The 121,896-nt window shown below is 33.1% G+C and overlaps 6 protein-coding genes and 2 long non-coding RNA genes across 10 annotated transcripts; 2 read left to right on the forward strand and 6 right to left on the reverse strand.

Annotated features, from left to right (window-relative positions):
* Window positions 1–1,647: 1,647 nt before the first annotated feature.
* Window positions 1,648–2,778, reverse strand: LOC133200339 (uncharacterized). The gene is made up of 3 exons (XR_009722911.1): window positions 2,740–2,778; window positions 2,028–2,103; window positions 1,648–1,694 (listed from the first exon to the last, which is right to left on the reverse strand). It is a non-coding gene; the product is annotated as an uncharacterized LOC133200339 (long non-coding RNA).
* A 4,767-nt stretch (window positions 2,779–7,545) lies between these two features.
* Window positions 7,546–11,154, reverse strand: LOC133200289 (baculoviral IAP repeat-containing protein 3-like). Its single transcript, XM_061336109.1, has 5 exons — window positions 9,336–11,154; window positions 9,069–9,240; window positions 8,116–8,286; window positions 7,941–8,009; window positions 7,546–7,808 (listed from the first exon to the last, which is right to left on the reverse strand). Exons 1-5 carry the CDS (start codon window positions 11,127–11,129, stop codon window positions 7,612–7,614), a joined length of 2,403 nt encoding a protein of 800 aa, XP_061192093.1. The 5' UTR covers window positions 11,130–11,154; the 3' UTR covers window positions 7,546–7,611.
* A 23,097-nt stretch (window positions 11,155–34,251) lies between these two features.
* On the reverse strand, window positions 34,252–41,379 carry LOC133200358 (charged multivesicular body protein 2b-like). The gene is made up of 8 exons (XM_061336174.1): window positions 41,258–41,379; window positions 39,535–39,626; window positions 38,893–38,934; window positions 38,305–38,406; window positions 37,141–37,191; window positions 36,672–36,774; window positions 36,108–36,214; window positions 34,252–35,066 (listed from the first exon to the last, which is right to left on the reverse strand). The coding sequence occupies exons 1-8, from the start codon at window positions 41,283–41,285 to the stop codon at window positions 34,959–34,961; spliced, it is 633 nt and encodes a 210-aa protein (XP_061192158.1). The 5' UTR covers window positions 41,286–41,379; the 3' UTR covers window positions 34,252–34,958.
* On the forward strand, window positions 40,728–81,192 carry LOC133200359 (uncharacterized). The gene is made up of 4 exons (XR_009722916.1): window positions 40,728–40,737; window positions 80,199–80,320; window positions 80,496–80,565; window positions 81,052–81,192. It is a non-coding gene; the product is annotated as an uncharacterized LOC133200359 (long non-coding RNA).
* On the reverse strand, window positions 43,911–58,644 carry LOC133200286 (translocation protein SEC63 homolog). The gene is made up of 19 exons (XM_061336106.1): window positions 58,453–58,644; window positions 57,852–57,957; window positions 56,426–56,540; window positions 55,727–55,842; window positions 54,972–55,033; window positions 54,621–54,679; window positions 52,827–52,877; window positions 52,376–52,484; window positions 51,891–51,985; window positions 51,517–51,652; window positions 48,933–49,022; window positions 48,576–48,724; window positions 47,650–47,797; window positions 46,961–47,133; window positions 46,027–46,224; window positions 45,461–45,715; window positions 44,809–44,907; window positions 44,371–44,475; window positions 43,911–44,065 (listed from the first exon to the last, which is right to left on the reverse strand). The coding sequence occupies exons 1-19, from the start codon at window positions 58,574–58,576 to the stop codon at window positions 43,931–43,933; spliced, it is 2,325 nt and encodes a 774-aa protein (XP_061192090.1). The 5' UTR covers window positions 58,577–58,644; the 3' UTR covers window positions 43,911–43,930.
* On the forward strand, window positions 61,410–66,021 carry LOC133200356 (kyphoscoliosis peptidase-like). Its single transcript, XM_061336170.1, has 4 exons — window positions 61,410–61,616; window positions 62,225–62,340; window positions 64,326–64,442; window positions 64,557–66,021. The coding sequence occupies exons 1-4, from the start codon at window positions 61,431–61,433 to the stop codon at window positions 66,019–66,021; spliced, it is 1,884 nt and encodes a 627-aa protein (XP_061192154.1). The 5' UTR covers window positions 61,410–61,430.
* LOC133200357 (uncharacterized) lies at window positions 73,448–79,211 on the reverse strand. 3 transcript variants are annotated; one of them, XM_061336172.1, is made up of 7 exons: window positions 79,117–79,211; window positions 78,587–78,750; window positions 77,012–77,177; window positions 75,278–75,351; window positions 74,664–74,773; window positions 74,553–74,573; window positions 73,448–74,286 (listed from the first exon to the last, which is right to left on the reverse strand). In XM_061336172.1, the coding sequence occupies exons 1-7, from the start codon at window positions 79,208–79,210 to the stop codon at window positions 74,043–74,045; spliced, it is 873 nt and encodes a 290-aa protein (XP_061192156.1). In that variant the 5' UTR covers window position 79,211; the 3' UTR covers window positions 73,448–74,042. The 3 variants fall into 3 exon arrangements, with proteins under 3 accessions (XP_061192156.1, XP_061192157.1, XP_061192155.1); XM_061336173.1 differs by lacking the exon at window positions 74,553–74,573 and having other exon boundaries at window positions 74,643–74,773; window positions 78,587–78,747; XM_061336171.1 differs by lacking the exon at window positions 74,553–74,573 and having other exon boundaries at window positions 74,643–74,773.
* A 4,853-nt stretch (window positions 81,193–86,045) lies between the features above and the next one.
* LOC133200334 (uncharacterized) lies at window positions 86,046–121,562 on the reverse strand. The gene is made up of 8 exons (XM_061336152.1): window positions 121,535–121,562; window positions 111,627–112,154; window positions 111,084–111,314; window positions 99,680–100,165; window positions 91,190–91,444; window positions 90,552–90,791; window positions 87,688–87,809; window positions 86,046–87,407 (listed from the first exon to the last, which is right to left on the reverse strand). Exons 1-8 carry the CDS (start codon window positions 121,560–121,562, stop codon window positions 86,136–86,138), a joined length of 3,162 nt encoding a protein of 1,053 aa, XP_061192136.1. The 3' UTR covers window positions 86,046–86,135.
* Window positions 121,563–121,896: the final 334 nt, after the last annotated feature.

Genomic DNA, 121,896 nt, shown 5'->3' on the forward strand with positions numbered 1-121,896 from the left:
ACATTTATTCTTCCTCAGTAGACACACGGAAAAATATCTCCAACAGAACTTAGTTTTTTTTTTTTTTTTTTTTTTTTTTTTTATACATATGTGATTATTTTAGTTATCAAACCTTCAACTGTTTATGGATTCTAGACTTTAAAAGTTTTAAGAACAGGAGGAAGGGATTGGGGTGCTTACTCCTGTATTTAATGACTTGTTTTCCTTTCTACAGATCTAACCCCCCCTCCCCCTCACCAGTTTGCCTCTGGCTCCTTTGATACCATATAGCTTACTGGCATGTTAAAAATGAATTATTAAACAGTGTTTACATCAGGTTTTACTTCTTTGGGTATTGTAGCACAAATCATATTGGCGGGGGGGGGGGGGGGGGGCTTTAGTCTCATGTTTTTGAGTAATTATCAATCAATGCGCAAACAAGATAATCATAGTAAAAAACTTTGTATTCAAGAAACAGATATTCTGTTAAAGAACAGATGAACACAATATACATGCTGAAATTTAGATCTTCTTGTACCCCAAAGCACAGACAGGCGCATAGCCAGAATGGAAGTGAAATGTACGCAGAGAACGGCTGGGGTCCGCTTTGAGACCAGTGGGTCCAGATGAGGGCCCAGGGGCGAAGTCCCTGGAAGCTCATGGTTTTTTACCAAATATTTCATTCAAAATCATGCCATTTCGATTTTCTTTAGAAAATACAAGACATAGTAATATTGTTTTTAACACAAAGTTAAATACTTCCGTTCAAATTTATTGTATACATGTAGTTTATTGTATACATGTAGAGGCTGAATATTTTTTAAAAAGATATATTGGTATCATCTTTCGGCAACAAATATAATTAATAATTTCAATTTTTAACAAAAAAAATATTTCAAATCATATTCTAGTTGATCACAGCATTCAACGGTTGATATTTTCTCAAAGATCTTAAAATAAATTATCAATTTGTTATAGAAGAATTACAAATTAATGAATGTTTTATTTGGTTTTGGCAATGATTTAATAAAACATTGCAATTTTTTTTTTAATTTTTTTTTTATAAAGACATGGTAATATAGAATTTGAATTTGAATCGAAACAGTATGAGATAAAATAATTTGAAACACAAATATTTGCTGGATGGTATTGATATTTTTTCTCTTCTCACAAATCTCCCCCCCCCCCCCATTTTTTTTAATTTGTAAACGATGTGTACGCACCTGCGTATTTGCGTATAAGCAGCTACGCGCCTGTCAGAATACATGCAAGTAAAGATACTCAAATCTTAACAGCCTTCAAACTTTCACACCACTGTACTGTTAAAAATTCAAAGTATTAGTTATCTAGAAAATTTATTTAATTAAAAACAGCCTTTCAAATTCAAAGACAAGCTGTGAAGGGATTTCTGAGCAGGTGCAAAATATTTCAAACAGTCCACAGTTCAAACAGTTCTTCTGGATAAAATCAATTCTGAAAACAAAATGAAATACCATTATGGAAGGTTCATTGGTGTTTTAAAAAAGTGATACTCAAAACAATGCATTGAGTAACATGGAAAGCATATACATGACTCTACTGTTTTAATTATCAAAACATTTCAATAATCTTGCTAGGAATATGTATGGTTTAGAGCTTATATGGAGCATACCTTTTTATCTCATTGGTGGAAACACTTGCTGCCTGAATGAATTGTTCAAATTGTTTGGGAGTAGCTACAACACAATATATATGTAATGAGTGAAAAACATAATGATTATACTATTGTAGAATGAAATGACATTGCATTGTACAAAACAAACCATGCTTTACTATATTTTCTGAAATTCACAAAATAAATGGAAACAAACTTTTGATACAAAACTTTTCTGGGAAATTGAAACCTATGACATTTGCAAAAGTAGAATTGGTAGCTATTCTTAATTTAAGTAAAAAAAAATCAATATACTAGAGATAACATTTAATTCTTTCACCTATACAACATTAAAAAAAATATTTAACACTGGCATACTATAAAATTAATGTGAAATGCTTTAGTGTGATCATACCCAGTGGAGAAATTGATGCATCTATTTTGATAGTTCTAGCTGATGTAAATGCCAGTTTTAACCAGTTCTGTGATAGCTACAATGACAAAAGAATTATACATATAAACAGTACATAAATACATGTATACACATATAAGACTGACTTAATGTACATGTAGTCAGACAAATGAAAATTCAAACATTTTATCTTCATTAATGTAGAAATTCTACAAATTTACAGCCTAGTGATACAGATAGTAAAAGTTCTATGATGAATTTAAAATATGAAACACTGGTAATAACTGAAATCTTAAAATTCACATATTTTTGATTGCCAGAGGTATAAATTAAAATTTATAGGGTCTTATACTCTTGTATGTACAGTGCACATACATTGTACACTGTGCAGTTTGACTTCACAAATACATTGTAAGTGTGACTGCATCTAAATTATACTATTTGATATCATGACGTGCTGTGCTTATATTATGTTACATGTTTTGTACATGTATGCCAAAGGACAACATCATTGCATATTTAAAAGTGTGCAACTTTCATATTGTGTGTGTTTGTGTGTACGTGTGTGTGTGTGGGGGGGGGGGGTACACACAAGGCACTGCATTGCAGTTTGTGACGGACTGTAACAATACATCTTATTGTACATGTTCAACTTTATTTTACATCGATGTAAAGAATAATATGTCTACATGTTAATACCTATGCACATACACACCTTAATGAACAGAAAGGGACCTAGGGAGGTAGTGCGGATCGTCTCGACAAGTTTTCCATGATTTCCCGAAATAACGTCATCATCTTCTCATCAAAAGGATAAACAAGGCCCAGGTCTCTTATTTTATCTCTATTCTCTTTAAAGATTGCCTGATTGTTGCATTTATCCACTGCATATCTCAGCTGCTGTCGCCACGTTTTCATTCCGTGTCACCGAGTGCAAGCGCTTTGCTGAAGCCGAATGCAGCCAAACGACACAATTAAAAGAGAATTATTTCGAAGACGTGTTGTTACTATATAAGAGAAAATCGCTAATGTTTATTTATTTAAACCTGAAAATACAGACATTCATTACAAATTCTCGCAATCATCATTAAACAGCTTTTTTGAGCTCTATTTCCTTATATGGATCTATCAAGGCGGAGCAACTGTCATGACGTCAAACCTCATTATGACCTCATTACCATATAATCTTCATGTGTAGCCTTAACTGTACTGCGATTTTCTCATTTGATCGGAATTTGAGGAAACTTATACCGGACTGTACATTTTTACCGTTATTCAACTTAAAACTTTACTAAAAGAAGTTATACAACTGAGATGTTGATATTTGTTCAGCAATACCAGCAAACTTTGGAATATTTTGCTTCTAAATATACCTTGTTTCAGTTAAAAAAAATAGAGCATGCCCTTGCGCCGAAGCATTTTTGTTGATGTCCGTTATAATCTTGTGTAGTAGAGAACAATGACGTCATAATATGACGTCATTATGTGTACTGGCTATCTCATGTCATGGGTACCAAGTTTGTATTAGACAGTAAGTTTGAACTTTCTCTGTATAATAGATAAAGTCCTTAAGCATTTCAATCAGTTTATTTGCATAGAAATGCCTATACCTAGCCTTAACTCACCTGCGTGCATGTATATTTTATTGATTCTATATTTTGTTCTACTCTTCAAACATGTCATTAATTGTACTGTTATTTACTAAAACAAAAATATAGAAGAAAAAATTCTCATTTGTACCTTCATTTAATTAAATCAATCATGTTGAATGAGACGTTTGTAAGAAAACATCTGTACATTTAACAGAGAAAGTGTTTAAAGATGATGTGCCTGGGATCATACTTACGTGTAGATGTACGAGGGTTGTTAAAAAAAGTTCGCGGACAAATTCTATTGTGCGCGGAATATTTGCATTAAACCAGCGAAACTTTGCAGATAAGAACTTGAGGTATTTTCCAATAATTATGCAAAAATTTGATTTTTTTCAATGCTCCGTAAAAAATTTACAGCTAAATTATTATGATAAGATATGCTTCACGGAGCATGTCAATTTATTGAAAGCTTTTTTTTTTGTACGCACATTTCCTAATTGAAATAATGTACATTTTAAGCGCCTACAAATGCACGGTATTTTACATGACGTCAGAATAATAGTTAAAAGTCATTTTGTGAAAATTTCAATTAAATTGGAAAATTTTTGACCGTTTTTATCGCTGAATATGGATGACCAGCTCTTGAAAATTAAGTCAAAAACATTAACGTCACTGGACGTCATGGAGCACCGGGCCGTCATAAAATTCTGTGTGCAAGCAGGAAAATCGCCGATGGAGACCAAAATGTTCTTAGATGCTGCTGGAGATGGTCCACATGTGTCTAGAACAATGGTATACAAATGGCATCAGAGGTTTAAAGATGGAAGGACTGATATTTTTGATGATGAGCGAACAAGAAGACCACAAGAAGTGGATAATAGTATAACTGAATCGGTGCTTGGGGAATTAAATAATGACAGGAGAGTCACTGTGCGTGATATTGCAGAGAAATTCGACTTCAGTGTTCCAACAATACATCATATAATTACAAAAAAATCTTGACTTTCAAAAAATTTGTGCACGGTGGGTGACCAGATTGCTCTCTGCGGATGAAAAACAAAGGCGGGTATCTGCATCCAGCGAATTTTTACGACGCTGTAAAAATGAAGGTGACACGTTTCTTAGTCGAATAATCACTACAGATGAGACCTGAGTTACACCACTTTGATCCGGAAACCAAGCAACAATCCAGCATGTGGAAGAGGAAAGGGTCGCCACCACCTAAGAAAGCAAAGGTGACAAGATCTGTCGGAAAACACATGTTTATCATGTTCATGGACATAAGAGGAATGATATTAACTCATGCCGTTCCGAGTGGACAGACTGTCAACGCTAACTATTATTCAAAGGTAAATAATTAAGTCAATGAAAATTATACTAAAACTTATTAAAATTATTTTTTTTTAATTTATTTATTTATTTATTTTTTTTTTTTTTTTCGAAAATGCTTGTGAGCAATTTTTAATTTGTTATGAGAGATTTTCATGAAATTGGTTATAAAATTCATAACACACAATTTCATTGAAGGTTGTTCGCCGTGACTTGATTCAGGCCTTACGAAAGAAGCGTCCGGAGGTTGCTGCTAATTTAAGTTCAATAATATTTCACCAGGACAATGCTCCAGCACATACTGCACAGTCAACCATGTTGGAAATCGATTTACTGGATTTTGAGCTCTTGCAGTACCCCCCCCCCCCCATACAGCCCGGATCTTGCGCCTATGGATTTTGCTTTATTTCCATATCTAAAGGCGAAACTGCATGGACAGAGATTTTCTGACCTGAAAGATCTACGATATACCACGAAAGACATCATACAAAAACTTGACAAATCATGGTATAAAGATACATTTTATAAATGGGTTAAAAGACATGAAAAGTGTGTGGAACTGAAAGGTTTGCAGTCATGTTGTTTGACGTCACCTGACGTCGTAGAAATATCAAGTGGTGCTCCGTGGATCCTATTCCCGCAAAGTAAAAATCGTTGTATATTTTGATATTTTTATTAAATTCATCTGATTTTTTGAATACTTATCATCAATTGCTGGTCATTTAATAAAACTTGCATCATCCTTTAAAGAACACTGTAATTTTCCCCTAAATCACTTTGTCCGCGAACTTTTCTAACGACCCTCGTATATGTATCGATACAAATGCTTAAGATTATAGTAAACAAGTAGTATAGTTTGAATATGCATTGTTTTTTTTTTTATTTAAATATCACAGGGAATACGAATTCTTCAAGAAAATAAGATTTAGTTCCATTTTTTTCTAACTTTTGATTCTTTTTTATTTATATATATTTTGAAAGAAATAACTTCTTCCACTAGTCTAAAGTTGTATTTTTATTTTGTAAAATGTTTTAATTATAAAATATCTATTTATTTTGAATGCATTGTGCATCTATCAATAAATTTTTTATATACTTTTAAAACTTCTAACCTGCCACTCTTTTTTTTCAAAAGCTTCACAATCTTTCCTATGCGACAATATGATATCAAAACATCACGAGGTTTCTGTTAGTAATGATCGTCTTTTAACACCAAGAAAGCACTGAAGAATATCGTGAAAAGAAAAATCGAGCTCGTGTATTGTATTGTAAATGATTTTGTTCTCTTTGATTTTCGTTTTTGGTGTCCTTAAACAAAATCCTTTACTAAAGAAAAGCATTTCATTTCAAATAAATGCAGCACATTCACAGAAGAACCTCTGGTATATTGCAAGCTGGTTGCAGTATAAAAGAGGTAAGGTTTTGCAAAATTTCTCATTTGAGAAATCTGAATTAACAGTTGTCGAGCATTTATCCATGCAAATGGTGGTCACAAGCAATATTAGGCTTTTCCATTTATTTCATCAGTAATTCAAACAATATCAATTAATAATGAAATAAATACTCTTTTTTTATGAAAATTACATATGGGTTTAAAAGCAACTCATATGTAATTTTCATTAAAACGTGATTATTTATTTATTTATTATTATTTATTCGTAAGATGTGACCAATACTAACATCGCAAATTGCATGCCTACACCGTTGCCTGAAAGTATCCATTAAAATGGTGGGCTAGAAGTTTTGGTTAGTATATGCAAAACTGTAGGGGTTCCCCCACTGAATTAGAAATTAGAGATTCTTCAGTTAGTACGTTCTTCAGTAGTGTGACAAAGACGATTGCTTCCTTGTTGTAGAGGTTCTCAAAATCTTGACTCATCTACTCTTCCGCGTTCCGTCCATTCATTAAAACCAACAAGTCATTATCAATATTAGGAGTCAATCAACACAAACAGGAAGTAAAACATTGTGCTGACGTCATTCTTTTGTTGTCCTCAGCATGAGTCCGGTAATGATTCGAAGTTTATTGAATTTTTCTATTGTTTAGTTGTTTGATTCTAACATTTGAATTTAAATGGCGTAGTTTTAAATAAGACTTATTTTAACAAAACGTTTTCTGTTTAAATCCATCAACACCGAAAACAGCTTGACTTTTTCTCAGAAATTGAAATTTAAGTGTCAATTTAAAAAAAAAAACTCTTATTGAACATCTGACGTAGTTAACATCTTTTAAGTTTGACATTTAGTAACCTCGGATATGTAATCAATGTAAGAATTAAAATACATCTACGTACACTTGTATATTCTTTAATACCAAACAGCTATTCATCAAATTAAATGCATGTAATGCATTCTATCACACTTTTTCTTGAAGTCCATTGTATTATCTTCAATTTAACAGGTTTCCCTTTATTTATCGTCAATTAAAACATGATATAAAAACATCTTATAATAAATTCTTCGCAAAAAATATAATATTTATTGAGGTAGCTAGACAGTTGACGTAACAAGTTTCTTTGGCACAAATATCAAAAATATTCATGATTATTATTTGCTTATAAAATAAAAAATTAAATAGAAATGTAATTTCACATTCCATTACGTAAATTACGTAGGTTTATTATATGTATGTCATTCTTTATAGCTAAAAATATTCCAAAGCATCATTAAACCAGCCATGTTTTAACTGTTCCTTTCACAAACTGTCGACATATTGGACACTTCCTCATGGCCGGAGCACAGTCTGGACAACAGCAGAGATGACCACAAGGTAACATGGCGATAGATGCGTCGTTCTCAAGACAAATTTTACAAAGTCGAAGATCTTTCAGTTTTCTGTTTTCTTCAATGAGTGACTTTGTATCTTAATGATAAAATAATGGTAAAAACTGTACTGAATGATCTTTGCTGCTATTCAAACCATGGTATGTAAAGCAATTTAGTAAGATTGATTTTACAATTATCTCATTTAATAATTTCATTGAATCAATTGTACCTTCTAATGTCATCGACGAAAATGATTGACTGGCATCCCATTTGTTTTCTGGATTACGTGTCTCAGAATCTAAAAAAAGAAAAGGATGTTCTCTCTCATTTCTTTTTCCAAAGAAAATGTCTATTTCTCTTGGAAAATAATGATTTCTACTGATAAGAATAAATTATCAACTCACCATTTCCAACTTTTATATTTCCTTCAGAGCGTTCCTTGCTTGTCTTTTCAATGTTGTTTGGTGTCAATTCTGACGATGCTGAAGCAGAGGAAGGTAACGTGTCTCCTGGGTTTCTATCCTTTTGATCCAAAAGGATATCTAGCAATTCTTCAGCCTTGATATGCATAGCCTCTGAAATGTTTGTACATGTCATAACTTTGCTAAGTAAAAAATAAACTGTGTAAAAGTTTCATCATAGAATGGATATAATGTAGATCAGGCGTTATCTTATTTACAATACAGATTGTCAATATAAAATTATCGCAATTAACACATTGAAACTAATCAAAAATTGAAGAACATATCACAGTAAAGTGCATATTTCTTTATCAAATACTCATGAAAAGAATACATCCTAATTCAGACATTTAGCTATGATCTACATTTCAACTACCAGGTCATTTTTTACAACGTCATCTTTCGAATAGGACATTAAGGCAAGTATAAATATGAGGTTTTTTAAAGCTAATACATTTATATCATCAGAAATGTTGGAATGACATACTGATTGAACCATAGTTTACATAAAAACTTTGACCATTGAGATATTACGCACTTTATTTTATGTAAGAACCCACTTCCAAGCAAAAGCAACTTTTATGTTAAGTAATATAATTTTATGTTGCACCTTCCGGTATTTGTGCCGACAAAAAATTTCACTCAAACGTCAAAGGAGTCTGACTTTTGAGTTACAATCTCTAAACAAGGGTATAACTTAAAACTCAAGAGTTAGTCTGTTTGATGTTATCGTTTTTCCTCTTTCCTGGTAGATTTGAACTGGGGATTTTTTTTTTACTCAACAGCTCATCTGTGCTTCCCATTATTGGTCCGACGAAGGACCCTTATATTAAAACAACTTTATACACTACTGATGTATAAGATATTTATTATGAAAACTGTTATAAAAAATATACCCTTTGTTTCTTTCAAGAGATCAAATGCCTCCTGGATTTTTTGATTTGAGTATCCCATTTCCAGTAAACTTAAAAATGCTGAATGTGTAATCACATTCTGAATTTGTGACTGTGTCTTTTCTGATCCACTCGCTTGGTCGTCAATGTAACCATTAGTTTGTTCTGTTGTCTCCTTCAAATTAAAATTTGCAGATTTTGCAAAATCAACATCGTGGTAAAATAAAGAGCACAAATAGAATATAGCATTTACATTAGCATGTGACCTACTTGGTGTTCAATCTGCACCAGTGCAACAAACTCGTCCCCTTTGTTTTGTCTCAGGAAAGCACACTTTGGAAACCATCTAGCATGTTCTGTCCAAGGATCGTCTCCAGGTTCCCAATTTCGCAATCCTCCTCCACAGAAGAAGCATCGGGTGTAGTCTCCATATCCTGCATAGAAAAACCCTGCCACAGCAAGGTCTCTGGGGGTTTGGGTGATACTGGAAGGCCAATCCGCAAATGCACTGATTCTGACCGCTAACACTGCATATGAAGGGTACTTTGGACGATCAAAGTTTATACCAAGCGGATCTAATTCTCGAATAAATGCATTAATCTTCTCTTGTTGAGCCCTTGCTCTTGTGAGTTGATCACTTGATGTTCTGCTTGGAGAATGGTTTTGTACAGAGCCATTTTGCAAGTCATATCTGTCCTTTTCTGTTCTTGGTACCTCTTCATTGGTTATTTGAGCATTGTGTGGAAGTCTATCAGCATGTAAATTTTCGCTTCTAGCACTTTGGAGATTTGCTCGTCGATTTTCACAATTTTCATCAAAACTATTTACTTGATTTCCATTGATTTGCACATTACTTGTAGAACACGAATTCAGAAGTGGACAGGCAGGAGAGGAAGTACGGTGAATAACATCTACATCATCCTCCTTTCGCCAGTTACTCTTTTGGAATCCACAAGCAAAACAAATAACTGTGTCACTTTCACCGGAATAATAAAATCCTTGACGAGCAAGTTTCACTGTTGAAACTGACTTTGAAGAAGGGAAGTTGTGAAATGAACGGAGTCTAATTAACTCCAAATTCATTGAATGCAATGAAGAATTTACTTCATTGCTTTCTTTGCTTTGAGTAATTTCTCTTTGTACAAATTCGTCAAGGCTCCTGGCATTTCCAAATACCGGGAAAAGATGAATGGATTGATTTGGCATTTGATCTATTCCAGAAAAAAGGAATCTTAGATTTTCAGGCAATTTTGGATATTTGTGATTTCTATAAATGATGGGATGCTCGTGTTTCTTATGATTTTTTGAAACACTTCGACGATCAAATTCTATCATTTTTTCTTTGATTTTTTGTAAAATGTCAGAGTACCTCACTGGCAATGGACGCATTTTTAGGTATTTTCTATAAATTTGATTAGCTGTATCTTTACATCCTTCTAACGGGAATGAATGTCTAAGCTTTGATGTGTACTCTGTTTTTAAGTAGTATATTTCAGTACCTTGATGGAAATGTTTCACAACATTTTTCGGTGTTTGCTTTGTTGTAGCTAACAATCTTGATTTTGGTTTGGAAAATATTTTGCATTTCTGCTTCTTCTCGTTCATTGATACTACTTTATTTTTGCTACAGAATACAGTTGGGACATTTTTTACATCTCGTTCAATTGTATGAACTATTCTTTCGATTATTTCTACATGTTTGTAAAGACGAGCACTGGGGTATCCATCATTATGATACCTACACTTTTTTACATTCTTTCCTCTCTTTGATGGTTGTATAAACATATGGTCTTTGCATTTTTCTTTGTCTTTGTCATTTGATTTCAACAATGATTTTCCAATTCCTTTTGATTCAAAACCATGTTTGCTGCAAGATTCTTTGATATGATGATTTTCCTCGACATTCGTCAGACACTTTGCATTTTCTGTGCTTGTGGACTTTTCTTCCCCTTTCGGGCTCATGTGCCATTTATAGTCTGCACCAATATTATCATCGTGGAAAACAACCTCCTTTTCTTGATCATTTTTTCTTGATCTTAACTCTTTCGCGTCCTCGTAATTCATCTATCTCAACCTGATTTCGCCTTTCTTTGGTTTTGAATATAGTGACCTAAAGTAAATGAAAAATTCAAGGGTTATAATCAAAAGATTTTTATTAAATCAAACCACTATAACTTTGAACAATATCTTTACTTACTTTCGAACCGATTCTCTGTCTTCGATGAAAGAATGACATGTTTTATCTACCTCTGGACAATATAGTCTGGAAAGATACATCTAATTTCTTCCATTTTATCTACAAAGAACAGTTCGTGAAATATTACTGGCTTTTTTTATATTTGTTGGAAATTCATTTATTTAACAATCACCGACACTCTCAAGGTCGTAACTAGGCTCAAATTTTTAGTGAGGCAAGGGAACTTGGGACCACCCGAAGATCCCAAGCGGGTAGTATCCTGATTGGGATCTTCGGGGGAAGGGCGGGGACTCCCGAAACCTGGGCCCCGTTGTACAAAAGAACTTACGACTAAGACCAAATGAAATTTTTCAAATAACTTTCTAGCTGACATATATTTAAAATGGTTTTAATTTTTTACAAGAATTTTGAAACATATTTTTATGCTAATAATTTTTAACTGAATCATTAATTTGCAATATTTTAAAACCCCTTGAAGTTTTTGGTCACTGTCATAAGTTCTTTTGTAAAGCGGGCCCCTGGGTTTAGTAAATTAAAGACAACCTTTAAAAGTTTTCACGTTTTGAATGATATGTACATGCGTTATAAACTGTTATGAAACACCTGGTGAGACGATAGATTTACAGAAATTGAAACAAAAGTTGAAAGTATTTATTTAGTACAAAGACACCACATAATTAATTCAAGTTTAAAGTAAAACTTTTCTACTTTCAAGAAACTTTCAAATTTTAGTGAGGCATCTGCCTCATTTGCACCAATGGTAATTACGGCCTTGCACTCGCCACTTTCTCGATAAGAAAATTGAATAAATGGATCATTATAATGAAAATTGATTTCTCTCTGCAAATATACGGATATATTGTATCGTTTGTTGGTAACAAAACAATTGGCCAATTATACTAAGTATATGCTATTTTCATTTGCTATATCTTAAAAAATTGTTTCCTATATAAATCTATACTAAAAAAAACATTTCCAATGTTTTATTGCGCGGTCCATTTAAAATCGATGTAATGGCCTCAGGCAATCAGTTTGGTTCTTGAGTTCGACAAAAAGCATGTTACCCAGACAATAAATTTATAGTATTGATCATGTGTGATATCATTAAATTATACATATAAGTAATAGAGTATACTCAAAAGCCATGTTCAGCTCAATATGAAACACAAAGAGAAAGAAGTACACAAAAATTATCCTTTGATTCAATTTTTATATACTTCTTATTTTAAATACCCACAATTTCTTATATTTCCCTTAAAACGTAGAGAGAGACAATGTAAGCTGTCCAAAGTACAAAATCATTGCGTGGAAAATAATAATATACAAGACATCAAGAAGATATTAAAATTGGGACAAAACAAAGAATTGGAATTTGTTCCATTTAGTGCTACAAAATAGAGCTCACTTACGTTAATTGTGTGTTCCACATTTCAATCAACACACTGAGACATAGCATGTGCTGTGTATTTTATATGATAAATGTGATATGTGGGCGTCACAATATTGGATACTTTACAACGCAAGTGTAGTCTAGTACAATATACATTGGTATTTTGCTTAGAATGTATAGACAGATTTTTCTCTATATATTTTCTGTATTCTTACGGTTATTGTATATTTCAAAGTTCTTGTTTTTTAGATTACATTTCAACACTTTCCTGTAAATCAACTATATCATTTTAAATTCCTTAAAACCACCCACCCGTACGTTAAGTGCGTATCTGTATTGTCATAAAATACCCGCCAATTTGCACGAAACACAATTATGCTTTGTATAAATATAACAAGATGGAGAGGAAAATTGGAAATAAAACAATGCATTGTGTCCTGATAAACTATCCATTCGTTCAGTTATTTAAACAACTATCCTCGTATAGATATGAGAGTAAAAGTTTTAAGCAAGAACAGTTTCAAAGAGAATCATGCATTCTTACCCGTTTTGCTGTTATATTATTCAAACTCCACAAGCTATAATTTTAAAACACTTTTATAAAACACTTTTCAATCCAACTCAGTATAAAATTAAGCTTAAAGAAAATTGAAAGGATGTGGCGTGATTTTATCTTTAGGCGCATACATCCTGCTATTTTATAAAAATATATTATAACACCGTAATTCAGTTTAAGAGAGAAATTGCCTTGGTTTTTTTTTTTTAATTTCTTCAAGTAGCAGTATGTGCTTTTGATTGAATACCCATTCACAGTTGTTTCCTTCTAAGGTTAATTTTCTAAAATACACGGTTTGTCTTTATTTTTTTCTAACTTGACGTTCTGAAAATGTTATGCATAAACCTTTGACTTCTTTTCAAAATTTAAAAAAAAAGAAAACTATTACTATCAAAATAGCATCAATGCAAACAATATGTTAGATTTATTAGCTTTATCCCGTGATTTTGTGATTGTAATTTTTAGTCATATATGACTTGTTCATAAAATTTTTATGTAATTTTTTTTTTTTTCATATAACGTCTGAAATGAATTATAAAGCATTCTTACTTTATAATTTAATTTTGTTTGTATTCTAGCCTCTGATTGGTTTATATCCAAAAAGGAACCCAAATTATTTCTGTATAACCTGGTTTGGTATGGGGACACACCCTCCTGACAACCAGCTGAATCATCTGTATCCATACAATCCTCTCATTTCCAGTCCTCGGGATTCATGGAAAATTCCAGATTTAATAAATGTACCTTTAACTTCAAACAATAATTCGATCTTACCACATGTAAACAAACAACAAGGCTGCTAGGCCTATGTATCAGTTTTTACCTCCCCTCGCTTCCCATCACTTCCGTTACTTCCGTTACTATGGCTGTATTATTGAGCGGCAAATTTGAACTAATAAAAAGCAACGAAATTTTACACCCATAGTTATTTAATGATTTTAAAATTAAATTATAAGGAATGACTCTTATTCTTGGCCAAATTATTCGAGTATAACCTGGTTTGGGTCAGTTTACGCTGTTTTATAATCCGCTTCGCGGATTATAAAGCGTAAACTGACCCAAACCAGGTTATACTCGAATAATTTGGCCAAGAATTAGAGTCATTCCTTAAATAATTGCTTTACTAATGTTTTATGTAACGCTTACTTGATATCATTAAACTTTGAATAACTATATGTGGTTACTTGTTATCTGCGGCATTTTCTCACGCAACTAACGTACATACTAAATTCACACAAAGGTTAATACAGGGTCGCGTCTGTAATGATATGAGAAAAATAGTTTGTGATGGAGATTTTCAATTTGAATGATAAATCTGGTATAAAGGCCATCATAGGAAATCCAGTATTTTGTCATTTTATACAGTTCATCCTACTCGAAATTGTAAATCTGGGAATAGGAGCAATTGCTACATAGTGTAAACTGTATCAATGCATTACAGACTTCGTTCTAAGCAATACTTCTTTACCAGTGAGGGCGTTGATTGATCTTTTTAAACAAAAGAATAAACTCCGATGCACCACTATACACAGATAAATCATGCGGTCTCTTTAACTCGGAAAGTAGTAGCACACCTTGTAATTCTTACATTTGAATATGATGTTTAAAGAATGTCAATTTTGAACCTTGGTCTTTTCAGAATCGTACCTAAACATGATATTGATTATTTTATAAATATAATGGTATGGTAAACCGCACCATATTTCGACAGAATAAGTAGTTAATTGCACCAATATGCACTATTAATTTTGAAAGATTAGCAGCTACATGTAGGAGAGTCAGTCAGTAAATAACTGTAGGAACATGAACTGTGTTTTTGTTAATTCTATACTTATACACATTAACTTGTCGGAATTTGATAAACCCTTTTAGTTGACGCTATATTTGTCACTTTGTTGAGCTATACAGATCAATCCACACAATGCGTATTGAAATATCCTGATGAAAATAATATTTGATATACACTGTACATTGACATTGAAAAAAATAATAATCTTATCGAGCTGGGTTTTACATTTTATCCATTGTAGATATGAAGTCCGATTACATTTTCTAAGATTGCTAGATATTGCTCTTTGAAAATTTAATTCTTAGACATATTTCTTCTAAAACATTACATTGCGTATAAACTATTTGCAATTTCCAAATTTGAATAGCATGCTATATTTTCAACAAGAAAGAAAAAGAAACTTTTGTGATTTCAAATTCTTTCAAGATTACATAACGTCCGTGCATTCATAAAGAGCAAGAGAGTAAACTTAAAAATAATAAAATTACACAAAATAGAACTTAATTACAAAGTGTATACTCTTTTTGAAACACAGCTACCTGCATGTTGACATTTTGTGTTGCAATTTTAAGTAGACACTCAGACATATTAGAAAAACAGCAACTGTTGCTTAAATCAATTTGTGATATTTCAAGGGAGACGGTGTATAAATAAATTCATAGGCATAATACACATCTATGAATATATTTTCTGTTCCTTCAAGCATTCAATGAAAAATTGATTATGGTCATTCAACATTAATATGTCATTTCAACTGTAACGTGATAATCCTACATTGAAGAACTTTTAAATTTTCTTTTCTTGAGATCACTGCAGTAAAAATACAGTCAAAGATATGAGTTTTATTGAGTTGCATTTTATTATACAGAATCTCTCTATAAATGTATAAAAACATAGCTCGAATTATTTAAAGGGGAATGATTTCTAACAAATATTAAAGGAAAGAAGCTTTTAAAACACCTAATGAATTTCACAATCCTAATCAGACATACAATAATCTTTTTTCATAATTATTTTTTTAAATTTCAATGCTTTCATATCCCGAGGGAAGGGGGGGGGGGGGGGGGGGTCTTGTCCTCAAGCACCTGTGCTGCATACATTGTATCGGTTATATGTGACCAAAAAAAATTGGCCAACTATACTAACTATATACTTTTTTCTTGTATTGATCATGTGTGAGACCATTAAATTACACATATATAAGTATATAATAGAATGTACTCAAAAGCTCAAAATGAAACATAAACAGAAAGACGTTTTCAATAATTATTGATATATTTTATATAATTCTTATTTCAAATACCCACTATTTCTTACATTTCCTGTAAAACGTATTGAGTATACAGAGCCTAAAGTACAAAAATCTTTGCGTGAAAAATAATATACAAGACATTAAGAAAATAGTAAAACGGGGGAAAAACAAAGAATCGGAATTTTTCCATTTAGTGATACAAAATAGAGCAGCTCACTTACGTTAACTCAGTATTCATTATTTCAATCAACACACTGAGCCAAAGCATATATATGCTGTGTATTTTATATGAGGAGATGTGGGTGTGTTGGATAATTTACAAGTTTGGCGCAGTGTGTCTGTACCGAGTAACAAGTATAGACAGTTTTTTTTTTTTTTTGGTATTCTGTTGTAAAAATTATATTTAGACACTTCCTTGTATCTCAACTATATCATTCTAGTTTCCTTAAGATCATCCACTCAAGAGGTTTACAAAAATTATATTGATATCAATGATACATGAGTAAGGCTACACAAATATAGTAATGGAAGAAGAGCTATAAAAAACACTTCCATAAAACCAATTTCAGTATAAAATTATGTTTAAAGAAAATAAAACGGACGTTTTAAGATTATCTCTACAGGAACATACATCCTGTCATTTTTTTTTTTAGAAATACATAAAGGCGGCGAGTCATGAGTTTAAAAAAGGAATTGTCTGTTTCCTTGGTTTTTTTTCCCTAAGTAGTTGTCGCATGTCCTTTTGATATAACAACCATTCACAATTGTCTCCTTCTAAAGTAGAATCTCTTAAAATACATGGTTTTTTTCTGTGTGTTGATGTTATTTGATCCATTGAAGAGTATATGCATAATACTTTGTTTTCTTTTCAAAAATCAGAAATTCAAACTTGTTGCTATCAAAATAGCATCCACGCAAACAATGTTTTAGTTTTATTATAAATCAAGCTTTATCCCATGGTTATGTGCTTGTAAATTTTAGTCATGTATGGCTTGTCATGTAATTTTCATTATTTTGCACATACCAATATATAAAGGGTATTACTTATAATGTCTGAAATAAATTATAAAGCATTCTTATTTGTTATTAGTGTAAATTATCTGTCCTGTAACGTTTACTATTTGATAACAAAAAATGTCATTGAACTTTGCATAACTACAGGTAACTCTCGATACCTCGAAGTCCGCGGGACCGAGGAAAAACTTCGAGAGATCAAGAGTTCGAGTTTTCAAGAGTCCGGAATTTTCCGGGTTTGTTGACAGGTTTTAAAATTAGTCTTACCGGATGTAATGATTTTCATGCAGTGCTAACCTTTTACACGTGGTTTATATAAAACAACGATATTTTTTCGTAATTTAGATGAATATTTCATTAAACTGAGTAAAGCAAAATATGTAAATCATTTCATGTATATTTATTTATTCTTTGTAATATGGACATCATACTACGCATTTGTTACATGAAAACGACATTTTACCGCGTCGCATACATACATGTAGCATTGACTATAAATCCATATTAACATGATCATTGAACGGAGTTTTGTAAGTATTTGTCCAACAATAGTCATCATATTGACATTGAGGCTGTTAATGCTTTTTCATATTTCGTTTAACTTTGACACTGACTCGAAATAAAAATTCAATTAGTGTTTCGTCTTGTAATCAATTACTACTTTTCACTGACATTCCGTCTCTGAATCATCGTAAGACAGTCGATGATAATTATTTTAATAGCATATAGGCAAAAATGATTAATTATAAATCAATTATCACCTTGCAGCATAAGTGTCACCTGAATAAACATCCCGTTCCTCGAGACCTCTTCTTCTGCCTGGGGCCATTTAAATGTCCAGGTAAAGGTGCCAATTATATAACCTTGTATACACATAGCCACTTCGAGCTATCGAGGGTAAAATCTGATAGAATATGCATAGCGGGACTGAATTTTGACTTCGGGGGATCAAGGGTTTCGAGAGATCAAGAGTTCGAGAAATCAAGAGTAAATTTGCTTAGTTATATAGGGGAAAAATTCGGGACCGGAGACTCACTTCGAGCGATCAAGAACTTCGAGAGATCGAAGTTCGAGCCATCAAGAGTTACCTGTAGTTATGTAGTTACTTGTTATAATCTGAAGCATTTTCTCACGCAACTACCATACATATTAAGTTCCCACAATAGCCTATACATGGCCGCATTGTTAATGTTATGAGAAAACTAGTATAGGAAGATTTTTTTTTTCAATTCGAATGATAAATCTTGTCAGATATCTCTCTTTGGAAACAATCCAATATTTTGTCATTTACAGTTCCATCCTACTCGAAATCGTTAATCTGGGAATAGGAGCAAATACTGCAGAAAAAATATTACACAGCTTAAACCTGCGTCATTTCATTACAATCCTTTGTTCTAACAATCCTCCTTTACCAGTGAAGGAGATGATTGATTTTCTTTAAATAAAAGAATAAAAAAGTGCATTCCGATGTCCCACTATGTACAGATAGCATGCGGTATTGTTACCCCCAGGAAGTATTAGCACACCTTCAATTCTTTTGTTAGTCCCCTACCGGTGAAACCGGAGGGGACTATAGGTTTCCTCTGAGTCTGTCCGTCCGTCTGTCTGTCCAGCTGTCCGTCTGTCTGTCTAGCTGTCCCTCTGTCTGTCTGTCAGTCTATCCCACTTGGTTTTCCACACTTTTTTCCTAAACGCTTGCAGATATTGAGCTAATTTTTGGTATGTGAATGGAAATTTGGATTATCTCCCTTTACAAAATTGGTTTATTTCTCATATTTATATTTTGTGTCTGCTAAAATTATATGCCATTGTTAATAATACTTTTGAAAATTTCAAACAAATTATTAAACGTCACAAAGGTGGCAACACACGGCAAACTGTTTTACAGACTTTTTATTCACTGAAGGAGGATGAGATAAGGTGTTCTAGTGATGAGAGGATTATGGAAAGAAATAAGAAATTTAATGTGTAACTGGGCTATCAGAATACTTATTGCATTAATATAAAAACTATTTGCGATTTCCAAATTTGAATAGCATGCTATATTTTCAACAAGAAAGAAAAAGAAACTTTTGCGATTTCAAATTCTTTCAAGATTACATTAAGTACGTGCACTCATAAAGAGCAAGAGAGTAAACTTAAAAATAATAAAATTACACAAAATAGAACTTAATTACAAAGTGTATACTCTTCAGATTTGAAACACGGCTACCTGCGTGTTGACATCTTGTGTTGCAATTTTAAGTAGACACTCAGACATATTAGAAAAACAGCAACTGTTGCTTAAATCAATTTGTGATATTTCAAGGGAGACGGTGTATAAATAAATTCATAGGCATAATACACATCTATGAACATATTTTCTGTTCCTTCAAGCATTCAATGAAAAATTGATTATGGTCATTCAACATTAATATGTCATTTCAACTGTAACGTGATAATCCTACATTGAAGAACTTTTACATTTTCTTTTCTTTGAGATTACTGCAGTAAAAATACAGTCAAAGATATGAGTTTTATTGAGTTGCATTTTATTATACAGAATCTCTCTATAAATGTATAAAAACATAGCTCGAATTATTTAAAGGGGAATGATTCTAACAAATATTAAAGGAAAGAAGCTATTAAAACACGTAATGAATTTCACAATCCTAATCAGACATACAAAAATCTTTTTTCATAATTGTTTTTTAAATTTTTAAGTTATTTTAAAAAATCTTTCCGTTCAGCTTAAGGTTTTAATCAGAGATTCTTGTTTTAAATTTAGACTTTTGACAAAAGTTGACAAATCTTGAGATATTGGATTTGTTTTCAATTGTTTGACATTTACAGGGTATAGGGTTTAATTTTTTTTTTAATTTTTCTATTAAACTTAGTTGACTGAAGACTTTCGTTAGCGGAACGAAGTCACCAAATACTGCATTATTGGGTAAACTTTAACAGTTTTTAAGCTATCAACTCTCAAGGTACATTCATTTTTCTTTTCCCGTGGGAACTAGTAAACCAACCTAACAATTACAATATTCAATGAATGAACAAAGAAAAAAAATCAGAAATTGCCACAAAGAAAAAAAATCGAAAATTGCCTTGAACGAAATTAGAAGAAAATCAGTTGTCTGAAATAAAGGCAATATTTTACAAGTTATAATTATTATTCCTGGCGGAGGAGTTCAATGCACTAGCTTGCAGACTTCAAAGCCAATAATTATTCGATTAGGCTAAAAGGGGATAAAACTTAAGTCCCATATATCACAAAACAGGTAATAAGCAAAAATTACATGAATTCCATAAAATTTAATAATGAATCACATGGTTCATTTATAATATAATATAAATAAATATATTAATACACGTACTATTGGTTACTTATATTGCTTGTATGCAAAGACTGTCCACATTATTGTTCAAGTGACAACTTTGCTATGAGTATTCGATCAAATCGATAGATTTTTCCACTGTTATGAGACCCATAAAAGGTACTAGTATGCATAACGAACTTATTTTGGTGTAAACAAACATTTGTGCAATTAAGGGTAAAAAAAAAAAGTTCTAAAACATACACAAAGACATACACTTTTCAAAAAGACATAACACATAACGTAGACAAAGAGAATACATATATTTCTATTCGGGCCCCTTATGAGCGTTTAAAAAATACCAGTGCAATTTGTTTAATAAGATTACATAGTAAAAAGTGGAAATACTAATTTTAAAATATCTGAAATCAATTGCCTGTTACGTTGTTCATAGAAAAGAGAAAATCCTGTACACACACGGCTCAAATTTGTTTCAAAAGTTTACAATTTTATGAGCTACATGTGTATGTATCGGAGATTATAACCCTTTCCAAGAAGAGATAGAGTTCCGTGAAATGAAAAAGCAATATTATTCCCATCATTCCCATCAAATTCTACTTATCTGTAATCTAAAAGGAGTATATAAGAGTATATTGATTAACAATCTACTTAAATTCATATTAACAACTCGCAGGTCGATAATATTGTCATTTTTTAAAGGTAGGGTATATTTCATAAGATTAAGAAGATGTTTCTAATTTGTGCGTCAAAAAGCTTGATCTTAATTACAATTCATTTTTTATAAAGCGGGGCACAACATTACATGTATGTCCAAAGATAATGTGCTTTAAATGTCACCGGAAATTTCAAAATACTAACGGATATATACATTGTATATAAACGACGACTTATTCCTTAAATATGCTTATATTACTTTGAATTAATCATGTAAGATTCAGACATGAATATTTTATAACTGTCGTTTCTTTTTTTAATTATAAGAAAATGAACATTTGAACATGCTGTACTATGCCACCTACTCCAAGCCCCCCCCCCCCCCCCCCACACACACACTGGCCGGTCCCATGTAAAATGGGATTTTCTTTTAAGAGGAAGGTGAAAATATGTTTTACCAAAAGTATAGAGTTATCTCTCTTTATTTTGATAAATTTCAACTTTCGTGAGAAGCCTTATAAATATTTTTTTTTTATTTCTTTTAACAAATAATTATTCAGTGCGAAAAAAATACATTGGATGCTATCGCCCGAAGCTTTTTTTTTTCTAATACTAGTATACATGTACTAGTATTCTGATGCAAATAAGATTAAATTACATGATTAATATAAACAAATGGGATATCTATACAAGGAGGATAAAGATCTCTGGAAAATTTAGAGGATGTTCCATGTCGGTATATTTACATACGTGACTTTTTATTTATTTGTCTTAATCATTGCCTCGTTCAAACCCTAAATATAATCCAACATAAGAACGGTTTTTTTTTTTCAAAATTTATCTTAGATTGGAAACCCCCATTACCGGTTTCTTAACGTTTTTTTAAAACGGAAATGAGATTAACTAACATTTTAAGGAAGCATCACTTCTGTTGACTAAGGATAGCAAATCGCTATATCATGTTAATATGTTTTAAGTACTAAAAATAGGAAATGTTGATAAATGGGAAAAGCATTTTTTTTTTAATTAAAGTTTAAAACGTTCAATTTTCCATGTGATCAGGGTCGTCCCAGTTCCTTAGCATAAGTATTAGCGGACCGTAGTATATAAGGGAGAGGAGGGGGTTATAGGAAAATCTAGGTATATCTGAAAAATCTTAAGCAAAAGTATTGCCTGTCCCCCTTCAAAACATTGTTGTTCCTGTGTATTTGAAATAGTTGCTAGGAATCTGTGTTTTGATTATTAGTTCGTGAAACATTCTGATGCGAAAGGCTATGAGAGGTATCATTTATTTTTGAAGTAAAAATTAAAATCTCACCATTTATGGTTAAATGAAAGTTTTAATGATCAAAACCAAAGTATTAGGTTTATATAAAATGACGTTTACTACGTTTATAGGCAAAACGTTTTTCAAATGGTAAAAGAATCATTTATTGTGGCAAAGAAGATAGTTTATCTCGTTCAACAGAGTAAGTGACTTAATTCTACCCGATGTGTAAAAGGCGGCAATATGCAATTACATATGTTGCAGCATCGTAGGGGAACAAATCGAACCGCCTAAGTCTAATGTTAGTCATTTGCAACAAAGATTTAAGTGAAATCTTGATGCTTTTATTTTCACTATTTTTATTCACAGTGTACCTGTTACATTTACCTTAAATTTTCTTAATACATGATCGATAAATACATACTATTTGGAAGAAGTGCTTGAGAGCAGTTCTACAGAAATAAATTATTCCCAGCTAGTATAGTATTGCTACATTTGCTTATAGTTCTTTAAAGAGCATTTCCATACATGCATCTTCTCTTTAAAGTCAGGCAACAAAATTAACTAAATTTATGTACATTACAGTATAGTTATATTTCAGAATCTTTCCTCTATTAAAAGATGTCTTCTTTAAAACAAAATGCATCTGGAGCCTAACAAACAAACCATTAGCCATTACTTATATTGCTTCCACTTCCTTCCACACTTGTGCTGAGAAGTTTAACTTTTTAAAGAAAAGCTACCTTAAACAGGCTAGCCTACCCTTTGTTGATTTTGGCTAGCCTTACTTCTGTCTTCGTGTCATGTTGTAAATTTTGTATTTACTGCCACCCGGTGAATTCAAAAATGGAAAGAATTATATTTAAACATGTGTAAAATTACTTTCATCAAAATAACTTATTTTACAAATTTCAAGAAGGTTTTTTGCTAGTTCACTCAACTGTTTACCAATTACTTGAAACTTATCACAGCATTGTTAAGAATATCGATGAAGGAAAATTTTGTTTCGTGGTATTTTGCGATCTGTCCAAAGCGTTCGACAGAGTGTGGCATAAAGGTTTACTATTTAGATTAAAGACATACGGTTTATGTGGTAACATTCTTACCTGGCTTGAGAAATACTTATGTAATAGAAGGCAGAAAGTTATTTATAAAGATATTTTTTCGTCTAGTAGAAACATTAATGCTGGTGTACCACAAGGATCAGTTCTTGGTCCTTTACTTTTTTTGATTTATGTGAATGATGTGTCAGAAAACATGATTTCATTATGTATATTGTTTGCAAATGACAACTCGTTGCAATGTTCCTCATATAATGTTGCAACTATTGAATATATCTTGAATCACGATTTAGAAATTCTTGATAGGTGGTCTTCCAAATGGCTTATGAAATTCAACCCATCCAAAACAAAAGCATTATTATTTACATTAAGATCTAATTATTATCTTCCTAAACTACAATTTCAACGATGTAAATTAGAATACATGTACATAACCTCTCATAAACATCTAGGCCTACTATTGAGCCAAAATCTCAATTGGTCTGAACATATAGACAATATAGTTAAACAGGCTTACCAAAGATTAGGCCTCCTAAAAAAGCTTAAATACAACATTGGTAGAAACACACTATCTAAAATGTATATAACTTTTATTAGACCACTACTTGAATATTGTCCTGTAGTTTGGGATGAATGTTCTCTACAAGATGTTGAAAAATTAGAAAAGGTGCTGCGAGAATAATTACAGGGTTACCTATTATAGCTTCAAGAGATGCATTATATTTAGAAACAGGATGGGAACCTCTCGCAGAGAGGCGTAAAGTAGGAAAACTAAATACCATGTTTAAAGTACATCACAGTTTGGTACCTGATTATTTAAAAAGTATTTTTCCCTCAATTAGGAGTGTTGAATCAAATTACAACACACATAATCGAGATGACTACACTATTCCTAGATGCAGATTCGAAATATTTAAGAAATCTTTTGTTCCTGATACAGTAAACCAATGGAATAGTTTAAGTATTACCACAAGAAACAGCTCAACTTTTAGTAGTTTTAAAAACAATATACATAAAAAACCAGCAGACCCCCCTCCTTATTTCTGTCATGGTAACAGACGACTTAGTATCATACATACTAAACTACGACACAACTGTATTTTAAATTATGATCTTTATAAAAGAAACATTATTGAGAGTCCTAATTGTTCATGTGGTACACCAGAAGACCCATACCATTTCTTCTTTGTATATTATTTAGAAACCTACTGTGTCTTACTAAATCAAACACTAAATTGAATAATATTGATTGTCACCTACTTCTGTGGGGAGATGAGTCACAAAATGTTGAAATCAATAAATATATTTTTCAATCTGTACAAAGATTTATAAGAGACTCTGGCAGATTCAATTAATTATTACAGCCTTACACTAAAAATTTAGTTAGTAATATATTTATCATGTAATGAATGTATGTTTAAAACAAACATGTTTGTATATCAATATATTTTTTTCTATATATAGACCTTGACAGTTGTAGCCATCTATGGTGAGAACCTCGTAAGTTGTTAGAACTTGTGTTCAAACCATTTGTATATTATTTATACAATAAAATATGTTCAAACCAATTCAAAATTTACAACAAGACACTCGTCTTGTGTCTCCTTATTTCTAAGTCAATTTAACCCTTTTAAATCCTAGGAAATATATTCTTTCATTCAGTTATTAATTTTAAGAAATTATAATATAAATAAATAATTTCTTTTAACAAGAAATTGATTTATTGAGCACTTTGAACGTGTATTTATATTAAGACGCCACGAGAAAGGAAAGGTGCCAGTAATATGACTTAATTTTCGACAACATGAGGAACAGCAAATAACATAATTATCTATTTACTATACATCTCATGATCAGTGCATCCATAAAGATAACATTACCTGGAAATGTATCTACACCCTATATACATGTATATGGAAAACAGAAGATCCCTTGGGGAGAGGACTACCTAACTTTTTGGAACTTAATTGTGCCCAATCCCTTTGACATATACATGTATTGTCAATAAAAGATGTTCAAAACAAAAACAAACAATCCCTTTTTATTTGCCTGAGATTTCCTATATCTTTGCTTGGTATGTAGAAAAATTAAGCATGTTAACTGTCACGAAAGAGCAATTCAAATTCCAGCAATTATAACAATGAGCTTTAGTATGGTTTTCCAACACAGAGAAGAAAACGTCTATTATAAAAGCATAATATTTATTTAAATCTGATAGATCAAACGCTATGAATATTTTTGTGCATTTGTTATTTTTAGGATGGTTATCAAATAGATATAGGCAAAACATTCTGTTTACATATAAATAATGGGCGAAGTGAACTGTTAAATTCTCTTCATTTATTTATAGCATATAGCGAAAAGGAATGAAAATCACTTTTCCAGTCCAATGTTAATTAAAACTGACTCCACTCCATTTCGCTTCACTCTGTAAATTACCACAAGCCATTTTAACACGATAAGAATTTTAATCACAAAGTAGGAATCTAAGGATTTAAATGTACAACTACATGAACAAGGAAGTAAATTAGCTTTATTTCTATTATTTATTTTTAGTTAAGGATATGTTGTTGTTCTTAAAATATCCATGTTTATTATAGCATCTGCATTTTTTTTCTTATTAAAATATCGATACATGTATTTACGTCATTCCTTATCATTTGCCAGATATTTCTCAACAAACCCTTCCAGTTTTGTAATACTATAATAATGTAAACGCATTCAATTTATGTATGAAATAATATGTTTGTAGGAAGGTAAAGTAATGATGATAAACATTAATTACCTAAGAATTAAGAATAGTAAATAAGTTTACTTACAAACTTCTTCTTGCAGTGATAAATAGCAGATAACTTGCCAATATACATATATATGCCATTAATAATATATATTCATGCTAAAAATTTCTTTTATAAGCATTTGATTTGGAATTCCTACATTTTCTGTATTGATTTGGGAAAATGGAATGTGTCCTTCACCTACTAACCTTAATATACAACCTATGAGTATTTCTTCCTAATCTAGCCGATGTAAATTCCGTTTATAAATCTATGTGCAAATGTTTCAGGTATACTTTCATTTCGTTTTGCAGAAGTATTTCTAAAACTCTATTAAAAATAAGAGAATATAAATGTTTGTTCAACACAATAATCATCTATAAGAGAGAGAGAGAGAGAGAGAGAGAGAGAGAGAGAGAGAGAGCACAATGTAAATATTTTTATTCATGCATTTGACATATTTACGAAGCGTATATAATGCTCATGCAGATTCGGTGCATTTCAATTTTCACTTTCATACGATTTTTATGGTTCAATCTAAAAACCATTATTCATAATTCGTCGAAGTTGGATGCATGTAAATGACCAGAAACCCCAGATTTCCATTCATCTTCAAGGTCAACAATACTACTCTGGGTTTTTTTCTCCATTAATTACTTCGTCTAAGATTACAGTATCTGCTTTGAATTATCGTACACTAGCGAAGTATTTTAGAAATCGACACAGTAACTGTTCTATCAAAAGTTTATATTCTCTTTAACAGAAAACTTCTGTATATGATTAAATGTTATAAAGTGTGATGGCTTGGAACTCTATCCGCTTATACACATTTTTAGTAAGCGATTGATTTGATTTAAAGTACAATTCTAACAAGGGCACTGCGAAGCGGAGTATCCCCTCGCAAAGATCATATCTATAAATCAAACAGCATTCGACATCGATCTCGATGCTAATTACTTCACTTCCGTTTCGTACAGCGCTAATTCACTCACCCACAAACGAACACACACGATTGCGTTAACTACTATATCCCCTCCAACTCCGTTCATGCCGTTGCCAGAGGTTAATAAATGTGAGTGCAGCAGTTAACTCTACAGTAAAAAGGATTTTCCTAAACTTTGAAAAGTTCTAATCCGGACTATTAATTTGCTGTGCTTATATATAGGTACATGTAGTAAATCGAACTCCAGGTTTATCACCTATATATAGATCAGGTTTGGTTATTCGTGTCATATGACCCATTTTCACGAACGTACATTTTTGTCCTTAGACTTAAGGACAGATGTTACAAAAAAAAATGAAAGCCTGGATTGGTATATATTTTTGAATCTATTATGGTTGTAAATGATGCGTCAATAATAAATTTCTAAAACATGAAGAAATTGTAAACTTAATATATTCAAAATTCTTCCTTTCTGTAACATCCTTGTTAATCTATACAACTTTTTATCATGGTAATTTGGTAATGTATTATATAATTCAGTTGTGAACGAAAGTTGGAACCTAACCAACCCACCCCCACCCCCTTCTGCACGAAATAGGATTTTCGGGTTTGGACAATACGAGCCTGCGCTGATTTTCAATGTGTACGGTACCTTTCCTATGAGAATTTATTCTACAGACCAATGTTGACGTTCATAAATATTGATATGTTTTCAGCAGAGGTATAACCCTATATTGCTTAATATATATATATATAAACGTTCAAGTCAGACTTTAATTATTGAACAACAATTATAAAGGCTTTGAAATTGTTGACAATTTCTTACAAAAGAATATCGAATGAACAACGATTCAAAAACTATCAATCATTTAAAATTCGCGAATGAAAAGTGTTTATGCATCAAGCGTCATGTATATAATTTGTGTTGGAAAAATACATGTGATTTGGAATTGGTGTCTTGAATTATAATTGATCATTTAGGCTTTGTTATGAGGAGGTAAGAATTGATGATTCAAAGTGAATCAAGGCATAGAGAATATTGAATAACGTTTTTTACTGTTTTAAAACATTCTTTCCTTGTAATTTGTATATGTGTATACTGTTTACCGAACAAACATTTACAAAGCCCTTTAAAATTCACATTTTCATGCAAATAATTAATAGTCATTAATAGTCACCGATTTTGATGAAACGTTGCCTTTTATTAGTACTTGACACCAAAAACATATTTCAAATAAAATTCGGTTGTTATGTGTCTTGGTTGCCATTGTAACAGCTGGAAAAGTTTGAGAAAGAGAGATTTTCAGCTACTTTAAATCTCATTGAGCCTTAATAAAAACTAGGAAAAGCAAACAAACCATTCTCACAAAAACATGACACCTTGTTGCCACTTATGCTTTAAAGAAACTGTTTGCAATATATCTCTAAGTAAGTGGTAACCATGGGTACATTTGGAATACATTTAAAATGCTGAAATATATGCTGAAAAACGCTCAATATTCACTAATGATAGGTGTTACATCATCAAACTCGATCAGCAACGTAAGAAAAACAATGAAAATGTTTGACCTTAAATAAATAGGTATAAGCAATATTATTCTATAAATAACTTTTATGATTGCCATGGTAACACAGTGTAACCAAGCAAAATCAGTAACTAAGATTGGGTTAATGCTGCTGTCTTGAGGGAAATATGAAAATTCAAGAATGGCAAATATACATCCTTAGGACCTTGCAACATCAATGTCATAAGAAAAATTGGGATTATTTGCTACTTTGCGGTGTAACCATGGAACGTACCAGTGGTTTAAAGTGATATTTTTTGCAGCTTTAGGAATTAACTTACCATTTAATCAAGAAGCATATTATATGACACACCTTGAATAGTACTTATCTGGAAGAACTAAAGTTGAATATTATATATTGATAAAATTTGATGAAGAAAACAACACTGTTGCTATGGTTACCAAGAAGGGAAACTAATCGATTCTGTAAACTTAATATCAATATTAAACCCTATGTGTCAGCTTCTTGCATCCAGTTAGAGATTGAATGATTTCAAAATTAAAAGTCAGGTTAGTTGTTCATAAATATCAATCAAAAGTTTTTGGAATCTACATTTAAGGGTACGTATCCAAGGAAACAAAACATTTTTCAGATTTTTATGCATATATTTTCTGCTTATTTCCATAGCAACGCTCTATTTAAAGAATTTGATTTGAATTTTTTTTTAATGTGAAAATTAGGAACAAACTAACACCTTTTAAAAAATAATCATCAGTTCCATAAAAATGTGCTTTTTTGAAAGATAGGATCAGATTTAAACACACCGAGTGTAAATTTGAAGCTCTCTGTGGTATAAAACCATGGCAACCATTGCCAACCAACAAGAAATATCATAATTTGTCCTTGGTATATGTTTAATTTCAAGGCTCTTTTCTCTATCATTTGGTCGCATTTCAATCTATAATTGTTTTTATTTTTACGTGTATGACTTTATAAAATACAGTGAATATTTTTTTTTACCTTTGAATACTTTGTTTCCATAGTAACATATGTAATAGTTGATTTACTAAACATGTTTATCATGCATTTAAGACATCAGGCCTAAACTTTTGGAAAAAGCATTGCCAAATTTTTGCTTTTCCGCAAATGTTGACTATGGGGCTCTAAATATGTTAAAAAATTCCTTTTTCAAACTTTAAAGACATGTTGCAAGATAACCGTAACACATACTGGGTAGCAACCAATTTTTGCCTGATTTTAGTTTAGGGTATTAAAGACTTTTATCATGGAGAGTTTGGAGAAATTCTGAGACTATGCGTGCCACAGCTCCTATTTAAAATTTCAAGTCATTACAGAGAATGGCTCTTAAAAGCATCTCGAAATATTGAGAACTGAAACTTTCACATGTTAAGGGGAGCAATTGTCGTACATCTACTAACACATAAAGTTTTTTTTTTTTTTTTTTCAGTACTTCCAGTGTAAAATAGAAGTACATACAGTGTATTTCTCTCATAGTTCTTAAACTCTGGCACGTATATGATCATGGATTTTTCTTGAAATTTCATTGCTTAAGTAGACCTTCACAATGCAAACTAAAACAGTGACTATTTAGTTGCTACGGTTACTGTTTCCATGGAAAACGGATCTAAATGTGAAAAAGTACTCAGCTATTGTGACCCATCATATTGGAACAAACAACGTAAATAACCACAAATGTGTTAATTACAATGTCTAATGTTTCAGATAATAAAAAAAGAAACTATGGGGAAGGTTGTTATCTTGAATTTAAGAGAAATCCAGGTTTTTTAGTTCCATGGTATTATTTGAAAGAATAAATGGAACAAAAGACTAATAACTTCTATTAACCCTGGAGAGATATCAAAATTTTAACAATTTGCTTACATATGTACGTATCTTGGTCACCTTGGTAACAGGCTTTTGCATGATTTTTGCATTTGAAAAAATCAGAAACATCTACTGGTATCGGATTCCGATAAACTCAAAGATTATCAGAATCTGCTTATTTGATATGATAACACGTGCATATGATAATGCTTTGTAAAATAAAAGTTAATTTAAAATCCATCGGGATGATATTTCAGTTATTCAATCGAATCATGCCATTTTAATATTATTTACCTCGGGCTGATATGACATATGATATGGATTTTTAGTATGTAATATTCTCTATGAATTTAAAAGAAAATAAAATTAAAAAAAGACTTACTATAATATATCCTTTATGTCAGGTATCGTCTTACCTATTTAGTATCCAAGCGCCATGCATTAGACTTTATATAGTATCCTGTGTCACCATAGCTTCATAACAGAACACACAAAACAAAATAATGATAATAATAATCATGTATGATAATAACCAAGAACACATTACTATTAATCAATCCATGTTTTTATGTCTGATGTTTTTTCCCTGTATTTTCTGTATTAAATTTTGTATTTGAATGAAAAAAGGTGAGAATAACGAACAGCAGTCTAATTTTTAAATTCTTTAAACATATCGACTTTTTAAAATGCCAGTAACGACCACATAACATGGCAATATATTGCTTGTACTCAACAAACCTATTACAGATAAACGAATGCATCATGGAACATTTAATAGGTGCATGTAACCATAATAAAGAATTTTTTAACTGAGTTAGAACAAAGACAAGAGTCTTACATTGTATAAACGAGCGACGCCTTAAGTTCTTTTCTTTACATAACATGGGCGAAGTGTTCTTGCATATATAACTTGAAATAAGATCAAATTAAACATTTTAATCTAAACTAAAATTTTACACTTCTAAGTATGAGCATGTACTTGAAAAATGCATGAAATTGTGCATTAATTTATTTTTGCAAAAAGGAAATAAGTCATAGACACCTAAGTATCAATTGCTGTACTAAGAAAACCCTAACTACGCCCAAAAATCAGTATCTTGTAATATAATATATCTGGGTCCGCCTCTTTATGAACTTGTCAAAGTTCTATTCACTGTGTACTAGTGATAAGAGGTGTGTCGCGGTACATATTGTCCTCCTGTAGATGTTGTCGCTTTGTACATATTGTCGTTAATGACAATTTGCACTTTCCTTGACTGCACATATTTTTGCCCATCAACACATATTGTCGCCGGTTGAAAAAGTACATGCACATGTACATGTCAGTCAAATAGACAAACAAATAAACAGAAAAATAATCAATCAAATTTATAAAGTTACACTTTATTTTATTTAATCGAAACATATCGATCAAAAAAAAACTTTATCCTATATAGATCGCGTTAGATGCATTCTTTTATGTAGTCTTCGGAGACAAGGTCTTCCAACAAAATGCTGGAATTCCGTGGGCACTAAATGTGCTCTTTTATTTGCCGACCTGATTTTATATTCCCATGAAGCAGGGTGTATTCAAACACTTCTACATGAGAAGAGGAAAGCTCTTGCTGTGGCCTTCAATGTGACATTTAGATATATCGACGACGTATTATCTATTTAATTTAACAATAGTTACTTCCATTCATGATCATATGTCGACTCGATATATCCCAGTGAACTTGAAATAAAAGACACCACAGCGTCTATCTTTGGATGTATTACTGACTATAGACGACAAAGACAAACTAACAACTAAATTATATGACATATGAGATGACTTCAGCTTTTCAATCGTCAACTTTCCTTACTTACATGTATGTAGTAATATTCCACTATGATCTGCAGATGGTGTTTACATCTCCCAATTTATTCGATACTCACGAGCATGCTCCAAGTACGATCAGTTTTTAAACCGAGGCAGGCTACTGACAGATAAGTTGATGATTGATACAGGGATTTTAAGAACCTCGTTTAAAGTCAGCATTTCGTAAATTCTGTGTTCGTCATAATGACCTTATTAGCAAATATAACCTGTCATTGGTTCATATTTTGGCTAACGTGTTTCATAACAATTGTTAGGCCTTTTGTTTTTGACTGAATTTGATTACGGAGTTTCCGTCTATCTGATCTGTACATAGGGCTGACGGCGGGTGTTACCGGTCAACAAGGGATGCTTACTCCTCCTAGGCACCTGATTCCACCTCTGGAATTTCCTGGGGTCCTTTTTTATGCCATCTTCAAATATTTGTATTTTTTGTAGATTTTTGAGATCGATCACCGTTCATTATCTTCACATTTCTCACTAGAAATTTTATGTTTTGAATTATAAGCACAGGCACTTGTTTCTGTAATAATTTATTTTTAACCCATAGTATAATAATAACACGTGTTAATAGTTTACTTTGTGTTAAAAAAAATATTATCGAAACAAGTGCCTGTGATTACAAGCACTAATAAATCATTAGGTCTGATCGAGGTTATATTTTTGCGATAGGAAAAATAATTATATGTAACGTCAATTGCCTGTGAACAGGCAGTAAGATTTAACACGGAAGTAGAGCAAATGATTATTGTAGAATTCCACTCACTGAAGATGCTTGAGTTGAATGCAATTAAAAAGGAGGAATCTATATTGGGTTTATCATGCTAAAAAACAGAAGGCTTTTTTTAGGCTCTATAAATAACCATTTCAAGAACTTCCCTGTGTTTTACCGTGTAGTTATTTAGAACCGATACCTTTTGTTGTAGGCGGACTTGTATATATCGGTTGGCACTAGCATGTCTGCAAGCTTATAGAATAGGGAAAACTCAGATATTAATAGATAGACTCAACATATATACATGTCACTCCATACCAGGCCCCACCTAACTGTCAGGCTAAGGATTGACAACCTTTCAAAAAATATCGCAAGAATTTTACGTATGTAAATTAACAAACAAAATGGAATGCAAGTATTACAAAGCAAGGTAATTTAAATATAAACTTAACATTGAATTCACATAACCTAAAACAATACACTGTGCTTATTTATATACTGAAAGTACAGGGGTTTCCTATTTAACCTTCTTCATTTGTCACGTTGTGTTAAGTGAAAGTGAGGTGTATTTTCAATATCCAAAAAAGGGGGGGCTGAAATAGGTCAACTGCCCCTCCCCCTTTTCAAACATTGAAACCAATTATGGTTCCTTCAGTACTGACAAAGTCTTACGCAAAATTTCAAATTACCGTAGTAATCGCTATAAAAGAATTCTTGTGGGCAAAATTATTGATATATCAGTGTCACCGATTTTAAACGATAGCTATGAATATATTCTTATCAGCTGAGTTTTGAAATTTTTAACAGTGAATCAACACCAAAAATTTCAAATATGGTAACAATAACATAATACAATGCATGCTATATCAGTCTTAATATCCTGAGTCATCCACGTTTGTCCTGAAACTTCCTTAAATTCTTTTTTTATAGCAAATACTTTTTATTATCATTTTTATATTTAGATATTGTATTAATATTAAACCCATTTCCAGGAAGAAAAATAAAAACATTTTCATACTGTTGATTTTTTTTTTTAATTTTAATAACAGATTTACACGTATTTAACAATATTCCATTAAAAAAGATACAGCAAAGTAATGCACTTTAAATTTCCCAATTATTTGTCAACCTTACTGTCAGACAAGTATAACACCACCCTCTTTAATTCATAGAATCAGATTATATTACATTACTGTATTAAAGTGATATGATACATATAAAACTTTATACTATACATACAAAAATAACACATCAGAACAAATGTGTCAGAACTTTTCGTTTTAAAACAAGTTCTTTCCACATTAAACAAGACAGAATTCAAAAAAAAAAAAAATAGCAAACATTGAAACTTGGAAAGGCTGACATCTGGAAAGACTGGCAAAATTAATGAATAATTAAACGTAATAATCATCATTGTATCTGCACATCAAATTTCTCATCACTGATAACAGAAAATACTGAATTCTACTACACAGTTAAAGTTCCCACTCACAAAATAACGTGAATAAGGATAGGTACCTTGAAAATAAACTCATCAATATTCATGTAGCTATGTTTACAGTTTGCTTATAGAAGTCAGAGGTAATATTATTCAAATCACTCAAGCATACATCCCAAACCCATTCAAAAGAATGGCATAAACTGAATACACCAATTCATACAATTATAAGGTTGTATACAATTTTGTATGTCACATTTATCTAGAATCCATTCTGGACACAGAATAACGCCAAACATCTTTCTTATCTTTCACTATAGATCTTTAAGAGCTGCTAATTGTTTTTCTATATCATCATCTGTCACCCGAGACTTCGAAGTTTCCCCGAGGCCTCGACTAGGAGCAGCAGGAGCACTCACCATCTGTATAAACATATTGTTTCATTAATTCCTTTTATATCAATTCAAGTGGAGATGTCCACAAAAACAAGCATTCTGAGAGTATTGCATTAGCAATACTAGTCCCCTACTGGCAAGTGTAATCTGGTTCCGTTCCCGTTAAGAATTCAAAATGCCATAATTCCGTCAAAAATTAATGAAGCGGGACGAAATGCAAACTTGATCTATAACTAATCAAGGTAAAGCCACATACCAAAAATCAGCTGAATATCTACAAGCGTTTAGAAGAAAATTGCGGAAAACCTGTAAAAATTGAAAAGGCCGTAATTCCGTCAAAAATCAATGAAGCGGAACGAAATGCAAACTTGATCTGTAACTCATAAAGATACACTCACATACCAAAAATCAGCTCAATATCTGCAAGCGTGTAGGAAAAAAATGCGGAAAACCAAGTGGGACAGACTGACAGACAGACAGAGGGACAGACAGACAGACGGACAGACAGACGGACGGACAGACGGACGGACAGACTCAGAGGAAACCTATAGTCCCCTCCGGTTTCACCGGTAGGGGACTAACAAACAGCAAGCAAGCAAACAAAGATATGACATTTTAAATTGGTCTCAATTTGAGGAAAAGTTATACAATTACAGTCAAACCTCATTATTTTGAACTCGATGGGACCGAGAAAAAACTTCGAGATATCTGAGGGTTCGAGATATCAAGAGTAAAATACTTAAGAAATATGTGGTTAAGACTTCCAAATCACTTCGACATATCCATGATATTCGAGACATCCGTGTTCGAGATACAGAAGTCCAACTGTATCTATTGAACTTATTACAATTTTTTCTGAAGAGGTCAAAAAATGATAATAAAGATACAAAGGTACTTTTATCATTGGCCTTTTTTTTTTTAAACTTCAAAATTGGTCCCCGTGTGGCAGAGATGTAGACAATTATCTGCTAGCCTAACCAACAATTTTTAAAGTTCAGAATGTATGGACTTCATTAATACATCTATACAAGTAATACCATCAGTACAGAGAGGCTATAATGTCCGTACCTTTCCAGTGATCTCGATTCCGATCTCGTCCAAGACCTGGTTGACGACGGCGTCAGATTCCTCCTCGTCACCTGATTCTCCCAGAATGTCGTCTAACGTATCGTTAACTAAAAAATAATTAATACTCATTTACTCAAAGATATCCAATGTATGTACTTTTAGATTCTTAAAATTTTTTAGTATCAATCAAAAGGCTCGTGACAGGTGCAGCCCATATCAAATAACGATATAAATTTCTTTGTATATTTAGATATTTCGACTTTATATACCCTTAAGTAGCTATGAAGGATGCCCTATGAGTAAATAAATACATCTGACATGTCATATACACCACAAAAGTTTATAGACAAATTCAGTACCACCTATGAAAGCCTATATATGCACAGCTGTGTGATTTAATACTTGTGAAATGCCAAAATTATTCATTCGATACATGGAAACAAACATTCCTTTACCATTTTATTATGCATTTTATTGAACATTCATTACATAGTTTATAAATTTTATAGGGTTAAAATAGTGGAATGTTAATCTAGTGAATTAGATACACTAGTGTTTCCTTACTCATTTCCTCAGACATTCCCATTTTCATGTTTTCTCGCTCAAAGTCCTGCATCATCTTCGCTGTCTTCTGAGGATCCATGACTTTGTTCATCTGTTGCATTGTCTGAATCAGAGAAGACAAATTAACATCAATTTTTGCTATGAATTTATAAATCAATGTACCCAATTTAGAGCAGATTTTTTTTCTTTTGCATAATTTTGTATAATTTTTCAGATAAAATAATTTTCAGCAGTATCTTTTAAGTTTATACACTGTGTACAGGTTATCTTGGTTAAGTAAAGAAAAAATTTTCTTTCTTAATTTGATTTATAAAATTACAATTAAACACAACAAAAGTCTGCAATTTTGTGACAGAATTTACAGTTGAAGGGCAATAACTCTTTTGAAATCTGTAAAATATGATCTTTTATGACTGGTGTAAGTCTGCAAGTCTGATTACCATCACTTGAAAAAAGAAAACTGCCGTACCTTTGTTGTTGTTGCCATGGCACCAGCCATCTTCATGTTAGAGTGCATTAACTGGAATTTAAAAAAAAATAATTATAATACAAACTGCATAAAACTGCAAAATTTATTATACATGTAAATAAAAAAAAATCATAAATTCTCCAGATACTTCATCCATGGCAAATTAAAGTATGTCTCTAAGTAGGCTTGGACCCCATTAACAATGAACCAGTATATTACCATACCAAATTCTTTTTTCAATGATACAGTATTTTTAACAATACCTCTATCTATCAAAATACATGTAGTTGATAGAACAAAGTATCTTATTTAGTAGTATTATTAACTATAAATTATTTTAGTTTTTATTTTTAAGCCCTTTGGTAAAAAATAAATAAACAAACTAATATAAAAAAGTTAAAGGTACATATAAGCTAAAATAATAATAAAATGACTAAATTCACATTCACTAGAAAGTTTGACATAAACAGCTCTCTCTATGGTGACTTTGAAAGAGAAAGCTACAAAAAAGTACAGAAAAAATTGGAGAATGATCGATTTTATATTATAGCAATCTAGTATTGGATTAAAATTTGTTATCTTTTTATATAAAAAAAAAAGGTTAGCAATGATTGAAAATTATCAATTGAAAATTAAGACAGCTCTCTAAGTAGGGATAATTAGCATACATGTAACCTTTATTACTAGAAATGTAAAAACTGATTGTGGCTATATATATATATATATATATATATATATATATATATATATATATATATATATATATATATATATATATATATATATATATATATATTTTAACAGTATTTAAAGGATTCAGTTTTTTTTCAATCAACTAGAAAGCATTAAAAATTATGAGAGAAAAAATTACATTGTAAATACCAATATTGGTACCAGTATAACATGAAACAGTATTTTACTGGAAAGTTTGAAACAACTATTAAGTATGGTACAAATACTGAGTACAGGTGTCCTACCCTATCTCTAAGAAAATTAAAGTTTACAAAACTGATAACATTTCCAACTGTCAAGGTAAAGAAAAGTAACTGATTACATCTCCCTTCAAGTTAACTAATCTTCCATGAAGCTTATTGAAAGAATTCATTACTGTTATCAAACTTTGCATCTCAAGAAATTGCCATTTTCTGGTTCCTTCTATCTTACCTTTTGCTGGTTCCCTATGGAGGATATTTTGGAGCCTACAGAGTAACTCTTTGTTTTTTGTTTCCTTATTGCAATTAACTGTTTAGCTAAGACTGTGGCTGCCTAATAAATAGAAACAAAAAAATTACATGTAAATCAGGCAATGACATTTTTTTCTTGCTAGAAGGTGTAAATGAATACCTATTACTCATAACTTGTGTTCTTGTGTATAATTCATGAGGCATTTACATTACTGTAGCAAACTGAAAGGTGTAAGATTGGGGGGACTTTATAAATATTACAGTTAAAGGACTATAACTCTTCAGAATCAGGTATAAAACAACTTTGCAACAAGTAATCTAGGCATGCATGCCAATTCAGATATATTGGCTAAAGCCTGATCAATTTTAACATGAAACTTTTGTGTCTAAAGTTATATGCTTTGTCCCCCACCTTTTCTGGTGGTGAAGTTTGGGGGTGTAAGGGGGAACTGATTGGGGGTGTAAGGGGGGCTGATTGGGGGTGTTAGGGGGAACTGATTGGGGGTGTAAGGGGGGACTGATTGGGGGTGTTAGGGGGAACTGATTGGGGGTGTAAAGGGGAACTGACCTGTTTATTGCCTTGTTTAGCTGCCTTCTTTATTTCCATTTCCTGTAAATAAACAATAAATTTACATGATCTGAATTCAATTTTGTCTAAACAAAATTAATACAATATTTTCCTATAATCAATATATTAAAAGAAGCACATACTATATGAGCTGATTATAACTTAAAAAGGAATTCTAAGTGTTTTCTTGCCACAGAAGAAAACCTGTAGCAGTATTTGATAAGAATTTTGCACAGACAAGTAAGACTTTCCAGATTAATTTTTTGCTTAATCTACAGAAACTGCAGGTTGCTCATGAAACATAACTAAAAAATAAAACAGTTTTAACAGAGAATCATACTTGACATTGCTGATGAAAAAAAATTCTTAAAATAACATTCAACCTAATCATAAATTTCTTTCAGATATTTGCTTCAGTACATGTATATATACATTTAGTAACTCTGCCAATTCCAGGCAGGCTGGGGGGGGGGGGGGGGGGGGAGGGGAGGTTTCCAGACCCTTCCCCCTCCCACTGCCCCTAGATCCGCACATTGAGAATGTGATTTAAACTTACTGATGAAATAAAATTCATAGAATATTACTTCACCTAGTCATGATATTTCTTTCCAATATTTGCCTTCATTAACGTGTATAACTTACGATTTTCTTTTCCTCCCTCTCTAGCTTGTCTCGGTCCCTCGTGAGGTCTCTCTGGGTTTTTCTCATTGTTCTGTCATTCTCACGCAGTTGTTCTACAAAAAAATACAGTAAACATAGGATTCTAAGAGGGATTACCAATGAAAAAATAACACACTTTTAACCAATTTGTTAAAACTGATTGTTGAATATCACTAATATGACAGATACATATAAGTCAATTTAACCAGGTGTATACACATGTATTTTTACTGTGTTTAAACAATATAATTTTCTTTCTTTCTCTCTTTCTTTTTTTTTTTTTTGGATGTGATCTTTGGCCACAATCTTGAATAAATTGTTTCAAAATAACTGCTGAGAACTGCCTTTTTGCAGGGGCAGATTGGTATAGTTTGGTTAAATATAACATAACAGTAATTGTTTAAGGAATCACTGTCTAGTTTTTTGGGTATGCCAGGGCATCAACGATAGTTGGAAATGTGGGATTATTTACACTCAACCTTTCACATGGAGAAATTTATATTCAGTTGTAATTATCAACAATGATCAAGAAATCAACCCATCAAACTTTCAAACAGTTATCACAAAGAAAACAGTTGGAAATTAGGGCTGTCACGGTTACAAAATTTTTCGGGTCGGTTTCGTGTTTTTCGGTTCGGTTATTTACATCTATTTTAAACCTTAATTTCATGAATTTAACTTGAAAAATATTTATTGTTACATTAAATTTACATTGAAAACAAGTCTTAACCATGCGAATGTCTAGACATCGGTGTGTAGAACTACTTGGCCTACAATTAGCCACAACCTGACCATTCCTGCTCGTTTTGATAATTATCTAATACTTCCGTGACAAGTGTTTTGTCAGGGAATGAAGTAGATTTCAGTTGTGATGTTTATTTATCACTGTTATCGTCATCATTCCTTTGATATTGACATCATTTTTTGTATTGAACAGACTCTAATATATATAAACCAGACCCGAACCGAAATCCAGAAAAATGGAACCGAAACCAAACCGAACAACTTGGACCGCGGTTCTCGGTTATTTCGGGTACTCGTGACAGCCCTATTGGAAATGTAAATATTTCTAAATAAACATCATTTAATTATCTGCCATCAGATACTTCGCAAAACGTTACAAATTTTCCTGCAAAGTGGCAGTACCAAAGTTACCGTGAAAGGGCTAACTACTTGTTTTGTGGTGTTCCCCTTTAAAAATAGCATTTGAATGTGATCACAGATATAATTTATCAAGTATAACTGTGTATGTGTACAGGGGTTCAGTAACAAAAAATCATATAACATGAACAACTGTTAAGACGAGAGTTCCATAAAAAAGCAGACCCTTATTAAAATAATCTAACTATATCTTGGGGCAGACAACCAGATCCCTGGAATAATGTTCATTTTTTCAGAAAGAGCTATCTGTGGTACATGAAAGAAGTACAGATAATGCCTAATCTGTTAATACCTACAGTATACATGTGTACATAGTAGATATACAATGTTCGTTGTAAACTTTTGACACGAGACTGAACTTCACTCAGCTGTTTAATGTTATTTCCATGTGTGATGCTGAGATTTCAGCGATCAGCATAAAGAGAACAGATGAGAAATGTTAAATCTTAATAAATAAGTCAAAGACATAAGAATGATAGCAAAATATTGTGAAATCAGAAAAGCTTCCCTCCCCATTAGTTTCTTTGTCATTTATTCTTTTTACCTTGGACGGTTGGCTTCTTTTTAAACATGATGTTCGTCTTCTTCTTCGACTAAATCACACAGTGACTAGATTCTAACAGCAGGTGATGAGTAAATTCTGCAGTTTTTAGACTATTATTTCTTTTGTATACACACTCATGATCGTGACGAATATTTGTAAATACGGAAGTAAGGGTTCTGCTAATTACTGGAAATAGCCCATTCAAGGGTTCAGACTAATGTACGAAATAAATAGAAAATGTTCATTGAACTGGTAAATAGTTTTAAAACGCAAGGATGAATCTAGGAACATTGTATTTAACTTTAATTAAAATATGCATTATTAAATATGATACATATACAATTGACCTATAAACGGGGGATTAATCTTACTTTCCCACTATGAAAAAGGAGCAGTTACATCATAATTATATTAAAAAAAATAGAAAGAAAAAATAATAAGAAATTCAGGAAAAAGTCTAAATGTACTTTTTGCCTCAATAATCAAACAAGCCAAAAAAAATTTAAAAATATAGGACAAAAACAAAAGAGACCCCCTGAATCTAAGAAAACTTTAAAAGCCCCCCCCCCCCCCCCCCAAAAAAAAGATACCAGAAATATTTATGTCTCTGCAAAAACAAATAAAACATAAAAAGAGGATGGTTGTGTATTTTTTTTTACCAAAAGAAAAAAAAATGGTTAGAAACTTGTTTTCTGTTACATCTACATATTTTGCTTTTTTTTTTTTTTTTTTTTTTTTTTTTTTTTTTTTTGGTTAAAAAAGAAAATTTTCAAAATGATTCCTTTATAATTGCATGCGCTTCTCAGGTAGGCCCAAAGTGTTGAGGAATCAGATCGAAAATTGCCTTTTCTTCACATGCAATATATTTCCAAATGTAAATTAATTAATGGATATGCATTAATACATGTATATAGAGTCCAAAATTCCCCTGAATCTATAAATCACTTTTATCAAATTTGTTCCAGCAAATTGTTTTGAATAGTGCTGCTTGAAAAAAAAGTATGATTTACAACAATTCCTATTTATTGAATTCCAAACAAGACTAGGTAAGACTAGGTGTGACCATGTCTAAACTTTAAAACATTTACTGTATGGGATGGGTTTTCTCTAGAAAGTCGATACCATTTCAGCACTACCGGTACATACATTGCTCGCAATTGCTTTTTCACTCAAGTTACATGTAGCAAAATGTTCTTACTATAAATACACCATCCAGATGAATTTGTATAAGAAATTCAACTTTATAATAATTATCCTTAAGATGAATATACATACAAATTATAAAATTTCTCTTTTCTCTCTCTCTCTCTGTTTTTTTTTTTTTAAACAACAAAATAGATCTTCATTTCAACATCTGGTAATCATAATAATAAAAAAAACCCACAGAAACATTGATTTGTTTACTTTTATTTCCATTTTCCACATTAAGCATAATATAACAAGTGATCATTTCATGACATTCATCAACCATTTCATTTTATGATATATTTACAATGAATTTATGACAAGTTGTTCTTGGAATGAGATGTTGCACATATCAAATAAATAAAACAATACAAAATCATTCAGAAATTCTATAAATATTGTCATTAAATCTCGGTCAAATGTATAGGAAAATATTGTAAATTGTGTATTTCCCCCCCCCCCCCCCCATTCAAATGCATTCTGATATACATTTTGTACAAGAAAAACATAAACATGTATATGACTAATGCCTATGGCCACTGATTGTACAAAAACTAAAATAACATCGAAAAAAATATATTTACAAAATCTTAAACTGCTACATCAAATTACCAACAAAGCTTAAAATGAACAAGTGTACACTGATTTTGTAAATGGCAGTAGTTGGTAGTGCTGAATATTTTCCACCACACTTTTGACTGACTTTCTTTACACACTTTCACTTAATTTTTCTCTTGCAATATGAAAAGCAAATGAAGTGTTGCATTTGAAGTTCAAGAAAAAAATTTGTCTCTGTGTTAATATGAAAATGTTTGATAATGTATGTAAATATTTTGAAATGAAACTGTTCTAGGGCAAATGTGGCACATATTTTTGTACAGTGAATAAATGTTCAATGGGTTTTTATCAGTAATGTCTGAACATTGTAAAACATAGTATTTAACATACAGTTGTGAAATGCACACACACACATATATATAACCAGCTTAAAGTAAATAGGATTTTCTTCATAAAGAAATAGAAATCACCTATTCATAACTGAAACTTATCACTAAATTCTAGTCAATTTGACAGCATATATGAAATTAATTCACCTCATCTCCTAATTATAAACTGAAGATAATTTTCTGCCAATCAGTATTTAGATCAATCAGTATTTACATGTAAGAGAGCACTGAACACCAAGCTATTGCTAATTTAAGCTTTCAAACTGCCAATAAAAATACTGAAAGGATTCTAAACGTCAAAAGTACAATCAAACAAAACAACTGATGCAGTTGCCGTACATGTAAAGAAAGATTTTTTTTAATAATCTTGAATTTAATAATCTAACTACTGAAGTGCTCTCCCCATTATACAAGACACATTTATATGCATTTGTCATCAATATTTCTTAGTTTGACACTATTTTTAGATTCACTTTGCTGTCACAGACTTTAACTGAAAATGCACGAATCATTTGACATCCTCCTAATGATGAGTAGGTGTTCAATCATCATCGGATTCATCAAAATCCGTGGAGTAATCCGAGTCAGTTTCGTCATCTTTGTCCTTGTCTTCTTCATCATCAACAAAGTCCCACTGAGGATGGTCATCTATCACCTTGGCTTCCTTCACGTCCAGCTGTCGAAAAAACATTAAACACACTGATGAATAATGGGGATAAATGAGATAAATTGTCAAAAAATTTTATTTTCCCATAAATTCTTATTTTACAAACAAAAATCCAGAGAAACCATTTGTTTCTGATCTACTCATGATTCATTCATCAGAATCAATATTGATCTGAAGTCCTAGAGTTAGTAATTTGTTCACTTTTCAAAGTGCGAATTTGCATTTTTAGCAAGATAAATTCTGTTTCCTATTTCTAAATTACAGATTTCTTGTCATCGTGAAATGAAGATTAAAATAACAATTTCATGTCATACCCTGATATTCTTGGATTGATCGAAATCAACATAACAATCTGATCGTAGCACCACTGTGTAGGTATACAACCCAGGCTTGTGAGGGGCAGAGAACTTGAGCGTCATCTGAAAAAAGAAAAATAATTTTGAATGTTACATGTATGAAGGTCAAATTATATAAAAGAGGCCCCATCTCCACCAAAAATAAACAAATACAGTAATTATACATCAAAACTTTAACAAGCCAAAATCCCATGTAACAATCTTATTTAAATATATATTTACATGTATATACATGTATTATTAACTCGTTTCTTCTTTTTGTGTGTGTGTGTGTGTATTTTTGTTTGTTTGTTTGTTTCCTTTTTTTTTTTGTTGGCAAGTTGGGGTGTGGGGGTCACTTTGAAAACTGCATAAAGTGTCATGTAATATTAACTGCATTGATAGTCTGGTACCCACCTCCTCTGTGTCTTTGAGTGTCAGGATCTGGACTGGGGCTGTAATCAACATGTGAGATTTCTTATCACATACATACAACCACCATCCCTCCTGCTTCTCCTACAAAATACAGGGATAAGATACAGTACAATAATTAAAAAAAAATACATCTTACAACATTAAGGATCCTAAATGATTGAATTTTCACTCATTGAGTTGTTAAAATCCCTTTGGAGACTTTTTCATTTGAAAAGGAATCACCAGTCAATGAAACCATCACACCTACAGAGATCTGCGCACAAGAAAATGACAATGTACCTCTCTTTTGACTTGAACAATAAAAGGATAACTTTCCTTGCACTTTGTGACTGTTTCTAATTACAATTAACCTCTCCATAATACAGACAATGGAGGGTAAGACTCTTATTGACCTTTGACACTGTTGCTAATAACAATTTACCTCTCCATAATATGGACAGTGGACAGGATGACTCTCCTTGACCTTTGACACTGTTGCTAATGACGACTTACCTCTCCATAATATGGACAGTGGACAGGATGACTCTCCTTGACCTTTGACACTGTTGTTAATGACGACTTACCTCTCCATAATATGGACAGTGGACAGGATGACTCTCCTTGACCTTTGACACTGTTGCTAATGACGACTTACCTCTCCGTAATATGGACAGTGGACAGGATGACTCTCCTTGATCTTTGTGTCCAGCTGTTGTTCTTTCTTGGCCTCCTCCTGATATTTCCTCCACTGCTCCTCATCCTCCTCATGTCCTTTTGAGGACTCTGACTTTTCCATAGTTCGGTCCTCACCATCTGAGGCATTTGTTTCCTCGTCTGTTTCTGCCCTCTCAGAGTCATTGTCATTCTCTTCTCTGTCTTCTTCGTCATCCTTCACTGCAACCTCATTACCCTGAAATAAGATATGTATCATGACTAAAGGCCACTAATATGTTTTCACAAAGTCAAACTAAATTCTTTTCACCTTTATTCAGCTATTACATTACCTAATTATATAAAAATTCAGTCAAATATTTTCTTTTTCTCTTTTTCAGACCCTTCTCCCCTCTTTTTGGATGACCCGTTTTTCGACCCCCTTTCCCTTACTTCTGGTTGCATGATTATCACTTTACGTTTTTAGACTCCCCCTTGCACCCCCTCTCCTTGTCACCATTTCCAACTCCCTTGCCTCCACCTAGTCGTTGAATATAAGAGGCACCTCACCTGTTTTTCTGACTCCCCCTTGCCCTCCTTCTTGTCGTTTGCTGTGGCATTTGTTGCTGCGGCAGCTTTCCAGTTGTACGCCTGTTTGACTTTTTTATTCTTTTGATTACCTCCCTTTTTCTTTGGTTGTTTTTTCTGTTTATGCCAGATAGGAGCCTTCTCTTTTGCTTCTACATTCTCCTCTGTCTCATTTTCCTGCTATATAACAAAATCACTTATTGCATTTAGGTATCAGCAATATGATAGAAACAACGATTAGAGTAAAAAGCAGTTCAAAACAGTTACTTTTTCCAAAAAATAGATCTCTCAATGATGGCTTGAATGTCAATAGGATTGAATTACTTTTACATTTCTCTATCTTGGTGAGAATTAGTTTCCTCATTTTTATTGTTGCTTACCTGTATTTGAATTTTAAATTCTAAAACAATGTTTCTACCAATTTCAAAAAGTGGGCTACCAGTTCTTTTTTACATGTATTATTTTTTTGATATCATTTCACATGCTAATCGAATTTCCACAAAATAAAAATTTCTCTGCAGGAAAAACTGTTTAATTGCGAGTCATTTGAATTAAATACATGTACAACAACCTGAGCTCTACATTTTTTTTTAATATACACGTGTAAAAGTTCTTGCTTTCGACCGTGGATATGGGCTTAGAGAGCTCAATGGGTAGAGCACCAGATTAGTGATGTAGAAGTCCCAGGTTTGATTCTCAGCTCAGCCAAACATTTTCTTTATTCATTCCTCCTTTCCTACTACATATGTATACTGACTAACCAATACTTCTGCTACACAATATATTGACATTGAAATTCATATCAGTGCCTGAATTGAACCACACCTACCAAAGGATATGCTGAAGAAATTCTTATGCCTAGTCCCTGAGATTTGCAAATATTCATAATGGACAAATCATTTCCTGTCCCACTCACCTGGTCTTTATTGGATTCCGTTTCCTCGTTAGCAATGGCTAGATTGTCACGTTCCTCGTCGACATGAGACAGATCCTCCTTATCAAACAACACCTCCATCATCTCTCTGGTCAGGCTAACATTGACCGTCACGATAGAGCCCGCTGTTATTGATGTATCTTCATCATCAAGTACTGTAATGGATACATATACATGTAGATGAGTATACTTCACAGAACATGCATCTGAACTTTATGTATTTTTATCTACAGTACTGTATGTGCAGTGGATCCTTAATCTATGTCTACCAATTTTTAAAGACATGTTTCAGGAATCTGCACACTTCAATAATCCTGACAATTTGCTCAGAAACAACATCAGGATAAAGGAAGCTTTACTGTACATGTATGAGAAACAAAGGTTACTGTAAAATCATATATATCTGTGAAGTCAAATATTTATGGTTTGAGGAAAAAATATAGGTTCCTGAGGATTTGATCTTGTGGATGAAGAATTGTTGAGTAGTTATATATACACGTATGATATTTTATATTTTGTGGTGGGGCATAAATTTGTAAAATACATGTATGATATTTTACATGTTGTGGTGGGGCATAAATTTGTAAGTCTCTTCCTTCTTCGAAAACAAAATCCATCCTACACAACAGTATCTAATGCAGTTATTTAAATCATCTTTTTTTTTTTTATACCTGTGGAGTGGACCTCCATCTTGACATGTGGCAGTGTGGCACACACATTAATTATGTCACGATACTCGTCAGATGTCATGTGACGAAGAAGTGAGCGTCGATCTTCCTCCTTCATCCCGATCAAGTCGCGGATCCTCTGGATGTGCCTCTACAATCATTTTATGACAAACATGTAAAATCAACATTAAGAATAGACCTATATAATAAGTAAATGGTAATTACTAATCTCTTAGCTGTCAAGTACATTGTATATGGAAAACCAAAGAGATTGGATGTTACTGACATTTCTTCACAGCTAGTGCTTTACTTAAAAATTCTTTACACACTGTCATTATATTTGTAAGATATTTGTGCTTATTGTATAGAGAAATTTTTGCCTGAAAATTTCAAAATGCCATTATTTTTACGTATTTATGAAATATGTTTATTCACCAATCAAGGGCCCACAGAGGGCATATACAATTACTTCAGTATAATCAAATTTAAAAATAATAAACCTCTGGGCACTTTAAAACTTTCATTCTACATACATGTACATGTAGATAAAAAATATATTACAGAAGACTAACCTTTTTGGTTGTAAATTGTTTTAGAATGTTCTGAGTTAGCTGAAGGACACGTTTATGTGTGTGTGTGTTTGTGTGTGTGTGTGTATGATGGTGGTGGTGGGGGGGGGGGGGGGTAGGGGGATTAAACCTTTTCTTTGTAGTAAAGCATTTCAGAATGTCCTGTGTATGGTGTGGTATTTTTTTTTACCTTTTTAGTTGTGAACTGCTTCAGCATGTCCTGTATTAGGTGTGGTTTATTTTTACCATTTTAGTGTTTGAAGTGTTTCAACATGTTCTGTGTTAGGTGTGGTACATGTATTTCTTACCTTTTTAGTGGTAAAGTGTTTTAGCATATCCTGTGCTATGTGTGGTATTTACCTTTTTAGTGGTGAAATGTTTCAGCATGTCCTGTGTTAGATGTGGTAGCTGTAATAGAGGACTGGTTCGTACGTCCACTGCCTGTATCAACATCTGGGATAGCTTCATACAGTTTTCCACCGTTTCTAGTCGAGGCATGTACTGAACAGCTGATTTAAAACAAACAACAATGAATAAAATTATGTTTCTATAACATTTTGTGTAACATTATATCAAACATTTGATGTGAAATCAGAACATACAATGTATATATGTTAATCTTTAAATGTTACTGTGGCTTTTAAAAAATATACAAAATTACTGTATATTTCATTTACTAAGTATAAGCTGATGTTATTTGTTGCCAGGTAGACGTACCGTTTCTGTGAGCTCCTGCCACCAGCTGTGCGATAACATTTATCATTTCATTAATCAGATATGGACACTTCTTCACTACATATGCTTGGTCTGAAAGAGGAAATGAAACAGGATTACTTTTAATTCAGATGCAAATCAATAATAATAAAATGTCACTTTTACATATCATGTTAAATAATTCATTGGAATTTTCCGTATAAATCAATTTGAATCTGAATTCATTTAAATCTTTCAATTTTTTAGGCAGGCCACTGTTAATGGAATTAATAAATCAAATCAAAATAAATGTATATTTCATATTCTTATTTTTTTTTTTAATTTTTTGAATAAATCAACTAGAAATATGTCCATAGGACATGAATGCCCTGCCGAGGGTATATTAGTAATGCAACATGAAAATTTGTATAAGTGTATGAAATTTGATGAGAATATCTTGAATAGTTTCTTTAAAATTGAAATCTAAAAAGTTGGATATAAATGAAAAATTCTCGGCAAATTATGTACAAGTGCATAAACTTACATGTATATAAATATATCTTAAATGGTTTCTTTAAAATTAAGCAAAATGCAAATCTAAGAAAAGTGAGGTCAAGGTCACACAGGAAAGTTCAAGGTCATATGTTTTTGATGCAGTTGAATACTTCTCATAAATAAGTATCAGCATATTTAAATTTGATAAATATATTTTGAATGGTTTATTTAAAACTGAGCTAAACACTAATTTAAAATAAATGAAGTTAAGGTCAAAATAAAGGTCAAGGTCAAAAAATGTTGATGCAGTTGAAAAAGTTACATCAGTATGTATTAGCATATGAAGTTTGACAAAAATATCATGAATGTTTTCTTTAAAACTGAGTTAAACACAAATTGAGAAAAGTGAGGTCAAGGTCAAAGGAAAGGTCAAGAAACATTGATGCAGTTGAATAGCTTACAACAGTATGTATCAGCATATGAAGTTTGACAATAATTTAAGAAAAGTGAGGTCAAGGTCAAAGGAATGGTCAAGGTCAAAAAATGTTGATGCAGTTGAATAGCTTACACGTCCTTGAATGGTATCTTTAAAACTGAGCTAAACACTAATTTAAGAACAAGATGTGTTTGTGAAACACTGATGCCCCCGTATGGCAGGTTATGGCGAAGATTAAAGTTTCTCAAATGCAAGTCAAAATCCAGGCCAAAAGATAAAAATATTAAATTTGAAAGCCCTAGCTGCAACTGTTCAAAAGTTATGGCAAAGGTTAAAGTTTTCTAAAAGTAAGTAAAACATCAAGGTCAAGGTCAAAGTTGTTGGTATCGAAAGGAAGGTCTTGTCACAAGGATTACATATGTAAAGTATGAAAGCCCTAGCACCAACCATTCAAAAGTTATGGCCAAGATTAAAGTTTTTCAAAAGTAGGTCAAACTCCTATGTCAAGGTCAAAGGGTCAAAGTGGTTGGTATCTAAAGGAAGGTCTTGTCACAAGTATTACATATGTGAAGTATGAAAGCCCTAACATCAACCATTCAAAAGTTATGGCCAAGGTTAAAGTTTTTCAAAAGTAGGTCAAACTCCTAGGTCAAGGTCAAAAGGTCAAAGTGGTTGGTATCCAAAGGAAGGTTTTGTCACAAGGATTACATATGTGAAGTATGAAAGCCCTAGCTCCAACTGTTCAAAAGTTATGGCCAAGGTTAAAGTTTTTTTAAAAGTACGTCAAACTCCTAGGTCAAGGTCAAAGGGTCAAAGAAGGTGATATCCTGAGGAATGTCTTGTCACAAGGAATACACATGTGAAGTTTGAAACCCCAAGCACCAACTGTTCAAAAGTTATGGCCAAGGTTAAAGTTTTTCAAAAGTAGGTCAAACTCCAAGGTCAAGGTCAAAAGGTCAAAGTTGTTGGTATCCAAAGGAAGGCTTTGTCACAAAGAATACACATGTGAAGTTTGAAACCCCAAGCACCAACTGTTCAGAAGTTATGGCCAAGGTTAAAGTCTCATAAAATTTTCCAAAAGTGGGTCAAACTCCAAGGTCAAGGTCAAAAGTTCAAATATGATGGTACCCAAAGAAAGGTCTTGTCACAAGGAATACACATGTGAAATATGAAAGTCATAGCTCCAACCAATCAAAAGTTATGGGCAAGGTTAAAGTTGACAACAGACAAACAGACAGGACAAAAACAATATACCCCCAGGATCTTTCGATCCGGGGGCATAAAAATGAGGTCAAGGTCAAATGAAAGGTCAAGGTCAAAAAATGTTGATGCAGTTGCATAGCTCTCATCAATATCTATCAGCATATGAAGTTTGATAAAAATATCTTGGATAGCTTCTTTGAAACTGAGCTTTGAACAGAGCTAAACGCAAAGTGTGACGGAAGGACAGACGGAAGGACGGAAGACGGACATGACAAACACTATGTGCCCCGGCCATATTCATGGCGGGGCATAAAAATGTTGAAATTCACAATTAAACCCCATAAAACTAACTGATTATGCACACAGAGATAAAATTCATATTCAAACAATGTAGCTAAATAAGGGTAACGTGTCCGTTAGGGAGGGTTTACATTGGAGAAGGGGTGTACAGAGAGAGGGTTACGGTCCACTTACCAATAGCTAGCGTGTCCGGGGGAAGGTCCAGCCTCTGGAAGTGGGCGTGTAGGAGAGCCCTGGCCTTGACACTGTAAGGATAACACAGGGGCTTCTCCTTGTTCTTCTCATCCAGGTTTGGCAAGCGTTTGATCAGCTGATCAAGAAAATACAATATTTTTAGCACTTTTATTACTTCTACCCTATTTCAGCACAATTTTTGACAAACTTATATTCAAGATTTTAAAAGACACACACCATATTACATAATTATCTCTACTGTTCCTTTTTATCTATCTGATATACATCTATAATGTATAGGCATCATATTTATTTTTCTCATCAAAAATCCTGTATATGGTTTTCAAATTTCATCTTTTTCATCATTGTCTTACCATAGGGACCTCCTCATTATCACTTGGTCTCTCTACAATCTCGGCATTGTGGAATTTGTCAAATTCAAAGGATCCAGCTAACACCATTATCACTCCTACACAACACACAGACTCAGTTAATAGTGTTTTGAACTTAACTTTTTAATATATGAAAAGTCTTTTTCAAAGTTTTCAGTCCAAAGACTATAGATACATGAGGTTAAAAGATCAGAGAATATAAATGAGGAATAAAATAAAAAAAACTCCACACAAGAATTATATTTTAGCTGAAAGCATGGGGAAATGACCCATCTGAATATACTGAAAACTTGTGCAGAAATTCATCTACAATGCATTTCATTCAAAGTGATTTATCATAAGAGTTTTCTTTTATTCACATTAACAATGTCTCTTTTTTTTATTTTCAGAATATGCTTACTGAACATTATAGCGAAGACTAAACACTGTACATCATATAAACACAGAAACTGGACATGCATGCTTACTTTTAAGAATCATGTTGGGGTTTTTCTGGAAGAAATAGTAGTACAATCTCGTGGTGTCTAACAGAACCTGGTCCTTAGAGAACTTGATAGAACGGTACCACCAAACACCCTATAAACAAAGAAAAAGGCCAGACATAATCACTTAGACTCTGATTACAATAAATGTGAGCACATAAATTCAATGATTATTTCTTCGGTTTGATAAATACATGTAGCTGTATTTTGTTTTGAAGGGAAAAATTTAAATGCAAAAGATCTTTTACTAGAAATTATGCTTCTGTTCATACAAATATTATTGAAAATCCTCACTGAAAAGCTGAATATCTTGAAAATACATGTATTATACATGATAAACTGGTCAATTACATGTATATAAGCTGGTTACATGGCATTTTTTTTCTCAAACCAATCCTTTGTGAAGATAGTTTGACTGTGATTATTTTCTACTCACCACAACAACAGGCAGGAGGACCATGAATAGCAGACCATAAACCAACAGGACCTACAGGAATAGAACAGCATCACAGAAATTATCAACTATATAAAGGACCTTCACTCTTAACAAAAATTTACTTAAAATCATTTTTATTTTTAAAATCATTTTCTATTTAATTCTGTATCAAATAACATCTTTCTGACACAGCAAAAAGTGATAAATACATGCAAATCATTCTCATTCAAAATTTTGAATGTTAATTATTTCTACTGCAAAAAAAAAAAATCATCAAAAGTACATTATTTTTCTAAGATTGCCGAGATTTACTAAGATATAATACTCTTTAATAAAATTCTACACTTTTGTTAGAAAAATTTCAGAAAATCATATGACATACTGATTATTTATGCTTATCTCAAAACCTTCAGTTTTCATAATGAAATTTTTGAAAGTGTAAGGTTATTCACACTCAGTATTAAATCTGTAAAATAAACACTCTGTAAAAATATCAGATGAACTTAAATTTACTTGCGTCATATTGCATATAAATTAGGGATGGCAATTTGTAACTGGTTAACCGATTACTTGGTTGGAATGATGACAATCGATTAGAAAAACTGTAATCGATTAATCGGAAAAAATAAAATTGAACACAATTTTAAAAAATTTATTTAAAAAAAAAAAGAAATCTCTGCACAAAGGATGATCATTTAGGATTGAAAGGATCTAATTTGGATGTACATGTAATTATTAATTTTCAGATAGAGACCGTTGCGTAATTGGACAGTTTATGTAGTGTTAATTACTGTAAAAACACCATGTCATTACCCCGACTGTCCTGTAATTCTTTAATGATAATAACTGAATCAATGAGCACTGTGAATTTGTGTGTTTGTCGTTTTCAGTTTTCAATCCAATTTACATGTAATTGTTAAACAAACATTGTAAATTAAGGGCTATAGAGTTCATGTAGTTTTGATTATCAAAGTGAAAATGCAGAAAGAACTTTTGTGACATCTGCTCTGGAAAATTATCAAAGATTTCTTTCATAGTTTTCTCAATTTTTTCTTGTCTACTGAGAGTTAAATAAAAAATATGTACCCTTATTTTTCTGATCCAGAATCAAAAGTAATGGAATGTTTTAACTTCTATCATCTTATTTAGGTCTATTTGTGTATATGGACAGAGCTACTTGAAAAAGAATTGTCAAGAAAACGTGCATTTTGATATGATTAACCGGTCGGAACATCTTGCGGATAACCGATTAGCAATTCTGTAATCGATTGCCATCCCTAATATAAATACATGTATATCCACTTAAAGAATACACTAGTCAAGTCTACGAGAAACAAGCTGAAGCCACAAGCAATAAACACTGACTTTAAAACATTCACAAGTATTTTTTTCCACTTTGAATATATTCTTCCCATTTCTTTACGTTATATATAGGTAAAGCAACTTCCAAGGAGTAATAATTGCATTATCAATAAGATAGATTTGGATCACATAGGAAAAGAGCTAAATTCAGACGAAAACATCAACAAACAAAATTCTCCTCATGAAACTTTAAGCCAATGAAGCATCAAAACTAGCTGAGATTTTTTTTTCTGTAGAACTGGACCCATCTTTTCTAAATTCAAATACTATTATATGTAGAAATACTATCCTACTCAGCGCTGTTTCATACCCACTTAGCGTTGTGTTTTTCCACCAGCCATTTTGGTAGAGCCCATCCCCAGGTTATGGCTGAAATGATTCATTCAATCACTATTTTTTTTTAACTTTATAAGAACATAAAGACTGACATACCCACATAGAATTCTGTTTCTCCACAATCCACTTGGGCAAAGCTATACCAAATCTGGTGACTAAAAAAATTCTTTTCATACAGTTAAGTTTATACATATATAAACCATTTTCAACTGTTCATTTGCAATATGCATTTCAAGTAATATAATGAAATATTTAATAATTACTTAATCCACTTCTCTTTTTAATACTGGATAGTTAAATTGCAACATCTTAGATGAATCTATTTTGCTAGATATTGAATATGTTGAACATGCATGCAAATTATATTCTGTAGTCTTTTTTTTTAATTTTAAAGAGCGTCATTATTTAAACCCAGTATAAGCCAATATCTACTGCAATTAATCTTACCTCCTGGACCATCTGGATCACCACTCTCCTCCCAAATTTTCCTCGTTTCTTCATCTGTCAATCTATAAATAGAAAAAGGTCAAACTTGTATATACTTTTGTACTGGAAGACGTTTTGTAGACTTTGTGTATATCTGCAATTATTTCAGTGTTGGGGTGCTGAATTATTCAAAAGTACAGTGTGCACTGTGCATTAACACAAACTGATTCAACTGTATTCTTCAAAATTTCAGGCAAAACCATTATGTGGGCTATATAGGAATGTAATGGTTTGGGCTATGGATATCGGCTGGGTAGCTCAGTCAGTAGAGCACCTGACTAGTGATGCACGGGTCCCGGGTTCGATTCCCAGTTCAGCCATACATTTTCTCCTTTCCTATTACAGATTTGGTGCCGCTGACCACCCCTCGACTTGCAGGTGAAAGTCCTGCCAGGGGCTAATAAGAACTTGGGCTGTGTCTTCGAGGGCGAAGACAATTTAAGGAGGGAGGAATGTAATGGTTTGGGCCATGGATATCGGCCTGGTTAGCTCAGTCGGTAGAGCACCTGACTAGTGATATGGGGGTCCCGGGTTCGATTCCCGGTCCAGCCATGCATTTTCTCCTTTCCTGTTACAGGACTAAGTATTTATATCAATTTTCTATTGAGAAAGTCATGACATACAGACATAAGTATTTTAAAGACTCAATGACCTGCATTAAAAAATGGTATTTATAAAAAAAAATACTGAAGACAAAAAATTTACACTAAACTTACGCTGTGTAGGCTTTGGCAATTTTCATGAACTTTTTATGGTCCCCTGTAGGTTTGTCTGGATGGTATTTCAAACTTAGTTTTTTGTAAGCCTTCTTAATTTCCTCTTTTGTTGCTCCCTACAAATAACGTATCAGAGTCGTATTCATCAACTCTACAAATAATGCATGGGTACAAAACTTACGCTTTAAAGAAGAAAAGAAACAATCAGCAAACAATGTTACAAATTGTACTTTAAAAAAAATTGATCCAAGGAAAAATCTAACTCTCAAATTTCATAATTTATATGGATAAATATGTCATGATTTTGACTCAAAGCCATTTTGCAAAGTTGACGATAAAGAAATGTTGAAATTATAACACCAATATAATAATACATGTAGTAATAAAAGGATCAATATTGTCATCAAAATCATGGCTTATCATCAATTCTTTCTTTAAATAAATTCATTTCTATTTATATTTAATACTTTAATTAAGAAAAGGACAACATTAATTTATTTTTTCAATAATATTGAGATTGTGTTTCCATGGAAGGCATATAATACAGAACTTGCTCTAAAGCATGATTTCCCATCTGAAACGTATTTATGTAATTCCTTTATAGAAGATGCCACCTTCAGCTGGGACTTATTTAACCCTACATGTAACTTTGAGGGGTGATTACACTCTGTTAAAATGTAGATTCAGTTAAAAACTTACAACATCCAGTCCCAGTTCAGCATATGGATCATATTCCTGGTATTCTATATGGATCTGGGAAACTTTGTAGGCCAGTAGGGCAAATATTATCCAAGCTATTATAAATACCACTTTCCTAAAAAAAAAATCAGCATTATCAATTTATATGACTTGCATCAGTAGCATGATTATAAGTTTCATCCCTTACTTTCTTCCACGTACGTTAACAAGTGCTCTATCTATAAACTGCAGGAATATGTTTTAAATTTTAACTAATGAGAATGTATTCACAAAATGTAGAAATATGATAATTTTATCATATCAAAATGATAAAAAAAACATAAACTATAAGCCTCACCTTAATAATGGTTAACTTATCATCACTCTTCTGATGCTAACTACAGTCAAACCTTGCTATCTCAAACTCGATGGGACCAAGAAAAAAGTACCGGGTAAGAGATATCCGAGGATTCGAGAAAACAATGGTAATATACTTAAAGAATAAGTGGTTGGGACTATCAAATCACCTCAACATATCCCTGGTATTTGAGATATCAGTGTTTGAGATACCGAAGTTTAACTGTATATGATAATAGCAATAAACAGTCAGGGGTGAGACTGAAATCCGTCATTTCTGAAAAATGATGGATAATCGTCATATTTACTAACTACGTATTTTCGTCATTTTTGTCAATATGACTTACTATCGTCATATTTTCTTTTTCAACTTAATTCTTCTATCCTGGTTACATAAAAGTGAAATTTGAATTCACCGCTGAAAGAAGAGTGTTTTCGCAAGTTTCATTTCATCCGGGTCATTAATTACTGCCGACCACGTGCGTTAGAACATCAACATGGAAGGTGAAAGTTATTATTTAGCGGTAAAATGTCGAATTTTGGTAGAACTAATTTGCCATTTTACATGGCTTTTAAACCTATAAAAACATATAGTACACCGTCTGGAAGAATATGTACTTGTGGAGAAAAGTCTCGACAAAAAGTTAAAGCCATAAAAAAGTAGTGCGCCCCGTAAAACAAGCGAGATATTTCAGTGCGCCCAGACCCTCCATTTTGAAAAAAGACGGCATATCGTCATTTTCATCTTCTTTCCTATTTAATGCAAATAAATTGACAAATAACTCTTCCACTCTTACTTTTGCTTGGGAAATTTGTACTGTCGACATAACCAGTATTGTAGTCAACTGTATTAGAAAAATGAAGTTTGTTTACGATGTTTTTTGTCCTTTTTTCGGCTGGTGGATCTAACATTTTTCAAAGAGAGGTAACTCGGTATTCTAGAAACACTCTAAATTTTTATGACTGTTTTTCGTCATTTTCTTAAAAATGACGAGTTTAAGTCATAATAAAAATTTTATTTTATGACTAAAAATCGTCATTTTAAAAATGACGGATTTCAGTATCACCCCTGACTGATAAATTCACTTACAAAACTTTCTCTTTCATTCTGTTCCATTTTGTGCTGGATTTTAATTGATGCCGTTTTATGACACAAGGATCACAATTACACTCTCTCTTCTTCTTATCTTTATCATCTGTACAGAAAAAAAATCAAAGCTTTGTAACTTAAGTATTTTCAGTGATGATTTCATCCTTTCTATATCATAGTGTTTATATGCCATATAAACTTCAGCACCACAGTTTTAATTTTCATAATCTTTAGAATATTCTATCAAGAAACAAGTTTCTATGGCATGTTACCCTAAAGTAAGATGTTTTAAATTACACTTTTCACATCTTGTCTCTCACATACAGCATACTTAAATTCAAGATCAGTCATATGGTGAATTCATTTTCCATGCAAGTGATGCAACCATCACTACTTTACCATTTGCTCGCAAATTAATTGCAAAATATTGATTCAACTTGTGAAACTTCAATACACATCCTGTGCATAATATTCTTGTCTCTGTATATCATCATAAAATAATATTCCAACAAAATAATTTTTTTAAATTTTTTTTAAGAGCCTCCAAATTTTACCATTAGACAAAATGAACAGCTGTGTGTCATCAGCGACAGTTTCTTACCGTCTACAGATTTCCTGGGCCAAAAATAATACGTGGCGGGAATAAGAACGAGTCCCCATAGAGAAAACAAAAAATAGAAGAAGGTTCCTCCTTCCTCATCGTATTCAAATTGCATCCCAGGCATGTTTATGTCGGTTTCTGTCTACACAAACGTACACGTCTGTCTACACATCAAGCCGGAAGTAGAGATGATAGACGGTTTCCAGTCAATGTGACCCTGCATCATTTCGAGCAGCAGTCACTTCCGCTTTAGTAAATCAGACATTGAATAAAGAATCGAAGGCCAGAGTCGGATGTATTTCACAGTTTACTATTTTCTTTCTTGTAAAGGACTGATGATACAAGCCAATTTTTTGTAAAAGTCATGGCATATGTGAAAATAACAACTAAATCCATGTTAACATTATAAGTAAAATGAATGATCATTTTTCATTCGAAGTCCCACATTAATGTATCGCGATACTATATTAACAAAGTGATAAATTTTTATAGATTTATAAAGTTGATGTCAAAGAGAAAGAAATTTGAACATCACAGATGTCTACAATTTCTTAACAATATATAGCTGATATATATGCATTAAATAAGGCCTTGATAAATAAATAGGTATATTATTCAAACATTAAAAAAGACGATAGGAAGGAAAAACCTTTATTTTATTTCAACATTTTATTATTTAACTGTGACAATAAACAATATTTTAAAGATAAATAATGATTACATCTTTTCTTAAAAAAAAAGGCGGCTTATGGTACCATATATTCCCTGCATGGGGAAATCGGTGGCAAATATATATGTGTTTTCTAAAATAGTCAGGGGAAAACGGAGATACATGTATAAGGATTTTTAATTAAGAGAAACCAGAATGGTCTACTTCCAGAAAGTATACAACGTCAGAAAAATTTTCAAGGTCGGCTCATATTATTTAGGGTTGGTGGGGGAACGGGGAAAAACTTTATTTAATTTATTTATCTAGGCCTTATATACAAAGAAAATAAATCCCAAAAATATACCGATCCAGTATATCCATTTTTTAAAATAAAAAATTGTTAGCGTGTATCTTTAAAACAGGGATTGGAAAAATTACAATGTATGAACAAAACTCCGTAAGCAACAAATATTGTATATTTTTGATATTGAGAAATCTATTCGTAAAATTGCGTTGAAATCGACAGACACATTAAAAGGAAGATTAGTTTTTAAGCTAGTTTCATTCGAAAAGACGTGATTTTATTTTATTTATTTTTTCCCAAAAGGATAATGAAGACGAAATGATTACATTACTGTTAAGATATAATGCAGATTAGAAAATATAATTAGGAAAAAAATGTGTCGATCTCAGATTTAAAAAAGAAAACATTTTTTTTTGGGGGGGGGGGGGGTGTTCCATTCCCTGAGTGCCTGTGCTTGTTATTAATGTTCACTACAATAAAATACCTCATATTACCATAATTCATAGAAATTATAGCTAATTCATCTGTTTAAAATATTGCAGAAATTAATAATAATGGAATTTCAAGGCAAAAATATTAAGATAAAATAAAAATATCAAAATATCCCTGGACAATTTGTTTTCTATATACTGCAGTGGTTGAAAAAAAAAGATTTTTTTTTTTTTTTAAAAAATTCATTCCTAAACAAGAAACCTATTTAGTCATAGGCTTCATATATATGAAAAAAAAAAAAATACTTGCCAAGTATCAAATATCAATTATGTTAAAAAAAATACAAATACCCATCGAAACCTTAACAAGAATTACTTTAATTTCCTTAGAACTATACTGATACAAAGGTACTTTCCCTTCGACATTATATAGGCTAAAGAGAGAGAGAGGGAGAGAGAGAGAATACTAAAGATACAAGTTTACGCGTTATTTAAAGTCACAAGCTTAATTTTAGATAAGAGAACATGCAGTGACGTCTTTTAAATAACACTAATTTAAAACACTTCTTTGTTTTAAGTGCGTGACAATTCATCCGTACTGTGAATTTAAATAAGGGAAATGTGTTTTATTCAATATCTACTGAGAAAGCGAGAGTAAAGATTGATCTTTTGAAATATTTTTTCTCTCTCAACGTTTTCGAACTTCGGAATTGTGTATCCAAAAAAAACTGCCTGTATCTTTCTTTACGATATTTGTGCTTTTATTATTTTTCACCCGTTTTTTCACTGGATTATCAAAATTGTGTGTCCGATGTTATCGATGTTTTGTTTACCTTGGGGATAAACAAGTGGAATGTTTGCATGGTTGTGTTTACCAAGGGATACGTAGAAAACAGGGGAAAAAAGACAAAAAGAAGATTTAGCTTTAATGGACCATATGAAACAGTGTATCTATTTCTTATCGAAAATCATGTATAAATCCTGCAGAGAATTAACCTGCATGAAAAGGAACGGGATACCAAGAATCGAACTGTTTTACATATGACAGGTGAAAATGCATATAATTTCTTTGTAACATTCATCTATTCATTTGTTCAAAGAATTGAATATCTTTATAATTTTATTCATTTTCTTCCTTCCCATTGTAGGAGTTGTCTAGTTATTCCGGTATAGCTCCCACATATGTATCTATATAACCGTACCATCCTTATCATTTTAATATTTTTTGCTCCCCCCTTCCTCCGTGTCTCTGGAAACAAGAAAATTCGTCAAAAATTAAAACAAGTGACTGTGCGTGGTAAAATGAGGAAGGGGGCATTGACTCATTCCCTCATCGTTTTGCCATATATTTTACTCTACAATAATATTAATCAAAAGTTTTATGAAGCAGTAAGTAAGTTATTTTGTACTAGCTTTAAATTTGATAAAGAATCGAACCCCCTCCTCCCTCAAAAAGATTTTTTCCCAATACAATTTCTCCCGTAAATCTTCCATGTTAAGTTCTTTCTTTTTGCCTGATAGCATCGCCCTTTTAATGCTTCTATTTCAATCACAGATATCCGTCATAAATGTGATTCAGACGATGGGATGAAATATGGGTAGATGTTCCTCCAAACCCTGTTGTGAGATCACTGACGTCACAACTCTCCCCGAGACCCGCTTAATCAGCGTACAACCAATCGTTGACGAGGATTTGGCACCAATCCCGCCCAGTCTCAGAAGAGATGATGTCATTTCCGATCTATCGATGTTCAAAAAAGTCGACAGTTACGCAGCAAAAGTTAGTGTATAACAAGTAATCAAGAGAATCTTGCGTAAGAATAGACTTGTAAATATTATACACGATTATATATAAAGTTTGAAAATGTATGATATCGTACATATATACCCAATAAAGTTCACTCAAATACAAAAAAATGTAATAATTATAAACAGAACCAGCAAACTTAAATTTCAAGCAAAAATAAAGGAAAAACTTTAAAAATTAATTGAATGATTATTCCCTGGTCATTATGATGTTGCAGACAATATAGATATTGAACTGTTTCATGAAGTTTTAGTTATTGAATATATGGTTAGAACTTGCCTCCTCCATGCCATTCAAAATTGTTCAACTTTTAATGATGAAATATGAGTTTTACGAAAGTCATGTTTAAATTTTGCACCTACCCCCACCTAATAAATTCAAAATTTATAACATGATAGAAGTCATCAATAAGGAAAATAAGTCTTTTGTCTTTTTTTCAAATTTTAAAAATAATATATACCCGAAGAGAAGGGGAAAAAAAAAGAATGTCATGATCAGTTTACAAAAAACCTCGTAAAATAAACAACAAAATACAGAAAGCGGTCACAACTTAAAGAACGAATTATTTTTTGATGTTACAGGCTCCCAAGTCCACTGATCTTTCCGTCCATAACCTCGCCAAGTATTTGTCCAAGGCGTCTAAGACCAACCTGGGACGAGTTCGGGCCTTCTACCACTGGATATGTAACCATGTGGAGTAAGTCATCTATAAAGTATAGCAAAACTCTGTGTTTATCTGTTAAAAACTTAAAAGTGCTATGACTTATCATCTTAAAAATTCCCATCAAAAACAGGGATGGGCACGATTACTGAAAAATGTAATCAATTAATAATCGATTACTTAGAGGAATTTTGTGTAATCGATTATTAATCGATTACACTCATTTTTGTCCTGTAATCGATTGTAATCGATTACTTTGGAAGATGTAATCGATTAATAATCGATTACTTCCAAGTTTTTATCCCTTCAAATATCAAAGCAATTTTTAAATGGTAAATGTTGATGTTATCCACTGAAGTTTGAATGTGTTCCTGCAGTTCCAGAGCAGATTCTTTTAAGGTTTTATGCTGGCTAACATTCTCACTAAATGTATGTATTAATTCTCACTGTATGTATGTATTAATCGTGTTAATTTGTTTTATGTTATTATTGTTCATGACTGTATGCCGACATGGTAATTGTCAATAAATTGAATTGAATTGAAATGCCCGAATGAGGGATTCTCTACCATGGAAAGTGGAGACATGATTCCTACAATAAAATATGCCAAGGAATTAATTATTCCTTCCAACCTTGGATCTGAACCTCCATATTTACTGACTTGTTGCAAAAATTATCTAATATTCTATTGTGAATTACTTCATTAGAAGTATTTGGGCTGCCTGTATGTTGACAGTACACATTAAACATTCCTGTACGTGTCTTTTAAAAAAAACAAGTAAATTAGAACTCTTAGTAATAAACATATAAATTAAATGGGTCTTTAAGTAATCAAACTAATAGCACAGTTTCATTCTGTATTGAAATAAGTGTTTTGAGAGCTATTAATTGTTTTATTAATATTGTTTGTCTTCCATGGAATGAAAGTTAAACACTAGGAAGTTCACAGTTTACACCTCATTATCTGCAAATCAGGGATGTCTCAGTCAATTAATTAGTCAAGATAAGCAAACACAGTGACACTCACTCTCTTTCTTACAAACACTTATATAACCTCTCACTGATATAAAAACAACCTTACAATTTTGAATGAAAACATGAGAATGATTTTTCAAATTTTAAAGTTACTAAAACACAAGTTTGAATTTGTTTAAACATTTTCAGATATGAATAAGTATTTCCATCTTCTTCTTTTTTTCGAGTACAATGTAGTTTATTTACCAAATTATTTACATATAATATAGCACTTAAATCTGTTTTTGCTATTTACAATTTTCTATTACAAGACAAGTTTTTCAACATCTGAAACATGAAAAAGGACATGCAGCAAGAGGATAGTGGGTCAAATGTAAAATGCACACAAAAATCTGTATATTTCATTAATAAATGGTTGAAATACACTTCTGAATTATTTAATACTAGACCAGAAGGTCTATAATGCAAGCTTTATTGAGAACATTATTAAACTTATGATAATAAAAGTTAGGAAATCCAAACATTACACTAGGTGGTTTATATTTGATATTTATGTGTGACTGACTGGAAATAATTCTCCAAAATAACATCCATTTATGTATAAAATAATCGAAAGTAATCGAAAAAGTAATTATAATTACATTGAAAATTTTAGTTGTAATCGATTAAATTACGATTACAAGTAATCGAAAATCTCTTCGATTACAGATTACTGTCGATTACTTGAAAAAAAGTAATCATTACAATCGATTACGATTACTCGATTACGATTACCCCATCCCTGATCAAAAACAAATTTTCGTGTTCAAAGAGAGATAACTTCTTACAACTTCTTTGTATGAAAATTTAGAGTTACCTCTCTTTATTCCACATTGATTTCAGGGTGTTCGAAGAGAGGCGTTATATCTCCATGGTTACATCATCAACCTATGTCATTTATGCAAATACGTACTAAAAGTTCATGCAGTTACTGATAATTTTCATTTTAGCTGCTTTCATTATCAAAGAATTTGTTGACCTATGTAACATCCATATGTATTTTACAGACTAGATCTTCGGTCCTTTCTCAATAACTATAAGAAGCCTGTAGCAGCTGAATTTAAAATGCACACAAAAGTGGCCCTTTGCTATGGATACGCTGAACTGTTTGCGGAGCTATGCAGGTACTCCTTTGTTTATACTAACATTAATTTTTAAATATACTACTGTATCAAATCTTATTAACATACCTCTGTATTATGTATTTTGTTGGAAACATCCATATTTTCTGTTTGTAGATTATCAAACATTCCCGTAAAAACTCTTTACGGATTTGTAAAAGGTTATGGATATAACGCAACTAAACCTTTTAAGTACACACAGCCAACCAATCACGCTTGGAATGCTGTTCACGTGATCGGGCAGTGGTGTTTGGTTGACTGTACCTTGGGCGCAGGCCACGTGAATGATGACGGTCATTATACCAGGGAATTTGAAAACTATTACTTCCTTACCGATCCCGATCAGCTGATTTCTACCCATTTTCCATACATGGGCAACAATAAGAAAGAAAGCAAAGCTTGGCAACTTCTTCAGAAACCTTTGACATTACAAACATTTAATAAAAATGTAAAAAGGACGATCAAATCCTTCCAATGGGGCGTGGATCTAGTGTCTCATAGACAGGCTGTCATTCAGGTGACGTTGTCTTCCACTGTGTTTATAAAAGGGACGACGAGGATGTTAAACAATGTTGCAGCGCGTTTAACGGACACAGATGGCAATGTTCATAAACAGTATACGTTAGTGCAAAATCCAGACCAGAACTTATTTTCCATTCGAATACGCCCCCCAACAGTGGGGAAGTTCCGGTTGACGATTCTCGGAAGTGTTGACAAGAACGACACAACACTTTATGCGCTTGTGTCATACATATTGCGTTGTAGGCAAACAGAGCCAAAGGTGTTTTTATACCCAAAACATTCCGGAGTCTGGAGGTCACGAGCTGATTACAGAGATTTCGGATTTCAAACTGGTGTGGATTCACCTCTTATTATAACCCCAAAAGATGGCATTTTAGAGTTGACTTTACCTATAGAAAAAAAATTCCCTGTTTCATTTAAAGTGAGTTACTCTGAATGCACACTAAAAAACATAGAACGTTACGTATTGGTAGAAAACATTGGAAGTGCAATATCCATACGCGGTCACTTTCCAGAGAAAGGGTTCTATAAATTGCAAATCTTTTGTAAAGCCAAATCTGGGAACTATGAGCCAGTTCTTTTGTATCTAATAGATTGTACTAAAGACGCCATGAAACACACTTTACCATTTCCAGTTATGTATTCCTCCGCTTCAGAATATCACTGCCAGTTATTAGAACCTCTGACACGCGAGCTTCCGGAAGAAACGTGGATAAAAATAAGGTTTCGGTCAAGTGATATCATCAAAGCAGTTGTAAATGGACGAAAAATTGAAAAAGGAAATGGTGATGTTTGGCGAGCGGCTGTCCGAACTTCAACTGCCGGCGGAAGCGTTCGAGTTGCCGGAACAAACGATCCAAAGGGCCGCTACTGGGTGCTGTACGAATTTATTATAGTCAAGGGAGCTAATTCTCTGGAGCTTGAAGATGTTTTGACTGCTCGGTCAGTCACGTCACAACCTCCCACGACACAACGATCAGAGAACCAATCACTGGCACCAAAACAAAAGGGCATTCTAAAGAGACAAATTAAAGAGAAAACTGTGATCATTTCAAAATGAATGAATTATTCTTATGTATTAATATATCAGAGTCTGTAAGCTCGCCTGGTTTTCTGCCTCGTTGACGAAATACTGTTCAGTCTTCAGGCGTTGAAATTTATGCATAAGTACTAGTATACTTTTAATATCCCCAGTATTTAGGTATTCTTTTTCATTTCATGCGCTACTTAGTTACATTTTCTTCGTTCGCTGATTTAACTGCCGACTCGAGGTTTGATAAACAACAAAATCAATCAACGTTTAATTCTTCGTTATATTTTCAAATATTTGGTTCACACACTGTAAAAAGAATCTTCTATGTTTCCTGCTCGAGAGAACGGGTGATTTCAATGTTTGGATTATCATATTTTATAGTGTGAATAAGTGTGTTTTGAAATTCTTTCCAGAGTTTTGCATGCAATCTTTAAAATACATGATTGTACATAAATATTTCTAAAACAGTGAAAATTGGTACAAGATGCAACTACCAACGAAAAAAAAAAAAAACCTGAACATAGCAATTATTGTTGATGAAATGTTACGTTCTATGTAATTTAAAAACAAACACTTGAATTCTTATACATCGGTTGTAATAAAGATTGTACATGACTTCATAGAATGTTTTAGTAAATGTGTCTTAAATAATGGTTTGAAACTGGATTGCATTTTACTATAATTACGAAATATCTAATAAATAGGTAAAATAATGTAACATGCTTGTAAATCAAATTGACAAGTGAAATCAAATACAATGTACACTTGTTTTTCTTTTCTTTTTTAAATATTTACAACTGTCTATAAATTTGGTACTGGTATGCTTTAATTAAATAAAACTTTCTCTTATCTGCTTAAGATATTCTCTGACAGAGAAAAGTGAAAGGTTTAAGGGAAATTAAAAGCATCCGTGACAAAAAAAGTGTCTGGAAATCTATGACAAATAATTTGGAAAGCTTTATCTACCAAAATAGACGATTCCATTAATACAATGACTCTAAAAGATGACGTTAAATCTGCAACAAAATTCAAGCATCCTGTCCATATTTGACTTGAGTTCGCCACACCCTCCGCCTGGGTCCCACGTCATCCTTTACCGAATGTTTTTCCCCAGACCATGCATGACATCCTCAAGTTGGTAAATCAGTGAATGCCAAACATATTCTCTTGGTTCCAGTCATCCAGTTCGGCTCCTCTGGTCTGTACCACACTCAGCTGATCGACGACATTTAAGCTGCCTCTATCATGTTTTCGCAGTGATGACACCGGTACCACTACTCAACTTCCACACTGACTGGGCTGGGGAGCCCCTGCATCCAGCCTCAACAGGAAATATCAGGGAAATAGCTGGAAATACAAGCTTCCTATTCAGATCCACTCTACGTTCCCAGTCTCTTCCTATGTCGAGTATCCTTTATTGTTATAAAGTCTTGCACCCTTCCTAACGAAGTCTTCTGACTTCTTACAAATCTCCTATTTTTTGTCGTCGCCCGCGTGGCGCAGTGGTTAAAGCGTCTGCTATAGAGTCGCGGAGTAAGGAGTTGATCCTTATGTCGCGGGTTCGAATCCCACTGTGGGACATGGAGACCGGTCCTTCGGATGACACCGTATAAACCGAGGTCAAGTGTCGCAGTAGGTGGTGGCAAGAAAAAGATCCCTCACTGCTCAATGGCCGTAAGTGTCGAGTATATGTCAAAATTTGTAGCCCTCCAGTGGCAAGTGGTGGCGTCTCCATATGAGTGAAAAATTCTCGAGAGGAACGTTAAACAACATACAATCAATCAATCTATTTCTTGTCCTCTCCTTTTCCACCACGTCAACAAGTTCCCCTAAAACTTTTTCATGTTTCCATCGATCTGTACCGGCCTTGCTTCAGTGCAACTGAATACTCAGATAAGATTTGGGCCATAGTGCCCCCTTTCCCACACAGCATGCATACAGGATCTTCTTTGAGTCCCACTGTTTTGCAGGTGAAGGTAGTATATCGTAAACCGATCGCAGTAAAAACATAATTCTTAATTGATTCATCCTCCATAAGCCTGATAATGTGATGTGCGTTTTGGCAGATCCTATCTCATCCATTAATCCCCTGCTTAATTACTGAGTTCTTCTGATCTTGAGCTTCATCCATCTTTGCCCTCTCTTCTCACCTCTCCACGGACCATGCTTATCCTCTTGGTCTTGTCAGCCTTGGCCCATTGTTGAAAATGTGACACACCAAATCCTTCTCTGCCTTAATTCGCATGTGTTGCCGGTTATCTCTCGTAGTTCCAGTATGCTATTTACTGGTCTACTGCTGTATTTGCCGACCAAGTGCGTCTTGACCTTGTCTGAACAACAGCATCACGGAGCTTTTGACCTAATGAGATTCGTAAAGCCATCACAGTAGTGCATTTGGCCACCTTGAACTCTTCAATCAATGATCCGACATCACGGACCTTTTGATCTATTGAGTCTCGTAAAGTCATCACTATTATGCATTTGGCAAACTTGAACTCTTCATGATCAGTTACCAATGAAGGGGTAACTGGAGCGGAGATGTCTTGCTATAGAGTCCCATCGAGGCAAAGGTTGGTGGAACTCCTAACCATTTTCGTACGTAGCCATTAACTGAATTATACAAGCCCTTTACCACTGTCGTTGACACCTCATCAATCAGCACCATCTACATTAGTCTCGGAAAGATTCCAGCCATGATGTTGCAAAATGCTTTAGTTCCCTTGACTGGTTACTGTCTGTCAGTGATGAATCGATCCACTTACCAAGGCATTTTATGGGATTGTCATCTATTGTTGGAATTTATTCGCCCTGGACCTTCATTTGGAATATTGACTGATTCGTTCCTTCTTCAGAACCAAACACCAAGATTTTATTTTTGGTTTAAACTTCATGCTTTCCCAAGTTATAGTATCCTTCAGTGAAGCTAGAACCTAGCTGGCTTATATTGTGTGGATATAGTCACTGTTATTTTGTCCCTGAAGCCTCGTTTAAATGGTGGTATGTTCCTGAATTCATCTTTGGTCTTTTTGTTTCTCTTTCTGCAGCAGTCCTCATCAAGCTCATCCCCATAACAAACAGTATTGGTGAGATCGTTCAATTCCCTTTCCAAATTGTTGCTTCTCTATTGTAAACCCTTTAGTAATTGTTGACAATGTTCTTCACATGCTGTGATAGATGAAAAGTGTATCGCTACCTCTTTAAACTTATGCAGCATAAAAGAAAACGCATTAGCAAGACAAGCCAAACCACTGTTAAATCCTTCTTACCTATTTTTGCCTCTTTGATAAGTTGGAACTTAATGGTGATGTGCTTCACATATCCAGAGAAACCTTGGGCTCCCTTCTAGATAGAAGTGCTGATGTATTTGCTTCTCAACATGCAATCTGACAGCCTCTTTGCTAAAACTGATAGGAAGATTTTTCCCTCAGTGTTGAGAAGAAATTTTTGTCCTGAGTTGACCATCTTAGAGTTCTCCTTTGGAACGAAGGATCTCTCGACCTGTTTCAATATCTCCGACACTGTCCCTTTTTTCAGATGACTTTGTACAATCCCAATAGTTTCTGTAGTATGTTGGAAGCCTTGTAAAAATTGTGTTTTACCCTGATGGTTCCTGGGCTGGTCCAGATAGAACCTTCTTTATAATGGATGTTATCCTAATCCATTTTGTTTCCTTGCTATCTATAGTTAGTTCTCTTATCGGTGGTACTACTTCCACATTGCTTGATACAGTTCAGATCGACGCCTCATTTGTGGTCTGAGTGGCTTTCCCTCAGATGCTGCTTTTTTCCCCTCCTCTGAGCATTGCAATGTGCTAAATCATTCTATGCAAAGCAACTCTTTTGTGAACCTGAACAGAACTTTCAGAAACCATGCCTTGTCTCATGTTCTTCGCTTCGACATCCTTTTTGTTCTTTCTACTCGTCTCAGTCTGGCAAGATTCAAATCTGATTTATTAGCATCTGTCAGTACAGTTATTCCAACTGTGTCTACTTCTGGAGCCCTTTTAAATTGCTTGTTGAGTTGTCTCATGATCAGTTCTCCAGCACACTTTCTGATTCTCAACACTCCCCTATTGTTGTTTTTTAAGTGCCCCTTGATGTTATTGCTTCCTCAATGCAAAATCTTTCTTTCCCGATGTTGTAAATTAGGTTGGGAAGTGTGTCAAGTTTCCCCTCTGCATTAATTGTCTTGCAATTTTGTTTCCAAAATTGCAATGACGTATCTGTCAAAGCTATTTCATAATGTGGCATTCTCTATCTTAGGCCACACACCCTCTTTCTTGCGGCATGTGACCTGCCTGCGGTTAATTGACCTCCACTAGATCTGCGGCTCTGTTGAGTGCTGACTCAGAATCTCAGAGATTCCAAACACTGTGGTGTGTCCTGGTGCTTGGATTTCCTGCAACTCATAGGCGGTAAAATCATGCGCTGCGTTTGTACCACCACTGCATCCACCACAACACTGCATCCAAATCTAGATTTGTGTATCCTTAGATCTCCCGCCTTCTTTCAGAGTTTGCCACGCTTAACATTTTGCTTCTGCAACTCCTCCATCCATGGTTTCTGTACTGTGATTCTCATAATTGATTCGGCCGATTTGTTTCCATCTGATCATCCGTTTTGAGTGTTGAACCTCTCATTCCCCCTCTCGGAGACTCTGGAGGTGTTGTTCTAATAGGCGTTCCTCGTTGTCCCCTCACAATATGTTACAAAGGAGGCTTTCCCCTTTTCACTCGTCAACAGTTTATTTCTGGCAGCCAGCTGTCTCTCTAGTGTCACCAGTTTTCCCCGTTTGCCATCTAGTCTGTTTCTGGCCGTCAATGGTTGCCTATGCGTGTAAATACAAAACGGGTTCCGTTTTTACATATGCTTGATAAAACGGATGGAATGGAACACAATTTAACTGCATCTCAACAAGGAAACCTCAAAACCCCCATTAAAAAATTAATACGCTCAATATCTATAAGCATGTAGGAAAGGAGGTCAGAAAACTAAATGGGAAAAACTGACAGAAAGATTCACATACGAAGAGAAAACCTGTAAGTGCCCTCTGTTTTAATGGCAGGGGCCTAATAAGCATAAGGGTATTTAAAATGAAACATGAAAATAACGAAAAAAGTCCATTGGAAGAAAACAAATTGGGAGCAGAGCAAACACAGACCCCTCCCTAAAAACATCATTATTGGAATGAGGTGCTATGGAGGAATAAGCATCCCTGTTGACTGGTCACCCGCCTGTGTGATCCCTGTCATGATCGGGAAAACGGAAAAATCTCTAGACCATTCAGTGCGTAAATTACTACGTAACCATTTCTATGAAAAACGCCAGTCAACATTCGACTCAACGATAGATTTATTTGCTAACAAGGCCATTATATCGACCATAGAATTTGCGAAATGTTAACTTACACGAGATTCTTCATAGTCTTGTTATCGTCAACTGATTTGTCAATAGCTTGCCTTGTTTTAGAAATTCTTCGTACGTAGAACATGCTTTTCGTATCCAATCAACTAGAAGACATAAACTCTATATGCAGGTGAAAATGGTATGTGGCGACATAAAATAATAAGGGAAGTTGACAACAGAAATGCTGAAGTCATCAACTTTTTTTGTTAACTTTTCTTATTAGTTTGCTGTTATGTCTTTTTCTGGTAAAATATCCAATTATGAAAACAGATATGCTAGACTCTATTGGGTCTTGTATTTCGAGATATGTCCAAAAAAGAAGGAATGAAAACTAGAAATCTGACCAGTCAGCAAGGGCCCCGCCGAGAGGTAGAAATATAAGGGTACAGATTAGGGGATGAGAATTTTACTTAATTACAAAATATTAAAAATAAAGAAGAATGAGCAACAGCAACTGCTAAATATCCAACAACCTTTAAATAGTGTCCTTGTATTTACATAAGGCAGTAAAAAAACATCATATTTATAATAACTCAAATCAAATGTATATCCAAAGAAGAATGAAGCAAGTGTTTTCTAAAATACCAGCCTTCAGTGAATGTAAATACCTTAACTTCAAAACAAACATCAGTTGCAGACAAAGGTGTTAATTAATCATAAAAGGACAGAAAGATAACCCTATACAATTTTCTGCAACCAGCAAGATAATCAATTCCAGGGGATTAATTATACTGCTCCCTCAACCTGTTCTTCTTAAGTTTACAATAAGAACTTTTTCAGCAATGATAGAATGAGGTTATAATCTGAATACCTGTTAAAATAAATAGTATTCTTGAATTTACATAAGGAAAAAAAAAGGAAAAGAAAAAAAATTATAAAAAAAGATATTTTTATCTATATCTTGTCTTTAGAATTCAATAAAATCATAATTCATTGTGCATTTTACCAAAATAAAGTATGAACATTATTTAAATCAACATTTCAGAAATTCATTCAGAATTGACCTTAACTTCAAAATAAACTTTATTTGCAGACAGAGGTGTTAATTAATCTCAATGTGACAGATAAAGATAAATGCTTTGGATTTTCTTCAAGAGGAAAGTAAATTAATCCCAAGAGACTCACTGCAGCCTTTCATAGTTTACAATACATGTAGGTACATCCTCAGCAGTTATCTCTCTTTGCCCATTCACTCTTATATAAAGTTAAGGAATCTACCCCACCACCCCAGCTCCAAACCGGATGACACAGAGAACCAAACTTAGCATCAAAATATGTCTTACTGCCTTTTCAACCAACATACCAAATTTGAACTTAATTGGTCAACCCTAAAAAAAAGTTACTAGCAAAAAACAGAAAATTTGTGGATGGAAGAATGACAGACAGACAGACAGAGTGATTACCCTTGGGGGTATGAATACACCGTCTCATAAGGTCAAATCCTGCCTCACTGATCAATGTTTACGTATATTGAAAAGGGAAATAACTCAGTTCTCCATTTTTATGTACTGAAAGAAAATTTAACTATTCTCCTTTTCATACATGCTAATAGATGTTTTTTATTCTATGCTAAATATATTTCTTGAAAATATGGTACTTTATGAATTAAATTTTATACATATGGTTGGAATAACATTATTTAAAGTTGGAACATGTTGTAATGAATGCAAGGGGAAAAAATAAGAACCATTTGATAGCAATAATTTGATAATTGACAGACATAAGAGATAACTGCTAAAAAAGAAAAAAAAACTATCTCCCTCATTGAATTTTGAAATTTTTACGCCTGAGAAACTGAAGATTTTTTTGGCTTCATTTTGAGGGTCACAGCAAGAGACTTCTTCTTTTCATATAGAAGTTTTTGAATTAATTCTGCTTTACATGAATACATAGAATAAAGCAAATATTCAATAAAAATAATATATAGTGGCTGCATATATTTATTTGACATATGAATGCTTTAAAAAAATGACAATTTTGAGGTAATATTGTTTTAAAAACATATAACAATTATGCTTTTAAAAATACTAATCTAAGTAAACATGGGTATGACACTTTACAATCACTCATCTAGTAAAATGTAAAATACATTGAATGTTTAAAAACAAAATTGAATTCTAATACTAATGTGGGATTTTATAGCTTTTCAAGCCAACAATTCTCACTGATTATGTAGTTACATAAAAATATCAAACTACAGACTAAAATGAATGGCAATAACATAGCTATACTTATTTGTACATTCATTTTCTGATGCGGAAACACATTATATGCAAAGTAATGATAATAGTTAAAAGCAATGTTTTAAGTGGAATTATGTCTGTTACTTATCCACATCCTTCAATGATTCCAAAACATACTTTTTTTTACGACAGAATACTTCACAGAAAAAAATACTTTAAGGAATTCAGTACTGTTTAAAAATGACAGAATTGTTTGTAAGTTCTCTAGATAATCTCATCTCAACCTGTGTCCATCTCTGTCCTAGTTTCATATTCATTATGCATTTGTTGTACTGGACAAATCTTTCTGGCTTATGATTTTTTCTGTACCACACCATTTATCTTCTTCTTACAGACCTTTTCATACTTTTACCATACCAAAATAACTGCTTTGAATGACCAGAAATCTTTCAAAGGCTATCTAAACCACTTTCTTTCTCTTAAGCTGTTTCTCCTTGGCCAGGTAGTCCTCCTCCGTTAGCCTGTACCCCCAGTGTTGTAGGGTCTGTCTGACCACGGGGGAGATGTTGGGGTCATTATATCGTGCTCCACTGCGGTAACACTTGGAGATGAGGTTGTTTTTCCATCTTCCTGTGGGTCCTGCACACCTCAACCATCTCCCCACCTGTCGCTCATCATCAAGGGTCCTCCTTCCTTGATAGAATCTACAGCGGAAATTGTTTTCTTTAATAATACTGGTTTAAAACTTGTTTTATTTATTGATTTATTTTTAAGTTTCAAGCTTTAAATATTGAAAAAGACTTTGCAATATTTGCCACAACCAGTTCAAATGTAATAATTGTTGGTCTATTAAAAATTCAATATATTTTATACCTCATAAAGGTAAAAATCTTCATTTCATGCATTGTTCATATCTGGTCAAAAACCTTAAGAAGTTTTTTTTAATTGTGGCACATCACTGTATACTTACCTGCAGTACCACTGGAACCATCTGTACAAGTCACTGTATACTTACCTGCAGTACCACTAGAACCACTTGTACAAGTCAGTGTATATTTACCTGCAGTACCACTGGAACCACCCATATGGGTCTTGTTTGTGGATCCACCCACTCTCCTCCCACATCTCCAGACTTCCCCCACACTTCACCTTGTATGTATTCACTGACTCATTGTAAGATGAAGAGGTTACCTGTCATAAAGGATACCAAGTATTTACTGACTCATTGTAAGATGAAGAGGTTACCTGTCATCAACGATACCAAGTATTTACTGACTCGTTGTAAGATGAAGAGGTCGCCTGTGATGTGATACACTTAAGTAATAGTTCTCAGTCCAGATATGCACTACAGTCAAACCTCGTTATCTCAAACTCAGTGGGACTGAGAAAACACTTTGAGATATCAGTGGATTTGACATATTCTGGGTACAATACTTAAAGAATAAGTGTTTGGGACCTCTAAATCACTTCAAAATATCCATGGTATTCGAGATAACAGTGTTCGAGATACTGTATTTCAAAACTGTATCTATATTAGAAAGATATTAAAAACAAAATCATTGATTTTCCTTTAACCTGTCTAAGCTTTTATTCTAAATTTCTGGCATCCACTTTTGAACTTATTAAATTCATAAAAATAATTTCCTATGGTCATGTATTTTAATTAAAAATATATTGCTGTTTGTATTCATTAACCTGTTTTTTAATGTTAAGACCCTCTGTCCAGTCTTTGGGGAGTTCTTTGAAAGCCTCATCTTTATACTGTTTACCTGCAGAAAAAGAAATCAGTCATGAGTTTGCATGTTTCAAGTCGACTATTGGCTCTTTTTTGTTGTTGTCATTTCTTGTTGTATACAATGTTCTCAAAGGCCTCAATATGACAACTATCACAGTTCATCTCATCACTAGCCACAAGTGCATTATGGCACCAAATGACAAAGTCTAACTTGTTAAGGTTTTAGCGTTTGAGTACATTTTAAGCACCTTGAATTAAAGAATCCAAAAGACTGTCTGACAGTGTCTTTTCAATCATCTTTTGATGACCTATCAATTCTTGGAAAGAGAAAAAAGTATGTTTATAAGGAATCTACATCAACAAGAGATGTTTGTAAAACACTTATGCTCCCCCCATAATTGGAATTTTCCAAGTCCAAGGGACATAACTTTGTCAAAAATGGATCAATTGTACCCAACACAGAACTTGGCCTAGATATTCTTATGATTAAACTGTATACCAAATTTCATTTCAGTATGTGCAACCTCTGCAAAGAAAATGTCGAACAGAAACTGTTGGTGGACCGACAGACAGCAGTAAAGCAATATGCCCTCCCTTCTTCGAAGGAGAGCATAAATGTCAATATTTACATTTGCTGTGTTTTTTCTACTAAGCCAACTGTGAAATTGATTTGAAAACCATTTTTGTGTATACTCACGTGTAGAAATATACATGGAGGAACTCGCGCTAAAGTGACATCACAATGAGGCTACAGAGACGTTAATAAAAATATGACAATATAGGGCAGCGAGAATTTCAAACATTGAGTATATTTTTGGTGCATTTAAACAGGCAAAATGTAAATATAAGGAATGTTTTTAAGTTTAGTGTGAATTATTGGTGTGTAAATCACACAGACTTGCATGTAGACATATAATTCATGAAGCCAGGCCCGTAGGAAGCAATTTCACTTTGAGGGGGCACAACCATACATTTTCAGTTGAGGGGGCACTATCAACTACCAAAATTCCCTGACAAGCAAAAAAAAAAAAAAAAGAAAAAAAAAGCTCATCAAACGTTATTAATGAGGGGGCACAAGCATATAGCAGCTATGTTTTCTATAGTATTCTATATATCGGCAAAAGTATTGGGGGGGCACGGACCCCCGTGCCCCCCCCGGTTCCTACGGCCATGGAAGCGCTAGCGCGCTTCATGAAATATGCCTACATGACAAGTCTGTGTGATTTACACACCAATAACTCACACAAAACTTAAAAACATTCCTCAAATATCACATGCTAAATGCTCTAGATGCAATTTATTTTTTCCACATAATTTTTCACTAACAAAGCCAAACTTATAATTATAGACTGGAGCTACTGTTGATTCCATATTTTTGGCGAGTACTTATTTTCACGAAATGGCTCTTTGACATCAAATCGCAAGAGATTTTACATTGATTTCAGCAAAATAAATATAAAAGTGAGTAATTCTATTTCTTGAGTTTTGCTTCTCGCATAATTACATGATAATTGATTCCTTACTTATAATTAGGAATTACAGTATTTTTCATCTTTAAGACTTGTAAATTTTAATACTGGTGTTCAGTTTTAACAACATTAATCAGTTCATTGTGAATTTATTTTTTATGAACTCACATGCCTGTTGTGCATGGTATAAACTTTTTCAATACTTAAAATACTTTAGCTTCTCACCTGTAACAGATGATTTGATTGGACGGAAGTAAGTTCCGCCAAAACTGCCAGCCTGCAGAACTTCTTTGGGTGACATATTTGGACGGAATTCTGGAAAATCTGGAAAAACTAATTCTCCTTTCTTGTTTCTTGTTGGCTCCTTTGCTGTGTATTTAATTTCCCCTATCTGATGATAAAAAAAGGTCATTTAATATCAAGTTTTATAGGAAAATGCCTTTATTCAACATTTCTTTATCATAAAAAACATAAAAATTCAACTCAGAAAACATATCATGTAACTGTATATTTCCATTATGTCCAGGCTGAATGTTGTATTGGCCCATACAATAGTAGAACAATGTAACATGGTGCATAGGAGAAATATGGAACTGCATTTATCTAATGGATTTAATGCAATCATTGACCAGACAAAATCCATAATATGTAATAAGGGTGCAACGATAAACCGTTTGACGGTATATCGCAGTATATTTTTCCACGGTTCAATTCACGATACGCTAAAATGATATCGCGGTTCAGTTCAATCGGTCCAGAATTATCCGAATCGTCTGTTTTGTTTCCTTTTTTTACAATTTCAAAATGGCTTCCGCGCAAAATGTGAGATCGCCGGATACCGCATTAATTCATCTCCAGCATCTTACAGACCTCAGATTTAACATGGAGAAGGACTTCATATGATTATAAGTTATAGATTTTTAGACAAATTATAAACCCTTTAGATCTAAACGTATTCTTTGGTAATACACGATACGTGACTCATCTCCAGCATCTTACAGACCTCAAATTTAACACGGAGAAGGACTTAATGTAATTATAAGTTATAGATGTTAAGACAAATGATAAACCCTTTAGATCTAAACGTATTCTTTGGTAATGCATGATATTTCATCACGTGTGTATTTCGATGAAAATTCACTGTCTTGTTGACTAAAACGTGTTAACACGAGAAATATGACAACTGGTTTTCTACGTAAATAAAAGGAATAAAAGAATGAATGTCTTCCTTTTTCATTCCACTTTAAAAGGAAGATTATTAGGAAAGGTTCCCATAGTTCCCTGTAAATGTTCATCATTGGTTTAGAATATTGTCAAAACTCCAAGATCTTCCTAACAATCCAATTCAAGTTAACAAAATTTTATTTTAATTATTATTAAAAAAATATGAACATTTTATATAAACCTGTCAAGTTAAAAAAAATATGATGACAAACTTGAAAGACTTTTTAACCTTGTCATGTATCCTGATACGTATCGTATCGTGAACTGAATACCGTGATACATATTGTATCGTGAGGTTAGTGTATCATTGCACCCCTAATATGTAATGGGAAAAACACAAACAATATAGTAGTATACTGTATAGCAGTACCTACTTGTCTCAATGACCAATATTTGCCCAACAAAGGCATTTTCTGTTCAAAGAATGTGTATAGAAACTTTTAAATTTCTTGAACAGTTATTAAATACAGTACAATTAATTCATTAAATACTAATAAAGATTTTATTAAAATATCATACATGTCAGTTGTACATTAGGGAAAAATATTCTACTTTAAGTAGCTATAGACTACTTACAGTTTCTGTGTTTGTTGCTGGGTCTATCAGTTTGGGGTGAGATTTTTTCTGCTTGCTGCCTTTAGATTCTTCTTCATCAGATTCTGTAGATTTCCTTTTCTTGGATACTTTACTCTGTAATTTTCCATCATCTGAAGATGCCTTTCTTTTGGGCATGTTTACTGTTCATGTTTAAAAAAAGGATTATTTATTTATAAGAAATATATTAATTTATACATGTTCATCATCATAAGGATGCGTAGGCATAACTAAAATAATTGAAAGGGATAAAAAGGATTTCCATTTTGTAAAACTCGTCGACATAAAGATCACGGGGTATCAACTAATTTTCAAGACCTAGGAGATAATAACTTTGTGCAAAAAAAAAAAAAAAAAAAAAAAAAAAAAAAAAAAAAAAAAGCTGTGCAAGATGACACACAAAATGCTGTGGTTAAAAATAAGAATTGCTTCGTTATTCAAGTCTGTATGACGGAATAGTGTCACCAGAATATATAAGACTCATTTGCGTAATGTTTTTACAGTATAATTACCTGTAAAACTTTGAACTGGGCCTTGAATGCTAGGAAACACGTTCCGAAGAGTCAAAAATCGCGGTTGCATAAGCACAAGAAGTGACAAATGCATAAGAATTAAAGGACCGATCTCGAGAGAATTATCGATTCCGGAATGTATTTGTGATTTTCTATGGTATTCATTCAATATGAGTACCAAATAAACAAAATATAAGAAATTTATAAGAACTTAGTTGAGTTGTGTAAGAAGTATACAACACTTCATTATTTTCTTATAATCTTGAAAACAAAGAGAAGGGAAAAAAATAAATATTATGATTAATTAGTTCCTAAATAAACAAGACGTTGGGGTGGATGAATAGAGTGAATAATTATTTGGGGCATTTTTTTTTCCTTTTGAGTCCTAAATATCTTCACGAGCGCGTCCAGGAAATTTTTTGGACGGGGGGAGGGGGGGGGATATGTCGCCTTTCCTTTAATATACATGTATATGTGTATTTATGTGAATTTATGTATATGTATAAAAACGATCTGGTTTATTCCTTTTTTTATGTCCTTCTCCTATCAACCATGCAACTCTTTCTCTCTTGCGTGTATGTATATTGTATTATACATGTATATGATTATATATAAATGTTAATTTACGATGTACTTTCTTTTGTTCCAAGAGGGCCCTTAACTGGTAAATAAACTAATTGAATTGAATTGAATTGAATATATACTGTATATATACATACAATCATATAAATATCTCTACTTAAAAGAGGTTTGTTTGTTTAAGGGGTTTTCAAGGTTAAATTTTATTACAATATTTCTCTTCTTAAATTCTAAAACTTAAAAAATCCGAGGAAGAGTGGGGTTCCAATTAAAGTCACCTGACCCCCCCCCCCCCCGCCCCATTCACCCGGCTAGATACACGAATGTATCTTAGAACCCCACGAATGTATCTTAGAACCACCACCAATCTGACTGAAAATTGCATTGTTCCATTTGTAAAAGGGGATGTTAATATCAATCTCGTTTTCATTATCATTGTGACGTCATAATGATTTACACGTCACACTCTACTGGCAGTAGTTTGTGGTTACTTCTAAACAAAGAAAAGTATTTCTCTGAGAATATCGGCGATTTTCCTGCCAAAAGTTTCTCATAGATTTTATCTGTGAAATACTAGCATCGACTGGAATATAATATTTCAAGACAGACAGCATATCCATATAAAGTAAGTAGCAATACCAACTTTTGTTAAGCTAGAATGATTGTAATATAAATTTTGATTTTAGTAAAAGACAAAGCAATTTACGTTAACAGTTTAGAAAGAGTATCCAACGAGTTTTAGATGCCTCTGTGTTTCCCGTTTTTCAAATCCATGATATTCTTTTTTCTACAGCATTCAGAAAATGTTTCCTGGATTTTCGTGGATGGTTATGGGAGTGATGGAGTTACAGAAATGGTGGGGAAAGAAAAGTTAGTACCTGTACATTTATTATAAATAGTAAACAAGAGTATTAATTTCTCCAAAAAAAATAATTGGAATATTTCATCTATCTAGTTAAATATTTTATTAAATGGGCAGTAAATGAAACTTCTAAATTTAGAATGCAGTTCAATTTATAATACATGTATTTCTATTTCAGATTTTGTCGCCCGCGTGGCGCAGTGGTTAGAGCGTCTGCTCTAGAGTCGCGGAGTAAGGAGTTGATCCTTACGTCGCGGGTTCGAATCCCACTGTGGGACGTGGAGACCGGTCCTTCGGATGAGACCATATAAACCGAGGTCCCGTGTCGCAGTAGGTGCTGGCACGGAAAAGATCCCTCATTGCTCAATGGCCGTACGTGCCGAGTATAGGACAAAATTTGCAGCTCTCCACCGGCAAGTGGTGGCGTCTCCATATGAGTGAAAAATTCTCGAGAGGGACGTTAAACAACATACAAACAAACAAACAAATTTTAGATTTTAAAAGACATGTAAAATGTCACATCATAAACCCGCATGATTTGGGAACTGATGTAGACACAGGACTGAATGAAGGAGATTTTGATAGATATGTTTCAAGTGAAATTGACAATTTGATTGCTTCTTTCTAATCTTCAATGTAGATGTTGTTATAGTATTGTGTTTAAAATTAAAGATATTTTATAAACAACAAATTGTGTTTACGTGTTTACAAGCTCTTAACAGTTTTTTTTTTTGTTTTTTGTTTTTTTTCTTTTCTATAAAAGATAGAAGATACAAGATATTTTGTTGATAATCCGAGGCCCAGGAAGATACATATGAAATAAAAAGTTCAATTTAAAACCTAATTCTTTTAACCAAAGTATATATCCTCTGCTTGATTCTCTTTTCTTTCCTTCATCATTGCCCTTGTCTGACTGTCTAATTATATATAAAATATTTCATATAGAAAGGAAAATACAAACTAAAAAATTGGTTCACGGACATTCATTTGCATTTTATTACTATATATCATACTTAGACAAATATTTCCTATATACTAGTATACAGAACGTTGAAATTAATTATAGCTATCTATACTTCTGGAAATGGGGGGGGGGGGGGTTAAAGTTAGGAAACTATAACAAAGAAATGAATTTTAAAATATTTTTTTTGATAGTTGTGGTTTATTATCCATAATAATTACAGTTAATTCTGTTTTATCAAATTAATGCAGGTGTTTGACAAGCCCCCGACCCCCCCCCCCCCTCCCGGTTAGCCCCCGGACCGTTCCAACTTTTTTCTCCTACATTATCTTTCAATGCCACATTTGTGACAAAATCCTTATATAAAGAGCGGGGTGGTAAGATAATTTATCAGAAAAAAATCAAAACGGAAGGGGGGTCGACAGGGAGTGTTCCTGTCCTCAAGCATCCGTGTTTAGCGCCCAGTTCAGTTTATATTGATATAGCTAGTGGTTCTCAGATTGCTTTTCAAAACAAGCGTCAAAAGATTCATCTGAGTATGATAAAATCCTCTAAAGTATCAATAGACTGTCCTTTCAATACCAATACCCATAAAATATCTGTAGCAATTGATTCAGAAAGACATAAATTGCTCAAAATCATGAGAAATAAGCAAACTGGACATTCTGGTCATTTGATTTCATTCATAAATAGGATTTGAATCGGGGAAAAAGGAGGAGGTGATCTCTGTCCAATGGATTAATGAATTATGCTTGACACATGGAAAAATCAAAGATGTTGAATTATGAAATGAATGTATTCATTTTTGGTAATACATAAAAAAAAACAGTACATACGACAGCAGTGCAACTAAAGGAACTCATAAAAAATCAATCTTCGTAACAGCAGGTGCTTCGACATGAAGCTCTGGTTATATACACTGTGTAACTCAACCCATTTCCCTTTTTTGGTCTACGGTACAAATTATCGAGCCGGGTATTTTTGTCTTATGTTAATTCATTTCGATCATTAATTACAAGAAGAAGACCATGAAAGCCTCAATGAGTCTTTTTGGATTACCCATTAAAAATATTGCATGCAAATTCTTTTGTTAAAGTGATCTAATAATTAACATTTTTAATTGATGGACTACAATGATTATTTCTTAATCGTTAATAAATTCTCTTTAACTAGAGTTTAAAAATCCCATGTAATGACAGACCTGATCTAACAGGACTCCTGACAACGTTGGAACAGGTTCTTTTTTCAGTTTGACTTGTATATATATAGACGAAGTTTTGTTCAGATTTGTTTTACAATATGAATTAGTGTATAAAAATAACTAATCATTACAGTGAAACTGTACAATAAGGAGATCTTGAGGGCATACAGTTTTATATCTTTAAAACTAATGTTTTATAGTGTATATTCTTATTGGCGGATTTAAGGGGCCTGGGGGCACAACCCTATCACCTAACTCCTAAAATGTCTTAAAATTAGTTTACATGTATTCGTGCAAATATATATAAAAAGGAAAACTGTCGGAATATTGAGATGTCTTAATATCAGCGTCATTTTCCGTCTGAAGGTGTCTACTTTTGTCTGAAATCCTTTTAAACCCGAAAAAATGAAGAAGGTTTATTTTTTTAACAGGTAAAAATTTGATAATGAATCTTTACAATGTCAATATTTAGTGACATCGTTCCTCATCACAAACTCTGACAAAAGTCGCGATTTTAAAGTCTGTCTAGAAAGCTACAGTTTCATTTGTTCCTAGTCTTGGATTGAGAGCCAAAATTGTGCGGAGAAGAAAATGTTACAGGGAACTTGGTTGGTCATTACAGTACGAGTCATTTGCATAGGAAACGGAAACACATTGTAGCATTCTATCTCTTATCTATATCTTGATCCGCAATTGCGCAATGAAAGACAGTGACTTTGGGAGCGTGACTCGAATCTGAGAAATATAAGTAGATAGGCCCAAATTAGAGCCTAAAGACAAACAGATAAGTTTGACCAGACAGAATTTTTTCTGATAAGAAATTCTACGCATTATTTATGCTAAAATGTGTTTTCTTTGCAGTTGGGAGTGTAACTAGTACTATGAATTCTAATTTTCTGTATAAATCTAAGTTTTAAAATCTAAAAGAAGAGGCCCATGGGCCACATAGCTCACTTAAGCAAATTGACTAGGAAAAAACGGAAATCAGTTCAGTATCTCGGAGGGCATGATTTGTTCAAACTTGAAACTACACTGACTAAGGATGCCTACATATTTTTAAGCTACTCGCAGGTTTAGAAGATTTTTAAAGAAAATTTCCTACAATGTACACGTTTGATCTTCTATTGTTGCCCGCGCTCTTCCCCCGGGGCATGATTTGAACAAACTTGAACCTACACTCCACATCAATATGACTAATCATGACATTGCTGGATGAAGATTTTTAAAGATTTCTTTTAAATATTACAGTGTACTTTCAAAACCTTAATTGCCTAATGTGGCCCCACCCTCACCCTGGGAGTGACAATTTGAACAAACTTGGATCTACACTTCCTAAGGATGCTTTCATACAAATATGACCATATATGATTTTGTTCTTCTTGAGAAGAGGATTTTTAAATTGTGCTACATGTGTGTTTTCCTAGAATGTAAAACTGTCATCGGCCATTGTGGCCCTGCCCTATCGTCTTATTAGAACAAATTCAAATCTACAATTAGTTAAGGATGCTTCCACATTAACATGACCAATAGTGGCTTTGCTGTCTTGAAATAAAGAATTTTATAGTTCCTTCCTCTATATTCCTATGTAAAAAGTTGATCGCCCATTGTAACCCCACCCTACCCCCGATGATTTTGATTCGAAGGAATTTGAATCAATACTACCTCAGGATGCTCTCACATTAAAACATGTATGATAATTCATGGCTTCGCTGGTTTTGAGAAGATTTTCAAAGAATTTTCCTCCGTTTTCTTGTCTAACATTCTGATCGCCCATTGTAGCAGCATGTGAGTCATGATTTATAAACATAAACCTACTTTACTGTTGTGGATTTGTATCCCTGTTGTATCTGCATAGATTTAATGATAATGATAAAACATTTCTATAAATCTAGATCAATATGATAAGCATAATAAAGAATGTCGGTTACTATGGCATTCCAAATGGCCCATGTTTGTAAATCATTTTTTTTTTGGAGTTGATCATGCATTAGCGAATCCAAAATGTTGAAAGCATTATTCAAGGAGACATACATGAATTATAAATCTCATAAAAAGGAACTCATATTAAAGTAGAGTTGAAATCATTTTATTTCAAGTGTGAAAGTACATGAATGTACACACTACGTAGCCTGATGATTTACATCCATTTTCTTCGTATATATTTCATGAAGAAGAATCACATTTTATAGTAAATATACAGTATATACTTATATTTTGCCTACTTTTACTTTTGATAAGCTCTTATAACACTGGACTAAGTTGAAAATATACTTTACATCCTTAAGTAAATTGATACAGACAAAACAAAATACATCAAACTTTGCCTTGCTATAAAATGATTTTTAATTGATTACATTTGAACGAAAAACATCGAAGTGGACTTCCGTTTGCAGCATATCTTTTATATATATATTTTTTTTATCAGAAGACATGGCCGTAGGAACGGGGGGGGGGGGGGGGCACGGGGGGGGGCGTGCCCCCAATGATTTTGCCGACATTATAGAATACTATAGAAAACTTAGCTACTATATGCTTGTGCCCCCTCAATAATAACGTCCGATGACCCCCTTTTTTTTTTTTTTTTTTTTTTTTTTGCTTGTCAAGGAATTTTTGGTAGGTGATAGTGCCCCCAGTTGAAAATGAAAATGTTTGGCTGTGCTCCTCCCCCCCCCCCACCCCCCTCAAACTGAAATTGCTTCCTACGGGCCTGGAAGACAAGATACTTTCCTTCCGTGCCTTTGTCATATGTTTGCATTTACATGTATTCACATTGCCCTTGGGCGTCTTCTGAAATAAAGTTTGATAAAACGATGACATTCTAACAACCAGACTATGTTCTATTGTTTTAAACCATAAAATACATCTTTTGTGTACAAGTACCCAGTACACGGACACCAACAGACATTCTATACAACATATTTCAGATAAACATGATTTAAGTTAAAAAAGTTTTGTTAACGAGGGTAAGCTCAAAGCACTTAGTTGAATGAACATTCGAACTAAATATATCTACAGTGTTGCAGAGGTATGCTATGACTATTTTACAAGTGTTTAAATACCTAGCTATAAGGTAATAATGTGAACTCTTCAGTTCTGAAAGAAAGATACGAATAATTCACTGAATCTAACATCGATTTAATTTGTCTGTCAGTTTTTTGTCAGTTTATCATTTATTTCCCAATGTAACGAATTTGAAGCTCTTGAACGACACGATTTTGCACGATCCTTAAATAAACTCTTTGAGATTACTCATGTAGTTATATTGAAAACTTTATAGCAACTTGTCCAAAATTGATTTTAAAAAAAATAGGAAATATATACGTGCTATTATAAAGTTTGGAGAATACACGAGACACTCATTCCGTCCAAGAATTGGTATAGAGGAGATGTTTTTAATGTTATTATTTTGCGATCATCTACATTTTCCAATATCTCGTCAGCTCTTTTGTATTGATGAAATGCTGATCAATGATTGAATGCAAAGGACAAATCATTTCTTGATCATCTTTTGGAATATCTTCCTCTGAAAGGAAATGGCCTTTGATATCCATGGCAAGTAGTTGTGTATCGTCCAACCGACACCTAAAGCCTCTTGCAAACAACAGCTTTCTGTGAAATTTTCCTGCAAAATCCTTTAATATATTTTCTACCCTTTCTTGAATTAGTTGAGTTTTATCCCTTTCCAAAATACAACCTGGCTTAGGGTGAAATATTTGAAGTTGTATAGATTCTTTTGTGACGGATAAAACGACAGTGTATCCAGCAAATGAAAATAAAGTAGCGTTTTTGTAGAGGCATGGTGTGTCGTGCGTTTTAAGCACTTTCCAATTTTTTTCTTGCATACAAGCGACAACAAGACGAAAAAAGAAGAAAAAAGGTAGAAATGTAAATTGATAAATGAGAACAGATGATTTACTTTCCGATCGACGGATAAGATCTGGGACGACTGACTCCATTTCTTTTCGGTTCATGCATGGAACATAATGGGATTCTTTACCAACAACCAGTAAACCAAGCCTTTGCATAAAATTGAGAAGTGACTCCTGATGATATTCAAGGTACCGTTCTTCATGCTTGAAAGCGCCCAATAAAATTTTGTATTTCTCATTCTCTCTTTTCAGTCTTTCAAGTAGTTCTTCGTCCTTACGTTTCCAAATCTTTTCTAGAAGTTTGTTTCTCAAATTTCCACTTACATAATATTCATCCCAGTCCTCCTCGTTCCCAGGTATACCCTCGAAATGTAGTTTGTCTGTGATGATATGTTTAAAGGCGTCAATAAACCATTGGATATCAATAATCAAGCGTTCACTGAGACCAGCTTCGTTGAAATAGAGAACTTTCCCAGCATCATGGTAGTATCGTAGCATATCTAGCTTCTCTTTTGATGATTCATTTGAGCTTTTCTGATAATCAGCAGTAGTCTCTGCAACCTTTGTTGTTATTTTAGAGATGTCAATAATTCGCTTTGAATGTTTTTTCTGGTTGATTTCTATTTGAAAGAAAAACCATTCTTTCGGAATACTTTCTTTCCATCGTTGATGACAAGCGATGTCGTAAAAGCTTCTTTCTAAATCATAAAGAGGTAAGGATAGCTGTGTACAATGAAATCTATCTTTTCTGATATACTGTGATAAATTAGATCGCTTAGGAAGCTGATTTCGTAGACTCTCCATAAGTTCATCCTTGTCCTGTAATAATAAAACCTGGTTACCGGTCAATTTAATTTTCTTTTATATAGACTGACTCTTTTTTTATCTTTTCCAGATGAAATTAATTAGCCGTCTATATATCTCGTCTTAAGATTTACCAGTTTTTTTTTTTCGAACACAAGTACAATTTCAAGCTTATTGCACAAAATCATCCATGATTAATGTCCAAAATCGCAAAACAACGAGGAATCTTATTGTTAAGATAAATTTAAGATAACTTGTTTGATAAAATGTCAAGAGTTTCCTTAGATATGCTCACTTTGAACTGTCTGCTTCCTTCCTCCCAATGAGTCGCTACTATTAGAACTACAGGCTTTGGGTCGTTTTCATTGTCGGAACCACAGTAGGTATGTATAGACTTCAGCCAGAATACAAAGTAGTCTAAAATATATTAAATGCAAATATTCCAAATAAAGTTAAAATAAGAAGTTAAAATACATTATTGAGTTTTTAATACAAAAAGTTATCAATAGATATGCAGTCGCAATTTAAGGACCTAGTCTATAGCTAGGACCTAAAGTATGAAACCAGAAGAATTAATTCGATAATTTTGGTACAGATTTGATGAATTATTATCTATTATCTATGCATAAAATGTATAGTACTCTATGTGTCTGTTTATGCTGAAATCAACTTAAGTACTATTTATGTCTTTATTGATTGATGATTGTATATTGTTTTAGGTCCCATTCGAGAATTTTTCACTCATATAGAGACGTCACCATATACCGGTGAAGGGCTTCAAATTTTGACCTTTACTCGGCCATTGAGCAGTGAGGGATCTTTATCGTGCCAAAGCCTGCCGTGAAACGGGGCCTCGGTTTTTAAGGTCTCATCCAAAGGACCCGGAACTTTCACTTCAAAGTGCCGAGCGCATAGTGAAAGAACAGTTGCTACCCATTTTTTATCGACTTAGGTCAGTCGCGGCCGAGATTCGAACTCACGACCCCCCCCCCCCCCCCGTCACGGAGCGAGTGTCTTTATTGACAATAATTGTCAAATTTGGTTATTGTTATTTTTGGGGATCCAAAGTACCTCACATAGTGACTTTATACATATAAGTGGTTCATTTATTTAAGGGTGAATTGTCAACTGCATTGTTTAGACGCATATATATGTATATTCTCAAGTATCACTATTATATGTACTTTTTTTAGAAATCATTGACAATGAAATAAACAACCTAGCTTATGCATTATACTTCGCAGCGTTGAGATGGCAAGGGAAGATGACTTCTTAATTTTTTGCCAGATTTTATTTAAAATAGTAATATAATTAGTCACTTTGGTATTATCAGTATATTGATAACTTTAGGTAAGATTTTTCCCCCCAAATATATCGACTGTCATAGGAAAAGTTTGAACTTCTTTTGTAGCATTTTATATGTATTAGCAATAGTTCAACCTTGTACTGATAATATTACTTGTATAGTATACGTAGAACTGGATAAGAGTAGAGATTTCCATGCCCTGAACAAAATCATGTCAAGAGAGGTTTATAATTTTTATGTTTTATTTGCATCTATGCAAACAAAGAGAGAAAGGAACGTGTTTTGTTTTTCAAGTCGCAACTAGTGAAACAGTATATGAATCTTTTTTTATTTAAAAAAAAATGTGATCATCACATCGACGAATCAAATTTATTTCGTACACACCAAGAGAGTTTATGCAATATATATTTCATACCTAATAATAAAATTAAGTTTACGGACATAGAAAAGTTTGTCGATCTTACACATTTTATTGAAGAGTAGCATTTTCTATTGTTTTCTTAGATCAGAATTGTGGAAGAATTGGTGTTATAAAAATCCGTTCGTGTAAAAAAAAACAAACCCTGAAATATATCATATATTCTATTTATAGTCCCTATATAGTCTATACAAGCACAATCGGTTCATAACATTACATATACACATGATTTGATGCCATATTCCCCAGAGGGTTAGTAAGACTCCATCGGCGATTGTGACTCAAAAAAAAATTTGCAAATAAGACTATCGCCTCGCTCAATATCGATATTTTTTTCTGGTGAACATCAAACCATGTTAACCACCGAAAGAGTCCACAATTGTATAATATGTGAAATAAGAGACGAGTATTTTTTGGATAGAAGAATGATATTTGTTTTGAATTTAACTCGACAAATAAACAATAGAATTTTGAAGAAAAAAAAACCTAACCGTTTGAAGAAGACAAAACCTGATGATTTTCTGAAATATGTCATTCATACATTAGAACTATCCAAATTGATAAGGAATGCAGGGGTAGCCTGTAAGGTGGGGGAGTCGGGAAATGTCTGGTACTGCATCGGTAGCCCAAAATTAAAGAGAAAGTGGAAACGAAGCAGAGGAGTTACAGGAGACTTAAATATATATATATATATATATATATATATATATATATATATATATATATATATATATATATATATATATATATATATATATATATATTCCGACGAGTGTGAGTCTATATGTAATCTCATACTATATAGTCTGCTTTATTTGTCTTATCAAAAGTTTAATATTATATAGTAGTTTATATTAAGTTTTATGCCCCCTTTTACAAGTGAAATTTGAGGGGACTATAGGTTCCCTCAATTTAATTAAAATCAGACTTCTTAGACCTGCATTCTTCAAAAGAAGCTTCTTGTGTCGAGTGTATATGACGCAGACCTAAGAAGTCGGAACTGTCTATCTGTCCCACTTTGTTGTTATTCTGAACTTTTTTCTCTACAGGGTTACAGATATAAAACTGAATTTGATATGTGAGTGTAGATTTAGAAGTCATTTATAAAACAAGACTGCATTTCTTTCCTCTCACAAATTTCTTGTTTAAAGGTAAAAAAAAAAAAATAGCGTTAACGGAAAGCTTCATTTGATCATTTTGAATGAATAATGTGCTTACAAAGAAGTATAGAAAAAAAAAGAACCGATGGGAAATGGACAGAACAGTCAATAGTTATACATCCTCTTCTGACTTGTTTCAGTACCAAATCTGCATGTTTGTAAACAGTTAAAATAATTGACTGTTCACATGCTCATAATGAAATTACGTTTGAAAATTTCGAGACATGGAGCAAAATGAAAAAAAAACGTGTTTTCTGTAACAATACATGTAATACCTCCATATGTCCATCCAGAGAAAACGCTTCCATCTTGATCACATACACTTTTATCCACCTTCTGGTCAAGACATTTAGAAGCGTCCAACACCACAACATAGAAAGCTCTCCTGGTCAGGTAAATCTGGTGACAGGCGTAGTATGCACACTGTCCTCCAAAGTCAAAGAAACTCAATGTTTTTGCATCCAGATTTTTAGCATTATTTTCTAAATTTTTTTGGTCTTCGTATTTTCTCCTTGCTGAAAAAAATGACCAATAACATAAGGCAGTATTGCTTGATGGAATAAAAATACTACAGGCATCATTTTTGTTACACAAGCAAGCATAAGAAAAAAATATATATTCATATTCAGCAAACAATAAAATACTAGTATTATATATATGATCAGCATTACTAACATTCGAAAAAGCACAACTTAGATTCAGTCAATGTTTATGCTAGACATTGAAAGAAAAAACATTTCACATAATCATATTTTTTATATGTAGAAATATAAGTACAAATTAAATCATTCGTAATTTTTACGAAAATGCTTATTGATACGCATTCCAATTGTGAATTTATGTTTTATTTTTAATATGTGCTCTTCTTCTTTAATGGTGGAAAATATAAAATAATTTACTTAAATTGTATAACCTTTTAATGAATTTGTTTCATCACATAATTCAAATATTTCCTCATGCACTTCCAATCCCTCAGTAGATTTAACTTCCTTAATCTCCTCTTCACTACAACCAAGGAGACGTTTAAGTAGCGTAGTTTTCCCCGCCCCAGCACATCCTACAATCATCCCCCGGGCATGGTGGACCGTCTGTGTTCCTCTCTTAGCGTACTCCACATACCGCTCTCTGGCCTCCTGGTCCCATTTCAGTATTTCTCTAGGGACTCCCACTGTATCATTAAAAAAAAATCAGCAATATAAACTAATAGAGCAGTGAATCAGAGCTTAAGTGGATTATATAAATTATAATATTTGTCACAAAACAGTGGCATTTGATAGCTGAATTCTTAAAACTTAATTTCCAATTTAAAGAGAAATAATTTGAGTACCTAAAATTATATATATAATTTCTTTTAACATAACTTCCTCTTAATTGCTCTGCTTTATTTTGTTTGTATGTTCTACAAATTGGCCATATTTGTATTGTTTGGTGTCATTTCTCTTCCCGTGATGTTCTGGCCAAGTGCGTATTATAACATTTTTTCCCCCTCTTTGTGGTCTGTTTAAGTAGCTTTTTACAACAAACCAATACCACAACATTTTGTGCACGATCAATTAAAAAAAAATAACTATGGAGGTTCCAACACCCATTTCAAACTGAAACATTATACATTTCAATGATATTGACTTCTTATCCTTTGAATCAACGTACTTCCATTGCAAAGTCTAATTCATAACTGGTGTAGTTTGTTTTGTCCTTTACCCTTGTTTCAAATCATACAAGCTTATGCAATGACTTGAAAAATCAGTGAACCAGTGATAAAACTATATTTTTTTGACCGGTACTAAATCTCTCGTTAAGTAAGGATGTAAAAATTTTTGAATGACAACTTTTCAGTGTAATCCCTCTAAAATTGTTACAGTCATTCATATTTCTCTTTTTGAAAATTGGTGTTATGATACCTTCTGACCAGCTTTTAGGAAAACCGCCTGATGATAAAAATAACATAATAAATGAATGCACTGGATATACTATGAAAATATTATTCTCAATAAAATATTCATTTAATAGATTGTCAAGTTTGATAACACGAGTTATCTCCTCTGCTGTTATTAGGCATGCAGAATTGTCTATTTCTAAGGGTGTCGACGGGAATGTATTGAAAGTTGACTTGAAGACAGTTCTTTAAAGTAGAAATCCGACAGATCCGGTCCTTGTGACACGCTTCCTTTCTTTTTGCGGAAACTGCGATAGAATTCTTTCGGATTATTCTTCCTTAATTCTGTATTCCATTTGATCTCCGCGGTAACGGAAATACTCTCATTTAACTTTTCTTTTATACCTTTCATAATTTTCCTTAAAGGTCACAATACATTTCTGTAAAAATGAGTCCGTGAGCTATTAAACAACTTTAAAGTTTTACATAACTTCGTGCATTTGAAATCAAACCAAGGTTTATTGTTGTATTAACGAAAATCAAACCATACATACATGTAAAAGGAAGATATATCGGCGAAGATGCTAAACTAGTACTTGACGTTCTTGAATACTGTGAAACAGAAAATTCGAATGGCATTTTACTTATGTACTTTTCTTAGACTTTAAAAAAAGCATCTGTCTCAGTTAAATGGAATATTCTTTTTCAAGTCTTACAAAAAATTAATATTGGTAATAGATTTATAAAGTGGACAAAAATTTTATAGACAAGCCCAATGTTTAAGATGAAAAACAACGGTTGGCTCTCCAAAACTTGCGAAATGACAATAGGCATTCGGCAAGGATTTCCTATTTTCGCTCTCATACCTTTTTGTCCCAGAAATTTTGGCTATTAAGGATACATAACACAAAAAAACTTTTGATGCATAGATTGATAAAACATTCTTTGACTGATTTTGAATAGAAATGACATGCATAACAAATCCCTAAAATATAAAGAAATCGTAAGATTTCTTTGGTGCTTAGATAAGCAACTTTTTGCTGTTTTCTATGTAATTCTATACTAATATTTTTTTCACATTATGACCAAATCTTACAAAATTCTCCAACTTTACCTGGCAAACATTATTCAGGTTACCTATTTGAATATAAATCTATAAGAAATATCACGGATTTCTGAAAAAAAGATTTAGTTTGTGTTATTTATCCTTAAGATAAAATGTGATAAAGATATAAAAGGTATAAAAATCAATAATTGCGAAAATAAAAAACAACATGCGGACGATTTAACTGAAGCTTTAAAAGACGAAATATCTATGAAACGTACTCTGGATAAATTACAAGAATTTTGTGAACATGCAGGATGAAAAATAAACATACAGTGTACATAAAATAGAATGCATTCTGTTCGGGGAACTAAAAACATGTATACTGAACTCTACGGCATAAAAAATCACGAATAAAGTAGTAAGATGCTTAGCAAGTTTCATTGGACACGATAAGGAAGAATGTTAGTACACTAAAAATGGGATGAAAATCTATCACGATATTGAGAAACTTTTTTGAATCCTGGAAAAGAAGAAAATTGCTATATCTTAACTTACATGTTTACAGACAGAATAGAATTAACTAAAATGGGATTTCCATGCGTAAAAAAAGAAAATATTGAATTATAAGACATTCGATGCGGAAATTTTTAATAAATAACATTATTACTATTTAGTACATGTATCTGTTCATAATTCTGTGTAAGTATTTAACATCACATAATCCAAACGCTACATCTAACACATTGTCAGGTAGAGATATATGTACTGTAGTACATGTATGTAGCTACAAAGATATTTCTTTTCTGAGCAATTTGCAAATACTTCTTTTTTGACTAACACATTATTCATTTCAATATTAAAAGGTAGTCTCCATATTTGTATATTTTTTGACTCCATACATATTTTTAGAGAGAGAGAGAGAGAGAGAGAGAGAGAGAGAGCACTCAATGTACATATGCATACATATGCACGTTCTTTAAAGTGCTTCTTTATTCTGAAAAATACCTTGTAAAAATGGAATGAACCACTTTGATTTTATTCCATACTTCATCATATCGATATGCACAATATATTAGACCAACCCAAGCGTGTGGCGTCTTTTTTTCAGATTAATACGCGGGGGTTATTATTGACAAGAAAAACAAGTCTCCGAATAAAATTACACCGTTCGCAGTTCAAGATAAAATTTTAAAAAAAATAATAATAATAAAAGAACCCCTCTTTGATACAGTAACATGGAAATGTGAACAACTACAACAACAATTGGGGGGGGGGGTGGCCTTTATAAGTGTATATAAATTATTCCATACAATATATCAATTTAAAAGCAAGTGAATTTTCTCAGAAAAAAAATTAAGGGGGCGGGGCTACTTCCCCTCTCCGCTTTGATTCTACTCCTTAATGATAGATTATATATATAACTGATGGTATGTAAAGACTGGTAAAAACGTAGGTTTCGACATCCCGCATTAGAAACTATTAGGCATAAACACTGAAACTCTGGTCCAGTGGTTCTTGAGAAGAAGATTTTTAATGGTTCTTCCTATATATTTCAATGTAAAACTTTGATTCCCTATTGTTCCCCATCCTAATCGAAGGGGACATGGTTTGAACAATTTAGAATCTTCACTACCCCAGAGTGCTTTCACAAAAGTTTCAGCATTTCTGGCCCAGTGGTTCTCGAGAAGAAGATTTTTAAAGATTCCTCCTGTACATGTCAATGTAAATCATTTATTCCATATTGAACCCCTACCACCCCCCCCCCCCCCACCTCTTGCAGACCAAGATTTGAACAATTTAGAATCTATTCTATCTCACGAAGCCTTCTAATAAGTTTCAGCTTTTTTGGTCCAATGGTTCTTGAGAAGAAGATTTTTTAAAGAAAAAGTACGCTGTTTCTCGATTTACTTCTCCTTATATTTAAGATGCCTTCTCAAAATATTACAAATCTAGTGTTCCTAACAATATACATTTATTGCGTGATCGTCAGGAAAATATGCGGATTTATTTAGCCCGAGGGAAGATGATGCTTTCACCATCATGTCTTACCGAAACAAGCCAAATCTTTAAAAACAAACTTTTAAATTCGGCACCGCTCTCAAATTCACTGTCAGACTGAAACACTTTACTGAAGTCACTTTGACACTTCACAGACAATTGTCATTTCTTGTTTTTTTTCTAAACATCCTTATTATAAAGAAGACAGCTTGTTTCTTCAGTATTTGGCAGAGGAAACCTTTCAGCTATTTTAATTTTGTGAAATCTGCTGCTCGCGGAAGTTTTCCTTCAACGAATGATAAACATGGCGGGAAAATCCAGAAGGTTTTCGAAATGGTTGAATATGATGAAAAGCACGACGACAACAGAGAAATATGTTTTATGGCCATGTCACATGAATGGATAAGCATTGTATAGAATAGATATAATGAGGTTTGATAATTCTTTTATTCTCAAGAATTTGATGACCGTGAAATATGTAAGGAAGAATTTTTGTCAATACATGACTTAAAGAATTAATTATTAAAAAAAACTCACACCTTTTAGCTTTTATTATAGCTTAAACATGACAGGTGCATGACTGCTGGTTATGTTTCTATGTCCGGCAGGTGAGAATAAGTATCTGGCAATACGATCGTGCATTGCCAATTCATTCCAACATTAGGAATCATTCATTACAGAAATCATTATCTATGTTTTCTTTTTGAAATTACAGTAGCTGTCCTTTCAAGTGTTGTGTACAAGTATTAGTAGCGTCGAGAAGGGGAAAATTAAAATTAAACAGTAACAATTATAGTTACGAAAGGTGAAAAATCCAAACAAACAAAAACAAAACCGAAATAAATAAAGAAAGAAAGAAATCAAAGGACAGGTGCATTTATAACCGCTTTTGATTAAGTGTGATCTACTTGTAACAAAAAATAAGTTGACAAAAAGTATCAGTTTTCATATACGGAATAAATTTTTATAAGACAACCCTAAGATATCATTATGTGCCTCTCTTTCCTGTTTCTAATCCACTAGATGAAATCCCGCGCAAGCGCGGGGAATTGAATTTATACCACTACCGACAGAAAATATATTGTAGTTTTCTACTGACAGCCTACAGGCTTATAGCAGGAACAAATACTTTGTTCAAATCCCGCAGGAAGTAGATTTACCTATCCACCCCAACCCCCGTTTGTTGTGTTTGTTTTGTTTTATTATTTTTTTTTTAACTTGAAAAATAGCAATTTCATTAATTGACGTTTATTGTGAAACCTGTTATACTATGTTATGGATATTGTACTTCAGATGCTCTTATTTCATTTCCGTCAAGGATAAAAGCAACGAATATGCACATTTTACTAATAAATTGATGGGGGGGGGGAATTCACAGGTACTTGGGTCTTGGTTTATAAATATGTTTGTACCTTATTGATATGTAAAAATGTATTTTACTTTTTTACCTATCAATAATAGGTACATACATATTTATAAACCAAGACCCAAGTACCTGTGTAAAAATTAGCTTTTAACGCCCTATGAATAGGCTGAGTATTTGATACAAAAGAGTAAGCTGCAATAATGTAGCTCTCTCCGATTTTTTTTTTTTTGTTTTTTTTTTTTGATCTGATATTTTCTGGCCTCTCTCTCTCTCTGCCCCCCCCCCCCTCCCTTTCAAAAAAGGAGAGGGCTACATTATTGCAGCTATAAAAGATTGTATTCAGAAATTAACTGTGCATTGATTAAAGCGGAAAATATTACATCTTTAATTGTATTTGAACAATACCTTTTTCATTAATTAATCATGGCCGTAGGAACCGGGGGGCACGTGGGGGGGGGGGGGGCAATAATTTTGCCGATATATAAATTACTATTGCTTCCTACGGGCCTGAATTTTCTCTTTTCATGTAAGCAAGTTTATTACGAAGAACAAATTTTACTTCGGGTTCGTTGCCACGATGCTCTCAGTAAGGAATATATACAAATTTTACCGATAGATTTATTAGGAAAACCTACTACATACATGTATATGTAATAGTCTTTCGACATATAATCATATTCACAACTTATAGTGTTATCAGTGATTTACCATTATTTCAATTATGACCATTTACACAAAAGCTTTTTTTATGGTCATGTAGCTATAAGCGCCTTGTTTTTTTCTTAACATCGGGCTCGATGCTATATGATGTTCTAGAAGCTTCCGTCAATATAAAGATCGGTGAATGACGAAAATATTTTGCACATTTCCCTTTTTAATCGGTTATCACAACTTATTTCTTTTATATAATTTAAATCGAGTTTTGATTGAATAATTCAGTGATGACGTTTTCTGTAATAAATAAACGATTGCTTGTTGTCAGTTTCATTAAAAATTGCCAGTAACCTAGATCCGCCAACCGGAAACGCCACCTTACTCACGTTTTAGCTATTTCATGGCTGTTTATAGAAAATGAAAGTAGACTTTTAATTTAATGTACGATACTTACTATGCGAGTGAAATTTAAATATAGTTTACGGACATCAGCTTGTAGCTAGTGTATTGTTAGAGGAGTAAGTAAGAACTCTGGTGCACCCGTTTCGGAGTTTATTTGCAAAATTTATTAATTTATAAGTATAGATATCAAAGGCAGGCGAAGAAATAGAACTGTATCATCACTGGAAACTTATTTAATAAACAATTTTTCAGCGTTTTTAAAGGAAAATGCACTTTGAAATAGAAAAAAAAATTATTGATGATTTTTTATGAACGAATTAAACTTTTCGAAACAATTTAAAACACCATGGCGTGCCTGGATTTTTTTCCCATTAGAATTCATCGGTGATACAGGGAAAACATGGAGTTTTATTTGGGTTGGATGTCCCTTTTTCTCCAGGACATTTGTGTAGTTTTCTTATATTTTAATGTACAAATGCTTTATATATTTTATTATTTGACCTAGAATACTAAATATCAAAAGAATGCTTAGTGTGGAGTTGTACAGGTAATATTTTCGACTGAATTTAACCCGTTCCCAGATCCTGTCCAGACACACACACACACCCCTCCCCCAATCCCTTTTCGACATTACTTGATTTGCTCTTAGAGAACAAAGCCAACTTTCCTTCAATGCATTTATTGACAATTTACATGTAATTACTTGGAAGAAGAAATCAAATATTGTCTCAAGTTTATACAGTTATTAAGGTTATTTGAATACTTTTAAGAATATTTTGAAACTGAATTTCCCGCACGCGACGTCATTACGTCTTTAATGAGTAACATCAACGTTGTTTTGAAGCGCCTTACTAATATGCCCATAAAGTAGTGAAAAATGATATAATTTTAAAAGTTATGTATATTTGCATTCAGAAACTGTCGGGCTATCAATATTTCAAAAAATTCATTGTGTGAAATTTTCACCTTACGTGTCCTTTTCTCTTGACGGCAGGCATTTATCAATGTTTGTTTGCATTAGATAAAACTAATAATACAAGACTTGCTGCTTACTTTACATGTTTGGGCGGTACATTTCTGTTAACAATGATATTTTTAAGAATTAGATACACCCCGCTTCCTTGATAAAACTTCTACCATTTACATAACACAACAATTATAATATGTGGCTCAATTAAGTACAGCATACATATAGCAGGCTTTTAAGTGCATGGGCCATTTTTGAATAAAATATGTCTTTTCTATGCATGTAAAGCAGTGATACACCATCATAGCAAAAGTATTTAAATATCATGATTCAAATAACTTGGAGGTAGCTGTTAAGCTTTATACAAATAATACCTTTCATGAGGTCGATCAATAGATATATCGACATCAAAGAAAAGCATATTGACCTATTTGTTATATGTTTTCTTAAAAGGTTCATTTGTTACATTTCTTTAAGAAAGATTGTTCAAAATTTAAGGAAACAAATCTATTATTAGAAAGTACCGGTCAATCCGAGTATTTGCTGATTAACCACGTTTACTGCACTCGAATTTTGATAAGTTGTAATGAGAGCCGACAGCGAATCACGTTCATTTTTAAACGTTGCAACATTTTACTACTCTATTACTAGAAAATACAGGTCTATCCGATTATATAATATTTATATTTAGAAAGACCTTGTATGTCGGCATTTGTATCCTTTGACACGTGATATCAAAGGACTCGATGAAAAACCTCATTACAATGTATAAAAATAAAATAAATGAATGCCACTTCTAACACATAGCGTATGAGGTTACAGCCATTGAAGGCTGCATACTTTTCGATTCATTCGTACAAAAAAAGGGAATTAAAGAAACAATTCTCTAAATGTTAGAGAATTGTTTTAAATTTTAAATGTTGGTAACCATATACATTTGTATTACATGTAGTAGAAAGGATAAAAGAACCTTTTTACATGTTATTCTTTTTACATAAACTACATGTATATATCTATAAGATTGTAGCTATTTAGGTAAAAAACTGCTAATAAACTTTAGAAAAATAATATTTTTAAAGCAATTCTACTCACAACGTTTAATGGTCCTGTCATGAATGCTCCCGTCAGACATGGTACAGTGTGTGATGATGTCCAGCTGTAGTTTGTCCACGAAGGGGTCGTACATCTTCTCCGGTCTGCCCGGTATATACAGACATCTCTCTCCCTCACTCCTCTTATACCACCAAGACCTGCAGTATTCTGATATCACGTCACGTGACGCCGTGGTCAGAAAAAAATCCAAATCACTGCCCTCCACTAAACACTCCGTCACAAAGGCGTACATGACGTCATGTCTGATATCGTCTGATTTAAAGGTCATCACTCCGTTATGTGTTTCTGTGATTCCATCAGGAAGATCTACCAAGCCGTCATCAGTGATATCAGTGAAATATCTCTTTCTGATTTCGTCCCTTGTGATTCTGTGTGATTGTTCATTGAGATTCAGTTGATATTTCTCAGTTAACAGTAAGCAGTACAGTAGACATCTGACTTCTGATGAATAGGTATGGTATTTAGCTGAAATGAAAACAAAGCTTTTTTTTTTGTTTTGTTTTGTTTTTTTTTTTTTTTTTTTTTAGAATAAACAGCATTTCAGTCGGGATTAAAGAAATGTATATATTTACAACTATTGGCTGTTTACTTCTTTCTCTATATATAATTCATAATTAATCCTTTGTTTTTTGGAATTTTACATCGTAATAAATGTTTTGCACGAATTTTCTTTTATAAAATGTCTATTATGCATATGATCAATATATATAAATATTTAATTAGAAATTCCTTTATTATACAAAGAGTTAAAGATTAAAAATATTGCAAATTCATGGACAAAAATCGTGGATTTAAGGATGTACAATACCCAACCACCAAAAACTCCTGTCGTATATTTTTTTGTTTTGTTTTGTTTTTGTTTTGTTTTGTTTTGTTTTGTTTTCCTATAATTTATACAGGAATTTATACACTATATATGTATTCACATTTTGGAAAAAAAATTCTACTAGTACTATTTGGACAGGAAGCTACAAAAATTTACCTACCTTTGGAACGAGAAGGAAAAAAATCAACCAACAGATCATGATTTTTTGGGGGGTGGGGTGGGGGGAGTCGGTAAGCCAAGTTGCTAAAATTTGTTAAGCCATTGACTTAAGCATTAAAAGCAAATCAAAATAATTTGGTAATGGAAAACATGATTATCACCCTTGGTGTGATCTTTCGTTACGGAGGGGAGTTTTGTTTCCGGGTAGGCAGGTGGGACAGGTATTTGTGTTGGATACGTTACATCATCGATATGCCGGTCTATCATAACTGATTGTCGGTATGCACTCTTCAACTCGAAAATTACCGAATTAAACATGTTAAAATAAAGTCGTAATTTTTTTTACCAAAAAAAAAAAACAAACCAAAAAACAAAAACAAAAAAAACAAAACAAAAAAAACAACAACAAAAAATCGTAACAGAAGAAAATATCAGTGGATAAAGCTTATCAGACGATGGAAGAGATATGGATCTCTAATAAATAAACACGTGTACCTGATCATTACACGTCGGCATTCTGAATGACACACCAACTCTTTCCCTTATAATAATCTTAAAGAGCCCACTAACTTTTTGGGTACAAAACACAGTTTTATGTATGACGTTATCAGGACGTTACTTGATGAGATCAGGGACAAGCAAAAATGACTCACATAAAGAAATAAAAAGGAGGCTTATTACATAGACTCCTATATATCGATGGAAAGATAAAATTTTAATTTTCATAAATATCTTAGTATAATACATTGATCAATTACTAATAGGGTGTATTTTACACATGAAACATTAGGGATATTGGGTGGTTTATGCATCCATTTGCAGTATACCTAAATGCATTTTTAGCTCCCTTGATCAACATACAGTGCAAAAATCTGACAATATACGAGGGTTGTCCAAAAAGTTCGTGGACAATGGCGTTTTTGTCAAAACGAATGGTTCAAGATATACTTATTGTATACCAAAATATTAGTTATGAAAATCCAAATCAGAATAGTTTGGTTTTAATTGTTTGAACTTAATATTTTTGTCAAAATCGCGGTCATTAAAGGTCGCCGATAGTGAGCACGGACCAGGGTTAAAATGCCATAAACTTTTAAATAAAGTGTTCTGATTAAAATGATTATTTTCTTTATAAAACGAGTCAAAGCTTAATAAAAATTAAATGTGTCGCAAATAAAGCGGCTGTCGTCATTTTCTGATATGTTTAGTATCGCTTACTAAATAGACAGTGAGAATATTAAGCGAAAACCGCAAGAAGTATATTTCAAAAATTGACAGAAAAAGCGACGTCAGCCATCCGAAGGAGACAGCGTCCAATCATACAATTATGTTTAAATATGGTTGAAACGAAGTCAGACACAAAATATTTATTCAAACAACTTGAAATTATTGGAATATATTTAGTTCATTGATTTGTAATTGGTGTATACGATTTTTCAACGGTGTGTTAAATTTCGGAGACACATTAAGAAGTGGAAAATCACTGTTATTTGATGAAAAATTGGATATCCCTATTCATTACGTTGTTATAAATCTAGCGCTGTCGGACTGGGCTATGCAGCCTGTGTATACGAAGTGTTCATATTGATGACGCTCGTAAATTATCGTGTATTGTTTTGAATTTTAAAAATTAAATCAGTTATACATAGATAACATTGCACACACTTGGCAGTTTGGCATAATAAAGAAAATAAGCGTGTGTCCTTGAACATGCGATAAAAATTCAAAATCCATATTCTTGGCGTTATCGTGAAATTAGCGTTACGTCAGACTGGGCCATGCGGCTTGCATATACAAAGTATTTACACCTATAATGCTCATAAAATAGTGTGTATTGTTTTAATTTTTTATATAATTACTAAGTCATGGTCTATTTTAAAATATTATTGTACACGTTTGCCTTTGCGGACTTTATTAAGAAAATTAAGCATTTGTCCACGAACTTTTTGGACAACCCTCGTACGTTATGTGCATTTCACAGAACAAGTCCTAAGGTTTTCTTTTTATGTACTTTTAGGGTACATTTTCCAGCTTTTGAAAGAGCGTTACCTGCTACTCAAAACATGCAATTCTACACATGTGAAAACCGGATGTTTTGAAAGCTACCTCCCACTATTAAAAGGTATCACAAAAATTTATTCTATTTTTTTTTTTTTTTTGTTCATTTAATGCTAAGATAAGAATCTACTTTATACAAATAAAAACAACAAGAGGCCCATGGGCCACATCGCTCACCTGAGTAACTTTGGCCATGCTGTTCATTACCAGACTTCCCCCCTTGTAATACCTATTGTGGCCCCGCCCTACCCCAGGGGTCATGATTTGAACAATTTAGAATCTACACTACCCCAGGATGCTTCCACATAAGATTAAGTTTTTCTGGTCCAGTGGTTCTTGAGAAGATTTTTAAAGATTTTTCCTATATATTTCAATGTTTCCCTATTGTGGCCCTGCCCTACCCCTGGGGTAATGATTTGAACAATTTAGAATCTACACTACCCCAGGATGCTTCCACAGAAGTTTCAGCTTTTCTGGCACAGTGGTTCTTGAGAAGAAGATTTTTAAAGATTTTTCCTATATATTTCAATGTAAAACTTGGATTCCCTATTGTGGCCCTGCCCTACCCGTGGGGTCATGATTTGAACAATTTAGAATCTACACTACCCCAGGATGCTTCCACTTAAGTTTCAGCTTTTCTGGCTCAGTGGTTCTTGAGAAGAAGATTTTTAAAGATTTTTCCTATATATTTCAATGTAAAACTTGGATTCCCTATTGTGGCCCCGCCCTACCCCCGGGGGTCATGATTTTAATAATTTAGAATCTACACTACTCCAGGATGCTTCCACATAAGTATCAGCTTTTCTGGCTCAGTGGTTCTTGAGAAGAAGATTTTTAAAGATTTTTCCTATATATTTCAATTTAAAACTTGTATTCCCTATTGTGGCCCCGCCCTACCCCCGGGGGTCATGATTTTAAGAATTTAAAATCTACACTATCCCAGGATGCTTCCACATAAGTTTCAGCTTTTCTGGCCCAGTGGTTCTTGAGAAGAATATTTTTTAATGACCCCACCCTATTTTTGTCTTTTCTTGATTATCTCCCCTTGTAAGAGACCTTGGCCCTTTATTTTAACAATTTAAACTCCCCTTTACCTAAGCGTACTTTGTATCAAGTTTGGTTAAAATTGGCCCAGTGGTTCTTGAGAAGAAGTTGAAAATGTGAAAAGTTTACAGACGGACGGACGGACAGACAGACAGACAGACGGACGGACGACGGACAACGGGTGATCAGAAAAGCTCACTTGAGCTTTCAGCTCAGGTGAGCTAAAAAGGATGCAATTTTCATGTAGACTTCCTATAAATAGCAGGCAAATCCCTACCCGTCATGCTTCTCTCTGGGAAAAGCTCCCTGGATTAGTGGATTTAATACAAAATTGTGTTTAGCTACCTTAAGAAAAGGTTTGTACAATCAAGAAAGCGTCTTTTTCACAAACATGGGAAGAAATTTTGTGGATTTTCTCCGGTTTAGCTTTAGACTGAATTCAATCATATCGCAATTAACGCTAATCTTTATATTACCCATGAGAGTGATGCGAGACAAATGATGTCAGCAGTGTTGAAGGAAGGATCCAAAAGCTTTTTACAGATTTCAAATTTTATTTTCAGAGAACAAAATGAGGCCTTTCAATTTCGAGGGCGGGGGGGGGGGGGGGGGCATGATTTCAATATCCTTATCAATGTAAAATAAAAAAGGAAATTAAAATAAATGTTGGAATTTGTAACCCTTAATTTGATGTTAGAAAGTATATTAAGTATGTCACAGGTTATTAATTTTACCCAATTTCATTGACCACGCAAGTAGTGCCCATTTTAAACACAGGACAGGTTTTTTTCAGAAATATATGTCTAAGGATGTATGCGGGGTGAAATGGGCTGATTCACGTGTTTTCAATGTGTTTATAAACATCTCGAGTGCACCCCAGGAAGTAGCCTCCTATGCCCCGGAAAAAATAGTTCCTGTCAAAAACGTTTATTTATTTACAAAGTACATAAAATTTACTAGGCACAGGTACCAAAGTTGTAAACACAGGCTGGAAGAAAATTAAAAAAAATTCTCAAAAGAAAGAAAAATCAACTTGATATGTATGGAACTACACATGACTACATGTAAGTTCATTTTGATTGGTCAATGAACGGTGTGATACCTGAAATATGCAGGGTATGGGGTAAATCGCGGTGTCTGAGAGAGACTTGCACACTATTGATTCTCCTTAGATTCAGAACTATTTTAAGGTTATCATTCAAAAAATCGCTAAATTCCAAGATTAATTTCATTTATTCTAAATTAAAATTAGAATAAATTCCACATGCAACAAAAAGTAGAAGAAAGCATGGTATAGCAAAATAACTGATCATATTTAAGGAAATGAATGCTATAATTATCAATGACATACGAAGAAAACATTTGTAAAAGTACTTTTTTTCCTCCTCCCTAAGATTCTGCCATCAATTGTCTCGAATCACTCTTAGGGGAATATCGATGATTAGCGTTTATAGCACTTGCACTGAGTTCGGCTCAAAGAAAAATCGGAAAGGATTTCTTGGGATATTAAGACTTCAAGACATTTACTTGGCTTTGAATTGGGTCTAACTTAGTCAAATATGTGGATTTTAAAACTGCGTTCGCATAGATAATGCTAACAAGTGAAATTGAAAGCTTTTAATTAAAATGCTCTCCGTTTTTCACGAATTTCCTTCAATCCAAAACATAGAAAACATATATCGTTAAAAAATAAATTCAAAACAAAACTTGCAAAAGTGGGGGGTGGGGGGGGGTGTCCTTTTCAATTTTGTAACAGACTATGACGGTTCTTTTGTTTTCAAGTATTCTAGTAACGTTAATTCCCGAACTAACAACCAAAGAAAGAAAGTTACTGTTTTAATTTGCTTCTAGTTATATAGTTCATCTTGCAAAGAAAAAAAAAAACGTCAATTAACGGATAGAAGGACTTCTACAGAATATCAATTGTAATATCATATATGAGAATAAAATAAATATATGATTCCCCAACCTAGCTCAAAACCAAACTGAACAATGAAATTGAAATTTTTCGAAATAATCATTAACAATCCCATAGATTCGTGAATAGAGTGAGATTTCAGTCTGTCTTTACAGCAGTTGTCAGTCTACAACATTATTTGAAGTGTGATCCGTTCTAGTATACCGATCCGATGTATTTTTATAGTATGCATGGTAACTGTATATTTCATTGTTTCAAAGTACAGTGTCACAAACTCATAAACATGTGATATATATGCTAGTTATCGAAACTCTGCCTCTAAAACTCAAAAGACAAGTTTTAAATTAACTGTTCGAAGTATTTTTGAAAAGGATGTCAGAGGTCACTTTAACGCTGTCATTTTTTTTTAGAAAACGACAAACAGTGAATATTCTAAATAGCACAGACTTAGCTCATAAATATCACGTAAAATAAGCTGTATATCGGCTCCATGAACTTTTTTGAAAAGTAGGTCAAAGGTCAAGCTCAAAGATTACGACGTTGGTAACCATGATATTTACAAAAGCCATACTGCCAAGCTATATATGTGAAAAATATTAAATCCATATCTTTTAACGTTAAAGGTGTGACAGACGGACAGACAAACAGCTATAGACGGACAAACAGACAGACACCGGGTAAAGTGATCCCTAAGTGTTGCTCTGCAGGCGACATAAAAATATGGTTAATCGTTTTGTTTGTTTGGTTTTTGTTTAACGTCCATCTCGAGATTTTTTCACTCATACGGAGACGCCACCACTTACCGTTGGAGGGCTGCAATTTTAGGACTATACTCGACACTCAGGGCCATTGAGCAGTGTGGGATCTTTTTTGCGAAAGGGACCTCGGTTAATTGATAACTTGATACGGTCTAATACGAAGGACCGGTCTCCATGCACGTCCAGCAGCGGAATTCGAACCAGAAACATGAGGATCTACTTCTTACTCCGCAACTCTAGAGCAAACGCTATAACCAATGCACCACGCGGTTGACTGGTTAATCGTATTCTTGATAATTTAACGTGTGTTTTTCTATCTAAATATTTTAATGTGAAAAAAACACTATCGTTTAATTTTGAAAAATTCTTCATGTAACTGGCTGCCAAAATAATTTTGAGAGTTTTTTAAACGACCCGTTCTTTCAGACTTCAGACGAAAATAGAAATTTACAAATGCACACAGAAAAATCCAAGCTGAAAAATAGATTTTTTGCTTTTAAAATTTTATTTATAAATCATAGTTTGGTACAAACTCAAAACTTAAAAGCGCATTGAAATATAGATGTATATAAATGTATCTGAGTGTGAAATACATTATTCGGAAAACAGGAGGAATAACTCAACCAAGGGGAGGAAAAACACACATCTCCTACATTTTTATGCCCCCGTATCGAATATTCGGGGTATATAGATTTTGCCCTGTCCGTCCGTCTGTCTGTCTGTCTAGCTGTCTGTCTGTCTGTTTTTCCGCAAAAACTTTAACCTTGCCCATAACTTTTGATTGGTTGGAGCTATGGCTTTCATATTTCACATGTGTATTCCTTGTGACAAGCAGTAATCTACAAATATTTGAACCTTTTAACAAATGATTTTCAAAACTGAATACAGTTGAGTTAAATTCGATTTAAAAACATCAGAAACTTGATAACAATGTTAAATGTTTATCTTTTAACTTTAGAAAGTAACACAAGACTGTTAAAACACCCCCCTTCTCAGCCATTCAATTATAGCGTGGAAGACTGTCATGCACAACAATTGCAACTTGATTTCCACGATGCAATAGGTTCATCAATCTCGAGATCTGAGCGAAAAAAATATTCGTTGCCATTTTTAAATGTCCGTTTTTCAGATGACGAAGTCGAATTTTCTCTAACATAGCGCAGTGTAGTAACACTTGGACTTTCGGTCCACAGACTATCATTCATGCTAATAATACGTATGAGCCTGTTGAGGCGTGTTGTTGTGCATTTTTGCATCTGCAATTCTCCACCACCTTTATTTTCAGATTTTCCAGCTAGAGCATTTGAAATGCATACTTAAGTCATTTTCGGGAAGCCTTGGCATCACTTTCAGAAACGAAAGAAGAACTTATTTTGCGGAATATTGCTGCATTTCTTATGATAAACAGATACAAACCCTTCAAACGCCATATTTTTGTCAAATGTTTTGTTAAACATGCAATTTTTGATTTCTGTTAAGCGGGCTCTAACAACTTCCGATTATGGCATGAAAATCATTGAACCGTTAAATTATCGATACTTACAAAGTTGAAAATATCCGTACTTTTTAGATAAAAAATTATATCCTTTATATAATTTTCCCCTCTAAAAAAGGATGTTGCGTTTCTTTTGCGTTTCAGTATTTATATTTGCATAATTATAACAATACGAATGATACAGGGTGTTTCATAATATATGTTACATTTTGAATCTTCAATTTGACAAACACAGGAAAAAAATACAGACAAGTGTTTTTTTTTTCAATTTGATGCATGTATCCCTAGATTCATTATGTACAATTACCAACTAAAATATTAAACACTTGAAGAAAACTCCAACATTAATGAAAATTAGCGAAATTTCTAATTTACGTCATTTTTGTTACGTTGAATGTCACAACGTCAATAGCCCACATTACATGTTCTAAATGATCTCCACTATTTTAACTACAAATAAAAGTTGCTTCTTGAAATTTGTATGACCCTGTCACACATTTTTGCTTAGACACTCCTTATTTGAAGATTTATGTTCTTTTTGAGCTCATTTAGTATCTGTGGTCTAGGATTGCAGACCCTGTTTCTAAAGAACCCCTACAGAAAAAGGCCCAAAGATTGAGATTGGCAAATGCAGAGGTCAAACTCTTTCCTTGGGGTATTGCATTAGGCCACTTAAATAAAATATTTTGTTCGTCCGACCCGCGCGCTCGTATTTAAGCAAAACTATACAAATAATATCAATTTCAATTTCCCACACCATGGAAATTCTGTGCTTTTTTCTATTCCATTTCCGCTCTATTTTTCGAATTTTAAATCTGCTTACTCTGCAAATCAGAAAAAATATAATTGTCCGCTCAAATTTTTTCACCCTCCGTCTAATATTTTTGCCTACAAAAAAGCAATAATATTATTTAACCACTTGCCCACTTGTACTTTTTTCATCAAATGTCCGACGAACAAGAAATTAAATTGGTGTGGCCTTATTGAAAATTTGTACGCTGATAACTTCATCTCATATTTCAAAGTTCAATATTAGCTGGGAATGCTGATATTGCCAGCATAAATTTCTAAAACATCCATCTGACACTTTTCTCAGAGGTTTGCTAAACTAGGAGTCTCCACTTCACCAATTAAATCTTCGGTTCTTGAAGTTCGTAGGCTTTCTTGAGTACCCTGCCCGTCCATGTCCTTTAACCTTGTTACTAGCCTTTTTATAAGCATCCCAGAAAGCTTCCATTCTTTTGGAATATTTCCTACATCAACTTCTGAATGAATATTGGCGACATGTATTGAAAAATTGCTTTACAATTCAACAATATGTTGATAAGTTTAGTCTTTTTCGAAAAATATTCAAATTATGACATCAGCATAAATGTTACAATTACTGTAGATTCCTAAATATACGCGAGGAATAAATTATCGCGTAATTACGCGAGAAGCACCGCTCGCGAAATAAAATTACTCGCTTTTATTTTTATGGTGCTTTAATGTATGTAAAATCTCTAGATAAATCAACCATTCGCGAATTATTATTCTCGCGATTTGACGTCCTTGGGTCATTTCGCGATAATAAGTACTCGCGTAAAATAAGGAATCTACAGTAATCATTGTAATACCACGATTTCCATGACTTTTTCACACGGAACAAAAATGCAGGATTTGATGTTTAAAATGATATGTAGTTTGTACTAGAAATATGACGGGTAAGAAAAATAATTAAATTTAAAAATGTAACATATATATATTATGAAATTCACTGACAGTTTTAACGGGGGAAACGGCAGTGTATCATGAAGATTTTAAGATTTAAAAAAAAAATTCCGTGGAACGTTCACGTGTACAGTTTATGGAATTAAGGGACAATATTTCGTTTTTACTTTTTATCGAAAAGTAGGAGGTGATGTAAATACGCAAATCATCAAGGATAGGATTTCATAAACATAGAAAAACAATAATAGAAGCCAACATTTTTTTTTTCCACGTTGCATTCTACTATACTCCATCCGGATTAATGGCGTCCGGATACTTGGTCTCCATGCCACTACATATGTAATACCTATCTCAATGATTGTTGAGTTTATTGGTTGTGAAATTTTGGATTTTTTAAAAAAAAATTTGACAAATGTTATTTATGCAATATAGGATTGTTATTACAGATACAAATTTTACATTCCGTGTATTCTGCTTATAAAATGTGTGGAAAGCTACGGCATTCAAAAACACCATATAACGTACTCTAACGCGCGTTACACCATTTGTTTTCACATGCCGTTGCAGTTATGAGGCTAAGCATTAAATTATTATTTTTGAAAGATGGTAACAAATCTGTCTCCGTGCAGCATTGGTGGAGGGTACTTAGACACTATGCACTTTTTATTTATGTTGAAAATATCGTAGGTAGATTATATCTTTTTAATTCTATAAAAACATGCAGTTCTCTTGACCACCATATTTCAATTTTCAAAGTATGTTTTAGTTCTCTTAATTTGTACGTATACGGTGAAAGGACTATTTTTACTTAAGTTAATACACTTAGCTCTGTGATCTAAATTTAATTTGCGGGGGAGTAGATGTCATGTAAGACTGGAGAAAAGCGTACAGATAGATTAAAATCAAACGTGAACCGAGCACCACTTGAGATGCAAGATGGCAACTGTCATACCTTCACTCTTTTTATATACAGTAAAATGATATTTTTAAAAAGTTCTAATTTCAGTGATTTTTTTTAAAATATTAATGAGAGTATTCAGACACACCAAGAAAAACACATGATACACAAAATACACCATCCAGAAACTAAGCGCCCATGGTAGAAAGATCTATTCTTCAGCAAAATCAAGGTATTATATGCTTAATATATTCATAATATAATATATTGTAGACATATTTTTAGAGAAATTGACAGAATTTAAAGATTTGAATAATCAATTTCAGGACACCTAATTCTGTTTTTTTTTCCTGACACGGGATGTTAAAAAACCAAAGCGCACGCGGACGCTAAACATAGAAAAAAAATTAGAATGGCCTTAACCTTGTTGAAAAAGGCATGCATAAATGATAGAGTGCAAGGAACCTTACAGTGTATATATATAATCTTACACAATTCTACATATTTTTCTTCTTACCTCGTTTTCTGTAAGCTTTGTTGTCGATGATGTAAATGTCATTGTGTGGATGGAGGCCTATACAGGATCTCACAATGTCAGGTCTCAGGTATCTCCGGAGCCATGTCACGTGATCTACACTGTCCTGTGATCTTCCTCTGTAATGTACAGCCTCCCCTCCTCTTCTTAGATCCATTAGAAATTCTTCTCTTTTATCTTCACCCTTCTTTAGTATATTAACTGAAACATTTACTGTAGAAAAAAAAATGAATATCGTAAAAAACTCAATACTAGAAATTTATCTTAGATAAAATTAGATAAATATAAATAACATATGTAGGTAGAACTAATCAAGAATGAGTTCGATTTAAATGAACATTACTTTATTAAATTAACAATACTTTTATATGCATCTACAGATTGTAGAATGTGTATGCCTCGTGAAGTATAAATAAAAGGATCAGCATCTAGATATCATATCATGAAATATATGAATTAAAAAAAAACATCGTTTCAAACACTTTCTAAATTCGGAAATAATTACATTTCTTTACACTGACTTACATATCTGGTGTATGTCATCATATATAGTCGTGTCCTCCATGGTGACGTGAGTCAGTATGTTCATCTGTAGACGGCGTATCAGTGAGTAATCAGAGTAACCAGCAAGCAGTATGTCATCAGAGTTACCAGTACTCAGTCCGTAATGAGAGTTAGGACCACCACAGAAACACTTCTCTCCAGGTTTACTGTTGTATCTCTCTGATCTCAGGTACACACTGGCTGTGTCATAACTACTGTAATAGAATGGTATATGATACTTTATTGATGCTATCCTATACATTGTCTCATCCTTTGTGTCCTTCGTTATCTTGTCCTTATCTTCCCAAAGGTAATCACGTGACTTCAGTCTGTCCAGAGTCTGCTGTGCTTCCTCACTTGTTACAGGATTATATTTATGGCACACTATCCGTCGTATCTCTTTAAGCAAGCCCAGCAACTCTGTGTTACTGAAGTCAGGAGGACCGGAGTCAAAACACAGGAAACAAAATAACACACACACCTCGTCATCAGTCAGTTTGGAGACCTCATCTAAAAAAAATGTTAAAAATTATGATCAACAAGCATTCTGAGAGTACTGCAGTAGCAATACTAGTCTCTTACCGGCAAGTGTAAATTGGTTCCCGTTAAAAATTAAAAATGTCATAATTCCGTCAAAAATCAATGAAATGGAACGAAATCAAGGTAAAATCACATGCCAAAAATCAGCTCAATATCTGCAAGCGTTTAGAGAAAAAATTGCAAAAAAAAAAATCCTAAATAATTAAAATGGCCTAATTCCGTAAAAAATCATTGAAGCAGAATTAAATTCAAACATGATCTGTAACTCATCAAGATAATCTCACTTAAAACATTGCTGTGACGTCATGCCTTTGTTCTTGCAGTCTAAAAATTTACCTGTAGCCGTCCGATAATAATAATTAGCAGTCCAATAATATATTATCGGACGGCAGTGATAACAAAATCGGACAGTAGTTAAAAAACAACAAGTAGAGTGAAATCAAGGTTTAATTTGTCCAGAAACCAAAAAAAAGTTAGGGAGAAAAAATTAAGGTAAAGCGAATGCGAGGAAATTAAGTTGTTAAAAATAGCAAATCCAAGAAGAAACTGGAGTTTCAACCTCCCTCAAAAGTAACACTTTCCATTCGGTTTTTTGCAAAGCATTTTCGATACAGCACTGTGAATAAGCCAATTTAAATCCATTTCTGATAAAGAACCAGTCTGCGAATCTCTTCATTTAACGAGGTTTGTTCGCCAATGACCGCACTTTTAAACCCAAGATTTTCATATCATCCAATCAAAATTTTCAAATAAAAATCCTCATTTTTACTTTAAATGCATTTTGAAGATATCATCCAACACTGTATCTGTATCAATGTCAAACGCACTTAATAAAAAAATATTCCGAATCATAAAAAAATCCTTCATCACCTAACCACTGTCCATAGTTCCTGCTAAGCCAAACGACTGCCATTGAATGAACGAAACAAAAGAGTTCACTCACTGATTTCACTGTCTAAAGAAAAAAAAACTTTCTCTTTTCTTTTGTGTACTTATTAGATGGTTTCAGGTAGAAAACTATTGACGCCTGAACTCCTATTGTGTAATTATCGGACTCCTTCAGGTAACTTTTGGACATTTAAATAGCAATGTTTTAAGTAAGATATATGCCTCATACAATTCTATATGTAAAATTATCAGACTGTTTTCGGCCCTAACGGGCCTCAAACAGTCTGATAATTTTACATATAGAACAGTATTCGGCATATATCCATTACATACGTAATATCAGCTCATTATTTGTAAGCGTTTAGAAAAAAGTGCGGAAAACCAAGTGAGACAGATAGACAGCTAGACAGTCGGACGGACAGACGCGGAGGCAACCTAAAGTCCCCTCCTGTTTCACCGGTAGGAAACTAATAAGTATGTTCCCAAGTTTAAGGCATTTTCAAATTGTAATTTATAATTGAAGACTTTAATATTTTTTTTTCTATTCAGCGCACATGTATTTTATAATTTCAAGGTGTTCATTTTGTATAAAAGGAATGTTTCTACAACATAAAATTGCTTCAAAAAGTGTTAATCTGATATAAGAGAATGGCATTACTGTAAAGACAAGACAAAATAGAGGAGTGATTTTTTTCTTCAATAATCCTTGCCTCAAGTCAATGTCCAACATTTTATATCAACATTATTTTTGTAAGCCGTTATTTCTGAATTTAAAAAGGGCCTATGTATACATGTAAATATGATCTGAATATAACAGGTTTCACTTAAAGGTCATACGAAACGGTTCTTACAATTGGATATTACTTTTTAAACATAAAGCACGCCCGTAGGAAGCGATTTCATTTGGGGGGCACATACCATAGATTTTCAGGGGGGGGGGGCACTAGCAACTACCAAAAGTTTCTTGACAAGCAAAAAGAACAAAGGGTCATCAGACGTTATAATTGAGGGAGCACAAGCACATGACATATGGTAGCTATGTTTTCTATAGCATTCTATATATCGGCAAAATTCCCCCCCCCCCCTTCCGGTTTCTTAGCCATATAAAGACTGGTATTAAAGAGTGTCAACTTACTTTTAGAAAAAAAAATTGCCTTTGCTTAATTGAAATTTGTTATCCGCTTATAGTTCTTGATGTTGAGGTTTTATGACGTCACAAAGACCATTTATGTAAATAACGCATTAGACCCAATGTAATTTTGCCGTACTTTTGTCCCCCGCTTTTACTGAAAGTGGGGGATATTTATTTGAGTCTGTCTGTTCGTCCGTTCGTCCGTCTGTCCGTCCGTCCGTTTGTCTGTATTTCTGTCTTTCTGTAACACTTTAAAAGGTCAAAGGTCAAGGTCATAAATTCATAAATTCTGTCTGTTTTAACACTTTCGTTTCTGCGCGGTATCTCGGGAATCCTTGGAGCTTTTGCAATGAAATTTTACATAGCAACTCCCTGTGGCCTAAGGAAGGCTCCTATTGATATTGTGGTGAAAAAGTCAAAGTTCAAGGTCGTAAATTCATACAATCTGTCTGTGTCTAACACTTTCGTTTCCGGGCTATATCTCAATAAGCTTTTGAGCTTTTGCAATGAAATTGTATACCATAATTAACTCCCTATGGCCTCTCTCGCCCCTCTCAAAGTGTTCCGCCCCGTTTTTTTTTTAATTTATTGTATTAAAAGTCGCTTGGCACCATTTTTAGCACGGGGCATGTGGAGAGTTATTACATATAAAACAGGTTGTCGGCGGACTTTACATTCTAATTACATCTATTAGAACTGTTTAGTAAAGGCTAAATTAGACAGCATGTATTGTGTAAAATTTTGACAATATCGAACATGAATATAAACATTATATGTGACCCAATGTTTGCATTTTATTTCCTGTATAATCAAGTGCCTCCGTGGTCTGGGGGTATGATTCTTGCTTAACAAATGAGAGGTCTCGGGTTCAAATCCCGGACGATCCCATTTTTTTCAATTTTTTTAAATTTATTTATTTATTTTTTTTTGGGGGGGGGGTTACTAAATGATAGTATTCAACATGTGAAATGAAAAAAAAGTTGTGAATCTGGCCTGTACAAACTCATAAAATCATTATTACAGTGTGTTAAATATTCTATATAAAAAGAATCATCTATACACAGATTAAAGAATAAGCAATCAAATCTTTATATCCATAATGACATTTTTTATTTGCTTCAATATACATGTATACATTTAATAATTCTACAAATCCAGGGGGAGGTCCGACCCCTCCCCCCCCTTGAACTGCGCATGCTCTTTTTTCCATTAGCGGGGGACACAAATTCTCTGAATTAGCCTGTATTTCTTGTATTGAGTAAATTTTAGTCATTTTTGTGGATATAAACGTGATTATGTTTTCATATGAGTTATCTGATTCTAAAGTACAGTCAGCTTTGTTTGAATTTAATCGTTAGTTAGGCACAGCAACTGAAAACGAGAGCTTTTCACAGTAGGATAATAATGCTGAATACCCCATAGAATTCAGGATTTTTTCCCCTCCAGTTTTTATATGATCTCTTAGTTTAAATTTATACTTTAGAAACAAAAATATTCTTATTTCTGTTTGATACATATATGATCAGTGCCAAAAGGATTTCAGTTAAGATACATGACGTTATTGATATGCAATATGATTTTTTTTTTAATTCCAAGTGAAGTTGTATAATTTACAATAAAAAAAAAAATCAGCGTAATTTATTAACATTGACCTGAATCTTCTTACAATGAAAATTTAAATAGAACTATAAAATTGTGTAAAATAAAGATGTGATATATATTGAGCGGGAAAAATACCCAGCTCAAGAGTAACACCCCCACCTCCCCCTCCCACCCACCCCCATCCCCAAAAAGAAGTTCTCGATAAACGTGGATCGATGATAAATGTCGGCGCATTTGGATGCGCTCTGTCTGCAATCTGAAACTCGAGGATTGATTTAAAAGCGATATAGAAAAAGAATACCCGAATTTCTGACAACATCATCGTAATTTTGCAGTCACAAGAAATATGATTTTAAAAATATGGTTCGCTTAATGTCGGACCTTCTATATCAGTCATTACGATAATATAGTTACAGTGTATATACTGATTTTTTGGCAAGGGAAAAAAATCGTGTATGTAGTCAATAAAATGGGACATGAATTTATTCACTATAGATATTTCACAGAAATATATCTTTATTTAAACCTAAAAGTTACTTTTTCTTACATGCACATGTATCTTATACTAACTAGCATTTAAGTATTTGTGTACATTTGTCTAAGTTTTTGATTTAAACACACACTCTCACACACACTCTCTCTCTCTCTCTCTCTCTCACACACACACACACACACACACACACGCAATCACTGCGAGTTTTTCGAGAAAAGAGATTATTTTCAAGAACTTGCACAAAAATGGGAAAATGCGAGAGAGAGAGAGAGAGAGGGGGGGGGGTCTGTGCCCGAGTAAGTGAATGTAGAAGTTGTCAAATAATTTACAATTGGATTAATTTCTAACACAAGAATACTGATTTGTTTTCTGAATAAAAATTTTAAGCCATGGTGCTATATATCCACAGTAGCACATGCATAAATTATAAGTAAAGCCGATTGACTGCGGTCTCTCTCTCTCTTTCTCTCTCTCTCGATTGAAGTGTTGAAATTGCACAGATAAAACATACTAAAATCTTTAATATATGCAATGAGATGTTAAAAAAAACCCCAAGTACTAGCATGTTTGAACATCGTGTGATTATGTTATAATAATTATGTTATAATTATATTTCTTAAAATTACGCTGCAAAATATAACATGATCGTTTCTGAAAATATAAGAACACTGCGCAGATCATCGTCGCAAGCCACGGGTTTTGTGTCCATTCTATTTCCACAAACCCGTGGCTGTCTCCTACAATTTTCTCTCGTTCTCATGAATATTAATAACATACATTCAACCAATAGAATAACATCTGACGCTTCATGTCAGAACCAATGAAATGATCAGTCTATCTTGTATTTGGATGTAACCATAACCACGAGCTGTACATCAACTTCGGTTCGAATTTCCTTTCTTAACGAGTAACGCTATTCAGCGTTCTCACACAACGTCTACATTCGAAACCCTGTATTTTAATGTAAAACCTTGTAAGTATTTTAGAATATACGTTACTCATGTCTGTTCTTCAGGATCTATCGTATTTTTTCAATAAATCTGCCACGCATAGCAAACATGATTTCATTATGGGCGCCGCCATTTAAGCGTTCCAAAAATTGCTACAGAGTGATTTCATTGGTCAAGGTAAATCTGGCGTCACTTAATAAATATTCAATGATTCAGTCGCGAGAACGAGAGAATTTGGTAGGAGGCAGCCACGGGTTTGTGGAAATAGAATGGACACAAAACCCGTGGCTTGCGACGATGTGCGCAGATTTGAACGGCGACTGGGTCTTACATAAGCAAAGGGAGATAAGCCGCGTTGAGGTTCATCTTCGCAATCAAGTAATTTTGATCGACTTTGCTGCTGCTAACTTGCATAAAAAAAAAATCCAAAATATAATTTCAGACTTATTAAAGCAGCCAATTTCCATATGCAACTCAAAATGCCCAGGACATTGTTTCATATGACATTTAAATTGTATACTCTATTGCTGATTTAAAGTATGGATGTTAATGTTGTCTTTTTTATATCAAACTTGTAAGATTTACATCTATTCCCCCTTCTTTTTGTTGCAGTATGGTCGAGTTTTCGACATTCACGTAACCAAATATTAAAAAAATCTGATAAAATTGGGAGTGTGAGTGGAATTCCCCATAGCCATTTTTTAAAATTGAAATCTGCCTTTTTCCCTCTTCGATGTTTTTTTTTACGACTCCACGACATTAATTTGAAAAAAAAAGGTATAAGTGCCTGGCGCATTTCTAATTTCTAATAAACACACAAAGAAAAAACGAAACAAGGTAATCGAGAGAAGAAGATGGACAAACAAGGCGAGCAAAATGCATATAGTGCAACAAACATGCAGGTTATTTTTTTTTTGTGGTCAGATGTTTATTTCAAATATTATCTGAAACCAAATTGTAAAAGTTTACGTCCTTGACCTTTTTCCCTTTCACCTCAAATTCAATAGGGCCCTTGCTTTATTTAAAAGAATCAACATTTTCATCGCATACATTATTCTCTTTAGAGAAGTGAACAGGCTCTCGCCTACGTCCACTTCTCTTCGCAAGCCTTCATGTTTTGATTCTGGAAAACGTGTAAATTTAGAACCGGTGACGGCCTACACTTCGTAGACATTTTGTCTAAAAGATGCCTGAATATATGCAATAGACGTGATAAATATTAAACAATTTTACATAAATAAACACAATTGTCAGAAGAAAACCAACCTTCAAAAATTCAACGCCCTTCATGTTTGGGAAGATTTCCTTTTTTATTTTTCAGAGAATTGTTTGGGTTTTTTTTTTTTTTTGGTCAATTATTAGCTACTAGTCCCCCCCCCCCCCTTGAAAAAAAAAGCAATGTCCTTGCATATATAATTGTGTCATACAATGTTTATCCTAAGAAAAAAAAATCGAATTGATTTCATTTTTAGAATTATTGGTAAAAATTTTCTGATATAATTGAAGTTACATTTTGAAGATAGGATTTCTTAAACGGTTCATAATACGTTGAAGTCTAGAGTTATTTTTGTCAATGAGTGAATGAGGATAAGAGCATTAATTAGATATTTCAACACGAAGCTCTCACCCATCCAAGGGCTATATATATATATATGAGCATACTTGCTGTATAACGTGCTTAAAAGGGAGACAAACTCTATCACATTACTAGAAAAGCTAACTTCCTACAGTATAAGATACTGTCTGATATATACTACACTCTATAGAATACCCAAGGTACTGTCTCCTATATACTACTCTCTATAGAGAGTACCCAAGATACTGTCTGCTCTATACTACTCTATATCGAGTACCTAAGATACTGTCTGCAATATACTACTCTCTATAGAGTACCCAAGATACTGTCTGCTATATACTACTGTCTATAAAGTACTCAAGATACTGTCTGCTATATACTACTCTCTATAGTGTACTCAAGATACTGTCTGCAATATACTACTCTCTATAGAGTACCCATGATACTGCCTGCTATATACTACTCTCTATAGAGTACCAGAGATACTGTCTGCTATATACTACTCTATATAGAGTACCCAAGGTACTGTCTCCTATATACTACTCTCTATAGAGAGTACCCAAGATACTGTGTGCTATATACTACTCTCTATGGAGTATCCAAGATACTGTGTGCTATATACTACTCTCTATGGAGTACCCAAGATACTGTGTGCTATATACTACTCTCTATGGAGTACCCAAGATACTGTCTGCTTTATACTACTCTCTATGGAGTACCCAAGATACTGTCTGCTATATACCACTCTCTATAGAGTACCCAAGATACTGTGTGCTATATACTACTCTCTATAGAGTACCCAAGATACTGCCTGCTATATACTATTTTCTATATAGAGTACTTTGTTGTACTCGCTAAAGCAAAGTAAAAGAATTGGCATTTTGTAAGATGTGTGTTAAATATTTAAAATCAATTTTAATAATCAAAAACCAACTTCCTGATAGATTCGAAGGTACATTGCAAGAATTTTTGAAAGTGATATCTTAGCTAGCTTCATTAAAACTTTCCCAATTTTCCAAAATGCACATTGTTTTCATATTTTCTTTATCATTAAAAGAGAGAGGGGGTCATATATATTACATATATATTGATTTATTATTTAGGAAAGAACTTTTGCAGTTTGATATTTGTTTTTTGAATACTCATCACTGATTTAATTTCATAAGTTATTAAAATATATCAAGTTCCAATTTTTTTTCTTTGAACATGTAATATAAACAGGATCTGTAATGTTATAATCTTAAGAATCTCCTTTGTCTATATCCTACTTAAAACATACCTCAGAGAGCTGTCCTAGGACCATCCTAAGTTTTCTCCCAAGACATCTCAAGTCATTTCTAAGGTTCTGGGGAGCGTAACATAAAGCTTGCTAAGTTTCCGACTCAGTAATGTCATAAGTATGTTTTAGAGGCCTGCCTAAGTACTACTTATAAATATGTCTAAAACCGTAACATAAATCGAACTAAGCGAGGTCTTTGTTACATGTAAGTCAACATTACGGTCACAATATTTCTTTACAATTACGTTAGATTTTCAATTCATTTACCTGTATTGATTAAAAAAGTTATGATTTAACTTTCTTTTTTATTTTAGTTAGGTACATTAGATTTCGTATTAAAATTACAATTCTGTTAAAATGAATATTTGAAAACAAATATTGCATGTTCACAAAATGGCAAGGGTTCAATGTAAATGCATGACTTGTGTTTATCACACGAGATTGCGATGTTTTCAGTATACATTTTTAGTTATCCTTTTGATTTGGCAAATATTTACTGCCTTTTTCAATCTTGCAGACATGTCAAAATAACCGAACGTCTCTCCATTTGTAATTAAATCTCTAATAAAAAGCTACAAAACAGTAGGGACGTTTTGATTTCCCTCCAGATATATCAGTTCATGTCGGTCAGCAAAGACTGTAGACATTTTGTAATAAATTTGTTTATAATTTAATCAAAAATGGAAAAAGAATTTTTTTCAGAGGATAATTTTTGGTATGTCTAAAATTTATTAACAGTTCTCTCTCTCTCTCTCTCTGACGGTCGTGAGGCCCTGTCTGAATTCGCGCTTGTCGCATTTTACATTGAATCTAATTTACATACTCTCTTTATTAACATTATCCTCTAACTTACAAACAATTTTTCTGTCTCTTAGTTTATCTCATCTCACATTTTCACAGAGAACATAAAACCATGATTACTGTGTACGACTGAATTATAATGATAATTGTTATAACCTAGGTCCTTATAGTATTTCAAAAGTATCCCCAAATTAAAATTTCGCATATACATGTTTGCCATGTTTTGAGTAATAATGAACCCCCCCCCCTTCCGCACGAAAAACTAAAATTCATATACCAGTGTAAATTAGAGATAATTATTTTCTTTAATGCATAATATGATTAGAGGAATGTTTTATCATCGAGATTCAGTATTTTATAGTTCTAAATATGTGTATAAGATAGTTAAGAAATATTAAATCACCTCTACCAGCCTCTAAGTTTTATTTAGATTGTCAAATCCTAGCACGCTTCTAGTTACGGTCTGAAGTCTAAGATTGTACTTAAGTCCTTCTTAAACATGGTCTAAGAGTTAAGTACCACCTAGTTCATAGTTGTCTTGAGGAGTAGGTTTTCCCTCTAAAATATGTTTCCCTTGAAAGTTGGCTTTAGAGTACGACCCCCCTCCCGATAAAAAGGCTTTAACTTACCAGTGTTCCCATTTAAATCATACGCCATATTCAATTTTCGGGGGATGGCTAGGTTAATCCTACTGTATTTAATAAATTCCTAATTCCATTTCAGCGAATTTGTCCCCTACTTATTATTTTTTTTCAAAAAGCATATTTTTCGCCTAATTGCAGAGCAAAATTTATCGATGTGATAATGATGATTCTCCGTTTTTATTTTTTTTTTTTTACAGTCAACCTCAAAGAAAAATTCAAATTTCAGTGGCAATTCAGCCATTGTCAGCTATGTGTGATCATTATCAGAAGTATTTGAATATTTATTCCCTGATAAATATGTACATCACAAAATGTTGTGAAAGCTCTAAATCTTTTTGTCTTACTGA

Source organism: Saccostrea echinata, unplaced genomic scaffold (assembly GCF_033153115.1).
Source record: "Saccostrea echinata isolate AGI-Se365-2 ecotype Australia unplaced genomic scaffold, CSIRO_AGI_Sech_v1 ptg000038l, whole genome shotgun sequence".
Taxonomy (NCBI): domain Eukaryota; kingdom Metazoa; phylum Mollusca; class Bivalvia; order Ostreida; family Ostreidae; genus Saccostrea; species Saccostrea echinata.

Excerpts from the sequence above, each read along its gene's own strand:
- LOC133200289 (XM_061336109.1), bottom strand. The coding sequence starts at position 11,129 with ATGAATTACGAGGACGCGAAAGAGTTAAGATCAAGAAAAAATGATCAA. Across the intron at positions 8,010-8,115 it reads AAATATAAAAGTTGGAAATG|ATTCTGAGACACGTAATCCA; the intron begins GTGAGTTGATAA and ends TTCTTTTTTTAG. Across the intron at positions 7,809-7,940 it reads TTCGTCGATGACATTAGAAG|ATACAAAGTCACTCATTGAA; the intron begins GTACAATTGATT and ends TTTATCATTAAG.
- LOC133200357 (XM_061336172.1), bottom strand. The coding sequence starts at position 79,210 with ATGCATTTGTCACTTCTTGTGCTTATGCAACCGCGATTTTTGACTCTT. Across the intron at positions 78,751-79,116 it reads CCCAGTTCAAAGTTTTACAG|CAGTAAACATGCCCAAAAGA; the intron begins GTAATTATACTG and ends TTTAAACATGAA. Across the intron at positions 74,287-74,552 it reads TGGTTCCAGTGGTACTGCAG|ATTCTATCAAGGAAGGAGGA; the intron begins GTAAGTATACAG and ends TTTCCGCTGTAG.
- LOC133200356 (XM_061336170.1), top strand. The coding sequence starts at position 61,431 with ATGGGTAGATGTTCCTCCAAACCCTGTTGTGAGATCACTGACGTCACA. Across the intron at positions 61,617-62,224 it reads TCGACAGTTACGCAGCAAAA|GCTCCCAAGTCCACTGATCT; the intron begins GTTAGTGTATAA and ends TTGATGTTACAG. Across the intron at positions 64,443-64,556 it reads CTGTTTGCGGAGCTATGCAG|ATTATCAAACATTCCCGTAA; the intron begins GTACTCCTTTGT and ends TTCTGTTTGTAG.
- LOC133200358 (XM_061336174.1), bottom strand. The coding sequence starts at position 41,285 with ATGTTTAAAAAGAAGCCAACCGTCCAAG. Across the intron at positions 38,407-38,892 it reads CTAAACAAGGCAATAAACAG|GCAGCCACAGTCTTAGCTAA; the intron begins GTCAGTTCCCCT and ends TCTATTTATTAG. Across the intron at positions 36,775-37,140 it reads CCATGGCAACAACAACAAAG|ACAATGCAACAGATGAACAA; the intron begins GTACGGCAGTTT and ends TCTCTGATTCAG.
- LOC133200334 (XM_061336152.1), bottom strand. The coding sequence starts at position 121,562 with ATGGCGTATGATTTAAATGGGAACACTG. Across the intron at positions 111,315-111,626 it reads TGATGACATACACCAGATAT|TAAATGTTTCAGTTAATATA; the intron begins GTAAGTCAGTGT and ends TTTTTTCTACAG. Across the intron at positions 90,792-91,189 it reads TGAAACAAATTCATTAAAAG|CAAGGAGAAAATACGAAGAC; the intron begins GTTATACAATTT and ends CATTTTTTTCAG.
- LOC133200286 (XM_061336106.1), bottom strand. The coding sequence starts at position 58,576 with ATGCCTGGGATGCAATTTGAATACGATGAGGAAGGAGGAACCTTCTTC. Across the intron at positions 47,798-48,575 it reads AACATTTCACCACTAAAAAG|AGGCACATCCAGAGGATCCG; the intron begins GTAAATACCACA and ends AAATGATTGTAG. Across the intron at positions 46,225-46,960 it reads CGGAATCCAATAAAGACCAG|CAGGAAAATGAGACAGAGGA; the intron begins GTGAGTGGGACA and ends TTTGTTATATAG.